General features: G+C 44.9%; 1 protein-coding gene and 1 non-coding gene across 12 annotated transcripts; one reads left to right on the plus strand and one right to left on the minus strand.

The window, feature by feature from the left end:
• Window positions 1-4036: 4036 nt before the first annotated feature.
• On the plus strand, window positions 4037-103938 carry BIN1 (bridging integrator 1). 11 transcript variants are annotated; one of them, XM_086615281.1, is made up of 20 exons: window positions 4037-4120; window positions 48044-48124; window positions 56286-56340; window positions 56786-56880; window positions 58778-58873; window positions 63072-63179; window positions 65866-65958; window positions 72149-72234; window positions 74100-74175; window positions 76258-76340; window positions 79093-79143; window positions 83972-84122; window positions 88169-88297; window positions 91156-91263; window positions 93095-93118; window positions 96639-96731; window positions 97528-97638; window positions 100269-100370; window positions 101582-101632; window positions 103831-103938. In XM_086615281.1, the coding sequence occupies exons 1-20, from the start codon at window positions 4037-4039 to the stop codon at window positions 103936-103938; spliced, it is 1785 nt and encodes a 594-aa protein (XP_086471407.1). The 11 variants fall into 11 exon arrangements, with proteins under 11 accessions (XP_086471407.1, XP_086471408.1, XP_086471409.1 ...); XM_086615282.1 differs by lacking the exon at window positions 101582-101632 and having other exon boundaries at window positions 79093-79137; XM_086615283.1 differs by lacking the exons at window positions 65866-65958; window positions 79093-79143; window positions 101582-101632.
• A 17477-nt stretch (window positions 103939-121415) lies between these two features.
• LOC147528377 (U2 spliceosomal RNA) lies at window positions 121416-121611 on the minus strand. Its single transcript, XR_015222319.1, has one exon. It is a non-coding gene; the product is annotated as a U2 spliceosomal RNA (small nuclear RNA).
• Window positions 121612-142759: the final 21148 nt, after the last annotated feature.

Consider the following 142759-nt stretch of genomic DNA (forward strand, 5'->3'; position numbering starts at 1 on the left):
CTCTTTAAAAATAAAATTTTATACTAATTTAAATCAGAAATCATGAAGAAAACATCCTGCTCCCAGATGGACAAACTTGGCAAAACACAAATAATAATTAAAAAAAAAGAGATGCAGTAACAATTTGTGCGATGAAGGGAATAAATTGTACCTAAACTACAAAATAATAGACTCCAACCCAGCAAGCACTTAAGCATATGCTTAATTGTAAACAGGTGAGCTGTTCATCTCTCTTTAATGAGACGACTGAGAAGCGAAATGCACTTTTGGGGCTGAGACCTAACATAGACATTATTGACTAGAGCATTAATCAATTAAGAAAGCAATAAAAAGCAATGGTAGGTATGTACATGTTGAATATTTGCGCTTGTGCTATCATGTGTGACAGATTTTCTTTTTCCCTGTGAACTGTGTAAATGAAGCATACTGTCACCAGAGAGATGGACTACAGGTGGGTTTCATAATGAAACCCATACAAAACCCACCTGGCTTTCTTAACTTTAGCTATCTAAGTTATTAATCTAATCTCCTTCTGTAGCTAAGGGGGAAGGGAGATATTTCTAGAAGCTGTTTTACCTTTTATCGTCCTTTGGAGGTACTGATTTCTCTCTTTTGTCTGTAAAAAAAGCCTAGGTGACTCAGCTTAAATTAAACTAGATATATTTAGCTGGTTACAGTTGGGTGAAATGAGGTGTCCTAGGGTTTAGTGTTAGAATAAATGAGACAGCTGTGCACGAACTGAACTTAACGAGTCTCGTTGCAGGAGATGGATATAAGCATCAAGCTCTACTTCTTTTAACTCCAGTTGTGCAGAATCTGTCACTAACAACTTCTAAAAGGTTCTGCCTCACGGTGATACAAGGCACAAGTTGCTAGCCTGTATGTCTGTTGCCATGTGCAGTTCTATTGACATATGAGAATATTTACATTTATAAGATTGTAAAGAACTATAAGCTTGAGATCAGAACAATGGTGGTTATATGTGAGACTGACACCTCTCCTGTCCACAAAGCAACAGCCTTCAGCATGTGTCACCTGGCTAAAATGGCTTATATGTTCAATCAAATGTGTAGCCACTCATAGCATGTGATGTTCACTGGGTCTTGCTAGGGGAATACCTTTTGTGACACACCTGGAGCCCCGCAAACCCTTTACAGCTTTGGTGCTGATCCAATCAAGCACAGAAATAACTGGGAAATGACTCATGCTGAAGGGTGGATGGTTGCTGTTAATCCTAGCTTTTAAAATGTACACAGTTTGTCATCATTTTTCATTGTGGTGAATGTGTGTGTCTGGCGACTTTTGTTTCACAATTATCTGATGCTTGCCATGGGCTCTCTTCTCAGCTTATGCGCTGCAGTCATTTGCTTTTCACTTGAAAGGATGTAATCAGACAAAAATCCCTTCAAAACCAATTTCACTAAAGAAAAGACCTAAGCAGGAGAAGCAAATATATGAGGTAGGATGGAGAGGAATGTGTTCTGACCCTGAAACATCTGCTCTTTTAAACGTGATGTTACAAATGTTTAACCACGTGCATCTTTCACTCCTAAAAGCTCAGCTAAGGAGGAGGAGCTGGGGAGTAAGAGACAAACAAAATGGGGTATTAATTATGTTTCCAGATGATACTGACCAGTGAGATACTGTAAAATTATAGGTGATACTGGACAAGAAAAGTAATATGAGAATACCTAGTAAGGCTGAAATTATGAGCAAAATGAAATGCATTTGGGACAAATACGCAGTTGTGTGTCTCCAGAAAAAACACACAGAAATGTGAATACTAAATGTTAAAACCAGAAAGGAATTGAATAAAATTGCAGTTTGCGATATAGTGTGGCAGCACAGGTATGAACACTCTTGAGTCTGAATGTCTTGTATCACTGCACTTTTCTCACATGCAACCAAAGCACATGCCTAAGTATTTTATTAAATAAGAATAGTATGTCTACTAACGTAATTGAAGTAGTGCATGGATTTAAACTGGTTTCTGAATGAGGGCTTTTGTCATTAAAAAAAAAAAAGAAGCCATTGTCATAACAGGCAAGAAATGCAGAGGCACTTCTCATGAAGCCTCACAAAGAGGTGTTGACAGGTTCTCTGCCCACAGTTTCTGCGGGCTCTGGCAAGACAATTGTTTTTATTCCAAGTTCTGAATGAGCAGAAATAGCACTGAAGCAGAAATGGGAAACAATAAATGAAATATAAGACGAAAAATCTGGCCTAGCTCTCTCAAGCAATCACCTTTAATGTTTTTCTGTTGCTTTTAGATTGCAATAGTGAGTGCTGCACTACTCCCTGTGTGTGTGAAACTCTGGAGATGACAGTCTTCATCTGGCAAAATAAAGACAATGTGGAATCATCTTGGTACACAGGTAGGTTTTGGTACCCAGGTAGGTTTTGGTACCATCTTTCAATTAAAACAGGTGTAAGAGACACAAGGCAAGTCTACATCTTATTCAAAGGCAAATGAAAGCTCCTTAAACATCTAAATTGTCTGCAGAGCATTGGTTTTGTGGATACTGTACCAGGTACTGTGTGTGCACAGACCAGAGGTAAGCTCCCACAAAGAAGTAGTAAGACAAGTGTGCAGAAGCAGGCTAGGAAGGAAGTTTCCTTACCACCTGCACGTGGAACTGACGGAAGCTTTGGGGCTGAGTATTAGGATATGATTAACAGCGCTGAGGTGGCTTTCTGTATTCCAGGAAGCAGAACTTTGTCCTGTCTTGTAAAGGAATAGAGTTTCACAAAAGTTATTTGCACAGTGGGTCTAGCAAAGCACTTCTGAAGCCCTCTTGGAATGAAAGTGGTGGCACAACTGCTGTCTACACGGTCAGAAAGTCCAGGCTCACTGAAGGGGCACAAGGGCAGGCAAGGGGCAGGGTGTGTGTTTGGGCCAGGAGCAATGACACTGAAAAGCAGTTTAGTCACAGCTGAACAATAATACCATACAGACTAAGGCAGCAGGAATTCAGGGGAAGTTAGGCATATAAACTGCTTTGTGAAGTCATGGTTTTCTTCTGGTAAGAAGTGCCCCGTCACTGCAATGTCTTCTGCAGTGGAGACACACAAAGAGCCTCACTCCGCTGTCACCTTTACTCCTTAACTGGAATAACCACCATTTGCAGCTATTCTGAATCCAAATCCTTGTGCAAATCTAAAAACATGTAAAAAGCTGCTACCACAGCACATTCAAAGTTCTGTGGAGTCATTAACTAATTAGCAATTTTAATGTTCCTAGGACACAAGCGGGTCAATTGATTATTCCAGTTTTCAAAGAGACAAGGCTGAAGTGAAGGTGTTTACCTGGGTCCCATAAAAGGATGAAACCTGAAAATTCAGCTCCCTTTTTAAAATCGGGGATTTTGATTCGCTTTACAGATACCTGCTTCCCAAGAATGTAAATTTCTCACTTTGTATTTGTAAACATCCAGGAATGACATGAAAAATACCTTTGTTGCATAAGAGCATGGACAACCAGGGACAGCAATTAGTAGTACAAACCCCTTAAAACTTAAGACTGCTGTTTCACTGCAGGATGAAAGACAACATCAAACTGGTACCATCGCCTACCTAAGATGAATCACTTGTTACCGTACAGCACTCTGTAATCGTGCCTACTAAAGAAGACTGATATAGCCATTAGCCAGCATCTTTATGTAATGTTCCTCATTTAGGTGTTTTTAAGTGTTAATGGCTCACTCCATCCTACCTTTTGATGCTTCCCAGCTTTTCCCACCCTGCCCGCCTCCTCTGGGCCAGGCTGCGGCGGGGGACCCGCCGCAGCCTGGCCCAGAGGAGGCGGGCAGGGTGTGTGTGTATAAATCTGGGAAACATCTGCCCCAGCTGTGCTGCTGCTGCCCCCTCCCGGGGCGACGCACGGCCCCTTTAAGACGGCGCGGAGCGCGCTGTCCCCTTAAAAGGCGGGCGGGAGGCGGTGGTGGCGGTCGGGACCATCTCCTGCCCGTCGGGTTTTTCCCCCCCCTTCCTGCCGGCCCGTCGTTCGCAGCCGCCCGGTTAAAAAGACGAGGCAAAGATGGCCGAGCTGGGTAGCAAGGGGGTCACCGCCGGCAAGATCGCAAGCAACGTCCAGAAGAAGCTGACCCGGGCGCAGGAGAAGGTAGAGGAGAAGATGGCGGGGGGTGCGCGGCAGCCGCTTCCCTGGGATGCCGGGGGGGTGATGCGGATACCGGGGATGACATCCCCGGCTAAAGCGGAGATGCGGGTGCAGCGGCGTCTCTGCCCCCGCTCCCCGGGGGGGTCGTCAGCTGCGGATTTAGGGCCCCTTTGCATCCCAAGAAGGCGAAATTTCGCCGATGTGAGCTGTTGTAGCATCCGCCTGCACGCTCAGGATGAGCAGAAACATGGCATCGCGTTCAGCTGGGAGAGGGCAGGGAGGACAGAGCGCCGCACGTTTGTTTTAAATAATGGAGATGCTTCTTGTTTCAGCAGGAGACCTTCTTTCTGTGGTGTTTAGGTTGTGCTTGCTGCGGCAATTTCAGGAGCGATACTGTGTTTTGTGATAGCGCTCAATGCGTAAGCTCAAAAGACGGTGAGGAAAAGGAGGTGGGCACTCGTCTCCTTATCTTCTAACAGCGTAGCCTGATATTTGCGACTTGCTTTACTGACCTTGAGCTCCAGGCTTTGGAATGGTGGCAAAGCAAAAAACCACACTGTCTCTGAAGATTGTGCCGATGTCGGGTGAGGGAGGCTCCCGGGAGGGAGCCCTTTCGCTGCTCTCCACCCACCCCTGGGCCAGCAAAAGGTGCCAGGAATATGCAATGGATACTTGTCATGTTCATCTCTCTGGCATGCTGCATCTGATGCCAGATGCCCGCTCTGCGTAGGGATTATCGGACGTTTTACGCAGGGACATTGATCAGCTGGTTTTATCTCAGGCATGCTCATCTTGGTTTTCAGCGATTTGCTGGGAGATGACATTGACTGAATAAGGACTGGTGCGTCTTCGAGGGAGGGAGGGTGAACAGATCTGCCCACTGCTGCTCTTGTTCCCTGGGAGTTATCTTTAGCAGTGAGATTTAATCTGGGAGGTTTGGGATTGGATGCAGTGCTGGCCTGAGCCTCGTACCAATCGCTGACACTATTACAAAATGCTGCAGGGTTAGAATGGCAACCCAAGCCTGTTGGGCCTAATTTTGCAGATACTGCTTCCACTGGTCTTAAACCATGAGCTTAACTCATTTACTGAGACTAGGAGCATGCTTTGAACTTGCCTGACTGCTTCGGAAAAAACCCGAGTGAACAGTATGGAACTGGCTGCAGCAACAAGGTCCTGGCTTCGCTCCATACATGGGAGTGAGCGTGGCCACATCTGTGGTTTTTCCTCTTACTGCCATTCCAGGAGGGGACAGGACAGGGAATCTGTCTCCTGATATCTCGTCTACCCTGAACTCCTTCTAGATGCTAAATTCATTCCGTGTTAGCCACCAGATGGCAACCATATTTTTAGTTAATATTCAGGTAGGTGGTAAGGGCTGAGCTGCTGGCCTGATGATGGAAGTTATTGTATTTATTGGTGCAGCTGGGAGCCAAGTGTGGCTTGCTAGGCCCTTCCCTGGCTTCTTATCTGAATACACAGAGGTTCTGTTCCTAGGAGAGAGTTTTCCACAAATTCCTCTCAACTGGAGATCCAGTTCACTTCCTTGCTTACTCCCTGGAGGTGACTGGGGATGTGGGAACGAAAACAATAATAACTGAGAGTTTAGCTGCGTATTGCAGGTAACTTGCACAATCTGAAATCAGTTGTTAGTCTCTTTACACAGGAAAAAGCATAGCTCCTTCTCCCTCTAAGGAGAAAAGGAAAACAAAACCTAAAGCATTTGCTTAATAAGTTAACACAAATTCTAGGCCCTTTGGCTGCTGTTATCCAATGCAAACAAAACAACTTTGCTCTCTGGGCTCTCAAAAAAAGAAAAAGATAACATGGCTTACTTCGTCTGACTGGCCTCTTCGTACTGCTACAGCTTCATTTCGAACAGTTCCTCTTTCCTGGAGGGTTAGGTGTTTTACCCAGGTCTCTAAGGGACAGACTTTCACTGAAGCAAGTGTGTGCGTGTGAACTTTCAGCCTGCGAGGAAAGACACAGCTGAATGTGAAGTGATGATGAAGGCACCAGTGGTTATGGCACTATACTGGTGTTAGCCTTGTGGTATTTTGTTTTAGACTCTGATATGTGATACTACGTTTAGCAGGAAGGGTAAACCACACGTCTGGAGATACAGATTAGCTGTTTAAAAAATAATAAAAAAAGGTAAGCGGAAGCGTGCAGAGGTAGATCTGGGTACGCAACAGATCAAGCACTTAAAAATGTGTTAGATTTTGGTGAAGGGATGCTGAGTGGGATTGAACTTTCCTTTTTTAAGGCAAGTATAATTTGAGGCTTAAACAAGCTGACAGTGTTCCTTTTACGTATCCTCTTTTGATGTGAATCTAGGATAAAAATTCTTCCCTTCCGAGTGGTATCTCCCTCCCAATTTGAGCCCTGAGGCTTTGACTTCAGCAATTTCCTTCATGGTGAATTTAAGCCTTGTGTTAAGCAAAGAATGATGTCTTTTTGTTCAATGCAGAATTCACACTGAAACCCTGTACACATCCTTTTTTTCCCTTCTGAGATGGCTATTATGTAAAGTATGTAAGATATTCCTTCAGAAGTACTGTTTGCTTTCAGCCTTTCAGCAAAACTATTGCCTATTTTTGGAAGACGAATTCTCAGTTCCACAGGAAATATGGAGCAGAATAGTTGACTATGCTGTTTGCAAATGGGCTGTGCACCCTTTTAACCTCTGTCTCTGTTCAAAGGTAAGGCTCAAGTAAAATACTTCGCAATAACTTGCCCGTTGTCCAGTGAAATGTATCAAATACGTTGATGCCTCTGTCCAGAGGAGCCCACCTAGCAGAAAGGACCCGTGCAACTGTTGCTAAAACATGTATCATCCTTTGCAACTAACAATTAGGAGATTTAGGCTGGAAGTTGCGCTTTCTTCATCCTGCGGTTGTTAACTGAAGGGTTTTCAGATTGAGACATTGAGCTCTGAAGCTTTCATAGGTTCTAAACTTCTTAAAATGGAGTAAAATTGTAATGCCTCTGATGTCACAGTGTCTTGGAGAGAGACTAGTGTTTGCAAGCTCTTTTAAACTTTACCAATAAGGATTTGAAGTTTTTTTTTCTTGATATCTATAATCCATCGTCTCAGTTAAAATTTATGCTTCTGCTGTGTAATCAATTTTTATCTTACACCTTCTAAATTTTCAAAAATCTCCTGTTTCTGTAGTCCTCGTTTTGTTTGAGGAGCGTCCTGTTTCTGGATGTGTCAGTCTGCACATGCAGAAACGTTTCTGCTTTGAACAGATGAAAACAGCATCTTGGTGACTTGATGCGATCCTGCTGCGAGGGTAGCTCCTCTACGAGGTTCCAGGAGGGGGCTGAGTTTGAGAAAGAAATAGTTTGGGGTTTTGTTGCTCGGTGGGCAGTGAGGGTCCTTGTTGCAGGTTCAAGCTCTCTGCTTTCCTCCAGCAGGTTAAGCAGAGATTCAGAGTGGAAAGAGGGTATTGGCAGTGCAGGCGCTGACTGGGGATTTAAATTGCATCCAGATTAATAGGCATGTCTGAGGAGATAAATTGTGAAGTTGACATTGGAAAGAGAGGTTTTTCCTCGGGACCTTTTTTGTGTGTAGAGCAGTAGAAAGGAATGAACTTATTTTCTCCTTCCAGACTTAGACTGAGTGTGGGAAGTTCTTACCCTGTTAGAGTGGTGGTCTCTTGTTCTCTTTTTGTTACAAAGCTGGGCAAAATGAGGAGTCTGTGTTCTATGACATGAATAGGCTGTCATATTTTTCATGTTTTTCCTCTGATGTATCAACAAACCAAGGCATCCCCTTTTCTCCCTCTCTGTCCCTAACCAAAGGGGAAGGCTTTGTTCCAGCACCTGGCAAAGTTTAGTTCGGAGATGCAAACTGTCTTGCATTAGGGGGAATCATTTAGGTCATAGACTGCTACTGACTTGCCATGTTGCCATGAGATTTCACTTCTGTTTTCTGTTCTTGGCTTGCTTTGTTTATCCCACCAGTGTTTGCCCTCATCTATGTTTGCAAAGTTTCCCTGACTAAACCTTCTGTCAGGGCAAAGTTCTGCTCTCCTCTGGCTACACAGTCCAAGGAAGCTGGAGTGTATTCCTGGTCTCACAGAGCTGGTATGACCATAGCTGTTAGCAGCCAGACTTGCCAATGCTTATTCCTTGCCTGCTACAGTGCTATATGCCAGTAAACTAGAGTCTTCGCTGAAGAATTTCCAGCCTAGCAAGGAGGAATAGCCAAGGACACTGGCCCTGAAAAGGAAGGCGAGGGTCTGCTTGTGGCAGGCCACTGTGGCCTGATGTCCCAGTGCTTTCTCTCACGTAAAAATTGTAGTAATGCAGGTTGTGTTCAGAAAGGATCTTTTTCTTTCCCAGAACCTTAGGCTCTTTTTCTTTTCTCTGTAATCCCTTGCTGGACATAAAGAGGTTGTGATTTGGGTGGAACAGGGTTTGCAGAAGGCATGGCTTGCATTTTGAGTTGGTCCCGATAAGACTTTTCTTTCCCTTGATAAGACATGCTCCGTAGGTGCAGGTGAGAACACCTGCAATGAAATCTCAGCCCCATTGAAATAGGTGGGAGTCTCTACCAATGAGCAGCACCCAAGAACCTTAGACTAAATTTATATAGAGCTGTCTTCAGGATTCAGCTGTCAGAGTCTGCCTTGATCTGTAGGACCTCTGCAGATGGAGAGGGAGGTTTTGTGTAAAAAATGATAGATGCAGAAAGCTCTCTTATTAAGAAGTAAGTATCATGTCTACCTACTTGGGAAGAAGGAAGTTCCTTATTGGTTTTCCTTTGGGATCATTCTGTCTCTTCAAGACTTCTATGATTTTTGCTTGGCTTTGTGGCAATCTGCCTTGCTATGCCAGTGAAGAACAGAAAGCCTGAAGAGCTACAAGAGCTGTTCTCTTGCTGATCTGGCAGGAAACATTTTTTTTCCTTTTTCCCCTGGAAAACTCCCCAGAAGACAAAGAAAGGGCTTCTTCCTTTGCTAGCTTGCTTTCTCAAGAATGCAGGGCTTAGGTGACAGTAGAGTCTTATAAGTATTTTGTGCGTGAAGGTTGCTGGAAAACAGGCACTAGAGGAGGAAGATCTGAATTAATGTCCCTAATGTACAGATGATTCCACTATGAGCTCAGACAGTATTACTGGATCAGATAATCTGCACAGGGCAGAGAGGAGGTGAAATAGGAAACCAGGCTCCACATGTTTCCTTGCCCATGGAATGGTTTGGTTGGCAGAGTGCTTACAGTGCCCTGCTGAAGGTGCCTCTCTGTCTGGGTGTTGGCAGCAGTGTTTTTTTTTTTTTTTTAAGAAGTGGAATCTCATGGATGGATGCATTTTCTGATTGGAAAAGGCCCACACCTGTTTCTGGGCACTTTTATCTTCCCTGTAAGTTCTAGTCTTAGAGCTCTTCAGTGTAGTTCTTGTGACATCAGGTTCATAAAGTAGGATCTGGAAGATCTCTTTTCAATGAGGGCTTTTGGTGAGGTTCTAGGCAGGATAGAGTTAGTGTTACAGAACTCATCTGTCAGAGGAGGTGCTGTCAAACTTATCTGTCTTTTCCCTCCATTGTGCGTACTGATAAGCAAGGTTTTGTGCTTCCAGGCACAAATGTTTTTTTGCAACATCACAAATGCTCTTGGCACATGACTAGAAGATGACATGGCTAGCCAAGCCATTCAGGAAGGCTGTGTGCTGGCTGAGGTGTTCAACATCCAGCCAGACTGGGGTCTTCAGGAATAATGCAAGTTTTCCTTTGTTCCTGGCTCTTTGGACAGAGACACAAGACCCTGTTGCTTGAGACCAAATGTGTCATAAAGCTCTGATTTTAGAAATTTTGGAGTGACAAGAGGGTAGCTTAGGTTGACAGGTATTACAGTGTCTATTTTTTCCTGCTGTTGTGATGGTGACTGGACACCTGAGCTGCCCGCTGTGTGAGTTCTGCAGCTTTGCAAGGATCGTCTTACAGTCCTGATGTCTACCTGTACATACAGGGGTCAGACTTTCTTCCCAGAAGTGCTGTAACGGCAACTTGGCATTATCATGAGGATAGACTTGATTTGCCCAAGCAGAACAGACTCGTAGCCCTGTCTTCTTCACCTGGCACAGCTCAGCTCAGCTCCCTCAGTGAGCCAGGGTGTGCAGACCAGCTGCTTCTGCTATGGGATAAGACTGTATTAATGTTGGCCAGGAGACTGTGTGTTCTCCATCCCAAAGCACTGAGATGGGAACAAATATTAAAACATGAATAAAGCTTCCTCTAAGAGCCCCTGGCAGGTGGAATAGAGCATCGAGGTCCATTTTGATGTCAGCCTCTGTTTTAGCCTTCTCTTGAGGGACTGCATGTTTGTGTTTCTCCAACACCCGCAATGATGAATGTGTGAGCACCAGAAAACATGTACCATTCTGGCATTCATAGTGCTGAGCTAAAAGGGGACATCTCCATCCCTGGAGACGTTCAAGGCCAGGTTGGACAAGGCCCTGAGCAACCTGATCTAGTTGGAGATATCCCTGTTCCTTGCAGGGGGGTTGGACTAGATGACCTTTGAAGGTCCCTTCCAGCCCTAACCATTCTATGATTCTATGATTCTATGATCTCTCACAGGAAGGTGTTGGAAGAGAGGAGAAAGTAATTTACATTGTCTTGCTAGTTAAAATCAATTTTAAATATGATATTAGTTGCCTATTTAATACTGTCAGAACAGGTGTGAGGAACCTCCACAGAATTGCTTGAACTGTTGGCAGCAGCGCAAGGGAGGAATAAATCTTGGCAGGTGTTTTTTTAGCAGGTGCATGCAAGTGACTGATGGATCTCGGACAGTTCAGGTTTCCCTTGGAACATCTCCTGGCTCTGTTAGCATCTGAAGCTGCTCGACTTCACAAAACCAGCATAATTTTTTTTTTCATTTTAGGTTACATTTTTATTAGGCCAACTCGCTTGCATAGTTTTGTTTCTTAGCTGCTTTAGCTGCTACTCAGAAAGGACCTCTCTTCAGACTTAGAGTTGTGTAGTTTGAAGGAACAGTCCTGGTGAATATGACTAGAAACCTATTCCAAATCTAATCTAATCCAAACCTGTTCAGGTTGGACAGCTGTTTAATTAGTTTTTCCCCTTCTGCTCCCCCTGCACCTCCCACTTTTTTTTTTTTTTTTCCTAAGTTTCTCCTTGATTATGTTGGGAGCTTGCGTTCAGGAAGGGTTTGAAGGATAGTTGTATTTTGAGGAAGACTTGGAAGCCAGAGCTTGGGGCATTGCACAGACCTAGACAGAGGTCACTCAGAATCACTGTGAAGAGCTTTGTGAAATGAGGAATAGGTACTCTGTTTGCTCAGACCTCTGCATGTATGCATGTATAACATAGATTTTTCTACTATTTAGTAAACTTTGTTCAGAACTGTGGCTGACAGGTTAAAGTTTTTGAAAGTCAGCATTTCCAGGGGAGTGCAGTTAGGAGAGTCATAAAAGCCAGACAGTGTTGCCTTTCTTTTTGTCTCCTTCTTTAGAAGAAAAGAGAAGTCTGGGTGGCGGTATGAGCCTAATACAGGCTGCCAGGCAGGATGGAGCAATAAGGAGGACAGAAGTACTTAACAACAACTAATCCCTCTGTGAAAACCACAGGCTGCATTTAATTTCTTGATAATACACAGATATCAAAGTCTGAAGTACTGGCCTCTCTGCAAGGATTTGACATGCAGATTTAGAAAGCTGGTAACCTTTCTGAAATGATTGATTTTTTGGCAGTTCTTTACTGATTATGTTTGGTTTGTGTATTTTTGTTAAATTTGCTTTAAGAGCCATGCTAGTTTCTCAGTTCTTTTCAAAGTTACCTTTTCAGGAGGGAGATTAGAGGTTGATAGAGCTGAAGTACAAACATTTTTCACTGGGCAATAGCTAACGCTCTGATTTGAAACTGTGTTAAACAGAACTACAATGTTTATTTGTCAGCAGGGACAGACAGGGACCTTCAATCACACAGCAACTAGAGTGTTTGAAAACAAAACTAAAAGTGTTTATGGTGTGGTTTGGGTTGGTTTTTTTTGGTTGTGTGTTTTGTTGTTTTTTTTTTTTTTTTTTTTTTTTTTACTTCATGCTACTTGGCTTGATTGCACGTTTTATCAGGCCAGAAACAATAATGTATGACTTACCTTCGAACTCAGCTCTGGGTTGGTTATTTGCAGAGTGAGTAAGCAAACATTTCAAATATCTCCCATTGGATTTCTTTTTGAATAGTGCCAGTGACAGACATGAATGTCTACGTATAAGGTATAACAACTGACATCTGAAGAAAATGCAGATCTCCACATCTTTTTCCTGGATCTCTCTAGTACCGTTGTAGGTAATGTTACTCATTGCTTGAAGTTATAGTAAGTCTTTTGATCCTAACAGCCCTGGGATTCTGCGTGTAGAAGGGAAACAAGGTTGATCATTCCTACTTCTTCAGTCATTGTTGGGGAAAAATTAGTATATTTAAAAAATGCGAGGAATTCCTTTCCTGGAGTTTAAATGTTTGGCTTGTTAATTTTGATTTTTCAGGCAGTCAAGCAGTGTCTTGAGGAGATACTTTCTTCCCCCCTCTGTCCATGGGTGGAACATGACCCCTCCAGTCCAAATGTTGATTCTGACAGAAGAGACCGAAAAGAGGATTGAGTTATTGTGGCAAGGGACAGCTTATTTCAAAGATTGTTTTGAAAGTATATTTTGAAAAAATTCTGGAGAGAGGGATGGCAGGTTCTGTGAGAGAAACAGTGCTCAGAAACAGTTTAAGTTAATTCAGATGGAGAAATATACTTGGATTCTGCATTGAAACACTAAGTTCCTCAATGGAGGAGTGAAATGACGATTCCGTGTACTGAACCAACTTCCACAGGAGGAGAATGCTGGAGATTTTTCTCTTTTCTGTCTGTTTAGTCTGAACAGCCATTGCAAAAGGCCAAGGCTAGCTGTGTGTTAATAAACTTGAGCCATTGAAAGAATGTGCCCACTCTGATAATGTTTCCCTCGTCATGCATACAGGCAGTATGATTATTTTTTAGTATCTGCAGTGTGGTTGTGTTATATGTTATGAAAAAAGGCCATTCCTTATCGTGAAACCATTCCAATGTAAATATTGGACAGTCTCAGATAATTAAGATACTTCTGGTTGGTTTCAGTAAAATTCCGTATTCCAAAAGACTTAAAAGGATTTTCAGATATTTTTGCAGAGGTTTGGTAGGGATGGTTTTGTAGACAAGGGTGCAAGGCTATTTTTGAACAGAAAATTTTTTATGAAAATATGTAAGCTGAAGAAATGGAAAAAGAGATTGGCTTTCTTTGGAGAGGAAGAGCAGCTGTATGTGTAGGGCTGGGAGGGGGACGGTTTGGAGATTGACTGTGGTGTGGTGGTGGAGGGTCAGAGGGGTGATGTGATTAGTCAATTGTAGAGCCCTGTAGTGGTATGCTACATCCAGTTGCTTGTGGTCTGGGACTTGTCTGAATAGGTATCAGAGTTGGTTGCTAGACTAGAACTTTTTGCCAAGCTGGAGGCTTTTGCTTTCCTTATTCCCTAACCTTGGTGAACATAAATAATTCAGGGAGGAAGTGTGTGTTATCAGGGCTGGATGCCCTTACGATGAGGCTGTGGGTATAGTGGGTGTTGCTGGGCTGAGTGAAGGTGATCAGCTTAGAGCTGGGGTGGTTTTAACTGGAATGTCTACTAAGCTGTCAGTACCAAGTCTCCAGCTGAGGTCTTAATTTTTGAGGAGCACATTGTGGTGCTCTTCCTCTCCAAAGGCAGAGTGGCTCAGATTCTCTGCAAGTACTCTGGCAAGGAAGCCACTGGGCTTACACCCATTCACAGCAGGAGAACTTGGCCTATCAAGCCCAGTTCTCAAATTTGCCATTACTCATCCTTCAGCTTTTCGGAAGTAGAGGCAGTTCTCTCGGGTAGAAAGGAGGAAGAGCTGTTCAAAAGCTGCTTGAGAAGAACCAACAAGAGCTGATGATCTGTGTTTGCTCCATATGTTCCCACTTTGATGGCACAAGCCACACTCTGCAATCCAACCTGGCTGTGGAGGGCACCGTTCCTAAATCTTTCCCTCATGTCTGATCCTTTGCAGCTATCACCCTCTAGCTCAGGGAGTTCCAACAGCTGATCCAAATGTCCATGTCTTTTCCTGTCACCCCATCATGCACGTTACGTGTTCTAGATCTGTCTTGCCTTTGAGAAACTCCCATCCTTGTTCAGCGAGGTGGTTGTGAAATCCATACAGGAGCTTTCCTAGCCTCTTAAGGGCTCAGCATCCAGCCTGTCCCTTCTGGAGTCCCTCTCTCACATTGTTCTGCTTTGTAAGAGCTCCTCTGCCCCTCTCCCTCATAGCGCACACCTGCTCCTTTATATCTTTCTCCAGCTCAGGCATGGCTGCAAATGCCTCTTACGTTTTGTCCCAATTTGGCTGCTTCATTTTACATTAGGGCCTGCATAAAAATAAAAACACTTCTTGCAAATGTATCAGCATTTAAAAGGAGCGTTGCAGAAGAGGAGGCGGAGGACTTGAGAAGGGGGATTTGTGCAAACAGCACTATCTATGCTATCTATTCCTCTTACTGGTGTTACTGTTGGCTATAGATAGGGTTTAATTAAGCTGTGTCAGATGCCTACCCAAGTAATAGACATTGATGTCACTGAAGTCTTGTTGCTTGGAATGTCACGTTGATGCCAGCTGAATTAAGTGATGCCATTTGGCTTTATTAACTACAGAGCTACGATGTAGCTACTACGCTGCTTCACAGTTGTGCCCAATTTTTTTTTGTTTCTGATTTGATACCCACTTAAGGCTGGGGCAGACAGAAGGTAGGGTGGAAATTTACCTGCTTTCTTGGAGACTGCTTGATATCTCCTGCTTCTTTATTTTCAGGGTGTTGATAGATACATATCCTCCCCAGTCTCTGGTTTGCTGAAAAGCAGCAACTATGGGGAACTCAGTGGTTTTTACCTGCCTACTTTGAATAAGAGCAAACCAAGCGGGGGAAAAAAAAATGCCCAGGAAGTTATGAATTGGGCGTATGACCACATGTGGCCAGGATGGCATGGTTGCACAAGAACACCTGACAGCTGTGTGTTCAGTGGTCTCTCTCTCATGTAACAGCTGCTGCCCTGTTACTGTCCCTCTGGTTGTGCTGCTTTACCTGTTTTTCTTTCAAGCCTCTCCTCACAAATAGGTGCATTTGACAGTAAGTTCTGGATGGAGGATTAGAGGGGCAGCCACAAGCACGGGGAGAAGAGAAAGACTAGCAGTCCAGGGTGCTCAAGAGAGGATCTGCCCCAGGCAAGGGTAAAGTGGAAGTAAGCCCAGGTTTGACCTGAGCAAGTATTGCTGAATCAGCAGGACCACGGGGCAGTAGGGTGATGCCTGAGCTGGGGCATTGGTCTCTTTTGCAGCTCAGCTGGACTAGACCTACACCTAGCACCTGACTTCTGAATTTTACTTTCTCTTTCCTTTATATCCTGACACTCTGAAACCCCTGACTGAAGGGTATAAAATAAATGAGACAGAAGTTGAAAGTGAAGTCTAACTGACGTTTGCCAGGGTTTGTTTTTATTCTCAGAAGCTTGGGTGGTGAAAAAGCAGAACATTTCCATGTTCTTAAAGATAAACAGGGAGCTAAAGAGTAAAGGGTAGGAGAGGGAGATATCTATTCTTTCTTTTTAACTGCTAAAATCTGTCAAGCAAAGGAAAAGATAAATAAGTAAAACCCCAATATGTCTTCCTAATAAACTTTCATAAAGCAAGGCAAGCTCGTGCATTTATAGAAGGGGAAAAAAAGTCCACTTAATAACACAGTGAGTTAGATCTGGAGGGAAGATGATGTATTGGTTGACTGTTTGAGGGTGGGAAAATAGATATATCTAAGAAAAAAAGCAAGAAATAATTCTTGTTTCAGTTTCTTGTGTTCTGTTGGTTATTTCTGAGAACCAGCTCTTGAATTTGTGCGTGGCTACAAGATTAGTGCATGGGTTGTACCTGTTGTACAGGACAGGTGTAATGCAAAATTATTTAAAGAAATGAGAGATAGGAGTAACACAACAAGAGTAAATCAGCTAATGTGGCAGGAGCCTTTGAAAGGAACCTGGTTTTGAAGGTGCTTGGATGGCCTGGGGGTAGGCAGACACTGGACACTGACCTGCATGCAAGTGTGTGAGCATAGCACAATGTGACTGCAGAGACTAAGCTATGATGTCATGTCAGTGAGAAGAGAAATTGCTTTTCTGTACTGTCTGTCACAGCACCACTCCTGCTGTATTGTGACTTAATTCTGTCTTGAATGATGCTAGAAGCTAAGTTGCAAAAACCGTGGGTGAAGGGAGAGGGAGAAGCAACCTAAAATGTTGAAAACAGTCAAGGGGCTAAAATCTTCATGTAAAAAAATCCTGGAATGTCAGGATTTGGGTCAGTGCTACATGCACACTGGAGGCCCTAGCCAGTTCATCAGCTCAAGACTTATGCCACTTCCAAGTGCCCTCTGTGGGAGAGGAGATGGTTGGTTTGAGCCTGTGGTTACGTACTTAACCTTTCTGCTTAACTGATTTGCCATGTGCAAAGGTGGTGAGAGACAACAATTGCAAAACATCCGCAGAACTGAGAATTTGTTTGTGTGTTTTCATAAACATGCTGTAGAATTGCCTTGAGGAAAATAGCTCTTGCATCCTGGAGATGTACTGTGTGTTTTCCTAAACCACCAGTATGACTGTTTTCTTGTGGAAAGCAGTGCTTCTAAAGACTGATATTAGAAATATAGAAGGTACATTAATTTTCTCTTGCAACAACAAACATTTTTTTTTAGCTAGATCTTCCCTTGTACTCAGATTTCAGTTTAGATCAAACAACTAATATCCACGTATTTCCACGACCAGCTTTTTGCTTATGTGGTGTTGGGCCAGTCTCCCACTTGTACCGGTCTTTTTGTTCTTACGAGAGCAGTTTCAAAGAGGTTCATGCTGCATCTTACTCATTTCTGAAAGTCACTCGAGGGATTTTTATTTGTATTTAAGTAACAATATCCTTAATGTTAGTGCCCTGTCTTAACAGGTAAGGCTCTCCCATCACTCCCGTTTAGTTTTGTTTTTAACATAAGTAGCAGGAAAAATCAGTTGTTACTGACAAATGAAAAACTGTTTTTAGTCTTGATTGCCAGACTCTTGGCTGAATTCACGGTAAATCTCAGAGCTTGGGCTGGCAGGCATGGGTGAAAAATCTTCCCCCTTCCCAGCCTGTTCAGGCACATGGTAAGCTGACTGTGACATACTATATGTAAAGGGGAATGAGAAGTGAGGCAACGACTGCACAGATGAATGAAATCTAACTGATTCTGTGACAAAAGAGAAAGCAAAATGATGTTGTAGTTCCTTGTCACCTTAATTTAATTTAATTTCATGGTATTTGATGGGTGCCAACAGCATCTTTCCTTTTCTGCTGGTTCATGTTGCACCAGTGTGGTTCCTCCTGCAATGGGTGGCAAAGCTTCTTTTTCAGTTCCTGCTCAACGGTGAGTGCTACCAGTGAATGGTTAATGTTCAGAAAAGCTGTCTGTTGTGATGGTAAAGAGTCTGAGTGGCTTCTCCTTCAGTGTCCCAATCTAAACTTTGACAACTGCAATACAGTATGGATGCCAATGACCTGACAATTTACCAGGGAAGGAGGGGAAAATGATGCTGCTAGCACTTCTCAAGATTATTTTCTTCCACGTAGGGATAAATGGTTCATCCGGATAAATGGTTCATCCGAAGTCACTCTTGAATGGGTGACAGGATGCCTAGGGTGGTTGAAGGAGGGGAGGGAACACTTGGATCCAGGACTGCAGTAAGTTGCTATCCAGCCAGGTAACCCTGAGTATACCGGGAAACTCTTTCAGCAGAAGTGCCCTTTCAGCAGTGCTCATGTCCTGTTTTGGGGAGCTGACTCCTTAAATGGACTATTTGGAGGCTCTGGAGTATAATATTCCCCAATTACATGACTTGCAGGGTCACTGTGCCCTCTAATGCAGCTTGCAGCCAGAGAGTCACTTTGCCCTGTCATAGTTATATGCTTAAAGAGCATTACTCTGGTTATCCAGGAGGGCGGATTAATGGGAGTTGATGGATAATTGGAGGAAGGGAGAGGTGCTCGGGAGGTGAATTTGAGTTGGCAGACTTGTTATGCAGAACAGTGCCGTCTGCTTGTGAAAAAGTAAACCAAAGAAACAGGTCTGGGGGAACTTTACTGCCTTGAAGAACTTGAGCAGGCAAATAGCAAGGTGCTTGCATGGGAAGTTGGATCATTAAAATTGTCACTAGTGAGTTGTGGTGGTGTTTGAAGTACTTGGTAAAGTCTTTTTGAATACCATGTGGAAAAAATAGAAAATTCTTCTGTCCTTCCAGATCTTGGCAGCTAAATTGGAATTTCTCAAACCTCTGTGTATTCTAGCTCCGTTCCTCTCCCATGGTGTAAGAGGAGTAGAGTCCTACTTGGTGGGACACTGGGGTCACAAATGAGAGGCAGCTAGATGTTGCACAGCAGCCCAATCTCTGTGCCAGTGATGACTGGGCAGGGTTGGTGAGGAGTTGCCCATCTCTGTGGTGGACAGAGGAGGATGTGTGGCAGAAGGGAATGAAGGAATGACTTGGCCATCAGACACGTTTTGATGTCCAGTGGCTGAGATGAGCCCCGTGTTGGGATTTTGCATGCTGTTTGATGAGGAAGTAAATGGAAATGTTCTCCTGGTCACAGGAGAAGATCTGATCATGTAGAAAGAACAAATGTGTTTTAGGGAGCTGAACAGGAAGAGGATCCAACTACACTAAAGGTAATGAAGAACGAGAGAGAGAGGGCTGAAGTAGGGCTTCCAGAGGAGGAAATGAGACTTTCTGCAGGGGAAGTGATGCTGGTGCCAGTTCTTAACTTAAAAAAAGTGCTACTTTAGAAGAACAGGAAAGAAAAGGATTGCCAATTAAATCCTGAGAGAGAGACGGTCTGCTTTGTCTTTCTGGAGCATGTGTTTGTAGGAACGAGTTCTGCTCTTGAACAGGCTTTTAACACTACTGCTGACCTTGGCAGGGGCTGCGTGTGCAATGCTAACTCTGTCTGTCCTCCAAGCCGCCAAGACAGATAGGTGTGCGCCCTGGTGGAGCAAAGTTACAGTAACACAAGTTGGTTTCCTGGGTAGAGTTAAAGTTTCATCATCATGAATGGGGCTGTGAATGAAAACCAGAATGGGACAGTGGAGTGGCAGGCCTTGGAAATAAAGTCCTTCTTGGGAGTCCGCAGTACCTGCCTGCCAACCTCCGATGATGGGCAGCAGGAGGCAAAGAGACAGCTGATGGCTCTGCTGGGGGAGGCACCTTGCAGCACATTCTTCAAGCCTGGGGATGGCATGGGTCCGAAGCCAGTCATGCTGTAGATGTGGAAGGGTATCAAAAGCATTAATGGATATTTTTAGCCAGAATGAGCAGGGGTAAGGGTTGAAGGGGTCAGAAAAAAATTAGCTCTTCTTGTGTTCTTAGTCTCCTGATGCTGAAGAACCAGGTGTCCTCTTTACCCCTCTTCCCCTAGTCAAGGGGTGACTAATTCCTTGTTTCATGGAGTGGAGAACAGAAAGCAAAGCAATTTTTCCCCTCCCCCCCCCCCCATCAGATGAAACAAGTACTTGTTTTCGGAGGTGAATTTGTCAAGCTCCGAATCTGCTGCTTTCAGGGCTTCCTTCTCTGTTCCCCTTGAGCTGTTAGAGGATATGTGGCATTAAGACATGTCCCTTTAATGTAAACCTCAGCTCCCTTGCACATTGTAAAATCAGATTTGACTAATGTCCCTTTCTCTTTAAAAAAAAAAAAAAAAAAGTTGAAGTGAGGGCAACCCTGTTCAGGCAGCTTATTGTTCAGTTGCTCTGTTTGTTATTGTAGGGTTGCTTATCAGAGCTGGGCTGTGAGTATTTATCTAAACCCTTCCTGTTCTCTCCCTGCTCCCTCTGCTGCACACCCCCCCACCCCCCAGGTCTTTTCTGTGGAGAAGCAGCTGAGGAAGATATGGGAAAAGGAAGCATGGGATATGAAAGATGGGTAGACTCTTGTGCCATGTTTAAGTGCTCACCTACAAAGAGTCTCTGGATGATGAAGACTGAAAAATGGAAAAGGGTGTGTGTGGTGAGAGAACAAATTCTTCTGTCATCCTGCTGCTGCCATTTTCCTTAATTTTCTGACTGTAGTAACCCTCTGACACTATTTTTAATCATAGAATATTGTCCTCAGTGGTAATGGTGTATATACCAACTAGGATAGATTTTTAGTGTGGTATCCTGAAGCTGTAGTCAGGATAAGCAGGGATGTTAAAGAAGTGGCTGGAAACTTGAGGAAGATATATGAAAACAGAATCTGTTTTCATGGTGACAGGCTGAGAGATGAAAACTCATGTACAATGCTTTCTGCTGCCTTTGCTGTCTGGCTCTACTCCTTTCTTCCTAAAATCTCTTGATCTGCTTTCTGTTTGTTGCTGTCATTCTTTCTAATGTTTCTTCTAGCTGTCAGTCAGGGATGGCTTGGATTGATTTTGCCATTTGTGTAAAGAAAAAAAGGTGCAAGTCGGGATATCCTCCGCTGAAGTCAGCTGAGGCCGCTCTGGGAGAGTCCTGCGGAAGGGAGAAGAGGAGATAATGTGAGATCAGTCAGTTCCTCTGTCCTTGTGCTTTGTCCAGGAGGCATGCTGGAGCAATGCAACTCATTTCTTTGGGCTTCAGAACTAGTTCTAGCATGTAACACACAGATGGAAAAAAGAATTAGAGGCTTGGAGAAACAGTTGGGTATACACCTGTGTGAGTATAACTTGGAACTAGAATCTATGCATCCTGGATGCTTCAATCCTGTTTCTCTCAAGCAGTAAATCTCACTTTGTTTGAGAATTCCCATGTGGGAATGTTCTTTTGAACCCTTTAGACTCACTTTCACTGCACGGTTGGTGTCCTTGCTTTTCAGAAGGAAAAAACTCTGTGTGGCCAAGATTCTTCAGCCTATGCAAAGCTGCCTCAAGGTTGCAAAAGTAAACTGTTTTTTTTGTCCATCGCTAGTTCTTGAAACCTGGAAGGCTGAAAGAGAGCCAGGAACACAATCAACATCTTTGTCTCCTCCAGCAATATCTGGGCTTGCCTATATGTCAGAAATCTTATCTTGCAAGTGTGTACTGATAACACAATGATCTCAGCAATAGTAAGGAACAATGTTCAGGGGTTGTGAAATCATGCACTTGAGGAGTTTTATCGTACTCCCTCAGGGGCTATGTGAGAATACTCGCCCCACTAGGATAGAAAGGAAAGGTAGTGATATGGAAAGGCATCATGATTTGTACAAAACCAAACAGAGCATCTGTGGCAAAGGCAATTTACCAGTACAGCTCTTCCTGGTTTTGAAGGGAACTGTGACCAGTCTCTCCCTTCTGTAATAAAGGTTAATGTTTATATTGACCTACATGTAGTTTAGGGTTGCTTCATACCACTATTGCAGACTCCTTGTATAGCCATGGGTGAGTTACTTGTTCTCTGGAGGTTTCATTCTGACATCTGCAAATGATAGAGGAGGTGATTCTGTGTTAAGGTGAAAAAAATATTTGAATACACGCATACGTGCAACAAGCCATCACACATAGCCTGCTCTTCTCCTGACAATGCTGTTACAATGCGGAGAAGACTGCCCTGCTTTCTGTAGCAGAAATTCTAGGCTTGTGTTGTCTGTAATGGGGAAGATTGGCAGAGGCAGACTGCCTGCTTTCAGCAACTATCTTTGGCTTATTTATGTCCCTGCTCTGGAGTCTGAGATGAGAAAGTGTTTTGTTTTGTGCCTGCAGTGCACTGGGGCAATGTTAGTGCTTTTGTGTGATGCATTTGTTTCTTTTGATACAGAAGAAGGTTCTGTGTTTCTTTCAGAGTAAGATGTCTTAGCATTTCCTGCACACCAGCAGATGCATGTGGAAAAATAACTGCAGCTGGATATTGTGCTTCACAAGATATTGGTGATCAGCTCTGATTCTGCATGTTTCATTTCTTCTGCTTAGCAAAGCACCTAACTTCTTGACAGCATCAGCTGCACATCATTAAGTTTCCTCCTTTCAGTCACATCTTCCTTGAATCCCATACAGCAATCTTCACTGTACTTGGCAGGAAGCCAGGTACTTAACAGCTGGGATGCCCTCGTCAGACAGCTACCGGGAAGAAAGGCTTTCCCCAGTGAGATCCAGGGGAAGCTCTAGGAGCCTGGTCATGTCACTATGTTCCCAGCTTCTTGTTGATGTAAGGAAAATGTGCCCCTGCTTTGACTGTTTTCTTGCTCTTGGAAAAACTTAAGCTGTCACATCAAACAGCTCACTCTTTGGATTTCCTGTCCTCTAATTCTAGACTAGCCAAAACACAGGCAATCCTTCCTCTTCCAAGCTAAGACTTCTTTTTCAGGATCCATATTGTTCCACAGTAACATGTATTTAGTTGTTGTTCTAGATCCTTCTTGCTGTAATTTTTCTTCCCCTTCGTATCATCTTGCACAGCTGCCACAGGCAAAGGTTAAATCAGACCAGAATCCAAATGAAGCTGCCTCTTTGATCCTAGCCTGCATTTAATAATAGGGCTGTGGTTGTTACTGAGGAAATAACATCAAGGTGTATTGGCTCTTCTCTCATCCAAAGGTTTAATTAGCGATTTGGGCAATATGCAATAGTCTCTGTGCTCTGGAGTGGTGATACAGAATTAGGGACCCTGGATACCTGTTATTCTTGATACTTACTATACCTAAATGAAAGGCATGTGGTAGATATGACACGATACCTGTGAGGCCTCTGGATTCTGAGTTTTGCCTTCCTGTAAGTTTGCATGTTTTCCTGGGAGCATTCGATGCATTCTGATACACAATCCAACCAGTTTCGGCTGCCCTAGAGCTTGATATTGTTTCTGTGGAGCGGCTAGATGGAAGCTGGGCACACAGAAGTCCTTTTGAGTTTTGCCATTACAGATTTATCTCCGTAATTTTGGGTCATACTATACATGGCTTAGAACAGGAGATTCCCACTTCAAAAAAACAAAACGAAAATGAACAAACAAAAATAAAACAAAAATGCCCTATTAAAAAACCAAACAAACCACAAAAAACCCACTAAACGAAAAAAAAAACCACCAACCAGCCAAAAAAAAAACCCTCAAACAAACCCACTTGAATCTCAGCAAAACATTGAAGCATTATAGAAAGTATGCAAAACTTGAGGTTTGGAAAGGACTCTTAGTGAGGGAAGCCAAAGTTTTCTATAGATAAACTAGTTTCTCAAACACTTTGAATTTGAATGAGTTTGTCTGAAAATGTGGCTGACTTATCTGTATCTCTTGGCATTTCAAATTTTGTTTTAAACTCTTAATTATACAAGACCAGAATTCACCAGCTTATCTTGAAACAGAAAAAGGCTTGTGATTCTCCCTCTTTAGAAACGAGAGTGAATTTTTAGTTCTTTTGAAATACAAGTTTGGCAAGTCTAAACCTTGATGTTTTTCAGGGACTGCGTGGATAGAAATGGGACATGTTCTGTTGAAATTGCCCAACCACAGAAGCTAGTCCTTTAGCCAAAGATCCACCCTCACAGTCCGTGTGACTTAGTGAAAACAATGGCCCAACACTTCGTACGCGTGCATTAGTAGGCACCGCTGCTGAGGAAATCGGTTCCACCCGTTGTGAGCCAGGCTGGGACATCAGAAACCGTTGCTTACTTTTAACCTGATCTATATTGCTATTTTCAATCGAGGTTCCTTTCTCGATCCTGTTCAGCATATGGCCACTCAAATTCTTGGATTAGCACAAGGGGAGACAGTGATGTAGAGGCAGGAAAGAGAGTGGGAAATGAGGCTTTTCCAGTGACCTTGTTGGGAAAGCTGTAAGTCTTCATGAAACTGTGGCCTCTTCAAAGATGACTCTGTGCTTTAGGGAATTCTCCAGTCCAAGGCAAATTTTATTTTCATTGCCTAAGCAGGATCATTTCATTCTGCAAATGAGGGAGGAGGAAATACTCTGTCCATCTGTGCTGGAGAATGCACTTTGAAGGAGGGTCTGATTGTTTCTTTCAAGAGATGAATTAGAGCAGCGCTTTCACCCTGGAAACTGTGGCCATCAGATCTCTTACCTGGAAGAGATTAGGTGACAGTAGTTTTGAATGCTTTGTATATATATAAGCAGTCTACAGAAGATGGCTTCCACATCTCCTAGCCAGTGCCTGAAGGTTTTTAGGATGGTGCCCTTCTGAAGAGCCCAAGTCCCTTTGACATGCAGCCCCCCTCAGTGCAAATCAGATGTGCACAGAAGGCAGGAGCAGCCCAGCCTATTCTTTCCTGCTCCATCCTGTTTCCTAGCACTGCTGGAATCAATCCCTGTTGATTCTGGCACAGCTGTGCTGAAAGCCACCAGGGGACAAAGGCCCCTTTTGTTGGGAGCTGCAGCCAGGCCATGGACGTGCTTCTCAGCACTTGCCTCTTCCTGAGTATCGCACAGTGATTTTGCTGCTTCCTGGGATGTGCATCCCTCAGCTTGGTGTTGCTGTGCTGGCCAGGGAGTGTTTCCCATTGCCATGCTCTGGGAGAGGGAGCAGAGAAAAGGTGTGAGTAAAGTGGTGGTTGAAGTTTGCACAAGAGGAACCTAAATATTGAGTGAACATGACACTTTGTAGCCAGGTGTGGATAACAAACAGTGAATCAATAAGGAAATAGACTTCATTCCCTGTTCTCATCTATCTTTGCTCTTAAAAGATATTTTATGCAGCTGAACCACAGTTGTGTGATGGTTTGTTTATTTTTTTTTTTCCCCTCTAAAATCTGTCATTGTTCAGGCAGTGCTAAAGTTTAATGCTTTCAAAGCTCTGCAGGCTGCACATCACTAGTACTAAAGTGCATTTGTTGCTGGGGAGAGGAGTTGGACGAGTGGGTTGGGACAGGAGGCATGAACTGTGGAATGTCCTCCTGATGCAAGTAGTCCTCCCTGCCTTCTCAGGTTTCTGTTCCCCTCGGTGGGAGCCCTCCAGTTTCTGTCCTTGCTTGGCTAAGGTCGTGGAAGGGAATGGTCACAGAGGTCTGTTTAAGGAAGGGGAAGCGAAACAATGTGGCAGGGTAGGATCCAGCAAGGAGTTTTATTCTGTGTCCATGGCTGGTGGGGAAGGGAGGCAGCAGAGCACATCTTTTGCCAATGAGATCTCAAAAGCTCACATTTAATCTTCAAAACAGTCTCCCATGCCCAGCAGGTATCTGCAGCATCATCCATCATGGAGGGGAATTGGGCAGCTGCTGCAGCAACTGTTGGTGGCCGCCTCAATGCCTACACCTCTTTCTCGCAGGTGATAGTAGAAGTATTTAGGTGATGGCACTTCCTCATGAGAACGAAGGCACAGAGTGGTGTGCCCATGCCATGTTCATCTTCCTGAGCTATTAGTGTGGGTAGCAGCAGCCATGGAACACTTGCTGGTTGCTGTCATGATTAATTTTTATTAAAATCATGCCAAGCCAAAATTAGTAAGTAGGAGCTGCCCAGGAGGCTGATGTGACTGTACTGGGAAGACATCTGTGTGGGTTAGGACGTGTCATGCGGATGCCCTCCATATCGAGAAGGGAGGTATGTCCTAGCCTGCTCGCAGCAGTTCGCTGCAGTCACAGTGTGTGTTGCTGGAGGTTAGTGACTGGGTTAGGAGCCTCACTGGATGTGTGACACGAGATGTGCCATGTTTGGACAGCTGTACGGGCAGACCTGGCATGGCTCTGTGTTTGGGGATCAAAAAAAGGGATGTTACTCGATTCCATCGACTTCTGCCTGGGAATTATAGAAAACACAGAAACCTTTACACAGTTTTTGGAAAGAAAAATCCTCGTCAATATGGTTCTTTTGGTTTTTTACCACACTCACTCCAGGTTTAAGTCTTTATTCATAATTGGAGTAAATTGTCTTGTGTTAGTCTGAAGAGGTGCTTGTTCTTTTGTCAGATACACCAGGTACTGGCTGCTGTTGGAGGAGTTAGACCTGACAGACTGAGCTGTGTCTAAAGTGAAAGGGTTGGTTTTTTTCATGCCCTTAACTGGGTGGTCTGTGAATGTGTCAGTGGGATTGAAGGGGACTCCCTTAAAACCATGATGAGGAGTATACCTCATGAAAAAAGTCTCGTTCATGCTCTAGAGGAACTAGAACAGGGCTTCAAACATTTTCTTGAATCATGGGGTCTTAGTTTTCTTTTCCAGGGGTTTTGCCTTCTCTGTAAATGCCAAATATACAGCTTGCTTTCCATGGTTCTTTTCCATGGGCCCTGAAGTCTGCAGACCACATGCTGAAAATCACGTGTTGTTCTCTTGTGTTTATTACCAGGTCTGTAATTTCAACCCAGTATCTTCTGGGCTTGCTGTGTGTTCAGCTCCCTGTGCTGTTTACACTTTGAAATCTTAAGCAAATAGTAATGTGTAGGCAGGGAGCTATAGTGCTTCCACATGTGCTCGAGTTGTTCTCAGCCTGCTTCTCTGAGCAAAGAGTTTTCAACTTCCCTCTTTTGAAAGGGAATTTAATTTAAAAGACAAAGTCTGTGCGTATGACGCTGATCCTGTGCGTCTCCACTTGAGTTCTCTTCCCCGGCTACTCCGAGCCTGGATCTTGAGGTCAGCTCTCAGTGCACAAAACTGTTCTTTGAATTCATGCAGGTTGGCTGGTAGATAAGAGCTTTTTCTTCCCTTCACCCTGCTCCTTTCCCGTCTCCTTTTGTTCCAAGTGGCCTGTCACTTTGTGATTAGGACTTAGTGGAAGCAGTAGCTTACCTCCCTTTTGGTTAATGTTACAGGTGATTCTTCAAACGTTATAGTGCTGGGAGCAGCAGCACTTGGTGGCTTCTGTAGCACATACCGTATCTGGGAGCACATATGGATCTCAAGGAGAGGCAGCCTTTCTTTCCACTTCTGCTTCTACTGCCAATTTTTTTTTTTCCTCAAGGTATTTCCTCCTTCCTTTCCCCTAAATTTTTCCCTCCTGAATCAGCTAAAAAGGAAGGAGAGAACAATGGAAGTGTCCCCTTTGCTGTCCTCTTGTTGGCAGGAGGTCTTGGGATATAGAGCTGGGGACGGCTTGAACTCTGGACAGCAATGGCTTTGCAGAACAGCCTGATCCTTGGACAAAGGTGCCTCAGAGGTGCTATCCTGATCAAGCCGTGGTGCTGAGCCAGCCAGGGATCAGGGTGGAGGCAGTCACAGAGCAGGACACAGAGCAGCATGTGTCAGCCCAAAGGATGATGCATGGGGGAACAGCTCTGTTCATGGCCTCCTTCTCAAACTCTGCCATTTGATACGGCCTCCTTGGTCCAGGCATAAAGCCCATGATCTGTGTGTAACTCAAGTGAACTGGCTTTTCTTTGCTTGACAAATTTCCATGTACAGGAAAATTCTGGAGGGTCTGTACCCTCATTGGAAAATGTTTTTAGGGATTTGCAAACTGAAAAAGGTTGAACTACCATCCCAAAACCTAGCATGACTGTTGCAGAGTGAGCTTGAACCTTCATTTGATTCCTGACATGGTCTCCTGTATCTGGAATCTGCTTGGCCCAGTCCTGCAGTGATCAGCAATTGATGTAGCAGATTTGTTTGTGGCAATGGTCTGAAACCTCAGCGGGGTTTTCTCTCCACTCTGAAGATGTTAGATGAATGCTGACAGTGTACCTTTCATGTGTCCTTTGTATTCTTGGAGGTACTTGCTTCGTTGAAACCTGGTGACCCCCATCCAGGACATGTTGAACCTGTAGAAGCACAGTATGTTGGTGTCACTGTGCCCATTGAAACATGAGTGAAGCTAAATTGCCTGCTCAGATCTGACTGCCAGAGTGGTGAGACAGCTTTCCACTGAATACCCCCCTCATTGATCCTCTTGTCTCTGCCGAGAAGGATGCTTTTTGGCAATGCATTGTGGAGGTTGCTTGGCTGATGTCTATGTCTTCCTGGCTGTCTTGGTTCATCTCACCTTCTGAGTGATAAATACTTTGAGAGGCAATCAAGACAAGCAGTTACTAACTTCTACAGCAACTCCCATGTGGCAACTGTGGCAACTTTCTGATGCTTCCTACAGTGCCAGATCATCTGGTGCTGTTTCTGCCTTATTTCTTGTGTTTAACCACTGCCCTCCCTGTGCCCCTCGAGCATAGATCTGGACTCCGCTCTGCAGGTTTCATTCTCTGGGAATTTAGTCTTCTGAGTAGGTGAACAAAACCTTAAATCACTCTAGTCATTGAAATCTTAGTTCTCTTCTTTTGATGGTTCTGCCTCTTCCCTGACTTCAGCAGCAGCAAGAACAGAGAATGGGGAACCATCAGGATAAGGGAAACGGTTTCAAAACAAAAGTCAATCTCAGGTTAACAATGGAGCAAATCCATGCAAGGAACTGGGCAAGTGGGGAAGGTCCCTGCTGTATTTCATGTGTGGGACAAGGGAGGACAAACTGACTTGCACATACTATTCTAGGATAATAAATGCTTAAAATCTTGACTTTGTAGTAAAGATTCAAACATGGTACTCCCTGTTCCAGAGGCAGAAGCTTTTCAAAAAGCTGTTTTGAAGACTGGTTATTACCCAAAGTTGTACATGACTGTCTGGAGACAGTTAATGTTTAAATGAAGCAGGTTTTAAAATAGATAAGGTGCTGTGTTAGTTGTGACAAAGTATTTGGATGCATCCCGAACAGCACAAAAACTTGTCCGTTCCCTTCTTGCTCTTTGGATTTCACGCTAAACTTTGTGACAATGATTGTGCAGCACAGCGAGTCGAATGGAGTGCTGGCATTTTAAGCACTCTGCTGGTGAATCTTCCTCAAGGTCACAGCTTGGTGCTCTTCTCGCTGTGGTGGTGAGCTGGCTTTTCTTTTGCAGTACTGAAGATGAACTGGCTTTAGGACACAGCCTGGCTGGTTAGTAGATATGACTGTAACATATTAAATACAAGATAAAAAATATACTACATCAAGTTTGCTCTTGTTCCCATGTGCACAGTCAGATCCCTGTGTTTTCCTTACAGCACCATCATGTCTTGCAGCAGCACTGAACAGAAAAGGAGTCTGGCCACCTTCTTAGGGCTAACTATCTGCAAGGCTCTGTGGGTGGCTGGGACATGAGTGTCCATATTGCTGTAAAGTGAGTCTGAGACTAGAGATGTATTAGCAGGTTCCTTGGTCTGACTTAAGTAGAATGTGTGCTTGAATCCTTCTTGGTCATCCAGTGTAGTGCAAGGTGTCTATTACATGTCAGTTTTACTGTGTTGCGTATGAAATGAAATATAAGAGGCTGTGAATGCCCTTAGATACAGAAGGGCTTCTCTGGTTCAAGCATTGTTTCTGTGCTTGAGAGTTTTGGGTGATGTTTTATGGCTGGCAGCTCATGCAGTCTGTGTCCTAGGCAGGAAGCACGCTCGTACACCAGCTCTCAGGTAGTCCTGTTGGACTTGTTGGTTGGTTTGTCTGCAGTGAGACAGGTTTGTAGCAGCCAGTGGGCTGGATGATGTACAGTGATCTGATTGGCGTGGTAAATCATGAAGGTCTGTAGTAATGAAAGCATCCTTTTCTCCCGTAATGCAGAGCAAAGACGGTTTACAGCCTATATAACCTCAGATAGTTGGATAGAAGCACTCGGATCCGCCTTGGATCTCTTAATTTGTCCTAGTATACACATGCCAAATTAAAATCTATATGACTTAAGCCATGTAAAGGGAATTTCAAGGCACTGACTCTTGGTATTGCAAAGGCAATCTAGAAAAAGTTTGTAAATTCCTGAAATCTTAGTATCAAAGACAGATTTAGTCACTGGAGATAAAGAAACCCTTCTGGTGGTGCTCTGACAGCCCATGTTGAGTCATAGAGGGGACTTCACACAGTGGTGCAGATGGTGGTGATACAGCCAAGGGTGGGCAACAGTGAATGGGCATGACATCTACTAAAAAGCAGTCATGTAGTTAGTCTTGCTGTGATCCAGAGCTTGAGTTTTACCTGGGCTTGCTCTCAGCTGCCTCCTGGTAACCATTTGCAAACCAGCTCTTGGGCAAGAGGAGATAAAGGCAACTAGATGCAGTTCTGGCCTTCCTCTTCCCATGAGTGCTGCCAGCTATAGAAACAAGTGTGTTAACCAGAGAAGGTCAGCAAGGCCTTCAGGCTCCGGACAGACATCTGATTTTATTGTAAGCCTGTATGACAAGATTAGCACCAAATGACTCACAGAACAAGTCAGGTGGTCTTTAATCTTCTGTAACTGGGTTGATATGAAGGAGTTTTCATTATCATGACAGAATGTGGCCAAAAACTTTGACAAAATCAGATTTTCAGTGACAGGTGTTTTCTGCAGGAACTCTTAACTTCAATCAAAACTAGTCATTTAAGGGGTGGGTTTGGTTTTTTTTTTTAGAGGGGGGAGAGGCAATTCAAACAAAAAGCTGAAAACTCCTACAGAGAATACATGAAAAATTTTTTTTTTTTTTTTTTTTTTTTTTTTTTGGTTCAACATTGAAGCTTTTGGTGGGAGAGAAAATGATGCTTTCTCCCTAGCTCTATGGTAAACCCAAGGATGGCCCTATGGCCTGAGCTCCTAGATTGAGGGGACAATGGACATCACAGCTGAAACTACAAGTTATACCAGATTTTCTTCTAGAAGGCAGGCTCCTTTTTAACTCTCCTGAGCTGCTTTCGCTCGTGTACTTGTTGGTTGTAAGCTGTTTGCAATTGCTTCAGCATGAGGACTTAATGTTCATAGTATTACTGAGTAGGTGAATCTCCACAATAAGTGAAATCTGTGCTAAATAGTGTGTGTGTTACAACACAGATATTCCCCTTTCTCTTAAATGCCCCTGTGATCGTGGCTGGCCTTTATGCCACAAGTACAGAGAGCACAGCAGAGACTGTTCCTGTTGTAGGAACAGGCTAGGATTCAGACTAGAATACCTTTTATTTTGTCTCCATTTTAAGCTTCCTGTAAATAACACAACTGGCACCATCAAAGGAAAAAATCAGAGACACACTGCAAATACCAGTTTATATGTAATTTTGAAAATGCTCTGGAGTTTTCCCTATGTTGAAGTGAAGCTAATCCCATTTGTTTTTTTTAATGAGAAACATTAACCTATGTAAATACCACATGGCTTTAGCTTATCAGGTAGTGTGGTGGGATGGGAAAGGGAGTTATTATTTTAAAAGTGGAGATCCTGGCTTGTTAATGAAAATGTGACTGGAGTTAATAATTTCTGGCAAGGTAACTTATCCTCCTTGTAACTTTACATTTCTCCTCTCGTTTATTATCTGGCTGTGATAAGTTTATAGTTCTGCTTCATAACAGCTCAAGAGGTTTAAAAAGGACTTTGATTTGCACAACTACTGTAGGAGGGAACAGAAAAGCCCAGACTCTGTACTCTGAATTTCCAAGGGGCCCCTTGAACTGCTTCTGAAAATGTGCTAAGGGTGAAGTCAGCTAGACAGGAAGGGTGAGAACTGCGTGCTTAATTCTTCTTTTTGCAGGAGCTGGAACCACTTATAAGTGTGGCACTCCTGCGCACCAGATGTATAATAAAAGTGTGTGAGAATGGTGAGCAGAAGATCATGGAGCCAAAGGGAGGCCAGGAGAGAGTAGCTGGGTGGCATCACTTGAGCACGTGGGTGTCTTAACAACCTTTATGATTCTGGCTGATATTTGTATCAGTCTTACATGATGACAGAGCAGGATTGAAGGAATGGCTGTGCTGTCTGTAGACAGCAGGTGCTTTTTAGTGGATGACCTTCAAATCTTGGGTAAACTGAAAGATGATTGTTAATGGGGTGGGCAAGGAGTGCTCAGGCAGTGGCAGCCGTAATTTCAGTGATACACATGCTTAGAGAACAGGATGTGGGATATACTCCTCTCCTTCAGCTACTGCCCAACTTTGCTCCATGCAGAAAGCCAAAATCGTGCCTGCTTTTGTTATATTTTAGGAAATGTTTCTGCTTTGCTTTAAAAGGTATTTTGAAAAATTTAAACTCTGTAGTGTATAACAAAACCTCCCCTTCTCTACATCCTTTCGCATCTAAGATGCAAAGAAAGGCGAGTGGACTGGGTTTTGCCTGCAAGCACTGTCACAAACCTGGAATCATTCAGCCAAAAGCAATGGGCACTGAGGCTCCATTTCGCAAAGAATCTTTTATTCTCTGAGAGCTCTTTTGAGAGATGAAAGACTGCAGGTGCGAGACAGCCTCCCTCCCACTCTGCAATAGGTTGTGAGGATGGGATGGTGAAAAGCAAGTGTTGGTTCTTTGTGGCACACACCTGAGTGGTGATGCAGGTGAGCTGAGTGTGAGCTCAGCTCGGTCCGCTCGTGTGTGCACCTCTATTCATATGTAAGACGTTTTCATTTTCTATCAGTGATGCAGGTCTGCTTACAATTTCAAGCTTTCTTGAGTGAGGCTGTAACATCAAGTGGTGGCGTGTGGAGCAGGGCCTTGGGAGAGCTGCAGGTTGATGACAGTTCCCTTGGTTATTAATGGCCACAGCAAGGGCTCACAGGTTCTGAGAATAGCCTCTGCATTTGCTTTAGAGGAGACAGCTGACAATGGTGATTGATACAGCAATATGCCTCTGCCTGGCTTTTGATTGACAGTGACACAAACTTGCCCTCCTCCCAACCATGGCCTAAACCTGGTGACATTTACAGCAGAGCTAACTTCTCCACTCTAAGTTTAGATGGTGATTTTCTGTGTTTATCTGTGTGAGTGTACTTAACAAGATAAAGCAGGGGAGGGCTTCCGCAATTAAAAATGAAACAGGAATTTGAAACCGTGCTGAACGTGAAAGAGGGAGGCCTTCAGCTGCATGGATTTTCATGGTCTAGATGCTGTGGATCCTTGTTCAAGATATCTGAGTGTTGGAGGATTGTTACCTGCTTTGGCACTTTCGGTTTGCTCTCATGAAATGTGTGGTAAATATTCGTAACTATAGGGTTGTCTGTTTGACGGGATTTTTTTCTGGGCAATTTGCACTTGGAATTGGCTTTTAGCCTTAGCCCCACCTGTGCACGGCTAATGACATGTATTGTGGGTGTATGTCCATAAGCCATCTGGAAATAGCATGTGACCTTAGCTGACTGTTGAGGCTTCATTTCTTGCCATGCATCCGTGTTACTCTTACAAAAGCTTCTCCTGTTAATGAACTGCTTCGCAAGAGGCGACATACAACCATCCTCGCTCCCACAGCAGGCAAGCCCAGGAGAACAGAGCTGGCAACATGCTCTGCCTTAAAGGATGAGCAGTGTTGGGGAAGCCTGCTGCTGTCGTGCTCAATTCTCAAGCAAGTAAAGCTGAAGCACAGTGTGAGTGAGAGAGCAGATCTTTGTCCAGTGATGGCTGAGCAAGAGGTGTCCTGAGCCTATGTATAACTTTATGCTGTTAAATGATGGTTGAGTGGGAGCAGCTTTTGGTCACTATCACTTAGAAGCCTATTTCAGATGAATGACCTCAAGGGGAATGGTTTTGCCTCCCATTATGGACTCTTGGTAAGCCTTCATTCTTTCAGGAATATCACTTTCTTCTGGTACTGGCTTCTTCAAGGCATGGTCTGCCAGCAGGTCATATAATCCAAACAGAAATAACTGCCTTTTAGACTTGGCCTGAGGGCTAGATGCTGTGTATCCTCAGCTAGATGCATGAAGGATTTGCATCTATGTTCCCCTGACACTGTGATGAAAAATGAACTATGAATGCTGGTGGAACTCAACCCTTCATGAACATCATGAACAACTTGTTGGCCACATGTTTCTGTAGAGTTCACCTGTGACTTCAGACGGTGCTAACAGTTACTTGGACAGAGAGGTCCAATGGCAAGTAGTGTCCAGAGAGGCAGTCTGCATAAACCAGGTGAACCCATTTCGGAACATCACTAGCATTCAGAAAAGTGGTTTCAGCCATCCGTTATAGGGAACAAAAGTTTCTGGTTTTGGCTCCCTTTTCATCTAAAATAAAAGCAGAAATGTGCAATCAGGGCAGCAGTCCACATGTCTTTGCATCTATCTTACCTTGTTTCTGAGTTTCTTGTCAGGAACAATTGCCTACCTGTGATGAGTGGTAAAAGATTTACTAGAAGGGATTTTCTTTTACAACTCCTTTTCTTCTCTCTTTCCACTTCCCTCACTCCCTGCTCTTAAAGTTTGCAAAACTACACTTACATAAGCAGTGCTAGCAGTGTTTCACACTGTCACTTGATATTTATAGAGTGAGCTGCATCTTTTGTCTGCAGGAGACTTGGGGATTTTCAGTTCCACGTGCATTGCAACCATTCTGCCCTTTGCTGAGCCAGACACATGATCCAGATTCATTCTTGTTAGTGTGATAATGCATTAGTACTGCAGCAGTTCTGGAGGGTAAATCCCCAGGGTCGGGATCCCACAACTGTGGAACAAGAGAGGCCTCTTGCCTTGAGGTTGCATACAATGAGCGATGATGCAAAACAGACCAAAACTTCAGCTGCACTGGTGCTGTAATCAGGAATCCTGGCTGCTTGCTTTTGGGATTTTCTGAGGCATGATGTACAGGTGCAGGTGAGAGGGAGGAGTTGGCCCATCAGCACTCCTGTGAATGAAAGGTGCAGAGCTCTAGTGATCTGATGAATCTTATTATTTCAGTAGCTAATTATGAGATAGTACCAAAATCTCTTGGTATTCTATGTGATATCTGCAGGGATATGAGTGGTAGATTCGTACTGCCTTTCTTGGAGGAAGATGGAATGCGAAACTTTTTTCTTTCTATGCTCCATCAGACTAAAGAGATTTTTTCTTTTTTTTGGACTGTTTCGTGGTAGCCATGTACCTCCTTAATGCTCTCCTTGAGATCTCTTGAAGCAGTTTTGAACAATCACCCTTGTATTGTTTCACGGCCCTGTTTTTAATGTTGATGAATGTATGGTCCATAGCAGGAATAAAAGGAGTCTGAAGGTCTTTTAACAGACCCCCCACCAACTGATTTACAGTGACAGAGTTTCCTCTGTGTGCCTTTTCTTTTTCCTTTAGGAGTGACAGCTCATGTACACTTGTTTGTAATATATTCAGCATCTGTCGACACCCTTCCAGCCTGGAGCTGAGCAGAGAGCCTTCTTGTCCAAGGCTGATAACTGAGCTCTGAGATTGCCATCAAAAATAAAAGCTGCTGAGCTCAAATCAGATCTGGTTATCTGAGAACTGGAAACTGCATGAAGGACAGAAGCGACTCAGTTGATAATTAGGAGCACTTAATGTTTTGCCTTGGCTGGGCTGCCTTGATGTGAAGGTTTGGGAAAGGATAAGCATGAAAAACTACTTTCCTGGAATTGCTATGTCCTGTACACAGTTTAAAGATTTAGCAAATTTAGTGCTGCTGTTCTAGCACATGAAGGAGCCTTCTCTCTTCTGCTCACACTGGCTTTAAAAAAAAAAAAAAAAAAAAAAAAAGAAAAAAAAGAAAAGCACCCTGTGGTGCCTCTCCCACTCTCTGGGTTCATATGCCAAACTCACAGGTACAGGTGCTCAGCAGTCCCTGTTGTCTGGTGCCAGTGACAGAGCTTCAGCACGGCACCCTTTCTGCCCTGCGGTACTGTCAGCTGAGCCGGGCTCTCCGGGCTGCCCTTTACATCTTCTGCCACATAATAAAAAGACACTTGAGAAGTATGTGCAGATGTGTAGAGGACACAGTCATGATCAGCTGGGAGGAGGGGGCAGCTGAACTCCTCATGTTATTGCCTGCTGTGGGATCACGTACGTGACTGGTAACACGGGGATAGCATCTCCTTTCACGCTGCCAGTAAATCCCTGCCTGATGTAGGCAGGACAGTGAAGTGCGAAAGGGCCCCGTTCTCTGCAAATGGCAATATTGAGCAATGGGTCCTTCGTAGTGTACCTGATATGGGTATGTCAGCTGTCCTTGTGCCTTCATCTTTGATTTGTGTTTCTGGGAGAAGAGGGTGAAGAGTTCTGGATCTGACCTTTGGAGTGATGGAAGCATTTGCTGCCAGGCCAGCCAGGTGGTCCTGGCTTCGTCTTTCCATGGCACCTTCACTCTAAAGATCTTCAAGTTCAGTGTTCATCTTGCTGGTAGCTGATAGAGCAAACTTGCCTGATGTGGATGTGATCACAGCGGTTGTTGGAAGGAGAGGGCTTGTGTTTGGTGATGTGTTCTTAAGCTCTGAAGAAAATCTGGGGACTGGTTGTATGACTTAAAAAAACCTGCTGACTTGTTCAGAAATGTCTTTTCACTGTTGGCCACTGAGAGGGTGTTACTGTGGTGTTTCTCTTAGAAGAAGGCTTCCACATTGCCAGTTTTAACAGTCCTTGCAAGCACATTTTGGACTTTTCCTAGGACAGCTAATAAAAAATACTGGATGTACTACTGTTAGGGGAGCAATTCTATTTGTGACTTTTCTTTTTTCTAAGAAAATTACTTTATGTAACATTTTAGGTGGAACATTGTGCTTGTGTTGTAGCTTTTAAATATATCCCAGGGACATGGGGAAGATCTGAGGTTAGGGGTTTGGTTTTGTATTGGTTTTTTTCTTGTTTGATTTTATTTCTTTTTGGGTTTTTTTTTTTTTCCTTCTCTCTTTTTAAAACTCAGCTGGATTCATTCAAAAGCACTATGAACAAGTGTTGTTTTTTCACTTAAAGTGCGTTCTGGAGTAAGAACAAGGGAGTGCATATAAAGCTTGCCTGTTTCTTCAAAGATCTTGTTATTTATAAGCTTTTTGCCACAAAAAATTGACTGAGCCCCTGGGCTTTGTGTACGCTTGAATGTCATCTTTATCTCTTTCCTTAATGAGTCTGTATGAGGCTGGAATTAGCACAGATTAGCTGCATGGTACTTCCTGTGCCTTTTTGTTTCAGAACTCAAATTTGCAGAACAAGTCCCACTGCTGTTTTGTGGAAAGCCAAGAATAAACCCATCAAACTTATTGAGATTTAGATATTGTAGCCCAGTTGCCTGGGAAGTAGCAGTGAGCCTTTGGAACAAGGTAAAGGACTATGAATGTGTGGGTTTTTTTAAAGCATCTCTTTACTGGCTGGGAATCTGTATTGCACTCATCATCTGGATGCCAGCATGCTGTGAATTCTATAAGAGGTATAGAGTAAACCGTCTGTTAGTTCAGGTTCCTGATGATATCCTGGGAACTTGGAGAAAGTACTGAAAAGAGGAGGACTAGATCAGTAAATGACCTTTCTGCATCAAAGCAAAAAAATACTCCCAAAATACCAAACACTATGCTGCTCCTTTAACCTTTGTTTTTTGGAATAAAGGCAAATTTCAGAAGTCTCTGTGCGTTATGTGGGTTTTCACAGATGAGATGCTTCTAATGTATAATGCAAAGCTGTTCATAAAGTAGCAGCAGGAAGCTGCAAGGGTGTTGCAGGGAGTAGGTGGCCACTGGAGGCAGAGAAGGGGTAGGTGATAGGTTTAACCTGGAGTTTCCTGCCTACTTGTGTCACGTTGCCAAATAGCATCGCGTATGAGGTACTTATATGGTCAAAGATGGGAGGATAAAAAGGACTGTCGTGTAGTAGCCTGAGACATACTTCTGCTGTAAGCATGAAGTTTTCAGAGGAAGGCAAGATAGAAGCTGTTGGCTTGTTACTCTGAGTGTTCCTGGCAGTGTGATAGATTAAAGAAGCAAACGTGTACTCAAGCCTACATCTAGGAGCAAGGAGCATCATGGAAACGATCTGCAGTCAGCAGACAGCTATTTCAGAATCATTCTAATTCCTGACAAAAATCCATTTCTCTAGTGGGTACTAGCTAAAATGTGAGTTGCAACTGTGCCTTGGTTTTAATTTTTAAGTGAACAAACCATGGACAGTTGATTCCCAGTGCTCAGACCTCTAGGCAAGTGGGTTCCCAGGCTTCCCATAAGTAGTCCAGAGTTATGTGCAAAGAGAGGAAAAAAAAATTATGACACATGAAGACTGGAGACTTCAGGATTCTCAGTGAGCTTTTAATTTACTGTTTTCAATATATGACTGCTTATTCCTAGGTCATGAGGACTCACCTGGTTCTGCCTTCTTTTGGAATATTTTTTTTTTCTGAAACCTGTAGACTACATGGATAAAATAAATAAATAGAAACACTTTGAATGTTGTCAGAATTGTTCTGTGTAGCATGCTGGGATATTATCGCTTTGCCTTCCATAACAGTTTGCATAACCTTCCATGGATTCATAAATGTTAACAAATGCTGACAAGCCTTCAGTGCAGCTGGTGTAGTCTGTGGACACACTAAATTCATATGATAGTAACTCACTCTCACACATACTACAGGTCTCTGGACTGTCTCTTCTCCAGTGTTTTCTTTTAGCAGCCTCTTACAGTGGTTCGGATTGGTTAGAGTCTTAAACTTGGTGAGTTGTATAGAAATATACATGTGTGAATACGTGCCTGTTTAGAAAACTTAAGCAACGTGGGCACTGGTGCAGTGGCAGCTCTTGTAACATAAAGGATTTTGCCTTAAGTAAGGGGAGGAGATTGCCTACATACAGAACCTCAGCTCCTATCTTTGATGTTTGGAGCAGTGACACTTTACTGTCTAAACAAAGTGACTTGAGCTTCCAAAAAATGCTGTCTCTCATGTACGCAATATGTGGAAAGGCTACATAGGCAGAATGTCATAAATTTTGATAGTGAAGGAGAAACCTCCAACCTGGGTAAGTATCCAAGAACAGGATTTCTGGAATTACTCTCCAGGCTTGAAGGAGCAGGAAGCAGAACGAGGCTGGCAAAATTATTCTCTCCCATCCTCTGAAGTCATCATACTTGACTTCCCTGGATAAGGAAATATCAACTTTTGGAGGAAATGCTCTGCTCGGGAGCTTGTAGTCCTCAACAGACACTGGCCTCTAAGAGGGAGGGATTTTGCAAATAAGTTCATGCTTTTACCCTGTCCCATTGTGCTGCTCCTTCTATTTCCTTCCTTTCTTCCTTTAGTTTACGTGTTGACAATATACTATAGTTAGAGACAGTGTTAGCAGATTCTGGTAATGAAGGCTTCCCAGAGTGAGTGGCATTAAGGCAGGGAAATGTCAAAGCCCAATTTAGAAAAGCTATTTGATCGTAGGGTGGAAATTGAAAGCACAGTGCTTAGTACATCCCTCAGAAAGAACTGAGTACTGTCAGTAGAGTAGGAATGGGCCAGAGGGGAACCTGCTGCAGGTTCTATTCCAGAAACAAAGCAGCTCTTTATGCTGATCCTCAGAGATGTTGGTCTTGCTGAGACAGGGAGTGCGATCAGCAGATGTTGTTGCAGATGCTGAGAGCAGTAGAAGGCAGAGGAAGAGGTAACCAGGGTAATGAAAATTATCCTGGCCTTTTTCCTAGTGCAGAAGATTAACTGGGGTTCTGGCCCCATGTCCAGGAGGGCTTTGTCTTGGGCACAGGCCTCTACCCAATGTTGACTGGCAAAGCAAGACAGCAATTCCCCTAGCATGGCACAGGAGCTGGTTTCTTGAGCTCCAGGTGCAGGAATAGCCTGAGATCTGCTAGACTCATAGAGGTAGTATGGGAGGAATGTGAGTCTCTGGACCTTGGCTACACCTTGTGATTTTCCTACTCCTGTATTGTGCCACTGCACTATTCCTTATCTTTAGGCTGTAGGGTGGATATGGGAGACTGGTCGTGTGCAGAGCTGAAGTACCCAGAGCCTTCTCCCTCTCCTTGCTGGCTGCCCTGGTCTCAACAAGTCTGAGGGTTCTTCTCATTGTGTTTGCCTACACTCTTAGGACACTCAATAATGATGTACTATATATAATGATGTACTGTTTGGTAACTGGTACTTAGACTGATGTGAATCCTTGTTTGATAGCCTATAACTTGAGAAAAGTGTCTCCAAAGGGAGCCAATCCCAGGAGGACGCATCTTAAACACGAAAGATTTCATAGGCTTGCTCCAATTAGTCTTCATAATGAATATCGTGAAATAGTCTAAGTACCTTTACAGAACAAAGAATGCAAATACGAAAGTGATATCCTGCTTGTAGCAGTATTGCTTAACATGTTTCGACATGTTTTTGGTTTCGAGTTGTTTCAGTGCAGCAGCTAGCTGAGTCTTTGCATCCGTTTATGGTGGGTACTAGCTGCCTCACCCTGTGGAGACAAACTGGACCACAGTAACTTTGACTTCCTTGAGGTCTTGGGTGAAGCACATGGTGCAGTTATGAAGAGCTTGTCCCCATAGGGCCATTGCTAGAGGCTTGCACCCTGCAGTTGCTTCAAGGAAGGCCTCCAAGTTTGGATTGTGGCTGGTAACTGCTGTAGAAGAATCTGCTGCAGCTTCATCGAAAAGGGGGAGTTCTCAGCAGTGTATTCAAAGAAAAATGCTGAAATAAAGCACGCGTTGGTAACTGAGCAAGTGCGACAGGTGCTTTGGATACCCCGTTCTTGGGGATATTGCTACTTATGACCCAGCCTTAAAGTTAAGCTGACCATTGCTCCAAGCCACCAGACTTGAAAAAAGTCCTGCACCTGCTGTGCTTATTTCTACATCTTGTCTTACACCTGGTGTGATCAGAAACAGAGGTGTATTCTTAAGATGCTAATTCCAGCCTGGTGAAACTTGTTGTCGATATCTCCCTCTGAGCCCATTACAGGGAAGCAGGTTTCTCCAGAAAATAATTCAGAATGAGAAAGTGGAGCTCCTTTTTTTTCCATATTGACTGCAGCAGGAGGAAGAAGGATGAACCTTGTAAAGCCACCCAGTGTGACCACGCTGAGTCACATTAAACTCGAGAGGTGTGTCCTGAAGGTGCAGGTCACAGTGAGACTGCTCTTTAGTGGCTGTCAGAGGCAGATATTTGAGTTGAGACTTCAAGGCAGTACAGCGTGACTCTTGCTCTTGCAGAGATGTTGCAATATAGTGCCTTTTAGGGAAGGTGGCAGTGACATGGGTTTCTTTGATGATGGGCTATACATGCCATTATCTAGTTACACTTGGATGTATGTTACACTTCTGTCTATGATATGGAGGAAGGAGTTGAGGTCTTTTTGGGGAGGATATTTGTTCTGAGACAAAGTGATTAACCTTCTGTTGCTGTCATCTTCAGGATTTGGGAAGACTAGCTTTGGGAGGGCCTTACAAGGTCCATCCCCTATGTGGAGTGGGATCAGTCCAGCTTAAATCACAACTGAGATGCTTATCTAACTTTTTGAAAAGTCTTTCATTAGCAAAGGATCTCCATGCAATCTATTCTAATGATTTAAATTCTTCACTGTTAGTGTATTTTTGAGGGATGTTCTGAGACTTCAGCACTGCAATGTGACCAGAAAATTATATTTTCAGCTGTATGGGTTTTTTTTTTCTCATCAGATTGGGGTTTAGAATATAGCTAAGCATACAAACTCTCATGTACTTTAATTAGAGGGACACCTGTGAAAATCAAACTCAATGTGTCTTGAGCTGAGTACTCAACTGGTCAACTCGTCTCTCTGTACCTCTCTTTCCCATTTGCCAGCTGGGGATGCCAGGGATGAATTTGGTGACTCTGTGACACGCTGAACAAACACACTCCTCTTTACAGCTGGATGGATGTGACATCGGACATGGGTTTTCCAGGTCATTCAGGAAGTTTCTAACAAAATGCGGTATTGAACCCTGATTTCCCAATTCTTAGCTCAGAGATTAGCCCTGTCTTTGCAGGATCTGTTGAACCTTGTCAGCAAGTAAGAAGCAAACAAGAGCTGCTCTGTCTGTGCCATGTGCAACATTGCCCTTTCTCATCTTCCAGTGATCTGAGAGTCTTGCTGATTGCTCAGCCACGGGAATAATTTTCTCAATTTAAAATGAAGCATTAATATACTTGGAGTTGCTTCCTTTCCACCCCTATCCTCCTTTGTTCAATTGTTTCAAAGAAAGACTTAATTGTGCCAGGCTTGCATGAGGAAAGCCAGGCTGTCCCCAAAACCAGCCTAGAGGCAGGCGTGGAGGGCAGGAGGATGTGCTTTGCTCCCAGAGGAAGTCGGAGGGGCAGCAGGGCTCCCACTGCCGCTCTTGCTTTTCTCTCTGAGTCTGAGTGCAAAAACCATATTATTCCAGGAGCACAAGTCTACTTCACTGAGCAAGTCACATTTCATTTGGGCAGAGAAGAAACCAGGCTTAAAAAAACCTTATAAAACTGCCTTTGCTTTTACCGTATTAAGTCACATGGCTTTGTGATTTCCGTCTGACTTGGAGACTATTTTCTTCTCCTCCCTCTTCCAAGTATAATGTATTCCATGGAAGAATAGGCAGTGGAGTGAGATCAAAGATTTATTTGTTCTGTTGCTAGTTGACCCATTGGCACATGCCAATTTGTTACAATTCAAAATTAGTCACAATATTTACTGGCTCTGTGCCCAGCTGGTAGTGTTGGAGATAATGCTCTGGAGATCTCACAGATATGGTGAAAGTCAGAGGCATCATTTACGAGGGGTGGAGAGGTCAGGATATGGAGTGATTTAGGAGCATTGGGCCCATATCAGTAGGATGTAACTGCAGCCCCTTCTCTGATACAGTGGGGAGTAAGATGTGGACCTGCAGGGCTTAGGTTGTCTGCTCCAGCTGTGGCCTTAATGACTCTCCCTTCGTCAGAGCTGACCACTCTAAATTCAGATGTTTCAGATGCAGATTTAGCTCTGCATCTTTAGTTTGGGATCCAGAATCTGCATTTATTTTTTTCCTCCCTACTGATGACCTGCATTCTCTAAACTAGTCTTTGACCTGAATGACCCATACGCTATGAATAGTAGGGTTTTATTGGGTTATTTATTAATTTCACATACTGGGTCTACATGGTGTTTGCTGAGAATATTTGTGTTTTCAGAGCTTTTGTTGTGTCATTGATATTTCAGAAGAGAGTGAAGGAAGGTGCTGAGTGAGAACTGAGGATGCATTAAGCAGCTGGCATATATTTGTCTATTAGAAAGCATAAACCTGAATCTATTACAGGTGCTTTTTAGAGCAAAGCAGTACTGCATTTCAGTTGGTCTGATACTCCTTCTCGATGCTAACTGCTGCTGCACTGCGGGCAAGTGTTCTTAATTATTGTTCCACATCAGAATTTAGTGGTCACAGGGCTGATCTCTGGATCTCTTATTTCCTTCATGCCCAGTGCTCAAAGCAGAGCAGGGGTTTGCCCTTTGGGAGTGCTTCCTTCCCTATATCTGGAAAAAAGAGAGTCAACTGCAGCCATATTAGATGCTTAGTTTTGAATCCTACAAAACTGTGGTGTTCAGGTAATGCTCAGTCATCCTGTGAGTCTCAGTCTTGCTTTCGAGGAAAAACCCGCACCTTGGATTTCCCTAAGCAAGCTTTCCATTTTGCTGGGAACAGTTGCTGTTTTTAAAGGCTATTTCACGCCTTTACTTCTCTGACCATTGCTAGCAGAATGCCCAATCTCTGATACAGAGGACTTCCAGATTTCTCTGTTACTTCTGTGTTATCTCACTTCTCAAAATATGTTAGTTCAAAGCTTCCTGCAAATAGTTTTGCATGCAACAGCAGATTACAAATTCATCCATGATATGAGAGGAATGTGATCGTTTACTTATTTGTTAATAGCATCTTGCCTCCTAGGATCTTAAAGTGCTTTTAAAACTGCAGTCAAACTCTGAATCTCCTTGCTGCTTTTATTCAAACGCAGGGAAAACTGAGGCTCCATGAGTGGAATTTGAATCTATCTGCAGATGTTGCAGTAGTTGGTCAGGTGCCTGTAGTCGTAGTTTGAGCAATGCAGAGCACCTGCAGATCTAGCTAATTACTGGAGGAGACCTGGTTTCTGAGCAGCACTGGAAAATGGTGTTTAAGCATCCAAATATGTCTGGTGCCTGAGGCCAAAAATGTTGGCTGGGATGACATTCCCATCCTGTCATAGTGAATCCGTAGTGAGTCAAGACTGGAACCCAGAGCAACCCTGGAGTCTTTTCTGAAATCAATCCCACAAGGTATTTTGTGGCATTCACACAAAGTATTCCCTCCTTCATCCTAGCTAGCACTGTCTTGAAATGGTCCCTATCCTTATGCAGGGCCAGGACTTCTCAGGTCAAGGGCAGACCAAGGAGCCTAGCCATGGTTGCTTCTTAATCTTTTAAATGCCAGATCCATGCCTGCTGGCTGGTGTGGTTTGCCTCCAGACAGCAGCTGACAGATCACACTGTCTCTGATCTGCTCTGAGATTTGGGAGCCGCAGTGGAGTCCTGACTCTTACCCTGGTAAATCTGCTCCATTAATAGCCATCAGAGCCTGAAGTTTCCATCCAAACTTTATCTGGCTTTGCAGCAAGCTGGAGGATTAAAGACTGTCGCAGGGGAAGGGAGGGAGCAGCCGTGGCTCACCCGGAATAGCCTGACCTATGACGGCACGTACCAGCCTGGGGAGGGGAGCTGTCCTGTGACCTCACGGGTTATTAGCAGTGAGTACAGACATGTCAGCAGCACACCCAGGGCCATCTGCTCCTTCTCAGGCTGGTTTTAGGGGGTCCAGAGGGATTTGTTAGTACAGCTTGCCTGTAGGACTCTCTGGGAGAGCTGGGAGCAGGCTTGAGGGCCAGCCAGGCTTGTGGAGCCATCGTTTTATGCTGCTCAAATGACACTAGGGTTTGACCTCTGGGCTGTTTGTATGGGGCAGGTCTGTTTTTTTCATAGAGAATAGTATGAGAAGATAACCCCTGCCCTGCTGCATCCCTGGGCTGTTGTCTCTCTGCTGTGTTACAGCAAGTTATAAAGGGATCAGAGTAGGCTGCATGGCTGGGACTTGCCTACAGGGGCAGCAGGTGTGGGGCACAAGCTTTCATCTACCAGATGGGGAAAGAATGTAGGAAGCAAGGGCATTTTTTTTTTGGTGTAACTAGGGATTCACTTCTCATAGCCTCTCTCTTCTGTGTTTTTTTTTCTTGCCTTGCTCCTCTGCTGGTGTCCCCAAGTCCTCTGTTTCACCCACCTCATGTCACCACTGTGGAAAAATGCAAGGTTTCTTATTACTTCCTCCCCCCCCATTCAGAGCTGCTCCTTAGCTGAGCATTGCTGTTGCAGTAGGAGTTTCTTCCTTAGAGATAGGCTGTGAGTTAGAGCCTTTTCTGGTGCCTAGTGTTTTGCAGGAATTGTGCAGAGCACCTCAGTATAGGGGAGCAAGACCTTCCCAGCTAGCTGGATGACCTCAGACTCAGTGTGCTTGTCCCTGGAAGAGCAGTGGAGTTGCAGATTAACTTACTGACTGTGTGGAAGCAGGCGTGTGGCCACTACAATGAATAGTCTGTGGGTGCTGCTCGGTGTTTTACACCAGGAAGCACTGAGACTGCTGTAAACCTTTGACCCCAGTGACATACTCCAGATTCTTCCCAGTTAAACTGTCTCCTTCCCTCCCCTCCAGGCCTGAAAGCATTTTGTCTTCTGACTAGCCAGACAGATGCATTGCCCCATAAAAAGCTCCTTTGTATCCCCAGCAGTTCTATTGATCTGCACATTGGGAACATCATTCTGCTTTGGAATTCGCAGCTTGCACATTTTATCGTTATCAGTGATACATACTGCTGGCGTTGTGGCTCTTTGGACATCTGGTAAGTCACCCAGCAGGTGGGAAATCCATACTCCATAGATCTGGTAGCCTATGAGAGTATAGCTGAACACAGGACTTTTGAGCAGCATCCTCTCTGGAAGAGGTTCACCGTACCACCTGATGAGAAAGATGAGGCCGTACTGAATCCTTCTGTCCTGCTGGCATGACAGAGAAATGTGCAGCCTCAGCAGCAGCGTTGCTGTGGCAGGTACTCCCCTGCAGTGGAGCGAAGGAGGCACCAGTGGCTGGTGTACAGGACTCTGCCTGTCCAACCAATGCTGCTTCTTCTGCTCTCCAACAAGCTCTCTCGTGCCGAAGGTTTGAGAGGAAGAAGGGAATATTCATGTTCTCTACATCCTGCTGCGTAGACAGATTTACTAAGCACATTAGGCACTGGTAGCAGTGTTTGCTGCTGTCTCTTGAGCTGTGGACAGTTATACTTCTAACTCTGGAGGTTTTCAGTTCAGCTCTTGTTCACAAAGAAGGCAGTCTTCATCTGTATGTGTCCTTTCCCTCCCTTTTGCTGACACTCGAATACCTCAGCAATTCCTGGAGGTGAAAAGAGGCTGTTGAACAGAGGGAGAATGAGAAACAGTGATTCCCTCCTGGACATTCAATCCCAGCCTAAATAAGGGGATTTATGAGCTGGGTGCTGAATGACCGCGCGGATTTATCGTGTCTAGCACTACAGTCAGTTATTTTTGCGGTCAGGGGTGAGCTGCGAATGAGTGCTTATAGGGGCGAAAGGGGAACCGAGATTAGCCAAATAGGCATAACACAAATGTCCTCTACTTTGGCTGTGTAAAAAGATGCGAGTGGGCCAGTAGGAGCATTGACAGTTGGACTAGATGATCGTTGTAGGTCCCTTCCAACTGAAAACATTCCGTTCTATTCCATATCCTGTTGCGTGGACCTTCTGTCTCAATGCCATTTTGGGGACCAAACATGAATCTCTGATCTCTGCCCTGCAGGGGAAAAATCCTCTTTGCATTCTCTGAGATCTGTGAGTAGCAAAGGGGGCTGGAGGAAACTGGTTTGAGTGGCTCTGATGGCTACCTGGCAGTCCCTCAGAACAGCTGGTCTGGAGACTCTTACTAGTGGCCTTCCTGTAGACCTGATAGCAGTAACATGCACCTGCTTTTCCATCTTGACCCTCTGCTCTCCAAGAAGGGCTGAACATGATGGCTGAGGCCTGTGGCTAAAGGACTGCTGTGTTCAGCAGAACAAGAGAGACCTCAGCTTTCCAGTGCTTTCTGTCTTTTGAGCAGTCATACTCTTACTAGCCAAGGGCTCCCTTGCTTTTTGAGGTGTTCCCTCAGCACCCTTTCTAGCTCACCTCTGGCTGCCCAGAACCTCCTGTAACTGAGGTCTGGGTGGGCTTTTTTTTTTTTACTGGCTCTGTGAGACAAGGTGGGTTTTTTTTTATTGGGCATGGTCAGGTTTTATTTTCTATTAACAAAGATGTTGTAATCAAGCTTAACCAGCTTTAGTTTCCATCCTTGTCTCCCTGCTCCTGGAGTTGCTTGGGACGTGACAAATAACTGCTGCCCTCCTCCACAGCTGCGGTTTGTCCAGCCCTCTTGTGATGGAGCTACCTTCCTGCCCAGCAAATGAAGTGCTTTGTTCAAAGCCTGAGAGCATCCACTTAGCTGATGGAGATATCACTAAGAGAGAAGTGTGATAAGGGAAGTAGTCTGATAAGGATTTTTTTTTTTTACAGGCTGCTGGGAGCTGTGCTGTGCAGGGAGGCAGTGAGAGGAACAGGGCTGGCTGCTGACGCTCTCGGATGTGGCAGACTGAGTGTCATGTAGATTCATGGTGTAAGGTCCCCAGTTACTCTCAACAGCCAGCTCCTGCCAAGCACGTGCATAGTGAGAAGAGGTGGAAAGAAGGTGGGACTTTCACTGCTCCAGCCACCATCTCTCTCTAAGGAGGTCTCTGCATGGCTTTCTGTATTTGAGGACAGTCTAGCTGTTCTGGGAGCAAAAGAACCTCACCCTGTCTGGACCAGAGTCTAGTGTCACTTACTCTGATTTAACCACACAACAAAAGGCATATTAGGGATGTGGTTTGTTTCTTGCTGGTCTAGGAGATGAACAACTGGGTTGCTATTGCCTTGTCTGCAAAAACCATCAGACCAGTGAAGGACAAACCTCAGTCATGCTTTTTGTTACAGCAAAGTATAAGAGATCTGAGTTCATCCGGATTTGTCTGTAAATCCTTTTTCAAACTGTGATTACGTGGAGAAATATTCCAGAAATTTTAAGTGCAAGAATAAGGGATATTTTTTAACTTTCCTTCTTTCAGCCTCCTGAGCAAAAACTTGCAACTCTTTGTCTCTGCTTTGCTATACCTGTGTTTGAAGTCTCCATCTTTCTCCTCTCTTTCTATAGGTCCTTCAGAAGCTTGGGAAAGCAGATGAAACAAAAGATGAGCAGTTTGAACAGTGCGTGCAGAACTTCAACAAACAGCTGGTAAGATAATTGGCGATATGTAATTACACCCAGGGTTTCAGTATTAGCTTCCAGTCATCTGCTGCAATGTGCAATTAAAGCTCATTAAATTAAACGATGCCATAGGCCTAGTGAAGTTACCCATATATCGTAGTTGTTCACATATGAGAAATAACACTTTGTCTTCCAGTGTCCCCATCATGGAGTCAGTGAGAGTGTGTGCTGAAAAATAATACTTGTTCTAGACCCAAGTTTAGGAAAAGAAGTAGCTCAACCAGAACACTTCCTTCAGTTAGCAGCTGGTTTGTAATGTAATTTTTCCTGCTGGGCTGGATTCAGAGACGTAAGAGCACTGTGTCTCTAAAAGATGAAGAAGAAGGGGAAGCAGATTAGAAATCAAAAATAAAATGCAACAAGGCAGATTCAGTTTCCTAAGCGCAGCGGAGAGCAAGAGACAAAGAAAAGGGAACATCTCTCTATGGCTAAGATCTAAATCTGGCTTCTTCCCCCATCCTTGCACAATCACTGTGTCAGGCCTGAGTCATTATTCTTTTGCGTGTCTGCTTCATCCGTATGTTTTAGGACACAGAAATATTTTAACAGTGTAGCAGTCTCCCCCTCACCCACTTACTTAAAAAGAACCCAAAACCAAAAAACAACACACCCAGTTCAAGATATAAACTGCTGTTTGTCTGGAGCTTTCAGCCAACCTGAGGAGGGGAAAACATCAGTTATCCCAGGGAATTTGCACTGTAGTGGCTGGTGTTAAGGAAGGTGGTGTGGCTGTTTCACAGCATGAAGCATGCATAATGCATGCATAATGCATGCCACACCAAAGCTCAGGTGGTGCCAAAGAAATCTTTCAGTCCCTTTGTGCCTTGACTTTATTTAGGACCTTTTTCTGGAGCTGTTAGCGGCAGCTGCATCGTGTCTGTTAACTCAGCAGATGTGGTTGTGTTGCAAAACCAGCTGAGAAGGGATTTGCCACAGCTGAGTATAATGAAAATCTTTCAGCCTGACTTTGACTTATGTCTAACTGGAGCTGACTGCAGATTCCTGGAGACTAGTGCTCATTCTCTTGGCAGCAATAGTAGCTGTTGCTCCAGAAGTCCACGCAACATCTTTATAGCACGTCTACCAATGATATTCTCTTGTATACAGAGGAATACAGTTTGGCTTCTTTCAGACAACATGACATTACTAGGCGTGACCTTTTCTGTCTCATTTTTAAGTATTGGCAATTGGGAAATAGCCTTTTTAAAGGAGAAATACTGGAAATCTAAAATCCAAACTTTTTGATCTGGATGTCTGCGGTGGCTTTTCAGTTTCCAAAGTCACAAGTTCCAGTAGTGCACCGAGAAGCCTGTTAAAGAAGCACTGCCTCTGAACCTGTTACAGCTGAATATTTTTTCCTGTCTTGCAGGGGCAGGCCATGAACTAAATTCTCCAAATAATTGATCAAAGGAACTGGAAGCTGCCCTGCATTTGCTGCTTGGGGTCTGTTGGTTTTGCTTTGGCCCTCAGTTTCCTTATTACTAAAATAAATGCAAACAATGTCTGTTTTACAGGACGAACCATAAACATGAGCTACCTGGGTTGTTAGGCTATCCAGGGCACAGGAGTTATTATGATACCGAGCAGACTGGGGAAGAAACTTCAACTATATGTGCATATATAAATTCTTTTTTTAATTTTTACATGTATGAAATGCATGCATAGTATAGCTATGTGTGAGATTTCTGTGGCCTTTCCTTACAAAATCTGCTCCAGTCTGGAGGAGAGCTGATCTTTTGCTGCAGAAGCACAGCTCTCCTGTGGAACTGGCTGGAGTGTGACCAGGCAGTGGCTTTGTTTGCTGCTTGATGAGAGGCTCCTCTGACTCTAATGACTGTGTTGGGCCGCTCTGACACATGTTCCCATGCATGGTTTGTCGATGAATGGAGAGCGGGTCTAAAAATCACTTATTTTCAACAAAGGCATCTTTTGGTTCCCTCAAATGGTGATTGAGTGGACATAAGGGAAAGCACTGCACTTCCCAGATCTCTGTCCATTCAGGTTCATATAAGAGACCACTCTGAGGTCTCTGAATGGTAGGAGCTTTTTAGCTCAGATGAATGGATTTGCTGCGTGACCAATGAGCTGGACATAACCGTGCTTCTGCAGGGCTACAGGGCTCGCCTGTGTCTCTTGAAGGCTTGACAAAGCAGCACAACTGGCCCCTGTATTACTCCCTCATGAAAGATTTTTTGGCAATTAACCTCCCCAAAAGTTCATTCAAAGCCTGTCCTCTCCTTCCCTTTCCTAGTGTCACTTGAGTTCAGGTACCGGCACAAGGGTCTGTCCTGGAAATCGTCCTCACAGGCCTTGGAGCAAGAGACCTGCTGCTAAGGTGCAACACAGCCCTTGCTTGAGGTGTGCCAGGCTTTGCTTTCTATTCCCTTGTGTTTGTAATACTTGCTGGAGAGACAGAGAGTGGCAGACTGGTGGCAGCCCTTGCACCTGGCACCACGCTGTGTTTCTACCTGACAAAGCAGCTGGGTTTTGATACCCTTCCACTTGTGTGGAAGTTCTTCTGGGTTGGTTTATAGAGCTTCACACCAAACGCATGAGAGACAAGCTGTGGCTGGCACGGGCTGCATCCATCTCTGCCCGTACCCCATGGTGTTTGGCACAGCCTCAGCCTGCAGAGCAAGCAGTGTGGACTTAATCTTTGCTTTTGCAGCGTGGATTTGGCTGTGGACCATTACAGCCAGTAGCTCAGAGAGAGACTTTCTGTCCAGGCAAGAATCCTTAATGCCCAACAGTTTCCATTTCAGCCCTATGTAGCAAAACAAGTTTAACAGGTTGCCTGGTACCCTGGATGGGAACTTCTCATCAGTTGTTCATGCTTTGTGTCTTATCAGCTCTGAAGTTTTACTGAGTGGGGGCTTATCTGGAGCTGTTGTTTCAATGCTTCCCCTACCCTTTATAATTCCACAGTCTGCTCTTCCAGCTCTATATTAACCTAATCTGGAACAGGACATTACCTGTCCCTCTCAAGCGTAGAACATCTCTGCTGATAATAAAAATCCTTTCCACCAGAACTGCAAAACTGGGGAGGTTACGTAAAGAAGAGGTCATGGTCTACTGTTAGGATGAAAGAATTTCTTTTGAAGATTGGAGATGTGGTTTAACCTGGCAGGCAGCTAAACACCACACAGCTGTTCGATCACTCTCCATGCCCTGGGGGGAGAATTGGGGAAAAAAGGTAAACTTATGGGTTGAGATAAAGGCAGTTGTAATAGTACAGGAAAAGAATGGAAAATAATAATGATAAAAGAATATACAGAACAAGTGATGCCCAGCCAGTCCCCGAGCAGCGGCCATTGCCCCCTGGCCAACTCCCCTGCCATGTTTAATATTCAGCATGATGCCGTATACCATGGAATATTCCTTTGGCCAGTTCGGGTCAGCTGTCCTGGCTGTAAGTCCCTTCTCAGCTTCTTGTGCACCCCCAGCCTCCTCACTGGCAGAGCGTTGTGAGAAGCTGAAAAGTCCTTGACTTTGTATAAGAACTGCTCAGCAACAACTAAAACATCAATGTGTTATCAACATCATTCTCTTTCTAGATCCAAAACACAGCACTATACCAGCTACTAGGAAGAAAATTAACTCTATCCCAGCTGAAATCAGGACAGGGGGTAAAAAGGGGTTTTAGGAAACCTGTCTACTACCAAGAAACAGCTCTACAGAAAAATACACACTTAACTAGTGCTCAGTGAAAGATATGGTAAATAACCCCTCAGTGAAACAAAAAAACACAACAAGAAACCAAACCACTCATGTTTTTCTTTCACAGAGCTATAAGTAATAGGTGGTTCATTAGGTTGTTGGAGAGAGAGCTCTTCCAGCTTCCCAAGCATAACACTTCTATTTTTAAATATGCATCTTCCTGTACATGCTATCCTTCATATTATACTTGGTTGTGTTATAGGTTCACAGGGTTGAATTACTCTGTGATTGCAAGTATGGCGAAATCTGCTCAAACAAGATGACACTTGTGCGTTTGAGTGGAACAACTTATTGTGGTCACTTCTACATCAAGACACAGTGTCATTGACTCTATGTGAAGGTTTTATGTCAATGTGTTAGTGCAGGGATGAGAAATGAATATGGAGTTCAGGATCAGCACTGATCTTCAGTCTTTGTCCTAGTTTTACTTTCCTTTTGTGGAGTTTTGTTATGCTGAGATTATGTGTGTGTGTATATACATACACACATATACATGTATGCACACACAATTTTTTTTACATTCTTGCAATTTAAAAATTACTGTGCTGTTAGATTGTTGAACATCTTTAGATTCAGCCAAACCTCTAAAATTTCCTTAAAGGTGCACACCCTTAAACCTACTGGTCTTCGATAACTGGAAAGTGGATTGATTTTCCAGATACCAGTTTAACTGTCTTCCCTACTCTTTTTTTTTGCCTCTGAGTTTAGGAAGCGTCTTTTAAACGTACACTCAAGGGTATTGAAAGCTCCTCTTCTATTCAGTATTTGATAGTGCCTGACTGTGTTTCGAGAGATGTTTATGCAGAATCATGGCTGTACTTGACAGCTTGCTGTAGCCTGCTTGAAGAAAGCAGTGGGCAAGAAATAAAGCAATGGAAATCCTAAAGAGAGACTTGGATGGGAACTCCAGGTGCTCAGGGGAGCTCGGGGAATGGGTTCATGACAAAACTCTGAACATCGGTCTCTTTCTGAAAATCTTTGTACTTGCAGATCTTACAGGCTGTAAAGTTTATCTACTCTCCCTGGCAGGCTTGTTACTTTTAAGAGGCTTAGGTAACCCCACAGTCATGGAAATCAGCTGTAACTCTGGCTTTAAACATCAGCAAGGAGTGACTAAGAAAGGCCACGCCAGTTGCAGGATGCAGCACTGCATGTTGGCTGACTGCACATTGCAGCAAGACAAGCGGTGTTGAGGATGCCTGGAGAACACAGAAGACTAGTTGTGCATTGCTGCAATTGCACACTCCAGTATTTGGGCCCCGACTTGCAGGCTTTTCAGGTGATCTGTATAAAAAAATCTTGATGTTTAATTGTGATACTGGTGTACCTTTTGTCCTCATGACTTTGGGACTGAGTATTGAGACTTGAAGAGTTCATGAGTCTAGGTTCTGTCGTGCTGCTTTGGCAGGACTCAGGCAAGTATGGGCACAATTTTAGAGGTGGTTTCTGATTTTAGATGCTATAATTTTGAGAGTTATGGTTCTAGACATTGTAGTGCCTAAGTGTATGGTGGGCAAGCTCTGCAGAGGACCTTCCCTTCCAATTAGTTTCTGATAACCTCAAAGTTTTGTGTTCAAATTTAGTAATTTAAAAAAATGATACAGCTTCAGGATGATAATGTATCCATCTGAGGGATTTTGCATGATAATTTCTCCTGTGCCATTTCCTCTTGTCTTCCTCTTTCTGACATCTGATCTTGCCAGTTCCAGTCTGTGTTTTCTAGTATGGACTAATTCTAGGCAGACAGAGCTGCTTTCCTCTCAGCCTTTCTTGCTTCCTGCATCAGACTCAAGCAAACACATATTACAGCTTGATGGAACTGCTGCTTGTCAGCTCAGCCTTCCTGATGGTGCCCTGTGTGTGTGCTCTTTAATTACTCTAGCACCTCTTCCCTGGTGGCTAGGAAGGTCTCATCTGCTCAGGTTTTCACATTCACCTTAAGCCAGCAAAAATCTCTACATTTGTTTGCTGGTTTAAGAACTTCTAGGACTTTTGCAGCAGATGTGGTCATTATTCCTTTTCTCTTGTACTCTCTTTGGGTCAGTTCCCAATACTTCTCTAGGCTAGGAGTCTGACTTTCTTTTATAAAAATGGCCAGCTCTTTCCCATCCCTCGTTTCCTTTGTTGATGGCAGTAGTAAAAGAACAAATGTGAACTCATCCAGAACTTTCGAGGCAAGGAAAACAAATTGGTCTGTAGTGTTGGAAGCAGATGGGTTTCTCCACAAAGCTATGCTGGCACTGCCACTTCAACAGCTGGGCAGATTTAGCCTCTGCTTAGAGAGCACAGCTGCACTGAGAGCACAAGGGATTACAGAATGGGCTCAGTTGAGGCAAGAGATGTCTGAGTGGTGGGGAGGGCTGATGGGAAACATCTGTTTTTGAAGCTAGTAGCTCTGAGGCAGCTGTCAGAGATGTCCTGTGAGCTCCCTATCTCTGGAGTTGTCTTCAGCTGTCAAAATGCATTATGCTGGGGGCCTCCCCGATGGAACACAAACTGGGAAAGAGGAGGAGGAATAGTAGCAGGCTGTGAGGAAGGTGTGAGGTGTAGTTGTTGCTTTCCTGCATTCTTATTTTTACAGCTACTTTGGGGGATAGTGAGAATCCAGTGAGATCCCACAGGTTAAGGGAAACCCTTTTATAACAGAAATCGTTGCCTCTCAAACTTTTTCTGTACTTCTTGTGCATATTCCAGAGGTTGTCTGCTGTCGTGGTTTAACCTGACTGGCAACTAAATGCCATTCTCCCCCACCCCTGGAGAATGGGGAACTCAAAGGGGAAAAGGGAAGGAGACTCATGAGTTGAGAGAAGAACAATTTATTAACAGTAATATAAAATTAAAAATAATAATGTTAAAATAATAATATATGAATATATATAATGAAAATAATATATGCAAACAAGTGATGCACAGTGTAATTGCACACCGCCCAGTGACCAACACGTGTCCTGTCCCCGCAAGCCATCCCAAAACAGGTTAAGTCCCAACACCATAATCCCCGAGAAGTGAGCGGCCTGGAAAGAGAGTGAGAGAAAGAGAGAAATGTGAGACTGAGAAAGTCCCACAGAAGAGAATGTTTCCAACTTCCTGGTCAACTCTCATTTATGTACTGGGCATGACCTTGCATAATATGGAATATTTCATTGGCCAATTTGGCTCTCAATCCTAAATCTAAGTCCAAACTACAAGAGAAGTTGTGGGCCCTTTGTCCTGGCCATGCTTCCCCTGAGCCTGTTGTGCTCCTGCACACTGGCAAAAACATGGGAAGCTGAAAGGTCCTTGCTGTTTCAGCACCAACTATAAACATCAGTGTGCTATCAACGTTCTTCTCATAACAAATCCCATACTAAATCTAAAACATAGAGCTCTTCTAGCTACTAAAAAGAAAAACTAACTTTGTCCCAGACAAAACCAGGACATCTGCACAGGTATCCTCGATGTTTACTTCTTCCCTTGCTCTGACATGCTCTGTGGTGGTGTGGGTCAACTTCTCAAGCCTTGCTCTTCCTTTTGTTTCTGTTTGTATAATGTCACTGTCTGGATTTGGGAGTATTTCCCTGTCTGCTTTGCATTACTGTCAATGATACATGGCAGGGTAGAGGGGAGGTGGGCCTGCATATGCTTATCCTAGTGCAGGAGAGCAGTTGTACGGGGAGTGCGTGTACGTGTGCATGTCTGAACCACCTTTGCTCTAAAAAGTCTCCACGACCCTTTTGAATCTGTGTTCTTGTACTGCACTCAGCTGTGGCATCTGAAGGTTCAAACTGGCAAAATTCAGCCCAGCTTCTGGTTCTAATCCTTTGTTTCCTGGTGAGATCTGCTGCTGGCAGGCCACCTCCACAGCGAAGCTAAAGAAAAAGAGGATTAACTCTGCATTTGCAAGGCCTGCTGCCCAGGACAATTTAGACAAGATGTTTGGGTTGGTCAGAAGTCCTTTGCACTGGGGTTTGGGTTTGCAGTGTGGCAGGAAAAAGTGGTGACCTCAACTGCTCCCAAATCAGTACAAAATAAATCAGTTGCATCTGTCTTCTATATCCTATAGACTCCCTTCAGTTACATTTGTTGCATAGACCCACTAGCCCTTGGCTTATAAACTAATTATTGCCTTTAGGACCCTCTCTAGTTGCTTGCACTAAAGCTGGCTCTTCTGAGAAGAGCAAATCACAGCTTTACCCACATCAAGATACTCAGTACCTTTGTGGTATTGTTGGCCAAACATGTCTGCAGGCTGTGGGCTTACTGAGTCAGAAGGCTCTGTGGTCTCCTTGTTAACATTTGTTTCATGTGGTCAGAGGGCTGGTGTGTAGCCCACTGCAAGACCGTTTTTCTTTATTTAGAGATGTTTGACTCTTCCTTCTTACAGTCCCTTTGTATGACAGAATGACTGATGGTCTTCTCCTTACGTTCACAGTCCGAAGGCACAAGGCTGCAGAAGGACCTCCGAACTTACCTGGCTTCCGTAAAAGGTAAGGTCTGCATAAGCAGAGGATTATTTCCCCTCTACCTACGCAGTGAGGTTTCTGCAGCCATCCCCTTCCTGGTGTTTCCATAGACATTAGTTGTAGGAAAGGTCAGCCTTGTCTGGGTGGTGGATCTTTCAGAATCCTTCAGGGCCAGTGTGAATGGAATGGGGTTGTGCTTTGATGCCAAACAGGTGGTGCTATCTTAGCAGATAGACTCTCATATCTTCTGCTAGGGGAGAATGAACATGAAGGGTTTGGTGTAACTGCATCCTCGATTCCTTTCTCCCTCTGGTTACCTTCCATCTCTGTGTTATCAAGGGTCAGGCGTTCTGTAAGGAAGAGCATAGCATTTGTTATAACCCTCCTGTGTCCCCATTCCTCAGATGAGGGTTAAACTGAGGAACAAACTATTTCCTTCTTTCCGAAGCAGTTCTCTCTTCTTTCCTAGCCATGCACGAGGCCTCCAAGAAGCTGACAGAGTGTTTGCAGGAAGTTTATGAGCCGGATTGGCCTGGGAGAGATGACACAAATAAAATAGCGGAGGTAAGACTCTGTCCAGGATCTAAGGTCACCAGGCTTGCTCTGTCAGTGGAGATGAGCTTTGAAAGCTGTGTCTGTACACTAAATTTCTGCGAAGTCATACGCCTGAAGAAGAATTGGAGAGGCAAACTCAGCATTGGGAAGAAGGGAAAGCTGAAGGGATGTGGCCTGTGTTTTTGTCTGTAGGATGCTGTCACCAGATACTTGAATGCTACCCGGGGCCATATGCTTATACCCACAAGCAATGTGTTCCCCCAACAGTGGCTAAACAGGGACAAAGGGTGCCTAAAGAGAGTCAGTAGGATGAACTGGATGTGTTGCTTATGCTCTCTACAAGAGAAGGGGAGGCTAAATCTATGGCCAGAGCATAGTCAGAACAACCATTGTGTAGCTGCAACAACCTCCCACTCACAGCAGTACCACCAGCTGCCATACTTTGGCTAAGCCATATGTCACCCCAGCCTGCTGTTCTTCTCATCCTTTGGTGAGGTGATGCCTATCCAACTTGCCCAGGTGTTTTCTGTGGAGCTTAGGGCACAGCCTGTCACTTGACAGCTTGGATCCCTTTCGGCATCTGTGTATGGTGGATCTAGCTGGAGGCAGGTGTCCTCTACTCTCTTGCTCAGCTGTTCTGCTGAGCAGCAGCTGTGACAATTAAGTCCAGTCCTCCAGCACCATGGCAGATGAATCCACAGAGCTTATCTGCAGCTGTCTATGGAATTGGAGCAGTGGGGAAGGAATAGAGAGGAGAGCAGGAGAGGGATTTTTCCCTTCTGCTTTCTCCTGCAGAAAATCTCACCTGAAATAACATCTGCATCTTGCCCAGGAAGTACTGACTTCAAAGCAGATAAGTCAAACAAAAACTGAACATTTCCAGGTCAATTCTTGCATTAACATGGAAACTTTCCATTAGGAAGTGCTGTTGCAGTAAATAATGGAGGTGTTATTCAACTGGTTTGGCTTCATGTTCTCTGATGGCCTTTTTTCTTCCTGAGCCACTGCAGTGCCTCCTGGAAGACTGTCCTTTCAGAGAGAGAATTTGATCCAGAGAGGTCAAAGGGAGCATGAGTCCTGAAAACTAACTGTAGCTACTCCGAGGGTCTGCAGGAATATTTCCAGCCTTGCACCTCCCCCTTTAATGCCATTGTTTGTATTTCTCTTTTTCAGGAAAAAACAGGCAGGAGAAAAGTGCTATTCACGCAAAAAAAAAAAAAAAAAAAAAAATTCCCACATAAAGTGGGCATTTTTCCTGAATATTTTAGCCAAACCCCTTTGTTCGAGTGGAAAAACAGGAGAGGGGGGCAATTTCCACACAATCCAAAGTGTTGATGGGAAGTTTCTGTGCCTGAGATAAGATCAAGGATAAAACATGCACAGGTTAGGCTGCAAGCCTTGGATGTGACCTCCATTGGGTTGTGGAGGCAGGCAGTGTGAGGACTGAAGACTGCTAGAATAGCCTCTGTTATTGTTCATTATCCTCCAGAAAGCTGCATTGTAAAGAAAAGCAGAAAATGGTGCCTAGTGGTGTCAGGTGTCTCATTTTTGTGGCTGCTGGGAGAAAGAGGTAAAGCCAGCCTGACCTTCATCTTCTTGTCCATTGTATGGACTTGGGCTAGCACTGCAGGGGAGAAGACAGGCCCTCAAAGGAAGGTTCATGAAGGGCGCTGTGTCCTTGGAGAGGTCACCTGAATTAGCAGCATCAGCCTTTCTTCTCTGTTTCTACATTTCTGGCATGACCTTTGTTTTCAACTACTTTCTCTGCTCCTTAGTTTTTCCAAAGAAATTACTATTTTTTAAGAGCTCTGAGGGACTGAAATTGTTGATTGTGGCACTCGTGGAGAAAACTTAAAATGTGGAGCTCTATGTTCTTAGTAGTTAACTCATTACTTTTGTTTTTCAGAACAATGATCTCCTCTGGACAGATTTCCATCAGAAGCTGGTGGATCAGGCACTTCTGACCATGGATACGTACCTTGGCCAATTTCCAGATATTAAAGTAAGATTCTCTTTAAACCTTTTGATCTAGAGAGTCACAGCAGATTAAACCTCATGAGAATCAATTTCTTGCATCCCCATCTTCCTCAGGAGGATGTGTGTGCTGAGCTGCTGCAAGTTCTCCTTTTAGAACAGTCAAGATCTTTGCAGTGACGGGTCATGTGAAATGGTTATGTTCTCCTTTCGGGCTTGAAATGAGAGTGAAGAATCCAGGGGAAAGACACTGAAGAGAAAACATAAGTGTGAAACGGGAGGATCCATAAAATTTCCTATTGTATTACATTGCAGGAGGACAGTGTCAGCAATAACTCACAAGTTCTTAGTCTCTCTTCTCAGTCCTTTGTTTTTTTAACTTGTAAATGCAAAGCATTGAGGAAGTAGTGAGTGGCAAATGTGCTTTACAGGTAGAGGCTGGCATGGAAGGCAGATTTCTGTGTGTTCCCTGAAGTCCTACTGTGCATACAACCAGCTTTTTACAGAGAAGGGAGAATGCTGGATAGGCATCCTTTTGGGGGAGATCATATCCAAGGACCTGGGTTTGAATTATGTCCTCCCCTTCCCCCCTCAGTTATCTTCTCTCTGTTCGTTTTGAGAAGGTTATGCAGGAAATGTCTTCACCATATGGAAGCACTAGTAATGATATCACCATATGGGAAGTATCAGCTTGGCTTCTTTCCAGTGAAAACAACCCTTTCCCCACCACATGTCTCTTAAAACATTTGACAATATTTGTTGCTTCAGGAGGACAGTGCTGTATCAAAGGAGAGCAGGTCACAGGCATGTAGAATGAGGCCTGAATAGCAATGTCCTTGCCTCCTGGGGTTCCTTGGTTTTGCCTCTTCTGTCCCTGAAAGTCTGAAGTGGGGAAGGGTGAAGTGGCTCATTCCTGCTTTCCACCCGCTGGAGGCTGTAGAGCTGATCGCTCTCCGTAGTGTGATGCCACGTGCCTCAGCAGTGCAGAGGCCTGTGTGCTGCTTCCTAAGCAAAAGGTTTTATTTCAGGCTCACTGTAGACTCAGACTTCTGCACTGCTTCAGTCCAAATCATGTATTACCAACCTTGTCGACTGGGCACTGGGTCACCCCAGAGTATCACATTTCTTCCATGCTCAGTATCTTTGGGGTGTCTTAATTCTGCTGGGGTCCCGCTGAGGTTTTACAGTGGGACTTTAAAAGGAGCGCAAGATTGAGACCAACCAATTCCACCAGAACTCAAGATGTTAGGCACAGAGCTCCCATGGATCCTTTCTGTCTTCCAAAAGGGCCGCTAATGTGTTTATTACTAATGTCCCTTCTCAGTCTGGTTTCTGGTTTCAAATCAAGTCTGGTTTCTTTGACTGGCAGAAACTCGTGTATGTACTGTTGAAGGTTCCTACAGTTCTACAAAAGTGTCGTTTGGCTTCATGTAAGGAATTGGAGTTTTTGAGGTCAGCAGGCAAAAAATCCTCAGTCTTACATAATTTACAGAATATTTCAGTTGGTTTTGGTGGTTGTGATAATCTTCTGTTTTGTGTTTTCCACAAAAGCAAATTTTCTGCTTTTCCTGGAATTCTGGCATTACTGTGATAATGAAATACGATTTATGGAGAGAAGATGATTTTAATTTAGTTATGTGAAGGTCTGTTTTTTGTTAATTCAAATTTTTTGTAATTCAAATGTGTGATCGGTTAGATCATGCATTATTTTTTGTTAAATTCTAATGTATTCTGAAGTCTCTTTCACTCGAGGGACTGGAAAAATTCCCTTGAATTTTTTTGGACTTCCAATGCGATCCACAGCAGGAATGTGAAAACATAGCATTCCTAAAGGAATGTATTGGAATTTAGTAAGGAATTTTTCTAAATTTAATGGAATAATTTTTAGATGTTGGGTGGGGACGGGTGAACAAAGCCTCTCAGTCTTCTCTAACTTGAAAAATGGGAGTGCAAAAAGTACTTTGTCCTTTCTTTGCAGGTCAGTATCTTTAGATTCTTGGAGTAGGACTCTTGCATGCTCTATAATATATCTGAGTGAATTTTTGGTTGAGATTGCGGAGTATGCAATAAGAGTACAGGTAGCTGCAGTGAGCCTGGAGAAGATAAACCATAACCCAAGTTCTGAAGAGCTGTGGAATTGATGATTTTTTGTCTTGCACTGAAACTGGTGCCCTGTTTCTACTAGGTTTAAAACCGAATACCAGTAAAGATGGGGATGGGGGAAAGTGTTTTGTCGTGGTTCGTTTTTGTTGATTTTTTTTTTTTTGGTATTGTGGTTATGTGTGGTGGTGTGTTTTTTTTTTTTCTTTTGAAGGAGGCTTAAATTAAGATGAATTTATTGCAAAGCAGTAAACTTTGTTGGAGCTCAACTTTTATTCTGAAATAGTGTTGGGTAGCTGCAGCTATCCTAGAGTCATATAAGGAAGCTTCCCTGCAGCCTTTCTGTTCTGGGCTAAGTCCCATTGATGCCACCACAGGTGACTGTGTGATCAGTGGTTACTCCAGAAGGACTCACAGTGTGCCCTGCACCATTTCCATGTACTCTAGTAGAATTGTGAGGGTGCAGGTTAGGAGATTGGGGGCTTAAAAAAAAGGCAGGAGTGACCTTGTTGAGAGATGGATAGCATTGAATCAAACTCCCTGGTGGGGCGGCAGGGAAACCTAGAAGTGTCTGTTTGCCATGTCAGAGGTGGGCAAAACTCCAGCTCTCTCTACCAGTCTGACCTGTGGGAAAAATCTTCTCCTAAAATACAGGGCCAGATTATGGATTTATCTGATTTGTGTGGAAGATGCTTTAACTAACATTAACTCGACTGCAAGGTTGCTCAGCTTCTTCATGATTCCTCTCCTGGAGTGAGCTGAGCACTTTGAAATTGTTTTGGATGTGCGTGTGGCTGAGATCCTGCAGATCCATCGTGACTCACACAGAGCTGCACCAGTGTGTGCTGAAAGTGCAGAGGACCATGTGTAGGAGACGTACAAACTGGTCCCGGCTGGTTGGGCGGAAAGATCAGTCCTGACGGTGGTTTTGCAGCTTCTCTGCAGGAGCCTAGGGAGAGGAGACTGCATCTCCCTGCCAAGTGCAGTGGAGGAGGAGATTTTGCTTTAGCAAGTAAATCCCAATGCTGATTCTTTGTCTTGCACTTTCAATTTCCCTGGGTGCTGTGGTTAATGAGAAGGCCTCCTGGCTCCTTGCCATGCCTGTTCACTCCAGCTCTACAGCCTGTCTCTGGACTGCTGCTTATTGACACTGGACTGGGCTCTCCAAGCTGGGTGGTGCTAGGGTCGGGCTGGAGAGACTTGTGCTCCAATCTGGGTAGTCCAGGGTGTTGTAGAGAGCATGGGGCTGAGAGTCCAAGAGGGATGGATGGTCCTTAATCCAGTGGGCCTAAGCCTTGCCAAGGTGAATTCTGCTGGGGGTGAGAGCCTGAGGCACCTCAGATTAAGAGGGGCAATGGAGGATCAGGCCACAGGCTTGACTTGTCTGTTCTGGATTCTCACCCACGTACCTGTCAGGACTCAATTCCAGAACACAAGTCTGGTACGAAGTTGGCTCCCTCCTCGCATGTGTTGTAGCTTCAGCATGTCTTGCCTATTAGTGACACAGTGCACAGTGTTTCCTCCTGCTCCTCTTGCTCTGTAGCTGGTTACAACGGACCGCTGCCTGTGGCTGCAGGCACTTCTGTCTGGACCTCCGCTTGCAGGGTCCAAAATGCTGTCTTAGGCACATACGGAGCATGTAGATGAGTGCTTTTGCTGTGCTGGCTACAGAAATGCTTTCTTTTGTTGAACTTAATCTTTTGAGCTTCCACCTGAACTAGAGCTGCTTAGAATCTGGCTGCAGCCCTCAGGAGCCCCTGACAATGATGAAGCAGGTGCCTGTAGGATGCAGGCACATGGGAAGGCTTAGGAAGCACTGGAGCTGCGGTTCTTGAAAATATTAATGTCACCCAGAGGTGGGGCCTGCTGTTGGTTAGATCCCTTTGCTTTCCCTGTCTGGGTCTGCACTCTTTCTGAGGAGCTCCTTCTAGGATGGTGGTTGTCACAGGCTGCATCAAGGGCCACCTCTCTGGGCAGCCTGTGTGGAGTATCCAGTGAGTGTCCTTCTGTGGGCAGAGCATGGGTTGCTCTGGAAGCTGGGTGAAGAGGAGGGACTTGTCCTTGAGAGGCTTTGGGGTTTTGCTGCTGGGGAAGATTGTCACAACTCTTTTCTCCATCTTTCTTAGTCTCGTATAGCAAAGAGAGGAAGGAAACTTGTGGATTACGACAGTGCCAGACACCATTTTGAAGCCCTGCAGACCGCAAAGAAGAAGGACGAAACCAAAATCGCAAAGGTAAAGCAAGCAGAAGGATGTGCAGCTGTCCTTTCATTTCATGAGGTCTACATTTGCCTACTGAGCAGTTTTTAAGTGCTCCTCTACCTCTTCACTGGGTGTTTCTTGTTCAGAGAGATGTCGTGAACTGGTGAGGTTTGGCTACTAGGTATTTCCTTCTCATTTCTGTAGTTCTAGAAAGCAGGATGGTCTCTGGTTATGTTGGTTCAGACTCACCATCATCAGTGAGCATCTCTTGGCAGCCAAGGCCTGGCTGTGCATTTCCTCAGATGCTGCAGGACCAGTAACGTCTGTTAGGAAAGCCTGTGTGCACCTGGGGCAAGCAAAGCCTTGTAGTGCCCCAGCAAAATTTGTCGATGTGTCTGCTTCTTGAGGCTCTGTCTCCCCACCTTATAGCAGTGGCGAGAGTGTTTGTTGCTTGAGGTGGGCTGTGGTTGTGAAGTCCTCTGATATTCTAAGACAAAGACACTTAGGAGTGTGAATTACGTTGTTTGCACAGTTCATTGGTGGCGATGCACCCTATGTACACTTGATGTTCTTGTGTTCTGTTGTGTATTGATCAGAATTGCTAGACAATAAATATGGCTGAAAGCAGGGAAAGAAGAGTTTTGTCTTGTCAGAGTGTGGTTTCTTTCATTCCTGTAAACAGCTTGATCTAGGGTGAACCCCAGAGTGTGCCCAACATTCAAGTGCAGGTGTTTGTTTTGTTTTTTTTTTTAATTAATGTCATTAAAAGAAAATCTAATTTTTTTTTTAAATGTAGCTGAAGGTAATAGTGCTAACCTTGTTCTAGAGGAGGCGCACGGTTCGAACACCTGCTCAGAAAATAAGCTGTGGATTACTCCTGTACCCTGAGTGGATTTGAACCCAGGTGTTCTACTCCACAGGACAGGTCTTTACACAACAGAATAGTCCAGGGCTGGGGAGAAATCTTTAATTCTCTTGAATGTGGACCATGGCATGTTAGGACTCTTCAGGCTAGAAGCAGTGCGGGAAAGGAGCCTAGATCTGTATCTTTTTACTAGACTGAGAAGAGATATCATCCTTTGCTTAGAGTTACTTCTGGCAGGGGGAAACATGGGCTATGTAAGAGATGTTAGTGTTTCTCCTGCATGGAAGAAATAAAGATGCATCTCTTCCCCCGTGTGAAAGATCTGCATTTAATGGCCGACTGACAGTACTTTTTTTTTTAAGCTGCAAGTCAGCAGTCATCTGCCCACCCAGTGCACGCACTGTGGTTAACCTTGTCAGGCAAAAGGGAGAGAGATTGATGGTTCAGGTGTCATTGCATCATTTGTGTGGCAAAGCAAGTCTTGGTTCTGTATGCAAGGCATGAGGCCCAGCGGGTTGTGCCTGCTGTTCAAAGCAGTACTTCACTGTGTTTGGGGGTAAGAGCAGAATTTCCCTGAGGCGTGGTAGCATTATTGGTGTGTGCCTGTGGGATCTTTGCTGCAGTGGAAGTGGCTTTTGTAGGAATTTATCTACTCAGGTTGGTACCTGGTGATCTGCACCAAAGAGGCTGGCCACCTTTGTCATTGCTGCGCTCGCTCGTTTTGCCCCAAATGATTGTGTAAGACATTGTTAACAAGGGATTGTTTATTGCTCTTTTGTTAAAGTATGAGGAACAGTGCAGTTTGAAGAGCGAAATGTTGAGATTTAGGAGTTGATGCTCTGTTCCTGATTCAGCCTGTGCAGGAGTCTCTTAGTACTTGATCGGACTCTTTTTGTTAGCCAAACGTGCGCTGGATTGGATCTTTCCACCATCTGTGCTTTAGGCCATAAGCTCATGCACAGGATAATGTGTGAAACTAAAGATGGGAGCAGTGAGTCCCCGAAAGTTGTGTACGTATGCTCTTCCCGAACGGGCAGGTCTCACAGCCCAGCCTGTGATCCCACACTTTCGGTCGCGCAGCTCTGCAGGGCGGTGGGCGGCAGCCAGGGCTCCGCGTGCCCCAGGCTCGTGTAGGAAGTTCACCTCTCCGTTCTTGTGACTGCGATTTTGGTCGTGTGACCTTTGAAGCAGGGCTGCGCCGATGTAACGTACTTTGGAATATGATGACAGGCCCCTAGGAAAGAGAAATCTTGTTCTGTGACGCAGCATACGAGTGGGAACTGACTTGATTCATGTTTCATGGTATAGTAACACAATCAGCAGTGCGAGTCCTTTTTGGAGCTATATTGTCTCTATTTTTCTTCTCTAATATATGGATGTTCTTTTCCCACTCAGGACTCCTGCCGCTTATTGCAAAATTCACAACCCACCATTAAAATAAAACAGCGTGGACTTTCAGCTGTTGCATGCAAATAATTACGATGGTTAATTAATCCTGACCTCTCTTTAAGGAGCTCTCACTTCACAGCCATGACTTGGAGTAGGTTTGTCTATGTGCTAGGTCACTAACAACTGTATCTGTTGCTCTTTGCAGCTGCCTGGCTGTGTCCCAGCCCACACTGGAGCATTAATTACTGCTAAACTTGGCATGCTTCAAAGGATTTATAACTGATCGGTCCCAGGATGTTTGTTTTTTCTCTCGCCTTGGTGATACTGGTTTGGCCCAGCCTCTAAATACACTCTCTGTTGAGATTTTAATTTTTTTATTCTAAAAGATATATGTTTGTATCTCTCTTGTTCTGTTTGTTGTTTTTTTTCTCCTCTCTTTTCACTCAAACATGCTCCCTCCCCCAGCCTGTTTCGCTGCTTGAGAAAGCTGCGCCTCAGTGGTGTCAAGGGAAGCTACAAGCTCACCTCGTTGCGCAAACTAATCTGCTCCGAAATCAGGTGACTGCTGATCTACCTGGCTCTAACCCTGCATGCGCTATTTCGGGCTCTAGATTGTGCCATGCAACTAATCTCTCGGCAACGTTCACTCTAGTCCCCTCTGTTAAGGGTGTCCTTCATGTTCCTGAGCCACAGTGGACACAAAGTTACTGACTGATGAATGAATCTGTGCCTGTCCTATTGATTTCTAATCAGGTGTGTTAATACTGGACTATTGTTTTCTCCCTCTAACGTGAAACGAGGATGAAGAAAGGCTGTGGAATAATCCGAGGTAGGGGGTGATGTAGTGTAGTTCCTCCAGTTACTCCTTTCTTCTCCAATTTCTCTGTTCTTAGAAAAGAGAAGCAGTCAATTTTTATTGTTGCTGTTTCAAAAAAGTAAAAAAAAGAAAAAAAAAAAAAGAGGAAAGCATTGGAAAAATTGGCTTCTGCATTTCTGCTGTTGAGTAAAGCCAGAAAAAAACACATTGCTTCAAAAGCAATTTCTATGACCACTGAGTTAAGTTGCAACATTCTCCCGTGGTAAAATCTAAATTTCCAAAATGGGCACTGTGCTGGCTCTTGTGACCTAAATGAGCTGTTTCCAGGTGTACAGAGGTTCAGTCTGCAGAGGAGAAGAGGTGGACCCAGACCAGGGAATTTGCACCCTGTAGTATATTTTTTTAACAGCTCCAGGTTGAGGTCATGGTTGCATCATATGGCAGAACTTGTCCGAATGTTTAAGTTATCTCATGAGGGACATGAGAGCACCTCAGAGAAACTGTAGGGACTAAGAATTCCAGTCCTACTTGCATAGGAGAAGCGTGGCTTGCCGATGAAATCTCCTTTGGTATTTACCTTGGAGCTGCTTAAGGGATAAGAGGGAGCTGACAGAAAACAGTCAGGGAGAAGAAAATGATTTCAATGGGCAAGGGATAGTAAATCATTACCCAGACAGGGAGAGCAGCCAGTTACCTGCTCACCAGTTCCTGGTGAACTCATCTGTTCTCATTCAAATGCTCCTATGTTTTCACATTCCTTGTCAGTGAATGAATTGCAGTTTGAAAACACTGAATCGCTCTCAACTTTTAAAGCACCTGGGTTTTTTTACTGTCAGTTTATGACTGTGGATGAAGGAAAAGACTAGATTACCACGTCAATAAAGCCTGGAGAAAGAACAGCTGTTAGCAGTCCTGCTTAAGATGCATAGCAAGGGGAGGAAATATGTCTTCATTCTTGATTGAAGGGAGAAGGATGATTGGCAGGCTTCCAGGGGCTTTTCCTGTGCCTCCACTGTGCTGGGAACGATTTGTGTGGTTGTGGTACTTGTCTGGTCTGTTTGGCTGCTGGTATTTTTGGAGGACTAGAAAGTAGGTACGGGAAGTTTCTTAAACCACAAATAAATCAGCTGTTGGGCATTTTTCCTCTTCTTGGTTGAGCTGGGGTGACTGGGAACAATACCAGTGCCCACAGATTGCCTGGAGAAACAGTGCCTACAAGTGTTCCCTCATCCGTTGCACTCTGATCTTAGGCTACCGAGAATCGTTTAATAATTTCACTGCACTGGGTGACTCTGCCCTAAAGCAGGTGACACGGGCTTTCTAATCTTCCCGGCTGTGTTGCAGGGGTGTTAACGTCCTGCTAAACGACATTAGTATTTTCAGTCACCCCAGATATTTTCAAACCAAATTAAGTCCTCCTTTAAGTTTTTCTTCTTTTATTCTTGAACTGAATAATACTACTGCCAACCTTAATTTTTCATTTCTACTTGTGTGAGTGGGTTTTTTTTCATTTAAAATTTTTATTTTGATTGGGGATTAACAAAAAACCCACACCCCTCAATAAAGAAGATTAGTTTGTTTTCTGAACCTGTAGATTTTCCAGCTTTTCTTCACAAACAAGAACAGACAGGAGAAAAAAAAAAAGGCTTCAGTTTCTATATTTGCATGACTTCAGGACTGAAGGTGTTACTGACAATTCTAAATCTCATTAAGCTCTTGATAAAAGTGGGAAGGCTGATGACACTGCATTTATTGAAGAGCTTCAGACGTTAAGCCTGAAAAGAAAAAGAAATCCTTCCCCTTACCAGCAGCTGTGTTGTTGTCTCTTGCCTGATAATTTTACAACTGCCAAGCAAAATTAGAGTCAGCAAGACCTATTATTTCTAGTGTAAAACCAAGTCCCTCCCTGCGGTGTGCAAACTGCTGGCTTTTTAGGCCTTTAGCAGGTACTAACAAAAACAATACAGTGGGATTTTTCTGTCAAGTCTCCCTGGGGGTGTTTGCTATTGTGTGCTCTCAGTTACAAATTTTGGTGACTGTGCTTTTTGAAACAAAAGGGAAAATGGCTTAGAACAGCAAATTCCTGCCTTTTGCCAAGCTGCCCTGAAATGCTGAATACAGACTAAAAAGCAACATCCTTGGTGTTGCAGTGATAACAGAATGGTATGTCTGTCTCTGGAGAAAGCCAGCAAGTTGAGTCTTGGGCTGTGCTGCCCTTCTGAGGCAGGTCTGGCTGGGACTGGTGGGGGCTTGGGCCTGGGATGGGGCGCTCAGCTCTCCTCCTTACCCCTGCCTCATGTATTTAATGAGCAGTGCGTAATTACCACAGTTAACAGCATAATGCTTGAAGAGAAATGGTCACTGGGTTGCCTGAAAACGCCAGGCTGGATGTTGCCAGACACTCATGAGTGCTGGGATGTATGATGGTAGGAAACATAATGTGGAATAACCACCCCTCCGTTATAACTGAACTAGTTGTGCTTGGCACTCTGAGCCTTGGCTAGGGCTAAGGTCAGGAAAGCATTTTTGTCCAGCTCCTGCTCAAACCTTCCCCCTTTCAGGCAGAGAGAGGACAGGAAGAATTTTCTGAGATCATATTTCATGGACCTGGGCATTGCATCCTGCTGCCTCAGTTCTCCATCACGTTGGCAAGGATGACAGCTGAAATAGAAAGTGCACAGATACAGTGGCAGTGGGCTCTGCCCCTGAAACCTACCTTTCCGCCTTTCCTCTCTGTACTGCCTGAGCTGCCTTCTCTTCTAGCAGGGCTCATGACCAAGTTGATGTCTGCCTTCAGCTCTGGCTGGAAGCAGTCAGGGATATCCAGTGACAGGACCCTTGCTTACGAGCAAAATAAATCCTACTGGTGAGAAGATCCTTGGGCTGACAACGGAGTGAAGAATTGATTCTAATGCTCTACCTGGGACTGAGAGCATTAGCTGAGCCACGAGCACTAGGTGGATCCTCGATTCCTACACTACTCTAGAGTGAACGTTGCCTGTTGCTGATTTTACCTTTGCTTTGGGATGTCACAATATTCACATGTTGCTTTCTAGGTTCTTTGACCTTCTAAACAGGTAAACAAGAGTGGGAAAGACTGTTATTAATACTCATCATATCTGAAAAACTAACAGCAGTCAATGGTGCCTCATCTCCCAGCTATGTCATCTCCTGGGTTGATTCTGGTTCCAATTTAATTTGGAAATTAGAATGGATAAAGCCCAAGGACAGAATAGGATTTTTTTTTCTCCCTTTAAAATGGTTACATTAGAAACATTCATTCATAGAGGGATTTTGAAGGCAGAATGACTCTTTGTGATCATCGTCTCTGATCCAGCATAAACTGTGTCTCTGTTTAAATGAGCTTTTTGTTTGTTTTGTCCAAACTCTCTTGATGTTGAGTTTTTCAGTGATTGTATCACTGAAATACAGGGGTTTCTGAGTGGAAGCATTATGGCCCCTTCTCTGCCTGCCTAATCCTCACAAGGTCTGTTTAACTTTTGAATACCTTCTGGTTGTGTCTTTTTCTGGGGGAAACTTTCTCTTCTGATCTTGTGTACAAAGTTGTAGCCTTGCCTTTGGCAGCAATGAGTGACCCTCTGAAAGGTGGAGCTAGCTGGAAAGTAAGAGCTTCTGTGGCTTGCTGGTGAGTCAGGAGAGAAATGGAGAGTGTAAGGATCCTACACAACACTGAGGAACAGGACTCTGAACTGCAAAATATTTTTAAGTCCTTTCTCCCATAAATCCTACCATTGTATATACCTGTCACTAAGGAGCAGTGAGCTGGATTTCTTTAATTAAGCTGGCACAAAGAAGATAAAACATTTTGTTGAAGGGGTAGGAATCTGACTGCAGGCTTGTAGAGAGATCGGGTTTCCCAGTGGCTTGTGGGCTCTTCAGAGAGCGGTGTGGCGTTGTGACATTCCTGCTGTTGTCACGCATATAAGTAGGCACTTGTGCTGACCTTCCTGTTAAGATGTGTCATCAAGTTGCTTGTGCAGGGATTTGCCATCCTGCATCCCACTGCACAGAGTTATGGGAGAATGCTGTGCTCTTGCAGATTACAGAATAGAAACGTTTTAATGAGCAAGCTTTGAGTTTTAAGTGGGCACTGAAAAGAGGAAGAGGTCACAAATATGGAAAGGGGAATGTGCTGCTGCTGGTGTCTGCTGTCAGCAGCAGAAACCAGGATCATCCTTTTTGTCACTGAAACCCAGCAGAATTCATGCATTGGGGTGTGTCAGTGTATAGGTTAGATGAACAGATCAAATTTAAACTCTCAACTGGAAGAAAGAGGTCCTGTGTAAAGCATATTTCCTTTAGTGTTGGTGGCCAGCAGCCAGCCAGGGATTGCTCTTGCGTTAAATCCTCACCGATGAGAGTATGTGAGACTGCTGAAACCAAGACCTGCTGCTCAAGCATTCCAGCCTGGCCTCCTGCTAGCACAACTCATGCTTTGCATACCCTTCCTTGCTTCTCCAGTCAGCTTTGTGAGAGAGCTGTATCAGCCAAGGATGCACACCTCCTCCCTTCCTCAGAAGAGATGGGTCTTTGACATGACCTTCCTGAGCGGGCAGTCCCCACGAAAGAGGACTCTTCTTTGATGCCATTTGGGATGGACTTCAACTCTTTCAAAGACCTGGCAAGGGGCAGGGGCCACTATTATCTTCATCTGTATATTAGCTGCAGGCTGAACTGCCTGACCAGCTCCATTCAGGTTTTGAAGCCAGAGAAACACAAATAACTTAAAACACATTAGTGAGTGTCCAAACAGGGAAGTCCTTTGAGAGAAAACCTGAGAGTAACACATGCAAGCTGAAGGGGCATCAGGTCACTTGTGATGCAGCCCTGGTTCCTGGCAAACTCAGTAGGGATGGGGATTACCCCATTCCAGAATTTTGCCTAGTATAGAATCATAGAATGGTTAGGGCTGGAAGGGACCTTCAAAGGTCATCTAGTCCAACCCCCCTGCAAGGAACAGGGATATCTCCTACTAGATCAGGTTGCTCAGGGCCTTGTCCAACCTGGCCTTGAACGTCTCCAGGGATGGAGCATCCACCACCTCTCTGGGCAACCTGTTCCAGTGTTCTACCACTCTCATAGTAAAAAATTTTTTCCTAATATCCAACCTGAACCTACCTCCCTCTATTTTAAAACCATTACCCCTTGTCCTATCATAACTGGCCCTCCTGAACAGCCTCTCCCCATCTTTCCTGTAGGCCCCCTTGAGGTACTGGAAGACCGCTATAAGGTCACCCCGGAGCCTCCTCTTCTCCAGGCTGAACAGCCCCAACTCTTTCAGCCTGTCCTCATAGGAAAGGTGCTCCAGCCCTCTTATCATCTTCGTGGCCCTCCTCTGGACCCTCTCCAACTGGTCCATGTCCTTCTTATGTTGGGGACTCCAGAACTGGACGCAGTACTCCAAGTGAGGTCTCACGAGGGCAGAGTAGAGGGGGAGAATCACCTCCCTTGACCTGCTGGCCACGCTCCTCTTGATGCAGCCCAGGACGCGGTTGGCCTTCTGGGCCGCAAGAGCACATTGCCGGCTCATATTGAGCTTCTCGTCCACCAGTACTCCCAAGTCCTTCTCCTCAGGGCTGCTCTCGATCCAATCACCACCCAGTCTGTATTTATGCCTGGGATTGCCACGACCCAGATGTAGGACCTTGCATTTGGCCTGGTTAAACTTCATGAGGTTGGTACGGGCCCACCTCTCCAGCCTGTCAAGGTCCCTCTGGATGGCATCCCTCCCTTCCAGCGTGTCGACGGCACCACACAGCTTGGTGTCATCGGCGAACTTGCTGAGGGTGCACTCCATGCCACTGTCCAAGGGAAGTGTATCCCAGGGAAGTCAAAAGAGTCACAGTTGTCCCAGCCCTGCAGGGTACTTGTCTGTGCTGGAGCTGACAATCTCCCTTCTCTGTTATTAAGGCTGAGGAAGAGTTAGTAAAGGCTCAAAAGGTGTTTGAAGAGATGAACGTTGATCTGCAGGAGGAGCTACCTTCACTATGGAATAGGTGAGTGCTGGAAGTTTTCCCAAGGGCTGATGAGAAGGAAGTGAGGACCCAAGCTCTTGTATCACTGTTCTCCTTAGCTTGGGCTTGGTGTCTGCTCTTGTCTTCCGGATCATCTCAGAGTCTGTCCTAGGATTCCCCTGAGCCAGGTTCACCCTGGGCTTTTTATGCTTTGCTTCGTGATCCTCGTGAAAAACTCAATTTTACTAGAAAGAGAAACTGTGTTTCTGTGCTTTGTCTGATTAATCCCTTTGCCCCCCTCAACTCTGCCCAATTTTCCTGGACAATGGCCCAGCTTTTGCTGTGGACAGCAGACAGAGCAGGCTGGGTCACTAAGATTTTGGGTGTGGAGCTGGCTGGCTGGAAGGAACATCTGCAGCTGAGTGAGTATGTCAGCTGATTGATTAAGGGAAGATGAGATGTCAGAGGGATTTATACAATCACCAGGATTAGAGAGCCAAGAAATGATGCCTTGATTGCTGTGTCTCACCATGCAAGCTTATGAGCACCCGGTGAAGCAGCAGGTTTAGCACAGGAGGGAGGATGAGAAGACAGGTTGCTCTGCTTTGGATGCCACCTTCAGGTTTGGGCAGTTGGGTGAACAAAAATGAGGGAAGGATCCTGGTGTGTCTGCCTTCAGTTACCCCTAAATGTGCTCCTGGCTATGTGACACAGAACCCAGTGAGGTACTAGTGGTTACAACTGTCCTGTTGCGCTCTGTTTAACAAAGCGTAGCCTGGGCAGAGGAAGATGGGCTGAGAGAATAGGAAGACTTGAGAGAACATTGATTTACCATGCCGGTGATTACAATGATGAAAAGGGAGAAGGAAACATATTACAATGATGAAAAGGGAGATGGAAACATTTAGCTTGGAGGATGAACTGGAGCACAGCAGGGGCTGGTGTATGGGGAGGAAACAGTGGAAAGCAGGCAAACTCTTCTTAGGAGTGTTCCAGCTTATTTTTAAATGCTCTGATCACATCTGGGTTGACAATTCTGGTCTGGGGGGGATGGAGAGAGTGGGTGGCAGCAAGGGCAGGAAAGCAAAGTGCTGAGTCTGCTGTCACCCACCCTGGGTCAGGACTCTGTGCTCAAAGCAGCACGTGGAGGAAGGAGCTGGGAGGGATACAGGCATCTGGGTGCTTCCATGTGCAGAATGGTGATGCCGCTGGCCTTAGAGCATCTCTCTCCTGCTGTTGCTCCTCTAGTTGGGTGCTGGTGCAGCACTCTGTTGGCAGCTGGCAGGCTGGCTAGAGGAAGGAGGGCAGCAGGCAGCTGCTGAGGTTTTAAGGTGCCACAGGTTGTTCGCATGCTCCTGCTATCCAGCTGATTCTTCTGCTTTCCTGTTACTCTCTGTGCCTATCCTGTGCTTTCTTACTCTCTGCCCCTGAAGTAAACGGTTCATGCTTTTTTGCTTCCCCTGGTGCTGAGGGACTTCAGAGTGAATTAATATCTGTCTTCTTGCCAATTCCCCCAGCTCTCCTCACACTCCATTTGTGTCACAGCCTCTATCCTTTTCCTTTCCATCACCTTACCACTGGCGCTCTTTTTTCCTTCTTTCCATTTTTTTCCCCCCCTTTCTTCCCCTTCCGCCCTACGCCACCTTCTCCCTTTAGCCAGCACAAATTCAGATTCTATCCCACCTGGCCTCCTCCTCACCTTGGACATGTTTGCCCCATACTCGGCCTTTGCTCCATCACGCCTGTCATGCTTCTCTGCTGCTCTTCTCTTCCGAAATGTACCAGACCTGACAGAGTTGAGTTTGAATGGGAATGGTGGGTGGGAGGTAGCAGAAGGGGCAGAATTGAAAGTTTTTGGGTAAGCATTGTGTCCATTAAGTTCTTCTGTCTCATTTTTCATTTGGCAGTCGTGTTGGTTTCTATGTCAACACATTCCAGAGTATAGCAGGCCTAGAAGAGAACTTCCATAAAGAAATGAGCAAGGTAAGGCTTATCCTACTAATCCACCCTTTCCTCACTGTTGTTTGAACAAAACAAAACAAAAGTAACAAAAAAACCTCCAAACACCAAACCAAAAAAAACCCCCTGAAAAACTCCAAACCAGAAAAAAAAAAAAGCAACTGGAGAAAACAGAGCATTTGCCCTATGTCAGGTGAAAATATTAAACCTTAGTTTTTTTTTCTGAGCCACTTGGAAGAAAGGCTGTCCGAGATAGTAATGTAAAGGGATGGAGCACAGGGAAGAGACCACAGGGCCATGCAGCAATGGGGAGTTTGTGTCACTTGGCAGGGCTCGTTTGCAGATCCATAGAGGGAAGGGAAGCCACTTTCAGGCCTCTGGCTTTTTCAGTTCATCTACATGATGGATCTGTAGCCTATAACCTGGGCACTCAGCATGGTATCTGCTTGCCCCCTCTGCTGCCTGGCAGCAAGTTGCTATGAGCCCTCATTTTTCTAGCTGTGGGGATGAAAACAGCAGGGAATCTACCAATCTACAAGTTGGCTGAAGACTGAGACCCATGTCGAGACCCATGTCAAAACCCACGTCACTCCGGTCCCTCAAGAAGGCACTTCCCAGCAGTACCTCTCGGCTTTGGCTTCTTTACTGCTGTGTGACCCAAAAGAAGGCATCTGAGTGCTTAGCATGGCCCTTGTGCGGGCTACCACTTAGCCACGAGTTAGGAATCACAACAGTAAGCAGCGTTGTGACCTGGTGGTGGCAGGCTGGATCCTGGTGCTGTGTGCCAGCACCCATCAGAGGCCTCGGGAGCAGTCTGTGGGGAAGCCCCCCATTGCCACTTTCATTTACAGATATGTTCTTGTTCTTTCACTTAAAGCTAGAGAAGCCTTGAATTCCTTAGGTCTGTATGCTGCTCATAAGAGTTGCACGCCCTCTGTAAATGTTGCACTAATCCTGATGAGCAACTGAGAGCCCAGCTGGAAAACTCTTATATTCCCTCCCCTCCCCTCCCCACTGTCATCCTGACAACAAGACAGCCGCTAAGCAACAAGCAACATTATAGTCCTTCAATTCCCAGCAGTCAGGGGCCCTCTATCTTGGTGTAATGCATCAATTTTGAGCCCTGCTGACATTTCATGGGGACTTTTCCAATTAATAGCCTGCTTTTCTCCACTGAGGGATGAACTGATTGTTAAGAATAGGGAGGATTATTAAAATTATCCGTTTGTTGCTGTTAACTTACATTCAGTAAAACACGGGAAAGATGCTTGTTAGACAGGAATTCTTTTCTTGTATCATGTCTGGAATTTTTCTTTCCTGAGGAGTTTTGCACGAGAGCAGGGCTTTTGCTTTGTTCCGTAAGAATCATCTGTTTCTTATTACTGCTATAGCATTCAATTAACTTCTGGTGTTGCCTGCACGATGCCTCCAACATTGATTGCATTGGACTCCTCCTCCTACCAATGATAAATCTGGCATCTCATCTTGTTTATGAGCTGGCTGTTTCAGAATAGGAGTGTCTGGAGTGAATATTGCAGCCTTCGGTTCCAGGGAGAGTTTAACCCTTAATATGGCATTTCTGCAAAGATACTCAAGTTCTGCCCAATCCTAGATGGCCCAAGCAGCTTGTGAAGTCAAGGCTGCTTGTTGACTCGAAGTCCAGCTGCCTGTGGCTCCACAGTTGAAATGGCCATATCCCAAGCTTTATAAGCAAGTCTGAGGAATAGCTTTGGCTACAGATCCAGAGTGAAGCTTCAGTTCTAGCACATAGACCCTTAGGTAAACACTCTGCCCACTTCTGCAGTGGTACCTGGTAGCACACTGATGGGGTCAGGTGGTAGGGAAGCAAAGAGGATGATGTGTAAGGGAGTCAGATCATTCCCACCAGGCGCCAGCAGCTCTTCAACAGTCTGAGTGCTCTTGCATTTCGTACCCCGCTGAGGAGTGGAAACAGATGTAGGGCTGTCCTCTCTTGGGATAGCTGAGTATGTGCACATGTCCGGGCACAAGCCTGTGTTGGGTCAGCCTGTGTAGGCCAGCCCAGACTCTTCTGGCATTTGGACTCTTTTCTCATTCTTTTCTTTGTTTTGTTTTTGTATTTTACAGTTGAACCAAAACCTCCATGATGTCCTGCTGGGTCTAGACAAGCAGTACTCAGGCAATGCCTTCCCCATTAAAGCACAGCCCAGGTCAGTAACTGTGGGAGTAGTGTGTTTCCCTCGCAGCGGAGCAGGGACAAGGATGTCTCTACTGGGGTTATTGAAACCTCCCTGTTGGCAGTTGGAGAGTGATATGGCATATAGCCAGCCAGTGCCCTCCTGAGACACCCTAGAGCATGTCCAAGATTGCACTCGGGGCTGGGTGACACAACGCAATGCCTCTTACCTTTCTAGAATAGCATCTGGAGGCTTAAACTTTTACTACGTGCTGATATTTAGGGAACTGACTCTCAGCTCTGCTTTTTTAAAGATGAATTCCATGCACCGACATATATGTAATACTGAGCTTCCTTTTCTTCTGGGTCCAGTTGCCCAGCGCCTGTCCTGTTCTTTCCCTCAAAAGCTTCTACCATGTACATGCAGCTTGTAAGCCTGAGCACCAAGAGCCCATTTGTTTCCCCAGCCTCCTCTTTGGCCCTCCAAACTTGGAACCATCTGTTTGCCAAAGCCTTATGCCCTCTCCTGTGTACCCAGCTCAGGTGTGTTTCCTCTGTGTGTGTTGTGGAGGTAGTTGCAGCCTCACTACTATGAGGCCTCCTGATCTTAAAGTGCTTCCAGTCTGCACATGTGCACGGAGTGAGCATCCTCCAGGCCTTTAGTTTTCTTTCCTCCGCTGGGTCCAGTCCTGTGTGGTTAAGTGCAAGTCTGCACATTCTCTAGCACTGAGAGGGGAGAGAGAGGTCAGGCTCTGGATCAGGCTGTCTGGCTCCCATCCAAATGCGTGAGTGATGAAACAGTGTTGGGCTCTGGCTTCCAGCTGCTGCTAATCCCACGTGCTGGGTGAGCAGGAGCACAGCCCAAGACCTCAATTGGTGTATTGATGGAGGAAGGAGGTGAAGTCAGCATGAAGTAAGGGAAAGCTGCTATTGTCTGAGTGCATTGATTTGGAAGGGCCAGATCAGCTGTTGAGACCTCTGTGCTCTCTTGTCTCTCCTCCTAGTTTAACCTCCTATTGCAGTCGTGCATAGATGATTTGTGTGTCTTGTTCCAGAAATGTGTGTGGTGTTTGCCAGCTCTAAAGAAAGAGGATGTTTGAGTTGAATTTGTCTCCTGAACCTTGGATTGCTAACACCAAATTTCCAAGATGCTAGTAGGAACGCTTCTTGTGAAAATAGTGTCTTCCTGAGTTAGCGTGTGGTGTCTGTTGATCATCACAGCCCAACAAGACTAAAGCCTTGTGAGAAGGCTGTGGTGCCTGTCCTCTTGCTCCCATGTGCTGTGTTGTTTCCAGTAGCAGCATCCTCAAGGGTCCTTGGAAGAGAATGAGGTAGCAGGACAGTTGAAGGCTGTAGCTATTGCTTTGTCCAGCTCCTTCCTCCTCCTTTCTTTTTCTTCAAGGAATTGATTGCAGGCTGCAGTGACAGCTTGGCCCAGACATGTTTGTGGTGTTGTGGCATGAAGTTTCTGGCCTGAAAGAGCTTCCAATGAGTAAATTACCTGTCCTCACGATTCCTGCCCCTACAAACTGCTAGCTTTGTCTGGGGCTGTAATGAGTGCCTCGGCTGCAGTTCTGTGCTCTTTGGCTGACTACGAGACCACATGGCCTTAAAAACTGAAAACGTGTGCACACACAGAAGTCCCTGTGTGGCAGCAATCTGAGTGCTGCTGCTTCATCACTTACTCCCTGCCACTCAGCTGAGATGCCAGACCTGCCCCAGAGCGACCTTCTTCCTCCTGAGCACAGTGGAGCAGGGTGTTGTAGGACATAACAAAGGTTTGCCAGGGTAGTAAATGTGTTTTGCAGTGACCAGGAAATGCTGTGAAGCACTTCTCTGTCCTGCACATCTGGCCTCTCGTTGTGGTGCAGGGCTGGAGCGAGATCGTGCAGGAGGAAATAGCCCTCACTGATCTGATTGCTTATTGTGGTCTGCAGTATGAGCAGATGCTTCCCTAACCCTCCTCTACTGGGAAGGGGACTGGAGATGAATACAATAGCAGGAAATGAATGAGGAGGTGTGAGAAGAGAGGCAATTGATCTGTGCATATCATTATGGCATTCATGTGAGGCCCTACAGAAATATTACTGTGGCTGATGAATTTCATGCAGGCTGTGTAGCACAGTAGCACAGAGCAGCTGATGTATTTCTGGGAACGTCAGACGTATGTCGGGGATTTGTTTCTGAAAGAGATTGAACGTTCAGGGCTCAAATACCTAGAAGAGCTAGGAGATCCGTAGTGTTATCCTAGCATGATTGGACAAACTGGAAAAAGACGTAGTAGGAAGGCTGCTGATTAGGTTCCACGTATAAGACTGCAGTCAGATTGCATAGGTAAAAGAGAATGGGGAGCTTGTTTCTTGCGTACTAATATTTACAGGGGAGAGTGAGGAGCTGTGATTACCTGTGAAAAATGACATTTACAGTTCACTTCTGGTCTATACAGTTTCTCCTTTTTCTTCTCCATGTGCACCCTGACCCCATATTTCAAAGAGCAGGGAAAACACTAGTTTGCTCACAGGTATGTAGATCTTTGACAGGCACAAAAAATCCTCACCTACCCTCTCCAAACCAGGTCATAGCTTTCTAGGAACCAAGGGAAGTGTGTACATGTTTCTCTGTGTGTGTGTCTCTGTGTGTGTGAGAGAGAGAGAGGAGGTCTTGTCATCTTGATTACAGTGAGTTTTGTGGCACTAAGCGAATGGGTGCTCAGAAGCTTAACTTTTCCTCCCTGGTTTGACTGTGCCATCCTGTAACGGAAATGATTTACGTGCCATCCTCAACAGAAAGAAAACTAAACTGTTCGCCAGGCTGAGGAAAAAGATGAGCAGGTACCGGTACGGAGAGCAGCATTTCGATATGTGTTTGATTTAAAACTGGAGAGGCTGTTGCTGGACTCTAACAGCCTGGCACGTGTTAACCCTGTGATGGGAGAGGGGTCCTTTGCATGATACGATGTGTTCATGGCCTGCTGGGTCCTGCTGAGATCTCTCTGTGTCTGGATAATCCCATTAACTGCTTGTGTGCCTGGTTTGAATCCTTGCTTCTTTTCCTATCTAAGAAGGCAGCGTGAAAGCTCAGGCATTGTCTGTTGAGTTGTTTTTGTGTGACTAAAAGTGTGGTGCTGGGTTTTCCATGGGAAATAAGAGCAATATTGGTGATTAACAACTTCCTAGTTTTACCTAGTGGGGCTTGTCATTTTGAATAGGTCTGAAATACTGCATTTTCATTCCCTGCCTGACCAGGGAGGACCATGATGCAGGTCTTTCACACTTAGAAGTCCTGTCCTATCTCCTGTTGCAATTGGGAGAATGATGAGGTGGGAGAAGGACACTTCCAGCTTTGCTCCTTACATGCTCTGTTCTTGAAGATCCTCACTATCTTGCTCCATCCATTTAAAATTTTGTGCAAGGGTGAAGGAAAAGGAAGCCTGTTGTCTTGTGTAAAGACTAATGTCAGCATCTTGCATTTCGAGGCAGTGATGACATTCAATAACTGGGTTACTACAATGCCTAGAGTTACCATAGCCAAGGTCAAGGACTCTGACAAGAACATGCTCTGGAGCAAAGTGGGAATTGCTGCATAATGACAGAGAAACTTCTAATTTTTCTGTTTCTTAGTCTTTGTGTTGGTACTCCCTCCATGGGATCCTTATAGGAAGAAAAAAAATATTACAATATAATTCTCAAGATGATGTCCTGCCAGCCATAAAAGCAAGTGCTGGTGGATTGGAATCCTTGCTTTTCTGATCCTGGCTTCCCACTGACTAGAGCAAGTCATATGATCCTTCTCTTTGTCTCTGCTATGTATCCATTTTAAAGTGGGAGGTTAGAGATTGGAGAATGGTAATTTCACAGGGAAGCTGATGGGCAAATCTTGATTTTTATTATTATTTTTTTTAATATTCTAAAATGAAAAGTAGTGAAGGAATGTCTTGTGTTGTTACTATTCTGAGGTTTTCTACCATAGGAAAAGAGGATTCACAGAAGTACTTCTCTGGGTGTCTGTCTTTGGTCCTTGGTTGGACCAGTGTTGTACCTGCACCAGGCAGGAGGTCTAGTATTTCCAGTCACTGAGAGAAGATGGATGCTACAGCAGAGGGAAAGCTAGTAAATGTCATCTTGATGAGATCTAGCCACAATGTCCTCGTGCCCTGCCCTGATAAATTCCAACTGACCCAGGAGTTCAGGTGCCTGACCTGGGCTGTGCTGGAGGTTTCTGCTTTTGGAGCACAGAGGAATGTGCAACCTCTAGTGCAGGGAAGGAGAGTCTGGGACTTGGTCACTCTTTGATCTGTAGCAAGAATGTACATTTGTGCCACTGTATGTTTAGGTACATAGGTGCCTTTTCTTCTTTTCTCCTGCACTTTTTTTTTTTAAGTTAAATAATTCTCCAGCCTGCTTTGGTGCTAAAAAATAAATCACTTTTGGCTAAAAGGCCCTGTCTGAGCCTTAGCTGAGCTGCCAACCTTTTTTACTTTTTAACTTGAAAACTTGGCAGGAGGTGACTGGTCTGTTTTTACTGTTTTTACCATATTGGAAAGTAGGTTTCATCCTCTAACGTAGGATTGTTACAAGCACATGGGAGCCTCATCTGCAGATGTTACTCTGCTCTTCCAGAACAGATGAGGCAGCCCCATGAGGGGTCTGGGAGCTTGGCAGCACTAGAAGAGGCCAGGGGATTTTGGCTTTCCCTTCAGCTGCAGTAACTGCATTAGACCCTGTTCCCAGCTCTCTATTTACAGAAGAAAGTTGACACCCCTTCCCTTCCCTGCCTGATATTCCTGGATTTGGCATCGCTTCCCAGTTGCTCATGGGAAGGAAAAGAAGAGAGCAATGACCTTGTTGCTTTGACTTGTTTTTACGGTGGTACTCACGTTTGACCGGTGGGGACAGTCCCCACACTCTTGCTTTTCCTTGTGTTTCCTGGAGCAAGCAGTCAGTTTGGAGACAGGACTGTGCTCTCGTGTGGGCAGTGTGTGCTCCCTGGGGACCCGTGAAGGACAGAGGACCCTGGTGACAAACTTGCTTGACGCTGGTTGCACTGGCTAAATGCGTGCAAAGCAACAAGTGCAGGAATGAAGGTGCCACTCGGGGGGCTGGAAGAGGCTCAGCCAAAATTAGCGCTGGCATTTTCCAGGGGGGATCAGCCAACACATCAAACAAGCTGTAAATAGTAGTGACTTAATAAAGGCTTTACTGTGGGGCCCTCTCAGCCCTTGTAGGATGAGGGGAAGAAGCTGGGCTGCCTCTCGTGTGGGAGCCTTTTACCAATATATCTCCAAATTAAGTTACTGCCAGGCACCAGAAATAAGGCATTAAAAAGCTGTTTCATGGCCCTTAGAAAATAAGCCTGAGCTCCCTTCTCACTAGGAGAAATGGCCTCTTCAGTTCCCCAGAAGGAAAAGCCTAACCTTGTGTTGATAGGCCAGCTGATAGCCAGTAGTCCCAATATTCCCAGTCTAGTCTGGGCATTTGAAGAGTCCTGTCAGTCTTAGCTGTAGATCACTGTGTCCCCCATCTTCTCCAAAGTGCTTTCACCTCTCAGGAAGGTAGCATTGCTGGGTATGTTTCTTGTTATGTATTTTCTTTCCCCAGCTCTAGCTTCAGAGGACATTTTCTGTCATTTCCTGCTGTTCCCTGGTGACTCCCATTTAGAGCAGGAGTTCCTTACCTTTACCCTGCAACTGTTACTTTTATCTGTAGCACAACCTTGTCAATTTTGCAGAATCCTTCACACCACCCACTGTTTTGAAATTATTTCTGAGGATCTCTGAGGAAGGACACTGTAGGCATATCCAGTCAAAAGGAAGAGCTGCAGTGGTTGGCATACATGTTCTTTAGTCCCTCTTCTTACCTTTTTCCTCTTCCTTTCCCTCTTTTTCCCTTGGTGTGTGTGCCCCTGGTTGAGAGCTGCTGGCAGAGAACGTCATTGGGTTTGTTGCATCATGTTGGTGTGCTGCTGGCATCAGTGTCATCAGAAACATCTGACCTGCATGTGGACCTGAGAGCAAGTGCTTTGGGGGGAAATGTGCGTGTGGGGTGTAGATATGGGGAGAAAGTGGGGGAATGGGTGAGGGTGAAGTGAATGAAGAGGAAATGGGATGGGGAGCTTGAAAGCTGGAATGCTGAGCAGGGGGAGATGCTTGCTTGGAAGGGGAGATTTGTTGTTGAAATGCCTTGCTGTCCCTTCCTCCTCTTGCTGTCCAACTACTCGTAAGATTTTAGGAATAAGGCCATCATGCATGTTAGCCAATGACCACTGCACCTCAGGCATCCGAGTGTGAGTGGATGTACATGTCTGGAGCTCTGGTCTCTTTTGGGACTGAGCAAAGAAATAATTAACTTGATGTCTCTGTAGAATCAGGTCTGCATTGCTCTAGTCCTGGCTTCATACCCGGATTTATTGTCTCAAGTTGTAGGAAAGGATATGTTCCTTTCGGCTTTCTCCCAAGGCCTTTAACTTCACATGACTGCAACTTCATAAGTGTAGATGAGGTTGCAAGCCCTTTTGCAATATTCTGTAATATTCTGGTTTTGGCTGTGTATAGTTTTGCCAAACTGTAACCACTTTTACTAAAATATCCCATGCCAGTGTCTGTGCTTCTGCATGACTTGAGGTAAACTGATTAGCTGCTTTTTGGGGAGATGAATTTCAGCCAAGACGGTTCAGCTGTTCCTGACAATTAGACTGGGAAAATGGTTTTACCTTTATCCCTGTTGAAATTCTCTGGTAACCAACTTTTTACTAATCTCTCATGATTCTGTACTTTGAAGCACAGACTTGTCTGTTGACCAGGTCATGCCCTGTGTCTCTTGCCATTCCTCTGAAAAATCTGTCCAAATCTGTCCAAGTTATAAATCAAAAAATGCCATTGGCATATGCTCTTTGCATCTTAATTCCCTGAAGAATCCCTCTTGCCTGTGTGTCAGAAACAGTTTTGGAGTAAGGACCAATTGGAAAGGCAAGGGCAGAAGGAGTTCGTCATTGAAAACAAGGCTGGGGATACTTTCCATAATAGAGAAATCTTTATTAATAGCCAGAATATCACTGTTCTTTGCCTTCTGGAATGATCTATGAAACCTCTAGCTACTTTGCCCCTCTTCCAGCTTAGCCAGTTTGTACCACATACAGGAATATGATACTCTATGATGACAGCCTTAGTGCAGGTGTTGCAAATCTATTAGTCATAACCCATGCAGATGTCAGCATACCACCACACAGAAAAATTCTCATCTGTAGAATTTAAAACTAAATGAGCTGCACAGAACTCCTTTCCTCATCTGCTTCCCCAGTATTAAAAGACTACTGCTTAATGTCAGGCACTTACGTTAGAATCTAGCAGAATTAAGGATGCCTGGTTGGTTTTTTTGTTTTTCTATGTCTGAGGCAAAGTATATCCATGCAGTAGGAATTTGGTGAGTAGCCTGCTGCACAGTAATGCTGCTGCAGTGTGTTGAACTGCAAGTGACTCAGCAAAGATGCTTCTTAGAAGCTTGTGGAGACTTCTGATGTCTTCATCACGTGTCTGGGCAGCAAAGCAAAGAGATAATGGAGGCCACTGATCTGTGCTGGTTAGCACAACTCCTCCTAGGCCTGGCTCAGACTTCTCTTCTCTCTCTTTCTCTTCCCCTCTTTCTCCCTTTCTCTCCCCAATTCCTTCAGTGACAGCACCCCAGCGAAAGCAAATAAAAGCCCCTCACCTCCACCAGATGGATCTCCCATCACCAGCCCTGAGACCAAGACTGTCAACCATGAGCTGGAACCGTCCACTTTGGAAGCGCCTGGGGCAAGCATCCCAAAGTCACCATCTCAGGTAGTGTCCCCATGACATTGACCATGTCTCTGCAGCATGACCACTGATGACACAAACTCTGTGAGTCAAAGACATCCATCAGTTGCTTTTTTGGACCTCTTCCTGCTACTGAGCACAGAGAATATGACATGATGGTTGTTCTCCTTCACTGAGTCCTGAGAGGTTCCTGAGAATGAAAACTACTCATTGGTCATCTCTGTATCATATAGGGAAGAACTAAGCCGCCTCTGAATGCCTCTACAGGGGGAAGACCAGTAATACATTTTACTGTCCAATAGGATGGCCAAGAAGATCCAGGGAGGGTGGAGTTGTAGCTAGGCAAGAAAGTTCGTTCTTTACCTTTGAATTAACCTGTGGAATTCAGTAGTCCAGTTTCTTCTCAAGAACTTCCTGTAGCTAAGAAAGGTTCAAAGAAAAATGTTTAATATTGATAATAAGGAGAATATCTGTACTTTGCATGATGTTTTATTTTAATCCCAAGATAAAATATTATGCTAAAAATAAAGGCATTATATTCTTATTCTATGAAGAAATTAGGTGGGTACCAGAAGGAAGGCTATCCATTATATGGAGTCTGATACCTTCTATGTGACCTTTGTTAGTCCTTTCCTTACACAGGAGATACTCAGCGGCATGTTTAAAATAGCAGATGGAGCTCCTGCTACTCGGCATGTCATAGGATATGTTTTACTTTGGGATTTAAGGAAAAGAAAACATTTGCTTCCTCTTCCCATCTCTCAGTTGCTGAGTGGGAGAAAAGCGTAGCAGGGAAAAGCAGTAACTAGGCCAAATTTATGTCTGGTGCCAATCCTTGCATTTCAGTAAGTGGGACACCAGGGAGGAGCCCAGGAAGAATTAAAGCTGAGAGTGTTTCTGGCCAAACTGGTAAGAGAAAACCTTTTGCTTCTGAAAAGAGATGGGTGCAACCCAGAGCTTCCTTGCTGTTGCCATATATAGTGCGATCCCAAATCCAGGCCTGAGGTAGAGGCTGACTCCTGTTTCTGGATAGCTTCTCACAATATTTTTCCCTCCACTGCATTTTTAATGTTCAGGATTATCTAGGGACAAAAGGGGATGTTTGTACATTGACAAAAGAGTCTTTTCCAGCCCTGTGAGATGTGTGGATGCCTGGCAGTGTCTTTTCAGGACTTCTCCAGAGTCTCTCTGCTGCTCAGCACTGCACAGCCTAGAGCAGCTTTGCCACCACCCTGTGCTAGGACCTTGGAGTAGGGTATGTGTATGGGAGAGAGAGGGTAGTGCATCCAGAACTGCCTTCCTGTTTTTTCATATTGCCATAACTTGATTGAAATTTGGAACAAGAAATTATGCAGATTTATCGTGCTGTTCGCTGCAGACTTCACTCACCCTGCCTGTGGACTCGTCTTGCTGAGTTTGGCTTCTTCCCTTTCCTTTAAATAGCACACACAAGGCTTGTTTTTGCCAGCCTGCGAGTGCTTTCTCATTCACTTGCTGCCTTCCTGCCCACAGGAACGGGGCTGGAGGCAGCCCTTGTCCAGCAAGCAGAATATTCCAGTGCAGCCCCGGCTGGAAGCTCAGATGGGCCACAGGCAAGACTGAAGTGACATTTGCAGCTGATGCTGCCACCGCCTGGCAGCTCTCTCCCAATCCATATTTAATTCCTTCTCTTGGGGCTCACTACAGCGAAGAGCAAGAGCTCCGCTCTGTATTCGTACTAGGTGCTAAGAGATGGAGCTGGCTCCGGAGGGAGGGGAGACAAGGAGAGGGATTTCATAGCTAGAGCCAAGCCTGGTGTCTGCATGGATAAAGTCTAGAAACTAAATGTGCGTCAGCTTGCCAGCCAGCTGGGAGACACCAGTGTTTGCTCTCTCAACGGTGCTCTCAGCTTTGATACTGAAATCTTCACATTACTTTTGGCCTATGGGTAAGTGATTTGCTCCAGGGTCCTCCTAGGGAGGCCGGGGGCCTCCTGCTCTGGGGGAGAATGGAGCAAAAAACAACAAGCAAGTGCAATTCTCTGGCCTCTTCCTGTCTGAAGTACTAATGCAAGCCGTAAGCAAAGGCTGAGAGAAAGACAGCAAAACTGGAGAAACCAAATAAATGCTAACTAAGTTTTGAACTGTTTCCTGTGCCAAAAAAATAGCTCTTTTACTGTTCTTTAATTCTTGAAAACAGCTTATTTCTGTCTTTTGGAAGAAGCGGCTGCTATCAGCACTCCCCACTGAGTAATTTGATGATGACACAGGACTTCAGAGGTCTGTGAAATTTCAAAGGTCAGACTTTTGCTCTCAGTTACACCACTGAAACACTGTAATGACGCTTTTGAAACCAGTGCAACTGTGTTGAATTTAGACAGGTGAAATGCTGTGGGATCCAAGTCAGCAGAAAAATTTTAGAGGATTTGTTTTATTCTAGGCAGCAAAGTTGTTCATGCTTGGTGAATTTCCAGGTATAACCCAACATCAGCATGCAATCCTGTTATCTTTGAAATGTGGTTTTAGACTGCTGTTGGAGGTAATGCTGGACACTGTGCAAGTGGTGGTCTCCAAGACACTAATGCATTGGAAGAAAGGAGACTGACTATTTTAAAGAAATAAATAGCAGAAGAGTCGGAATCTTTTCAGCTTTAGAATTTGTAATTGGAGCCTGCTGTTTCTGCGGATGTGGTGGCTCTGTTCTGAGAATAGCTTTTCCCTGAAATTTCTGGTCCCTTCTTGCAACTGGCAAACAGGGGATTTTCAGGAGGGGATTTTCTGCAGGGAATACAGACACACCGCCTTCTGCAAACAGTGAAAAGTTGAAAGTGAACACACTACTTTCCCCTAGCTAGCTACTCAGTGGAAAATGTGTGTTTGCATACTCACTTATACTCTCTAAAGTAGACCAACCCAGTAGAAAACTGGGCATAGATGTAGCAATCTGAATAAATGCCCTGTAGAGCTCAGTTATACGCTGGAGAAGTGGAACACAGGACTAGGAGTCGAGGATTGCTATGTTTCAGATCTGGGGCTGACGCTGATATACTGGGTGCCCTTTTGTCAGGTCTTTGAATCTTGCTGCCTTGGGATCCTAGGTACAACGAGAAGATCAAGTAACTGTAAGACATCACTGTAATTGGAAAGCATTGTCATTGCTGAGCATTACTGTGGTGCTGGGAGCTTGTATGGCTGCTTTGCTCCAACGCAGCAGCAGCTCCTCAAAGTTTGATTTGATCTAGAAATGATCATTGAGCCTTGGGCACAGAAAAACGTGAAAAGCATGTGGATGGATTGATCTAGGGAGGGTCTACCACAGCTTCTCACGGGGTTGTGGATGCAGTGTCAGGCTGAGTCTTTTAGTATGATGGGTTAGAGTTACAGGGATCTCCATTTGGGAAACATGACTTCGTTAGTGTCATTGCTCATTGGTGAAATTGAGAGCAGAGTTGGACTCACAGCAGTTATGGCTTCTCAGGAGTTTGAATTGTTCTTGCCTAAAACTGAGAAGCAGTAAGACACCATCAAGAGCTCCTTCAGAGCTTTGTTACGGTACACTGATAACCAGTGCACCCGGGAACCAGTTCTGGGCAGATCAGAGTCTGTCCTCGTGGTCAGCTACCTGTAATAGGACAAACTGAGTCAGATCTCCCATTCCCTTAGTTACGGTAAGTACGGCGAAGGGAGGCAGTGCTGGCCTGGTCTATTGAATTGTGTTCTCAAAAATTGATCTGCTCCCTTCCCAGTGGTTCTTTTGAAGGTTGCACATGCTTTAATTATGTATGCATGTCCTGTCAATGCATATTAATTGTGTTACGCTTCTCCTCTGCAGAGGGAAACTTGCCCACGGCTGAAGTGTAACTAATGATGCCAAACCTTCTCTGGAGGCGTGTGATTGTTTTTTTTTGTCTTGTTTCAATTCAGCCTTTCACCTTCCCTCCCTCTCTCTTCAGATGGAGTTGATTGGACCCTGCTCTATGCCTGTGGTTGTGATTTCCCTCACCTTCAGTTTTTGTGGCTAACCTGGTTCCTGTCTCTGTTTTTTTTGGGTGTCGCCGTCTGTGCTGTGGCCGTGTGCTCACTTGCATGCAGTTGAGGAAAGGGCCTCCGGTGCCTCCGCCTCCAAAAGTCACCCCCTCCAAGGAGATCAAGCAGGAGAACATCATCAGTCTGTTTGATGACAATTTTGTCCCTGAGATAAGTGTGACAACCCCTTCGCAGGTTAGCTGCTATGCCATGCCTTATATTTTTCTGCCTCTGAACTTTTCCTTTTGACCTTTCTTCTCTTTGGAGGTGTCAAGCCATGAAACCTGGTCAGGTGAAGGAGGAAGGCAAGCTCAGCATTAGACCTCAGAAGGCAAAGGATTAGATAGGAGACTAACTTAGAGGGGAGAGTGTCTGGAAGGCAGCTTTGACTAATACGTTGCCCTTTTGAGAGCTTTCCTTCATAGAAGAAACGGAGAAATGCAACTGGTGAAGATGTCAGAAAGTAATTGCTGCATTTGTTCAGCAGCAATGCACGTGGGTTATGGCTCCCCTCATATCCCGTGATATGCTTTCTCCGAACCCACTGATCCTGGCTGTGGATGAAGCATGTGTTTTCTGCTCTTGTGCATCCCCAAGTGCTGACCCTGGCATCTGTGCCAGTTCTGGGAGAAGGCAGTTTTGCGATCTCAGTGCCTTCACACATGGTCTTAAAGCCCACACCTGCACAGGAAAGGCCAACAGGAGTTGCATAAAGTTCTCTTTGCAGAGAATAAGTGACCCTGGCTTAGATGGGCAGGATTGTACCTGCTGCGAATTCAGGAATACTGACACGATCTATCACTCTTCACCTGCCAGCGGTTCCCATCAGAATATTTCGTTCTTGTCATGTGGCACCTTTTGAAGCCCTGAAAAAGGAAAAATATTTTCAAATTACATGTTTTCCTCTTTATTTCCTTTTGATTTACATCACTGCAAGAGAGGATGCCCGGGTGGGGAATTCTGTGTTGGATCTAGGATAATGACAGTCCTTATGTATATAGGAGCCTGACCAGATTTCTGGCTGTATCATGAAATACCTGCATCTACTTTTTTAAAATATATATACGTATATATATATTATTTTTTTTCAAAATGCTTGTTAAAGCACAAGTAATATCTCTATCAGTGCTCTTCTGTGACTCATTCCTAACTTTTCCTTGCATCATGCTGCTCCATTGCCTCTGGTTTGCCACCTTCCACCCAGCTGCTGAGGAACAGAAGTGGAGAGGGGGGAAAGGAAGTCCATGTCAGATTTTGGATTGCAATAGATAAAGCTTGCAGAGCAGAGAGATGATTTGATAGCAATGTTGGAAGGCAGAGACCTCAGGCAGCTGGGCAACTTTATAATTTTCTGTGCTTCCCTCTTCTGTATCATAATGGACAGCTCTGTCTGCCCCATGGTTTGTATTGTGTAATTCCATGTGAACACCAGCCCTTAGTCAGACGGGCTGTTCTGTACCTGATCAGTGCTGTGAACCAGGATGGGATCTCCTGTGATTTTTCAATCAGATGGGAGTTCTGAGGGAGAACTCTAGTTGCCAGAACAATCTTCACTGAAGCACCCAACAGCCGCGAGCGTTCAGTGTGTTGCCCAGGGCCATTCAGATATCTTAGCTCCACTGAGCTCTCTTGTGGGAGATCTGGGTAAAGGCAAGGAGTACTAGCCCTTGAATGTTAAGTCTTGAATGGCAGGTAAGATTATTCCATGACTGGAACCTTTGATGTCTCACTACGAAACGTAATTAAAGATTAGGGTTTGAGTCTCTCTGGTGGTTGGCCTGGATGTGCTGGAGCAGCGTACTAGAATGCTCGTTGGTTTTTGCATACTGGTCAGGATTTGTTATTGTGAGGTTCCTTGTCCTCATCCCTGTGGATCTCAAAAAGAGATGTTCATAAGGAAGAGAAAAATCTGTAAGAGAATCGGGAGTAAGAGGAAACTAGAGGAGGTGAAAAGAATGGTGGTGTGGGTCATATTCAGAGGACTTTCTCTTAAATAGTGTCTCTTGCTGCTTTCCAGGAGTTTTTCCATCGTGGGGCTATGATATAACTATGGAGACCAACCTGCCACACTTTGTGTGTTGCTGGAGATGTAGTTGAAGCAGTAGGGCCAGTGAGCTGAGAGGTCAGTGAAAACAGGGGCAAATCTTCTTGGACTTCCTGGAGAGAGCAGCTTCCTCTGAAGCTGAGTAGAAAGGAGTGTCTTGTAGTGGTTAGGTTAAATCTGAAAACCAAAAGTGACAGTTCGATTTTGAACACTAATGACTGGTGTCCTTTGTAGTGACTGTGTTATTAATGGTAATCAGCGAATGTGCCATCATTGTCTTTAGCTAGAGCGTTAGTGAGTCGAAGGAAGTTATTCTGCAGACTTTGAAGAGAGTAGCAAAGCCTCTCAAATTTATGCTTTGTTAGAAGACTCGTGTGTGTGTATGTTTCTGGGATGTTCAGAAATGGAAACCATTGAAAACAGTATTTTTGGATTGGGGAGTGATTCAAATAGCTTAGCTTGGGTGAGCTGCCATATTGTGTGTTTCTGTCTCAGAAGGCAGGAGGGAATTAAGAGCTTTGGGAGTTAGCTCTGAGGGCTCTCAGACTTGCCTTCCAGCAGTTTGAGTGGTCTTCTGCCTGGATCCGTGTGTCTTGAGATAAGTCGTGGGTGGCAGCTCTTCTGTATGTGGCTGAGGGAGTCTGTTCTGGGCCTTCAGTACAAAGGCAGCTGGACGAGCTATGGAAGAGAAGCCCTTCTGAGTCACCAGTGGCAGTGGTCCTTTTGACCACAGCAACTCAGCTGCTTACACCATGTCAGCGCATTTGGCCAGGTGGGAAGATGAATGATCCCTGCGGAAGAGGCTCAGGTTTGGTTTGCAGTGGCACCCATGTGAACTGCCTGTGACGATAGGCACCAAGCAGTCAGGAGTCACATCAGGTGTTTGCATTGCCATCATGTCTTCTGCGCTGGCAGCCTGATCTCCTGGATATCACATACCCTCCCTCTACTGTGCGCGCACATGTGTGTCTAATGCTCGTACTGCTTTTTCTTCCTCACTGCTACCAAGTTTGATGCCCCTGGGCCCTTCCAGGAGGGAGCCAGCCTGTTGGATCTGGATTTTGATCCCATTAAACCAGATGCCACTGTGGGGAAGACCCCCACACCTGCCTCCCAGGTTGGTTCATATCACCATTCCTTCTCCCTTCATAACTGACTTGTTGACGAGCGTGGCGTGACCTGCACCCACATGAATGATAACGTGAGTGAGCTGTGGGTGGCTGGGCTGGGTGCCCAGCCCTGTGCCTTGCAGATGGGCACCTTGGTCTTCTCTGCTGGATGTGTAAGTCCAGGGAGAATCGGGTGGCTATTAGCTTGGCCACCGTTTGGCACGAGGCATTTGTGGGATACTTGCACATTGCTCTGATCTACTGATTGACAACTTCTTCAGCTTAATGTACGTCCCTCCCTAGATTAGCATCCTCTGTATGCTATATGGATTTAAACTGTTGCTCTGTTGATGGGAATTCAGCCTCAGTTCTGTGCTCCTGCTATAAATTGCTCTCAAAAGGATTTTTAATAAACAGACATTCTGATAATCTGCAGTTACTTAAGGTGAATAAAGCTGTAGACGGATATTCAGGTGATGTGAAGCCCTTCTTTTTCGGGGTGTAACGTGGCCTCTGTTCATAGTTAAGAAGTAGCTGCCTCCCTGAGCATAGTGCTGTGCAGTGCAGCATCAAAAAGTAAGATGCCTAAATCTGGTCTGGCCTGTACTTGCTCCTGCCCACTGTCAGAGGCAGGTGCACTGCGCTCCATTTTATGTCTAAATGGCTGGAGGCTTTGAAGTGCATCCTAAATTTGGCTGTTGTCCTCACCAAGACTTTCCATTTTATATGTATGAAATGTTATTTTTTGCCTGTGGTTGCCGTTAACATTTGTAATAAACATAATTGGGATGCCTACAGTATTTCTCCAGTATCATTATGTCAAGTAGGCTTGTATGACACAGATATTTTTTTTGTAGCAATAAGACCTCTTTTATTAGAGACATCAAACATCAGACATTTGATTTTTCTAAATTAAAATACTATATATGCAAAATACTAGTTATTATCATAGTTTGATACACACCAATATGGCAAGCTACTACTTTCTGGAACTTTAAGTGGGCAGACTGGCATTTCATGCCTGCTTCCCTGACAGAACAAGCTGCATGCCAGGATAAGCTTTTTTTAAAATAATTTATTTACTGAGATTTTTTTTCTTCTGAATCACGAGTTATAACTTGGATAATTTGATATACTTACATAAGATTACGAGTATAAATTTGACTTAAAATGGAACTTTTTGTTATCCTTCCAGCAAGCAACAAATATTGCACTGATTGGGTTTTTCAAAACTGCTCAGAAATAGCATATTTGGTGTTCTGATGTATTTATTATTAGCTGCAGAAGCCAATAAAAGGAAGAGTGTGAAATCAGTACTTACTAATGGTAACCACGGTACAAAACCTAGTGAAAACCACTTAGTTTTCAAAGCAGTCAAATTTGTTTCCTAAAGGGTGGGCATTATGGCAAAGAGCTTAAGATATTTCACTACTGATCCAAAGACACCAGCTGAAGTTTTGTTCTGAAATTATGCAAACTCTATTGGGTGCAGATATATGGAAGCATGTTTAACCCTGATAGACCACAAACTGATGAGTGTTTTTTTTTTTTTTCTGGCTATGTGGTCTTCCACTGATAACTGAATATGGCTTGGCTATCTCCCTTCATACCAGAGATAGAAAAAACCCTTACTCAAATGCCTTGGTACTTAAATTTAAACATGCAGTGGGGAGGGGTGTATAAATTCAGGTACTAAAAAAATATTTTTAAAACATGCAGAGATAAGTGCTGTTGAATGTGTATGTCTGCTTCAGTCTGATCAGCTTCTGTAATGTTTGTGCTCACTGAAATAATCATGTATAAACATGTTTTATTTTTGTTGCTCTTTGACATGCTTAGTCTTTACCTTGGGATTTATGGGAGGTAAGAACTTCACATGGCTTTCATCTCTCATCATGTACTGTGCATGTGGCAGTGCCATCTCTGTGCGCATACCTGTCTCCTTTCCCTCGCTGCTTTTCCTTTCTGCACACCCCAAATCAAAGATGCTCCATGTGCTGCTGAACTCACTTTTGCACCTTCTTGAAGCCACGGGGGCAGCCACATGTTTGCAGGTCTGGCACTCCGAAACTTATGTCTCCACTAGTGAACAACCCTATTGCCTTTCCCTGCTAACTCACTCATCTTTCCTTTGGCATGATGCTGTGATGTTCTCCTCAAACTTAATCCCACTGTGGCATCATTCTCACCCTCCACTCCCCAGCATTCCCTAAACTCTTTACATCCTGTTTGTCTTGTGTGCGATGCATAAATGTCTCAGCTGCCCCTTGTCCTTACTGCCTGTACCATTGGGTATACACATATGTTTAGAATTATCTGTGGTGTTTTCTGTTCATTGATCATCATTGCCAGAAAGGCTGACTTACCTGGCATCTGCCTCAACGTCAGCTTTGGAGCTTGCTGACACGGGAGACCCTACACGCTGCATCTGAACCAAAGCCAGACCCTCGTTTATGCCCTCTAGATATATCAGGCCTGCAGATTAGCCTATTTGGAGATATTTCAAGCACAACTGGTTTTGAGCCCCTCTGAACAAACAGCCAGCAGTGTGGACAGAAAACTCTTGGTCTGAGTACTCAAGCCTGCTACTCGAGCTGGTTATATCCCATGGTGTAGATGTAAGCATGTGTCCTTGGCTGATGCTGGGGAATTGAGTTCTGCCAACCTTTCCATTCTCAAGAGCCAGATCACCACCCAGAGGCAGTACTTGGAAGGACATGACTTAACCCTTGCTGAGAGCCTGGCCCAAGGACTCAGCTGTGGCCAATTCTCTCCTTCACATGAGCTTGGGTCATGTCGAAAAAGATGTTTCCCTTGTGTGTTTTATCCGCCATCAGTGTTTGACATCTGTCATTCCCCTGTATGTGCCTTGTCAGTCTGTCTTGGTAAGAAAGAAAAGACATCTGCGTTCTTGCAAGGAAATATCTCGTGCCCTTCAAGTGGATGGGAATGGTGAGGTAGGACTGTGAGCTGTGCTTACAGTCTGGGGTGTAAAAAGTGTTTTGGGCTATTTCTTCCATCCTGGAAACTGATCTCACCCAAAGGACAATTTCATCAACCGGGGAATGCTACTAGACAAGATGTTCTCACCGTGCCAATTCTCACCTTGGCATACCAGACATGGTTAAAGAGCAGAGCTCCCTGTAGCTGGGGAGTCGTCCTCTTGCTCTTCAAGTCTTCTGCAGTGCTTTTGCTCTAATGTTGTTCTTTGCTGTTATGAGAGAAGACTTGTTGCATGGTCACATAGTCTCATGTGTCATGAGGTTAGCAACTGCATGGAAACTTGGCTGCTGGAGAACTTGCTTAGTTCTGCAGACTAGGAAACTTGCATTTGATGTCTATGATGCTGCTATTGGAATAAGCAAAGCTTTCAAACCGGGCAACAGCAGTGAGCAATTCTCCCTCTTCTCCCAATAGTATCTTTCCATGACTATAAATGCTTTTATAGGCCTTGAGATGCCCACAGGTACATAAAATATAAAAATAAGTAGCTGACATGAAAATGCCCTTTGTTGAAATCCAGGGGACTAATTTAGATTCAATTTCTCTGGTTATTAAATACTGTTTTTGCAAATTAGCTGCTTTTAAAAAAGGAGCTCACGTTGAGCTCCTTTTCACTTGTCCGTATAAAAACCATGCTTGGCCAGATAGAGTTGGGCTGGCATCTGTCCCAGTTCCAGTTTCGTTGAATCCAAATAAAAAGCAATCTGGGAGTGAATCTAATTAAACAGGAGAAGTCTTTGTAGCATTTCATATGCATACATTTACCTTAGCACTACCAAAGCTGCTGTGGGAATCCTCTGCAGGATGGGAACAGCTCTGCTGTTTATAATATCCTCTGGCAATGCAGGCCTGTGCTCATGGTGATGGGGAGTCATGAGGAAGGATTCGATAGGAGAGGAAAGCATGTGTTAAATGGCATCATTGGAGCAGCTGAAGGTAAAGTAATGGCTTTTTGTTAAATCAAGGATTTATTTCTTCATTATTGCTGCTGTTATTGGAGCGTTGTGCCAGTGCGTAGTAGTAGCCAGATGGGTGTAGTGTTAAGGGCTACCATGGTCGTTGCTTTACGCTGAGCTTTTGTAGGGCTGGGACTGTGATAATTGCAACATTAAGAAATCTGGACAATGCATTGCCTTAAACATGGTTGTATTCAAGGATGTGTTTACCAAATGTATGATGCATTTAGGCATGCTAAAGCTGGTTTATTCACATGTATTAAAAATGTGAAATATCTGTATTGTGCAAGCATAAAGCGAGTATCTGCTTAGATTCTGCAAAGAGGCGTGTATGCTATCTGGTATAGGGAACAAATGGATATAGACTGGCCATGAAGACGCTCAGGCTGCAAATTAAATTCCTGAGATTCTTGTCAGGAGTCTTCCCAGGTGCTGCCTGGCAAGTAGCCCAAGGGGCTGATCTGCAGCATTGATGCTACCAGATCCAACTTCCTGCATTGCTGCAGGATTCTGGGAGGGGCAAACAAATACCTTTAATTTTGTGTTAAAACAGAGTTAGCCTGACTTCGGGCAAGGGAGAATAAAAACTCGAACTGCTGGAAGTGTATCAGAGCTGTTTGGTTGGTCTTTTGTTGTGCCCAGAAACCCCTGTCCCCAGGCTTCCTAGAACAGTCTCTGCCAAGCAGTGATTTGTTGGTAATGCTGAATATTTCTCCCCAGTGGTGGCAGCTTTTGAGCATTAGAAACTCCTCTCTCCACCTACACAAATATGTGCATGCACCATGCAGAATATTCATAGCAAATTCTTACTAATAGAAGCCAAATTTGTGACTCTTTAGGCCTATCCGAAATCAGATCGGGTGAAAGCAGAGTTTTCAGTTTGGTTTGATTCGGTGCTAATGTCATGTAGATGCTGCGTCTAGACTGAGTTTTGTATCTAGACATGTTATTACCATGCTCTTCTGTTTCTGGGAGTATGCAAAGGCTTAAATGTTCCTTGATTATTGAACCTTGGAAGTAGCCTACCGAGAGATCCTCGTCCCTTGGCATGCAAGCAGGCTCGTATTCACATACAAGTGAACAATCTATGTGTGGTAATATAGACCATGTGTGTAAAGTAGGTCTGTGATTTAGATCATGAAAAGAAAGAGGGGCTCAGGATTTTTGGCGTTTCATTGATTTCCTCTGGAGCGTTGCCTACTGCGTGGCTGGAGCGAGGGAATGCAGGCTTTGCTGTGATTTCACTGGGTTGAAGAGAAAGGGAAACAGAAACCCAGCAAGACCCTGAGGTTTCTGACCGGTTTGTCAGCAGATGGCAGCAGTCAACAGCATAGAACACTTGGACAGGCTGAGCTTCGCTTTTCTGCGCACACGCGTATCTGTGATGAGTGTAACTCTCCACCTGGATGACTTTTGTATTGCAGCCTGCAGAAGCTGCCCATGCAGGAGCTGAAGCAGCTGGATCAGAAGCAGCAGCTGGAGCCGAAGCATCTAAAACTGAAGCTGATTCAGGATCGGTAAGCACCTCGTGAGACAGCATTCCCTTTTCTCCATCACGTGCCTTTGTCATGCAGCAGATGTGGGAAGCTGGGCTGGGGAAGAGAGACGTGTGGCTTCTTGGAAAAACACATCCCTGCCACCCCAGCAGTTACAGTGCTCTTATTCAGAGACCAGACTTAGACATTGCATTTTATCTGTGTAATGCTTAGGGAGAAGCTCTGCTGGAAGACCCACAAAAAGAACTGTCCCTTCACGCACATTGTGAAGCCAGCCCACAGCCCATGCCACGCTAATTTTGCATTGTTTGCTGTATTCTTCCTTGTTCACCATTTACTTTACCTGCCCTGTCCTCTAGGCTCTGCCTGTGTTGCCTGAATATCCAGGGTTCCTCTTTTTTTTTCCTGACAATGTCACCTTTTTAGGGGACTGGAGTAGATCCCATCTCATGGCCACTTGGTTCCTGTAGGCTGTCACATACAAGTTGTCTGTTCCATGAGGGCTAGACAACAACTGCGTTGTGACCGCAGTGAATGGGAAATGCTGGCATTATGGTCTCAGAAAAACTATAAATCCTCAAGACCCTTCTGCAGCCTTAAACAAGAGACGATAGCGGTCACCTCTTCTGCCTTCTCACTGCTGCCTCTGCTGTCCTTTGGGGTGTTTTTGTCACTGACTGGGGTGCTGGGAAAACCTACTGAAGCTATGGGTAGAGTTGAGATGTTGATCCTCCACGGCGAACTTGGAACTGCAATTTTGGATTCTCTTTTCTCAATGGCTTCTTTTTGTCCTTCCCTGGCTGCTGTGGCCAACCAGAGCTCTCTGCCTGCTGTCGTTGTGGAAACTTTCCCTGCTACCGTCAATGGCACTGTGGAAGGAGGAGCTTCGTCTGAAAGAGCTGATATGCCCCCAGGATTTCTGTTCAAGGTGAGTGTATGGTGGTGGCATGCTGAGTTCCTGGTGACTTTTTTTTTTTTTTCCCCCTGTAGTGAATAACTGCTTTCACTCAGCATGGCCATGGGCTATGCTGCATTGAAAACGAGAAAGGAAGTTGAAGGAGAGAGACACCTATCTCTCCAGCAGCCCAGCTTCATGCAGTTCCAGATGCTTCAAAGAACTGAATAAGAGTGTTGGTGTCTAAATGTCTGGCTGCGCTGTATAGCAAACCCCCTCCTTCTCTCTGCTGCAGTTATTTCTGTCTCTGGTGGTGTGGTAGTGTCAGTCACATAGTAGTCTAGATAGTAGATAAGCAGTCTAGATCACAGTCTAGAGAGTAGATAAGCAGTGTGCTCCAAACTGGAAGGGTCAAACTTTGATGCAAATGGCAAATGAAGAAGAGTTGGAAACACCAGTGAGGACAGAGGACTTTGTGTCTGGGGAAATTAGAAAGCCAGGATGAACAGGGGAAAAAATGTAGGATTAAACAGGCAAGCCTGGGTATTCTGAGTATGCCAAAGATCACTCGCAGCTTGTTTCAAAGGTGTGGAGAAAGGAGTGATTCTGGGTGAGGATAGTCCACAAATTTAATGTGCATAATGAAATATGGTAGCAAGACAGCACAGATGCATCATGCCTTGAAAGTGAGAAATGACAGTCGTGCTGTAGGAATGCTTTTCTCACTTTTATTTTTTTTTTTCTGGGAGTTCTACCAAAAGCAGAAGAATGTCAAAACCCTGAAGAATAATGGGAGGCTCTTCACATTTAGACTGGTTACAGGCATCATTCTAGACTGTAGTGCTCAAAGTGGAAAGCTGTAGTTTGAAGTAGAAAAGCTTTAATGCAGATGTTGGTAGGAATTAGGCCGAATACCAAAGAGAAAACATGGCAGAATACAATCACTCAAAGATCCAAACTGGTACTCTTCCCTACATTTCCTCTCCCAGCTTGTTGTTGCAGAGGTGGGAGGCTATAATCTCTAATACTCTTGCAGTCCAGCTGCAAAAGGAATACAGGGCACCATTTGAGTAAATACAGGCTTTCTACCCTGTGAGGTTTTTAGGTCCATTCCATGGGAATTTAACCCTCCTAAGGAAGGATGGGGAGGTGCTGATGCATGACAAGTTAAATGCCACTCACCAGGGTGCCCCTGTGGCAAAGGCGAGCTGTGTGCCAGGCTGTATGAACAAGCATGTAGCCATTAGATTAAGGGAAACGGTTATTCCTGTAGATGTGGCATTTGTGATCCAAGCTTGCCCTGCCTTCATCACCAGGTTGGATAAGATGGTCTCCAAAGGTGCCTTCTAACCTGAATCACTCAGTGAATTGAGGAAGTGGAAAGCCTTGTGTCATGGTTTGATGTGGAGGGGGGGGTGGTTCTGGTGGCAGGAGAGGGGTTTTTGGTCCCTGTGACCTCCCCGGTTTTGGAACCGGGTTAGGCTTAGTTCTGGCCACCAGATCAGACTGCCATCCCCCTCGGGGTTGAGCCAATAGGGCGCCTCTGCGAATTGCCCTATTTAAGTCAGGACAAAGGGACCGGAAAAGGTGCTTCGCCCAGGACCGAGCAGAGAAGGGAGGAGGCCACTGCCCCAGCTCCCTGGCTCCCGGCCAGGCGGCTGCCTGCGTCGGGCCGGCGCCGCCCACGGAGAATGGCGGCGGCAGAGCCAGCTGGGGAACTCGGGGGCACCCCACTCCCGGGGTGCCCACTGGGCTGAGTTCACCTGGAGAGGACTGAGATCTGAGAGAAACAGCTGCATTGACAGCAGGTCAGTGAGGATGGAGCGGGAGGAGGTGTGCTGGAGCCGAGTTTCCCCTGCGGCTGATGGTGAGATAGCAGGCGGCCCCCCTGCAACCAGGACGGCCTCGGTGGAGCAGAGACCCACTCGCAGCCCGTGGGGAGAAGATGCCTGAGCCTGAAGATGGTCGTGTTGGGGTGCACGACACGGCAGAGAGGCATCTGGAGTCTGCATGACGACCCACGCCGGAGCGAGTGGCTACAGCTCCCTAAGTACCCGAGACTGTGGTAAAGCCCACACCAGAGCAATCTGTGGGGAAGGATTGTTTCCAGTGGGCTGGACTCACGTTGGAGAAGTTTGTGGATTTTTCCTCGTGGGTAGGGGATCCATTGGAGCAGGGGAAAAGGGTGTAAGGACTCCTTCTCCTTTAAGAAAGAAGCAGCAGTAACAGCACGGAATGAACTGACCTGCACTCCCCCAGTCCCTGCCCCTGTGCTGCTGGGGGGAGGAGGTAGAGCCGGGAGTAAAAGGAAGGGCGGGGGGAAGGTGTCGGTTTTAAGATCTGGTTTTGTTTCTTTCTGTCCTCTCAAGTAATCGGTTTTTGTTTCCCTTTGTCCTTCTAAGTAATCATTAATAAACTGTTTTGCTTTGAGAAAAGCTCTGCCTGTTTTGCCCAGGACCATGGTTGGTGGGTGCTCCCTCTGTTCTTGTCTCAACCCTCAGTCCCTTTGTTTTTTTTCTCTCCTCTCTACTTTACTGGAGAGGGAGAGACTGTGTGAGTTTTAGTTGCTGGATCAGCCTAAAACCACGACACCTTGTCACCCATTGCAGAGATGGGTGAGAGATGGCTGGCCTCACCCGAGCTCTCCTCTGCTCTCCCTGTAGGTCCAGGCCATGCATGACTACACGGCCACTGACAGTGATGAGCTGCAGCTGAAGGCTGGGGACGTGGTGCTTGTGATTCCATTTGAGAACCCTGAGGAGCAGGTGAGTGGGGAAGACAGGGTGTACACTTGGGCCAGGAGGAGCCAAGGGGATTTCCAGAGCTGCTTCTTCCTCCACTAACAGTTGGCTGGCTGGATGCAGAGCCATCCATTTCTGGCTGGGAGCTGGCGGGAGAGCTGGATGTCCTTGAGCTTGAGATTGACTTCTTGCAACAGAAGGGAGGGCTCTGCTTGTGATTGGAAAGTGGATTCATTATCCTGCATAAAGCATGTGAAATAGTCGTGGCTTCTTGTCCTTATCAGGGCCTTTGAGCCAGTACAATGGCTTCCTTGATCTGGGAGTCAAACAGAGCCCATACTTTGCCTTCTCACTGCTCCTAAACTTGATTAACATTCCCTGTGACCAATGCAGTACAGACTGTGGCACTGGCAGGAGTGACCCACAGCCTACGATGATGTTTTCTTCCCTTTTGAGAAATGCTGGAGCTCTGAGAAAGCAGCCTGCTGTGGATGATGTCTTGCACTTCAGCATAGCAATGGCTATTTCCAAAAGACAAGGTTTGGTCAGGAGGTGGCAGCAGAACCAAAGGCTGGAGCAGGTTGCTCAGCCTCGGAGAACAGTCTCTTACTGTCCATCTCCAACTTGAATTTAATTTTTCTTTAATCTGAGCTGTTTCTAGAAGCCTTAAGTAAATCCTCCTCATTTGCTGTGTTTGAGGGCTTCCAACCGATAAAGTCTGCAGCAGTTTTACTACTTTGGCTGAGGGAGGTGGTGATTTTATAAAGTTCATGCTCACATCTCCAAGTTGTTTTTTTTTTTAAAAGGAAGGGAATTCTCCAAATTGATTCAGTAGTTTGACCAAGCCTAGACAAGATCTGAATTCCACAAGGAATAAAGGGAAGGTGATGTAGTTCACTGACTGCAGAAGATGTGGATCCTCTTTGTGCCTCAGCTGTTGGCTTTGTGAATTATGGAGGCAGATCTCGCTGCTGCTTGTGAAATGGGAGCTGTAATGAGCTGGTAGTTCTGACAGAGCTAGGTGCTCTGGGGGCAAGGGTTATATGGGGAAAAGGCAGTGATTCCTCTGGAGGCAAGACTCTTCACTGAGTGGGACTGCTCTGCACAAGCATGTGTGAGCATTTCTTTCAGAGAGCTTTCTGAATGGGAAATGAGTGGCAGCTCCCCTAGGTTTCTGTGATAGGAGATGGCATTTGTGGAGCAGAGTTTTTCAATGCCCTGTGTTTGCACTCTAGCTGGATGTGGGTGCAACAGCCATGAACTTGAGACTCTCCAAGCTGCAGAGGGTGAGCTCTGAGTGTTGCTAACATGATGCTGTAGCTGCACCGAAGCCCTCTAACCCTCCTACAGTGTATCCTGTGCTACAGCTCATTTCCCTAACCTTGACCATACCCAGCCATATGTTGTTGGCTGTTAATATGTGCATGAACTGTGCACGTGAGTGGAGGGAGCTTAGGATAATAGGCTGTGATCCATGTCCCCATCTTGCAGCTTAGGTGTCAGTTTGTGGGTACATCAGCCAGGCCTAGATTCATCTCTCTTGACAGAAGAAAGGGTTGACGACAGCTGGCACTTTGAGTGACGTGGTTCAAAATTGTCAAGGGTCAGTTTGGGTCCTTGTGTCTAATCCCTACAGCTGAGGAGACCCTTCATAGCAGGGTGCCGTGGGAGTGATGCATGCGGTATGGCACACATGCTATGTGCAAATGGATGAGCTTTCGCGCTTGCCGTGCGTTGAGCTGGAAGCTGCCTTCCAGACACTTGGGCTCAGCGTCTCCCGCCTAGTTGTTTGTCTTCCTGATTTATGGCATGTCAGTCCTTCTGCAGCCCCTGCAGCTGGCTGCTGCAGATGGGCTCCTGTCTCATGCCATTCCCATGACATCCCCTGAATGCTCAAATCTAAGGCAGCAGCAAGGGCTAACTGAGCCTGCAGGCACCCAGCACAGCCTGCAAGGAGCCAGGAACTCAGATACAGTGGCTGGTCTGAGCTGCTGCCACGTGAAATGTGCAGAAAACAGGAGAAGAGGGCAAAAGCTGCAAAATGGCAGCGGAAAACAATACATGCCCCATGGATCACCACTGGTAAGAGCCGCATGACTCCTGCGCTGCGCAGGTATGTTTTTAAAGAACATGTTTTGAGAGAGGCATTGCTTGGCCTTGGGTAAATACCCAGGTAACTCCTGCCAGTTCTAGGAAAGCAGAAGTGTCAGAACAACCATGTGAACCACACGCACGCTCGCCACATTTCTCCACAGCTTAGAGCATCTGGTTGCCTGAGCACTTCTGCCCTGGCATGTTATGTAATTGAATGTGATAACATATCTCTAACCGAGCCTGATACATGCTTTGCCCCGAGGAGTGGATGCAGAGCAGGCTGTTGAGTTTGGAGATAGCATTCACCCATGCAGCTCCGTTGCCTCATGCTGCTACCTTAACCCATAGGCTGCTCCACTTCAAATGGCTCACATGAGAGGGTGTATTTGCATGCTGAAGGAGTGCTTCTATGGTGAGCAGCTCCAAGGCATGCAGAGAATAGGGTGGTTGCACACCTGAGCTGGAAGCAGTGCAGCCTTCCCACCTTTAATATTTTGTCTTCTTCATGTGCTTTGGATGGAGCAGAAATCTTGATGTTAGACACTCTGCAGGCAGAGAGTGAGAAATCTGGTTCTCCTCCTGAGCAGGTTCTACCAGGCAGGACTTCATTTGCCTCAGTGAAATTTATCCCTGTTTATAGATGTATGGGTTTGGTGGCCAGGCAGAACCTTTATGAGAGATCTTGAGTCTTATGTCATGTGTAGCACAAGTTTGGGTGTTTTGCCAACCTCGCCTTGCATCAAGCCCAACAGACTGCTGGGTTTTGAGAAGGTGGGTTGAGCTCCAATTTTTATAGATCAGAATTTCAGTATATCGAACAAGACTCATTTTGCCTGTATTGCCTCTCTAAAACACTAATCATCCAGGTGCCCTGACTGGAGCAGGAGACGAGCACCTCCAGGGAATGATTCATCCTTTCCAAAGACCTGTGCCCAAGATGAATGGGATGAATCGAACTGTGGAGGTGCCTGTCTCTTTTATGACTATGGAAAATGCTGGACCCCTCATGTTTAGGTTGTCAAAGGTGAGATAGGTGATTCCTGTCCTGTAGATCTAGAGACTTTCTTTGGCAGAATTTCTCCTGCTTCAGTGGGAGTAAATTATGACATGTTTCTATTACACTTGGTAATTCTTTACAGTTTCACTGTTTCTGGACACTCTGGATCAGATAAGCGTTTTGGTGCCAACTCTGATGTGATGTAGCCTTCTCCCTGTTTAAAAGGGAACAACAGCGTGTTTTCCTTCTCCATCCTCCTCTTCCTAGATTGTTTCCAAGCCAAATATGAGCATGGCTTTGATAATGCCTTGACACTTCCTTGGCCTGCACTCTGTAAGAAAAATCCCTGCTCACTTCTGTCCCTCAGCACCTGATCTCTGTCTTCTTCTCTAGGACGAAGGATGGCTGATGGGCGTGAAGGAGTCTGACTGGATCCAGCATAAGGAACTTGACCAATGCCGAGGGGTTTTCCCAGAGAATTTCACAGAGCGAGTGCAGTGAAAGCCCAATCCACCAGCTGCATTTCTGCTGGAAGAAAGCGAGTTATCTGGTAGATAATTGAAAAAGAACAGCAAAATGAAAAGAAGAGAGAATTTTAAAGGAACAGAAGCCTGAAAAAAATGTCAACTTTAAAGGGTGTGTTCTTCTCAAAGGGCAAGGTTTCAGAAGTAGATTGAAATTCAAAGTGTTATCAAAATACATACATATTGTTAATAATAAGGCAAGTCAAATACCCTCTTCCCCTCTCGATTTTAACAGCATTTGGATTCAGAGGACTGATGCAGAAGCAACTCAGTGTGGTTCTCTAAATACTGCATTGACTGAATTGGCGAGATGTCAGTCTGACCCCCGGAAAGGCAGTATTTGTCTAATGGCTTGAGAGTAGAAGCTGCATTTGCTCCTGGGTGGGTTCATCTGTGTTGTCTTGAAGGTGGCTTGCATGGCAACCGTAAAAATTCAGCCTTCCCTACATGTTCAACCTACAGTAGGCCAAACTGTCTGTTATGCTGTTGAAAAAATATTTAGTGTGTAGTGTTCACCAATACAATGTGTGTGTGTGTGTGCGCGCGTGTGTATTTGATTTTTCTTCCTTTAAAACAATGTTACACAAATTGTGGTTTTGTACGCATAAAGATAGAAGAAACTACCTGGAAAAGGCATGGAGAAGATGAAATGTGTGAAACTGTGCTCAGTCCAAAGTTCTTTCAAATGCAGACACCTAAATTCTCACAGTATTATTGGCCTGCGAAATGCTAAGGGGAATGGAAAATTCAGGAGTAGAAGCAAGATAAAATAAGCGGATGCCATTTACATGTCTCTGAAATTTAGGAGACTGAATCCTCTGACCCCAAAACCCTGTAGGCAATTTCAGAAACGCTTATATTCATGTAGATGGAAGATAGTTCTAAAATCTGGCTGGTTAGAAAATTTGCTTTTTAAAGAAAGAGATAAGGGAAGTAAATTTTTTTCTGAAAGAATATCTAAGAAAAAACACTGAGGAAAAACCAATTTGCTTTCTGTGTTTTTAATTGGCATTGTTATTTGTGAAACTGTATTTCCTATTTTCCTTTGAAGAGTTCTGTAAGTGAAATATTATTAGATCAGCTTTCTCCAGTGCTGTGCTGGTGATCAAGTTAATCTCTATGAAAACTGGACTCTTGAAATACTTGTTTAAAATGGCTGCATGACTTCATGATATTTTAATGCATTAGAAAGGAAGGCAAGAATATCAAAGCGTCAGTGTCAAGAAGACACTCTGCAATCTGATACTGATGCTGAGACCTTTCTTATACCTTCCCTTTCCTCCTGTTTGTTTTTGAGTTTTGTTTTTTAGTTTAAATGAGCAGATGACAAGGCTGTTTCAAAGTGCATATTACACTTGTTAAAATAAGGTGGTCTGACCCTCCAAGACTCTAAAGTCCACAAGGTACTTTAAACTTACTTGAATACTGATGCAGCTGGCAAGCAGGTCAGGCTATTATCGTTTTTTATGTCTCCCCCCACCCCCCATGATCTTTTTGCCTTGAAGGGTTTTTTAGCAGAGAGGTTACCTCCTGCTGTAAAGGGACAGGATCACTCTCTGAAATAATCTTCCTAACTGTTAGGAGCTGGCTTTTGTCAAAGGTTCAAAGATGCATGGAATGCTGACATACACTACTGAAAATCTCACCTTTTCTATTTTGATTATATGTAGGACAACAGAAAAAGAATTGTAGGGCGAAAATGGATTATTATTTTTTTTATTATTATTTTTTTTAGTTCAGATGGACAGATCAGATTTTGGTTAGAAAATATATTCTTATAAATGCAAGAATTGCTGGAGTTCCTCCTGCTCTCAGCTTGGGAGATGGCCTGTGCTAGTTAAAACCCCAAAAAAACAAAACCAAAAAAAACCAACCCCACAAACAGAACAAATGATCAGGAATTTGTTTTACATCGCTGTTACAAAACCCAATATTATTTAGGAGTAACTGCTCACCGTACAGAAGGACCGGACTCCACAAGTTATAGTATGGTGAGCTATTGCTTTAGGATACTGCCCTGTTTGATTTTTTTTTTTCTTATTTTCACTGAGGTTGTCTTTATTATTACTCTTTTTTTCCAAAATATCTATTTTTATGCATTTGTGACTCCCATTACTCCTTTAAAAAGTATTCATAGAAAAAGATATACATTTAAATATACATAGAAATATATATTGAAAAGCAGGTTGATCCAATTAACATAATGCTCAGCTTAAAATGTTTATTTTTATGCAAAGCCTGTGGATTATTATTTTTGGTTTGTTTTTTTTTTTAAAGACAAGATTCTAAGTACCAGAGCTGTGATTTTTTTTTTTTTTTTTTTTTTTTTGTCTTGCAAGTAATTGTTCTAGAGCATTTAGAAAGCTGTGCTGATACCTAATTTATTGTGGGTTTTTTTTGCTGTTGTTGTTGTCTTCTGCTGTGTTTGAACCAGATGACTGTCCCAACAACAAACCCTTGTAAGGCCTTTTCATTTTATTGAGCTTGCAAAGCATCTATCCAGTACTGTATTGTCCCTGCAGAAGTGGTAACACTCTGCAAAAAAGGGATGTTGTTTTCAGGTCACGTGAGTGATGCTCAAATATTGCTAATGGGGAGGATGTTGCATCTGTCTCCGTTTGCTTCCCCCTCAACCCAAAAATCCCAACCCCCAAAAGCCCTTGCTAGAGCAGGTAGAGTGGGTTACCTGGATCTTGCATTGCTTGCACATCTCAGTCAGGTTCTGAAAATGCAAGATCAGACCCACAGTTTATAAATTGCCTTATATAGGAGTAGGATCACATAGCAGGAAGCTTGTAGATGGCAATGCTTTTTGGAGCCAGGAGATTTCTTATCTCCTGGGTCATGTTCAACCCAGTATAAAGAGCCACAACTCCTCTCATTTTCAGTATTTTTACATCTGCTAAATACCTTGATTCTTGTTGGTATTACCTGGTGAAATGAACTTCCCATTTTCTTTGGCTTAGGACTGATTTGAATAGGAGGAGGGACAGTGAACTCCCAAGTAGGCTGTGCCCGCGGTGGTTTTTCAGTTTGCAGGCTGAACTGAAAAAACTGGGGGGAAAAAAGTTGTAAGGGTGACCTGAGACAAATCTTTTTTTTTTTCTTTTTCGTTTTCTCAGTGGAATGAAAAAGGGAAAAATTGAAACATTAAAAAAAAAAAAAAATCCTTTCAAACCAAACTGAAGCATTTATTTGTAGTGTTGCTTTTTCACTTTTTAAAAAACATTATGACTTGGGCTATAACAAGTTGCTTTGAAGCAAAAATGTGAAACCTTCTGTTTTGAAAATGCTCAAAGAAAGTGTTTTAATGTTAATAGTCTCTTTGCCTTTGCCTTTTTTTCTTAATCTGATGACTGGTTTCAGTTAACCTTAATCTGCATTTTTTGGTGACTACATTATCCACTGAAGAGAATCTGAAGAAGCCTATTGCCTAGTTCTGCTCCACTGACAGGTACACTGGACGCATTTCAGGGATTACCTGGTATCTGGCCCAGCAAAGCTGCTGTTTCCCCATCTAATAATCTTCCGCTTGATTGTTTTACTGGTTGAACAATAAAAGCATCTCTCATCCCGTGCCATTGACTGGTTTTGTAGCCTGGCTTAGAAAGACATTCTTGCTCCATTCGTCTCAGGTCACAGATTTATGACTATAGATTTATGATGACACTCCAATTTGAGCCTAATCCCACTGTGCAGTTGGAATTGTCAGTTGCCCAACTGGTAAGAAAGAAATAAGGCGTTGCTTTTTCTTCCTTTTTCTGTCTTAGTGATGTCAGTAATATATCCTTATTAGATAGAATTAGGGAAAGGTCCCAGGGTAAAGATGAAGGTGATGTTCCAGACAAGACTCCTGCGTACTCTATGCTACTTTCCCTGGGAATTCCTCAATGTCTGCTTTTACCATCTTTGTGTTTCTTGGCTGTGAAGGTGGTGCAGTAAAAGGGATTGTGCAGGCTTCGTTCCAGCTGTTCAGAGCTAGTTCTGCTTTGTGATCTGTTTGCTGCAGTCCTTGAAGCTTTGTTCGCAGATGCAGAACCCTTTCCTGTCCCACTATCCAGAGACTGTCGCCAAGACAAACACTCCCAAAACAAAGAGGTCTCTCTTTTATGACCTGGAGCAGGTGTGAGGGCTCCATACTCTTGTCTGGAACTGAGATGTCAACTCAGTTAAGTTTTGCAACAGCCTCTTGGAGGGGAAAGGCCCAAGGATAAGGAGATACTGGGGGATGGTGGTGGGATGTATGTTGTCCTTTTCATTTTGGTTTGATGCACTGACTGCCTCACCTCTTGGCTACGGGCAGGTCCAGAACCTCTTTATTTAGGACTGAGAACAAAATGTGAGTGGTCAAGATGTGCGTGGTCAATACGATAGCAGGTATCTCTCTCCTGCAAAGGACACTGAGTTCAGATTTTCCTCTTTCCTGTTCTGTGCTAGACAGATTGAATGGTCTCTGCCGCTGTTGTAGATGTTTTGGATGCTGTGTAGTTCATATCCCAAAACGGTGAATGTCCTTTGCTTGGAGGATGCAGAGATGTCTGTCTCAGCCCTTTCTAGGAAGAGCTACCAATCTTCCGCAGACGAGGCCTGTATGTTTCTAACACAGTAGCCTCTATGTCTTTCAGCATCTGGCCCTGCTCACCAGCTCTTCCTGCTTCCCAGCCTCTCCTGTGCTCTTTGAGGATGACAGTAGCATAGGACACTTCCCACCAGACTAAGGTGCAAAGCTAGAAGATGCACATATGTGTCCATCAGCAAACCCTACGCAGTGCAGCTTGATAATTCTCATATCAGGAAGTCAAGCAACAGCTTTTCTTCTCTGGGCTGCCAAAGGGGAGCTATTCCTTGGCACACAAGTACTATCACACCTGGTGCTGGTACAGACACCTCTCTGCTTGCGTGCTCTGGTTTAGACATTTCTGAGTAGCAAACTCCTGATGGAAAAAGGGGTCCTGTGTGATGCCCAGAGCTGGATTGTGCCACCAGCCATTGTGAAGCTTGGAGTCTGTCACTGGTGTATGGGGGCTGAGAATTAGAAGGCCATTTCAGAAATTTTGTTTATGAAATGAAATGGAGAAGCTACAGCTGTGAAGACTGGTCTGTATGAGCTTGTACTTCGTGTCTTATGGCTATAATTCCTTCACCTGTTTTTACAGTGTATTCTGCTAATCCTGTCCCCAGCCTGCATTTCATGTAGATGGCTCCTACTTGAAACTTGCCGGATGCAGTCCTGGGTTCATTGCTTTGACTGAATCAAATTGCAACGACTTTGGCAATGTATTGGCAATCTCTTTTCCTTCTGTTAATTCAGTCTCTGAGTTTAACCACAATGACCTGAGAAATGTTTGAGTTTTGAGTGTTTTTTTAATTATTTCAATTTTTGTTTTGTTTAAACAAAGCTTAACAATTCCCATTGTATTCAGAGCTGTGACACCCAGTTCCAGTGACAAGTACTAGATGGATTTGTGCCATTTTGTTTCTTGGCGATGTTCAGAAATATAATTTGTGTCATCCTAAGTCCTGTGTCAGTCCCTCTCTCTCTCCCCTTCTCTCTCTCTCTGTCTCGTTTTTTCCTGCCTTTATGTTAAGAAGATGAAACAATTCAAGACTTCTTTCTTCTCAAAGGGGTGAGTAGGTTCAAAGAGGCTTGATTTGTCCAGGCACCATTAACACTGGAAGTTTTTAGAAACACATGAGATGGAGAGGGCAATGCTGGTCCTTCCCTGAGTGAGTATGATGGCAAAATCAACTCTTGTAGCAACAACCATCTTTGTTCTGTTCTATTGTGAGGACCTGACACCAAACAAACGCAATGTACGGAAAGATTTGAGACCTTTGCTTTTTAATAGCTGCTAACTGCAAGGTGATGTGATCTTCATCCTCTAGGGCAAGTTTGAGTATGATGCCGCATGGGCACCCTTCCCTGTCTGGCCAAACATCTGCCAGCTCCCTTTGCGCTGTTGGCACACCTGGCTGAGCTCTTAGTTTCCAGGCTGGCTTTGGGGTCTGCTCTTTAATGGGGCATTTCCTTCACCTATAGAAAGAGGATGTTTCTGCCCTTCAACCAGAGTGATTTGGGACCTGTGAAGGACAGGATTAAAGGAATTCCCAGTTCATAGCTGGCTGTTTTGGGGCTGCTCCCCTAGATGCCTCGTTCCAGACAGGCTCAGTGCAGCTGCACGTGAGACATGGTGTGTGAATAGCATGTGCTGGCCAAAGATTGGAGTATGATCTGGTGCAAACCAGTGACAATTAGCACTTTGATGAGCGGGTTGCCAGAGTGCTCCGCTATAACATGTGGATGTGCAAGCCTCACAGCCCGTGCAGGGAGCTGGCCAGACTGTTTGCATGGTTCCTTTGTCCCCAGGCAGCCTGGAGAGTTTAGTGCCTTTTAGCCTCTCACCTCAGTGGCACTCGGATGGACCTGAATCAAATCCTGCACTGCAGGGAGAGGAAGAGGAAGACTGTGCCCCTGAAAGTGTCGCTGCAGTTGGTGACTTGGGCTTGGCTCAGTGACATGTCTCCCGCCAGGCTGAGCCGGGGCAGCTGTGCTGGGGCTGTAAGCGTGGTTTGCAGGGCAGGAGTGGGACCCTGAGGTGTGAGGGCTCTGCATGCCTTGTGTGTGCCCGCCATTTGTGGTTTCATCCCCGTCACCCAGAAATACAAAGAAAAGAGGGGAGGGGGGATGGCTGCCGAGGGGGAGCGGTGTGTGTAATTCATTGTCAGCCGCCTCTGCTCAGCTGCGTAATTCATTCCAGGAAAAAACGTAGTCTTCCTGCAGACAAGCGGAGCTTGGGCTCGTTGGCCAGGTGTGGGCTGTGGCTCCGTGAGCCCTGGAGTGTGTCTGGAGCAGGAATGGGCTCGTGGGTCCCTGGATCTGGCCCTGAGAGCCCTCACCATGCTGTGGGGAGAGGTGGGCTTCGCTCTGGCAATGTGGCAGGAGAAGGAAGCCTCTACAGATGGAGGAGGCACACGAGGTGCCAGGTGAGACTGGGGTGTTATGTGCTGCAGGGGACTGGAACTGGCTGGTGCCAGTCGCTCCATGGCATCCCCATTTGAAAGGAGAAGCTGGTACCTGGGCTGTCCATCAGCAGCAGCCCAGGCTGCCCGGGAAGACCTTGTGGCAGGAGTTTGAGCCTCGGAGCAGGGCTGTGAGCCACTCTGTGACCCGAATGGGGGAGAAGATGGGAGCTTGAGGCAGCAATTCCTCCCATTTGCTGGCTGGGTGAGGCTGGTGCCCTCTGCAGAGCAGGACTGCTGCAGGTGGAGGAGCCTCTGCTGCACCGCCCCATCCACAGAGCCATTAATAACAGTGCGGGAGGAGGAACTCGCAAGTGCCTATGATTAATTAACTTATCACGGCAGTTAATGGCCAGCCTACTCTCCTCTGCCCCGTGGTGCAGGAGATGGAGTTGGCATCACTTCTCACCAGGAAAGGTGCAGCCCTCCGCCAGGAGCGATGGGCAGAATTTGGAAGCTGTTTTCATGCACTGCTTATGGGTGTTTGGTGGGTTCGCTTTGTCAGATGCTGAGGGGATGGGTCTGTAAGGGGACTTGCTGCTTATCAGAGCCAGGTGTCCAGCTGTCTGGCAGGGGCCCAGTGAATATCAGCTTATCTTTTACTAGCAGTGGTGTTATCCCATGTCTTGCCCGCGTTGGGGAACACTCGCTCTTACTGAGGCTGAGTGACTTCTTCAACATGTACTCTGCTTGTCTCAGCACTCTCTCATAAATTAATATATAGAAATCCAGGTACCACCTATCTCGCATCAAGCACGGGGCAGGTGGCAGAGCAGTGCAGTAACGAGGACATGCAAAGCAAGGTTGGTTTTTGAAATCTAAGTGGAATGAAATGATCTGCTACACAGGTGACCCTGCCCAGGCAGGGGGATGAGCTCTACCGGGTGCAGGTCGTCGCTTCCATCCCAGGTGCTTTGCAATAAGGTAGGAGAAAGAAGAGCTCTAGCAGGAGTGCAAGGTATTAAAATTAAACTGCACACATTCATGTAGTTTGGTCAGCATGACACAACCCAAGGTGTGAAATGAATGCGATGAGACTGGGGCTGCTGCTGTGCCAGTAAGAGGAGCAGTGCAAGCCTGTTGTCCTGTATCCTAAAGGGGATCATGTTCCCCTTCAGGCACCTTCAGTGTCTGCAACAATGTTGGCTATTACAGCAGAAGTCAAGCATGTTGGGAACCTCTGTGCTACAGACTGTAATTTCCACTATCTCCAATTCAGAGACCTGTGAGAGCCTCCTGGAGTGACTTCCCCTCTCTAATGTCCAGAGTTGCCAGTGTACATCTCTATTAGAGGCTGCTAGCAGAGACCTGGCTATTGATCTAGCAAAATGTGCTGTATTTGCTGTTGAAGGCAGTGCCGTGGTTAGATGTGCAGTGATCCAGGTGCACAGAGGAGGCACTCGTGAGATCTGCGAGTGCCTTACCTCAGTAAAAAACATCCCAGTGTCTGATGAACACTTCCCATGTGCAAGACTTCTGGCCTTTCTAAGGAAATCTCATGCTGAGAGCATCTGTGCTGGGAGCAGGCAGGGTGTTTTAGCTGCCAGGCCATGGCTTTGCTCTCGCTGCTTACAGGAAGGATTACATTAACCAAAATGCTTTCAGTCCTCTAAGAGCTTTCCCCTGTGCTGGCTTTGCTCCTCTGTGACAAGCAGCCACCTTCCTAAATCCTCAGCAAGTTGCTCCTGGAGCCGTCTTGTGAACTCTTGTGTTCATCTTCTGCCTCCCAATCCCTCTTATCCATGAGCAGGCACATCAGGGAAGCTCGTATGTCCTGCCCCACAATGGTAGTGATGCGCCAGATCAGGAGGGCAGGTATTTTATTTTGCTTTTCCCTCTCCTATCTGGCAGCCCCCAGCATTGGTCACGGTGTCTCGGGCTTTCTGCTGTGTCTGTGAAGCATTGTTTCTCTTTCCCATATGATACAGATGTTTTTGCAGGAGCGTAAATTACTCCCATCCAGTAACTCTTTTATGAAACACAGTGAAGAAAAATGCAAGTGAAGTTGGTAATTAAGTGTTTACTGTTAAGTACTTTATATATTATATACTATAGATCATTCCATCCATTAAACAAACCATTTAACTCCTGTTAACAGCATTATTGTCTATTATTAGGTTAATCAGCATTCACATCCTGTAACTCTGCATTTCTGTCTAATTAGCCTTTCTTTCTTACTTCATATTTCTATTTAATTAAGCTCAGCATCAGAGCTGAATTCTCTGTACTCAGCACTAGGAAAGGACTTTATCCTTTCAATGCCCAGGGGGGCCAAGGGGCCCAGGTTTTAAGCAGTCTCCTTGGATATCTGCTAAGGTTTTCTTCCCTGAGTCAGTCCCTGCTTAACTCTGGAGAAATTTGTGTCCGTGTAAGGAGCTGTAGGTTTGACACCTTCCTGATTATCTCAGATTATCAAAGAGCTCCCGCTACGTGTGGTGGCTGTAGCTGGTGTAAGGGTGCTGCAACGATTGCATGGAGCATCCAGCCACTGCTCCAGCAAGAGGATATAATGAGTTTGCTGCTCTTGCAGGTCACTGGCAAATATAGTGTCGTACATATGAGACTGTGTGTGACATTCCTGGGTCAAGGTACTGAGAGTTTGCAGTGCTGGGGGTCTGACAGGTGCCTGTTGAAAGCTTTCCTGTCCTGCCACTGAACCAATCTAACCTGCTGTTAATGTACCATCTTAACCACATAAGATTAACTTATTAACAAGTTAACTGTTTCTTACTATCCACACTGGCATTCGAGTGAAATCTTTGCAATCCATGGCGGTGCTGGTGATTGACCTGATGTCCCCTCAGAAGAAGACATCACCCTGAACCAGCTCATGCTGTTGCTTAGAGTACCAATGTGGCAGAGGGTTTTGGAACTTTTTTCCCCCCAGTGAAGACAAGTTTGTTCACCAGAAAAGAAGAAATACTGAAAACAAGTCAAAACAAGGTTCACAGATTTTTAAATCTGGATCACGTCATCTCACTGGGAGTTGTATGTATGTGTTGAGTATGTGTTGAGTAAGGAGTTTATTTTCTTCGTGGCTAGAAAGGCAGGGAGTTTGTGTTGTGAGTGGCTCATGCTTCCCTCTGGATATGAGGATAAGGATCAGCAGCTGGGAATAGCTCATATTTTACCTGACCGAGGCAAAAAAAATAAAAAGCATGGTGGTGCTTTTCCACTTGTTCCCAGGCTCTGGCTGTGGGTGAGAGCTGGGGCTGGTGGGACAGGGCATAATACCTGCCTGTGCATGGGGTTTTGCTGATGAGCAACAGTTTTATATATAACTCTATGGGCCCCGTTTGACAAACCGTTGCAGGGTTGCTCAGGCTTTGATCTCCGGAGGGATGTGTGTTTAACTGGTGTGCTAGTTAGCTAGTGGCACTGACCCATGAAGAGGGTGGGTATGAGGAGGCCATGGTACTATGCACCAAGCTGTGTGAGGCCAGGCTGGGGTTTTGAGCTCTGTAGTGACATTCTAGCTCATATCATGGCAGTGTTCTTTTGGCATAAACGTGCGCTCTGTTCTCTCAATCCCCAAGCCCTGGGGTCTGCTATGGGAGGCTGTCAATTGTAATCTCTCCCCCTCAGATGTTTAAGGAGATACCCAAGGCACCTAATGTGACAGCATCGCTGGAAAGCAGATTAAATAGCAGGCAGGGAACACCTTGCTTGTCACCACTTAGCATCCAAGATGCAATGGCTTTGAGGAATTGTCTGTGCCCCTCCAGAGTCCCTGAGCAGCTCTTTTTGCTAGTACTAGTCCAGAACAATCAGCAAATTGAGTTCTTTTTATTAACTTTAAAAGAAGACATTAGCCTCAGCCTGGAGAATAAAACCAATTTATGAGGCAATTAGCTCTGCAAAAACATTTCAGTCTCCCCAGAGCAGCCATCTGAGGAGCATCTTATTCCAGCTGCACAGCTTCTTCCGGCCTTGGGTTTACAGCACACTCCATTTATCATAAATAATAATAATTATAAACAAATGGTTTCCTCATACGTGTGCGAGACAGCCAGGAAGGTCTTGTCTGCCTGAAACTAGACCATGTTGTTGGCTTCCTCCCTTCAGGTGATATTCCTGTGGCCTTTTACTTGATCATGATTCATTTTGATGCGCAAGCTCTTTGTAATCAGTGCTCTCTTACATGGGCTTTTCACAGAATCTTCAACAGGGTTAGCTGCAATACAAAGAACTTGAACTACAAGAAGAGGCCATAGCAGCAGACTCGGAGAGCTCTGTGTCTTTTCCAAGTCCCTTTGTGGGAATTGCAGCTTTCTCAATGCACAGGAATTGCTTGTTAATGCTGGAAGTTTGGGCAGAGGCCAAAAATGAGGTCTTCCTCTACTGTCATTGTCCTGAACAAGTAAATTCTGGATGGTGAAGGTAGTGCAGGGACAAATGTGGATTGGAGTTGACAAAAAAGTTTGATTTGCTACTTGTGGGCTAGCCTGAGACTTCCAAATTTGCCTTAAAAGTAAATTGAGATGAAAAGTTAAAATTCAATTTCAATGAGTTGATGCAAAATATTATTCTGCCAAACACAGAATTCCTATTTTCTGTGTTTTCCTGTTTCAACTTTTCCATTTTATTATAGACATCTGTTTCCTGATTTTAGTTACACGATGCTATTGTGGAAGCGAAAACCATACTCTCAAAGCCAAAACACTAGGCCATAACATTTTTACTACAAACATTCTCAGCAAAGTTAGTGAAGTTCTACAAAACTGTATGATTCTGTCAAATCAACATTTTTTTGACATAAGGTGATGCAGCTGGAGGAGTGCTGACCAGCTTTGTTTGGCTTAAAAAGGGAGAATTCCTCAGGAGAAGAGCCCCGGGCTTGCACTGTTTTCACCTCCATCAGCAGGAGGGGATCCTGTAGGGCTTCGTGTGCGTTAACAAACCCAAGGGGAAAGAAAGTGCAATTGTCTGCTCGATTATATGTGATCACATTAAAATAGCCAGAAAGAAAAAGGGCTAAACCCCAAGCTTTTCAATATGAATCAGGATGCCCAAAAGACATGGAGATTCCCATGGAGATTCTTCAGGTGTTAAAATTGGGTCTGTCTACCTCTGTTTCTCTCTGAGCCCTGTTTCTGAATCTCAAGAAGGAGGTACCCAGCCCTGAAATGCAGGGCTTATATTTATTATGTAGTCCTTATATTTATTAGGCTAAAGAGCATGAAAGGGCAGGAGGAATTTGATGAAAGCCAATGTTCAGAGTTACACCCAGCACCAGTCCTGTTGGTCACTGTGACTCCTGGATACAGCCGTGGATCCAGCATAGGACACACGCATCCCAGGCAGACCTTCCCAGGCTTGAATGTTCACTGCTGCCTTTGGTCGTTGGATTAAAGACCTCACAGGACTGTCACGTCAGGCGTGGTGGCTGCAAGCCCTTGGGAGGTGAGCTGCTTGGAAGGGGAACGTGTGAGTGACCCAGCACGCTCAAGCCTTTCGCAGCAACTTCCCGTACAATTTCCAGTTGTGCATCTTCCTTATGCTCTGCACCGCAGATTAAGCACGGGATTTACAGCCACTCAGAAATACTGCTATCAGTAGCTTGACCAGCCCGAGCCTATCAGTGGCTTTGAAGTGATTTTTTTTTTCTTCTTTATTTTTTAAAATCCTCTCCTGCCCCACTTCTTTCTCCATCATTGAGTTAAAGGTCTGGTTAACATCTCCTTTGGAATAATTCTGCCTTTAAATTTTGATGACTCAGTGAGTCCAGCTAAGGCTTTTTAAAAGCTTTTAAATCTAAGCTTTGGGGGTTTTACACAGCTGGTTAAATCTGTAATGACTTTTCTTCATTCCCACTTGAACTTTCTACTCTTCTGGTGCTCTTTAACTCCTGCAAGGCCTCATTTAGGTTCCATCAAAGCACTTGCACAGTGAGAGGAATAGTTCTTCCATCATCCCCTTTTTATTAATGCGTGGGTGTATAAATGATGCTGCCTCTGAAGGGATTGAGCACAGCCTGAAGAAGACAATCTCTGAAACTATTAGCTATCATGGCTGCATCATTCTGTATGGAATCTGTAGCAACTGGAATGCTTCCTCTGTGTGTGTGTGTAACACATCATGCATTTACAGGGCTAAAGTCACTCCTGCCTCTGCCCTCCCTAGGTCTGTCCATAGTACTGTTTAGTTTAGGTCCAAGCAGTTCTCACATCTTAGTCTGCATGACCAGGGACATGAATGCTTCAACAAGCTGTTGCTGGCCTTAGAGGAAGGACTGGACTTAGCCTGGTTTTTAAAACTGAGGGGTTGGTTTTATGGTCAGGGCTGGTGTCAACTGTCCCACTTGCTGAGCAGAAAGAGCTGCAGAAAACAAAATTGCATTCTTCATGGCTAAAGGTGAAGGGACACATCAGCACAGTAGTAGCAGAGGGAGCAATTTTTCGGCAGCCCTTCTTTGCAGGACAGGTAGCCAGGGCGCACCTTTGCAACACACTGCTGCTGCTGACAGCCATGGGGTGTCTCACAGCAATGGCAGTCCTAAAGCACCTCTCCATTGCCTGCCTTCAGGTGTGAGATAGTCACTAGGCAGCTGCTTGAGTGGAAAAAAGAAAAAAACAATAGCAAAGAAAACAGGGAGAAAAAAAGGGTGAATGAATACATCGTGTTGTACTTAGAAACCATCTTCTGTTATCGGTGGTGTTACGTGCATCAGCCTTGTTAGGTTGCTTAGTCGTCTTCTGGCCAAATATTCCTGTGCTGATGTACAAAAGCTGTCCCACTTTGATACTCACTCATACAAATGTTAGCACTGCTGTAGTGGAAGCAGCTGTCAGCTGGATAATTACACAGAGGCTGCTGGGTTTTCGTGCCGATTATAAAACGATTCAGACATCCTAGTGGGAGGCTGCAGCGCGATGTTTGGGCTGGATTTTCAAAGGTGTTTAGGTGCTGTAGCACTCAGATGAGTGCCTGTGGGGACTGACAAAGCCCGAGAAGCCTCTGTGCCTAAATCATACTGAAATCATGGGCGTTTTGGTGTTGGAGCTGCTAGGATGCTTCTGGAAAGTCCTATTTTTAAGAAGAAATGTTGGTAACACACCTTATGTCATGGATAGCTGGCAGCTACAAAAATACCCAATGCCAGGCTAGAGTAAACAAGATGAATGTATAATTTGATGTTCTTGCTGTTGAAAAGGGATTTGGATCAGATGCCTTTGAAATACTAGACATGATCTCTAAGGAAGGGTAGATGTGTCAGGAAAGAGAGTTCATCTGCAACAGCTTCAGGAGAGCTGGCTTCAGTCTTTGCCCTGCCCCAGACTTGCCGCACGATTGCAGGAGGTTGTGGAGGCCCAGGCTTTTGAGTACATAGCAGTTGAGTCTAGTTTGGAGGTCTCTCACCCCAAGTCCTATTTAGTCCCTCAACAGATTTTGATGGCCACTGTATCCAGTTTCTATCAAGAGTTACTAACACATTGGTCTCCTTTAGATGTTTGGATGAACTATGATTTTCTGTTACAGAAGATTTTACACCTGCCCTGTTCCCCTGGTCTGCAGGGGAAAGCCCAGCCCGATGCCTGGCCTCAGCCCAGCTGGGCAGGCAGCAGCTGGAGCAGCTAATTTGTATGTGCAAAATCCGCCCTCAAAGGCAACGTACCTGCACAACAGCCTTGGGTAGGAACTGGCCACATCTGGCATCTCTCACCCGTGCATTCGGGTGTTTTGCATCAAAGTGCACGTGGTGTTCCCTGTGCTGGCACCTTCTGCTGTGGGTGCCTGTTGTGTTCAGAGGGTGATGGTTATTCTCTCTCTGCTGGCTGGTGTTGGGCAGTAGCCAGGGGCTTCCTGTGGGATGTGGTGGGCTGCTTCTCATCTCTAGAAGTAATATTGTTTGTGTTTTCTCAGCAGGAAACCTGTCACAAAAAGCCTGGTATGATTCTAGGCTGATGTGTGTCTCCTAGGGGTTCATCTTCCTTTTGGGACAGGCTGGAAGAAACATGTCTGTCTTGTAAATGTCATTGCAGAAGGAATAAAATGGTTTTCAGCGTTACCAGAGACAGCACTGTATGACTTTGCTTCTTCCAATATGAGGTTACAGGGCAGCAGGCCATCTTCAGCTGTCAGACACGGAGAGCAAGCGGCGCCTTCCTCTTCTGGCTTTTCAGACTTAATTCTTCCTTATGACATTCAGATCTTGCTCTCCTCTTGCTACAACCAGGGTTGCAGCTGGCTCAGGAGCTGGGCTTTGACAGGGGTGAGCCCTTGCTTGCAAACAGTTCTTTTACAGCTCTTGTAGGACTTGCCACTACAGCATTTGGGGCTTTTGCAATGATCCTGCTGCTGCCACCATGTTGCGGTTGTTGCCTTCATTCAGCAGAAACATCTCACGCAGATCCCAGCTCTGCAGTGTCTCAATCCGGCTCTGCGTTTGGGGGGAAGAAATTGAAGCAGGAGGGAGGCTGTAGAGCCCCAGCAAGAGGTACACTCCCCACATCCAGCCTCATGCTGTGGCTGGAAATTGTCTTGCAGGTGTCGCTGGTCCATAGGATGGGATGGAGGAGAGCTAACAGGCCTTATCTCAGCTGGGGAAAAGAGCTCTGTAATTAGGATAAAGCCCTACAGCTGCCAGCTTTGTAATTCCTTTTCTGCTTTCGTACTATGTGGAAGCGAGTTGTGTTGCCCGCTCCTCAGCGGATGGAAGTTTTGTTGTCTGAGGCTGGATCACGCCCAGGACTGTGGTCCAGACGTCGGATGGAGAAGGGTAGACAATAATGACAGCTTGGGCAGGTTTTTCACAAAAAAAATAGAAGATGAGGCCACCTTTTCCAATGAAAAGGAGAGATATGAGGAGCTGGGGAGTGTGTGTTACGGTCATTAGCATGGAGTTTAAAAGAACTGACAGTGCTCTGTTTTAAAGTCCAGTCGGTAGCACTTAATAGCCCTGGCTTCCCACAGAAGTCCCTCAGCCTGTTTGCAGTCGCTCCTGGCAGTGAGACTGGCAGATTTATATGATTTTACAGGGATACAAAAGAGTTACTTTGCAGCATGGCACCGTTTCCCCTTAATGGACTCTGGGACGAAACAAATTTTGGTGGTGTAAAAGCGCCTGCGCTGTTGGACCAAAGTAGTCCATTTGCAACACCCTGCAGTGAACAAAAGCCACAGGACTGGTTATGGCCACACTGAAAGGTAGCAAAAGAGATCATCACACCAGGCACTTATAAAAGGACAGATTTATGGCAGTGACCTGCGTATTATAAAAAATATAATTCTTTTTGCTCCTGAATTCAGCCTATTGTTAAAGAGCCAGTGTGCTGAGTGTTGCACAGGACGTTGCAGACAGGATATCTCCATGAACCACCTTCAGGAAACCTGTGTGTATTAGTGACATGCTTGTGCAAGGGCATATTTCTTTCTTTGAAATGGCTCAGCCCCTGTGAGGAAGCATGTAAAATAGTCCCTAGGTGGTGGCCACGTTCCCTGGGAGCAGCTTGGCCGCTCAGCCGTGGGGAAGCTGCAGGAGGCAGATTGTGAGCAAGGAAGGATGCATGAAGGGTGGCCCTGGAAGAAGAGGAATAGCTTACTGGGGAGAGGGAAAAAAGGTCTTACGGTCAAGGCTGAGACACAGCCACAGCTTGTAGATAAGCATGCAGGTATGGGTTAGGACCTTTATGTCATGATGTCGAGCAAAGTCTCTTTCCCTTAAATGCTCATGTTGCGTCTTTTTGGAAACTGCAGAATTTCTCCCCTTGAGGAAGTCCGGGAGGTTCAGCAATAGCTCTGTCAAGTTTCCTCTTCACTTTCTATGCAGAACAACCAGGGAATCTGAATTGATGGACTGATGTTACAGTTGACACCTGACAGGCTTTTATCTAGACAGCACAGACAGGGGTGCAATGTCTGATTGACATATCACTTGGACTTTAGGAATGAGATATATCTATTCCACTTTGGTAACTTATTATGGAAGATGTCTACAGCTAGGCTAGCAGTCCGGTGCCCAGGAAGGGAGAGGAAAAACAACCAATAGGTTACAATACACTTTATCTGGTGGTAGATGCCTAACGTAGACCAAAGTACAACCACCCTATTGACCGAAGAGGAATTGGGCCAGCTAGCTCAGATACAGATAGCACCAGCAAAGTGGGCTGGGTTAAGTGTGAGGAGCTGACTTGCATCACACGTGAACAGAAATGGTTTGAGTTTTCCCATGAGCCTAAAGGAGGATTGAAGTTTCCCACATCCACACTCATCTTAGGTACACGCACTCACACAGAGCAGAAGAGCAGTCATACTACCTTTGGGGATACATGACTAATGCAGAAGTTAAGCATGTCAGGTCTATCCAGATCTAAAGCAATTTAGACCTGTTCTCCCTTCAGCCCTGTGGGTATCATTGGAGAAAGATGACTTCTAACACTCCAGTTTACGCTCCGGTTCATCCAGCTGATATAAGACCAGTGCTTAGAATCGTAGAATGGTTAGGGTTGGAAGGGACCTCAAAGATCATCTAGTTCCAACCCCCTGCCATGGGCAGGGAAATCCTCCACTACACCAGGTTGCCCAAAGCCTCATCCAACCTGGCCTTGAAAAAAATGTTGGGATGTATCAGATATTAAACTGATAAGAACAGATACTGCACTTGATCTTAGCCAAAAGGCCGAGAAGCTTGTTGATTTTGAGCTGAAATTCCATATATGTAAAGGGGCGTGATCCCTGCTCAGGCTCCAAAACAACCCAGTCTGCAGACGTACATGTCTGGGAGTCTGCAATCTGCGAGTAGCCAGGCTGGGAGCATTGAGTACACCCACACTGCCGCAACTGCATAGGGACTGGGGTGTCGTTCTCAGGGTCCCACACTACTGTGGCTTCTGTGGTGTAACCCAAAGGCAATGGAGAGAAGAAAGGAGCTTGCTGAAGCCAGAAAAAGTTTGAGAGCTTTCTTCGTGACTATGGGAGCTACTGCCTAAACCAGGCAATGCAAAGATCCTGTTGCCTTAAGCAGCTAAACTTCTTGCTCTGCCTTGCTGGTCTGCATATCTGCAGGAACAGCTCAGGGTGGCAGTGCTGCCTTGTGGTTTGAGCCATTCCCTGGATTGATTTCTTTTTCTTGCTGACACGCAGGGAGTTGTATCCCCAGAGTGAGTATCAGGGGTTTCATATGAAAAAAACACAGATGCAAACTGCAGAAATCTGCGTCCCGCCATGCTGGGTTTAATTAAGAGCATGCTGAAAAAATCCCTGTTTGGTAACACCTCTCTGCAGTCACGCTGTGTTGGAATTCTGGTGACTTTATGGCAAGGCTGAGTTCGGGCTCGCATCTGGCAATATTAAATCACTGCCCCGTAGGAAGAGAAGGTTATTTCTATTTTCTGCGTTTCCAGTGACTACATGTGCCAAACCCACATTTCTACTACAACTGGTAGAAAGAAAAATGCGTAACCTGTGCAGGAAGCATTGGGAAAGAGCAGTGTAAAATGCCACGCCACTGATTGTTAGCTCTACCTGGTCCCAGAGGAAAGTGTAGCCTTTGAAGGACAGTATTTCATCTCGACGTCGTCTGGCTGGGAGGTAGCAGTGGCACACGTATCTGGTACGGACAGAGGCTTCTGCTGCGCTGGTTGCTATTCCGCTTGTGCTCTCGGCGCTGGCCTCTCTCCTGGGGACGATTGACAGTGTTTCATGTGTTTGAGAAACTTCAACAAGCTGATATACGGATGCAAAATCTGCCTACTAAATAAGTTTCACTTGTTTTCCTGTGCAATTTATTATCTATGAAATGTATTTATCTTGTATAATCTTCTTATCTGCCTAATTAGGTACAGTTGTATAAATAGAGATGAAGGCAATGGGACATCACATTTTTTCCTGGTCATGTCTGCTTTATTCACCCAAAAATCATTGTCCAGCTTGATTTTAAGAATTTCCCTTATTTTTCCTGGATTTCCAGTGTAGTCTAACTTAAGGTACGTATACTGTACAGTTACCCTTCCCCTGAACAGCAGATTTGCTGTGTGGATGCTCTGTGTTTTTTATGTGGCACCTGTGGCCCATGTGCTTAAAAGCACGTATATTTGTCCAGGGACTCTCAGATGGAAATAAGGCAGCCGTCAGGATGTATAAAGGGATATAGAAATACATTTCTATGTCTAGATATGAATCATAAATCTCAAACCACCACCATTTACGGTGACTGTCAATTTTGTGGTGGGGAATTTCAGGAGCCCGGGTAGGAAGATGTCCTGTTGCAGGCGTCCTGCTGCGTGGCACAGTGTCTAAGTGAGTACGTTCATACAACAGTGTGCTTCCTCTCTGTAATGTACCGCTCAGGATTATTCTAGCCTCAGAGGTAACATCCCATCCTGGTGCAGTGGCAGATGTAAGGCCTGAAATATCCTTGAATATTCCTTGATTTGGGGAAAAAAGTGTCTCTACTTGTTCTAGACAGCATTGAGGCTTCCCCTGAGCTTTGGCAATGCTCAGGGTAGTTGGCTTTTGAATCACGTCTGCTCCTTGTCCAGCCGGACCCTTCCCTCGCCAGTTCCTTTCCCCTTGCTGTGCTTTGGATCTGCTCTTGTGCAGTGAAGTAATAACCCTGAGCCGTAAGGGGATTAATCGTTGTACTTATAAAGCAGAGCGTCAGCAGTGCTGAGGCAGGGCTGGTCATGGTGGTGGATGACCACCTCCACTTGTTTCCAGATCTGTTTTCTACAATGCTATGACTATGCATAGTCAAACTTGGTGTTGCCCAAGGGAACATCAGAGAGAAGATTTGTTTTCTGTTCCTGTGCTCGCTTCCCCTAAGCATAAAACAGCAGGGGATGTTTTGCCAAGGCTTGGAAACTCTGGCTTGCAGTAAAAAAAGGCAAAGCACAAAGAATAAGGAGAAGTAGCAATGTGTGAAATGGAGCCAAACACAGTTTTCTAGGATTTGCAAACCCCACAAAATCCAGGCTGGGCATTTTATCCTTCAGAGCAGGGACAGCATTTGCTTTTTTGGAGAATGAGAGGTTCTGTTGACTGTCTGCAGCACGAGTCTCTGCTGCTGCACTGTTCCTGCTGCTGCTAGGAAGGGAGCACAAAGATTCCTGTTCAGTAGACATGGCCAAGAATTTATCCGAAGCATCAGGTGTCAAATCAACATTTTCAATCTCTTCTCTCTGCCTGAGTTGCTTTTCCTTCACGTTTTTTTCACTGCTTTTTTCTTTCTAAATCCTCCCCCTCCTTCTCCCGATCAAACCCATTCTCTCATGGCAAACATCATTACTCCAGCAGGCAAGATGAAATACGCCTCAGTCTACCTCAATCCCAGTGCAGACAGAAACCCAAGAGACAAGGGCAAAGAACAGCAAATAAGGAGGTTTGCAGAATGCCAACACAGCAATGGCAGTGAGAAATACAAGACAGAGCTGTTAACCACACAAGGAAATAAATGCTCCTGTGGGAAAAATCATACACTAATGCCTATTAGCTTAATAGCCCTGTGGTTTAGGCAGAGGGCTGAGAGACAGGGGGTCTGGGCTCTGCACGTTGCTGTGCCGCAGCCCGGCTGTCGCTTGGGAGGCTGGATGCTCGCTCTGCCCTTGGTTGTCTTTGCTTTCAGCTTTGCAGTGTAAAACAGGAACTGGTTTCTTCTGGGGTTGTCAGACACAGGCAGAGGCCAGCAGCACCAGGAGGAGCCCACGCTGTTGTTGGATGCCAGAGTTCACCATGTGTGTCTACTCACTTGTGCAAGGGTCAGATCTCCCGCTGTGTGTGGCTGCTCCTCTCCCATCTCCCTCTCTGTCTGGAGGCTGAAGCTGAGTGCTCCAGCACTTCTCTTCAGAAAGAGATGGTACACAGTGTGCCCACTCCAAAACCAAAGTGCTCTCTCTGCATGTATGTTGTTGGGAGTTTGGGGACTGAACCTCAGAGCAAAAAGGCCATGGCAAAAAAAAGAATTAAATAAGTAAATGGCAAAGCCAGTCCAACGGAGAGCTGGAGATAATCAACGGTACCAGTTTACCAGAAAGGTTTATGAGGGAAGGAGAGTGAAGCTTCCCTTGGAGAAAAGATAAAGAGGCAGATTATGAAATACTTCATAGTGCTTCCTGAAAAAGAGCCGAGGGCATTGTTTTCTGCTTTAATATTTTGTGTTAAACATTAAAGGGATGAAGGCAAGGAGCTTGAGTAGCTGTGAGTTAAGCCAAAAAGCAGAGATTTTTAGGCTGGGGAGTAGATGGGCTTTATGAGTTGTTATTATTAGACTTTTTGGCTCACAATGGATAAGTCAATATTTTTTTCTTTTGACTGCTGCTGTTTCCTCCTTCGATTGTTAAATTCCCTTTCTGCCTAGAAATGCCCTACTCTGAACTGTCTGCTTGTAGCTAACAAATGGCCTAAGGACGCTGAGCATTGAGTCAACGAGGCAGCAGCAGGTAACTCACTCGGCGTGAGCGCTGCAGAGGCTAAGTTTGGGAAGGTATGGGATTAGTAAGAGAGAAACACCCTGCTCTAGCTGTTAACATCAGGACTGGGGGCAAGAATGTATCACCTCCCAGCATGCTTTTGCAGTGAGAAGGACGAGACCTTAGGGAGGAGAAATAACGGGATGAAATTCTGTGTTACAGGTTATGAATGTTCTGGGTAAGAAATTTTAAAGAAGAGCCATTGAATGGAGGTCCTACTAGAACACAAGGTACGAGACCTTTCTCACTTTAGATTTAGCCTTTTAAGGCTGCCAGGAGTTGACACAACAGTAACTGTCAGGCAGTGGGTAGATGGTGACGTGATGAACAGGCTTAGGCACCCTAGGGGAAAGAGGGGTCTCTAATGATGACAGTGTTGCCAAACACTGCAAAAAGCTTTATCAAGCCAAATATTACAATTCAGAGTTGTTTGCTACTGCTCCTTACATTGCCTGAAAAGGAAGGCCAAGGTTCCCTACACCTGGAAACTTCTGCAAGCATGGGGGTGAATTCTGAGTAGACATTAAAAAAAAAAAAAAGGTGAAATTTAATATTTTTTCTCTTATGACCATGTCACGTCAGATTTACTGCCTTGCAGTGGCTGGCAAGAAACTTATTAGGAAATAATACTGCTACCTTAGAGCAGGGGTATTAATTTTTAATTGATTACTTCTTTGTGACGATGATGGAAGTGGAATGTCAAAGATGGGCGAATAGTGTAGCGCATGCCCCTGCTGTTCTGGAAGCACACACTGAACCCCAAGCTGCTCTCAAGGCTTGTCTTTCCCAGCTGGCTGAAATAAGCCTGTGCCAGCCTTCTCCTGAATCCTGCTAGTGTGTGAACATCCCCCAGTCTCTAATGCATTCGTTTTCACTGTGCCACCCCAGGGTGAGGGATAAGGAAGTGAAGACAGGAGGGAGGCTTAAACCCTTTGGTTCCAGTGGGAATGAATCACTGAAAGATGGTTTATGGAGTTGACGAAAAAGAGTAGAAATCCCCTGGCAGAGGAAGGGAGCTGAATCTGCATCACTGCATGACCTGAAAGGGACAATCAAAGCATGGCACAGGACACCCCGGGTATCTAGGGATGTGTCGGGAAAGGACCGCGGTGTGCAACTACTACCAGAGTGGCATGAGCACACATCCCTGGCTTCTGCAAATGTCTTGCCACGACTTCTTTGCTGACAGTCCAACACCATTCACTCGTGTATATCACCAAGATCCAACTCTGTCATTTGAGTCTCTCCAGATTTTTCTAAGGTACCCAAGGCTCCAGCCTGCCCCAAACACTCCCTGATGGCTCTGGTTGGAAAAGGAGCTGCTCTTTCCCTCAGGCTGCCCTCTCTACCTGCCAAGCATGTTCTTTGCTGCAAAGTGAAGCATTTGTTGCCTACACACGGTAAGACTGAAAAGCCAGTGTCTTGAGGATAAAATACGAAGGGGAAAAAAACATTGCTTCAGTGGCAGCTGTCGGCGGGGTGCAGCGTGTAATCAGGGTGGCTGAGAGCCCGTCAGAGGAATACCAGCCCTCAGGCCCTCGCTAGTTAATGTCCCTGGCAAACCATGTTTGCCACAAATGGTCAAATATCTTGCTTTTTAACATCCCACCCGAGGAAATGACCCCTTCATTCCTGCATCCCCTCAAGCTGAAACAACTTAGCCACTAATGTGAATCATGAATGCCATTTTCCTGCATGAGCTGTGTTTCTGCTTAGAAACTTCCCTTGCGGTCGTGAAGGAACAAACTTTGGTTTTCAAAGAGTAGATACCATCAGAGCTTCTGGTGGTGGGAGGATATTCACGTGCATACATATACGCACAGATGTTACTTACAAACAAATTAGGGTTTGTTTTCCAAAAGGACTCAATGCCTCACACGTAACAGATCTTTCTAATGTAACAAATTCATAAAAAAAGTTTCAATCCCCCTTAGTTTGAATCTGTTATTTCAGCTACATGGCTGTTTACTTCAGTGTGGGCTGAGGAACATGGTCTTCAGTCTCCTCCAAAAAAACGCAGGAGGAAAGAGCCCGCTGCAGGTGGCTGATAGAACGCATTGATACTTTGTGAGTGTGCGTCTGCCTGTGCGCTTCGTCCTTAGAGAACGCAGATCTGCAGCCTACTTGGTGAAAGAACTTTGAAGCTCAAATAGCAAAGCAAGCAAGCAACAACGTGAAGTGTAAAACAATTTTTTTCCCTTTTCTCTTTTGGCCTTTCTGATTCATAATGAAATTCTCCAGTCAATCGTAGTGCATTTGTAGAAGCTTAGCTGGCAAGAAAAGTATGAGTAAAAGCAATGCAGTGAGTTGCTGTCTGAAGCTTATCTCATTCATAATGGTTATTTGCAATATACTGGATTGTACGAATACAGTGTTTCACACATTGCAGTCTTTCTCTGTCGAAGGCAAATCTTGGAGTTCAAAGAAATCACAAAGCCAACTTTGCTCCCTTCTCTCAGATGTGCTTTTAGGAGTCACAGGTGGAGGGGAAAGTTAGAGGTAAGTGTGCTTTCAGTCTCTCCTTCTGCAGGGCTCGTAGCGAGCACTAACCAAGGTTGTGGCTCCTTGCCTGTTATGCAAAGCAAATACTTGTGCATCTTAAAGCAAATGATATGCAGTCACACACTTCAGCTTTAAAAAGTTCTTAGTAGAGCTTGTGACTTAGCACAGGCAAAAGGCCAGAGCTAGGGAATGCACGGGGACAGTCCTCCAGGAAGCAGCTGCCAGATTTGGTTCTGCCTGAAAAGGGGCTCTTGGAGAAGAGGAGGAAGCTTGTGGCTTTCTGTTTTCAAGAAAGAGGCATGGAAAAGCCTTCCCAGTTCTCACCAGTCTTACCTCCTTGCCTGACTGCTTAGTGCTCATTGAGGGACTGAAACCAGCGTGTGAAGCACCTGACCCCAGCAGGAGCTAGATTTATCTGTTCTGATTTACTCGAGTTAGAATTTCTCTCCTAGAAATTGTCTGAGAGTATCATCCATCACTATCACATTTGGGTTTGGGTGGGTGAACGTCATCTCTGGCCACAGGGACAATGCTGTCACTGGCCAGTCCGGCCTGGAAGAGAAGGAAAAAGTCTTCTGTGATTTGAGAGAAAGAAATGTCTACTGGCTGGACACTAAGTGTGCTAGGCTCTTCAAAAAGTAGCCTCTTTTTACCAATTCTTCCTTTTGTGAAGGACCAAAAGCAATTCAAGAACACAGAAGAGAGGGAAAATAGAACTGGAACTTAAAAGCAAAAAGGCTCTATTGCGTATCAGCTCTGAACCCATCCCCTGGTTTACATTTCACCACTCATCTTGGGAGAAAATTCAGTTCTGAGGTTTGCCTTCTTGAACACAGCAATTATGTTTATCCTATTCAGATTCCAGACTCTATTTTTCTTCCTTTTTCTAAGATCTGTGCTGTTATTTTCCATCCATCTGCTCTTACAGCTAGAAAACGTACATTTGAGAGGCTGACTTGATTTGCTCTTTCCCCTGGGCAATAATAGATGTCATGGTGTTTAGAAAAATGAAAAGGAAAAAAAAAAAGGCTTTCCATACACCAAAGGTTGTGGGGAGAAAACCATATAAAAAAATCCACATTCTAAATATTGTAATCTACAGCTGACAAAGAGGGTCACAGACTTATTTTCTTCTTCTGGCTCAACCTTCCTTTAGCCAATACAAAAATTTCTTGTAACTCCTGTCTCTCCAGGAAGTTTGTCCAGCATTATCTCAAGCTGTGTGATTTCCCCGCTATTAATATGTACCATTTGTAGAAGTTTTGACTTTTCTTTTAATATTCTAACAAAAAAGATTTTCCAAACAATCACAACTTTTTTGTCTATTTCAGTCCTGTCTGATACCTCACTGGAAGTGTCTGTGAATGGCAAATAGATGTCTCTGGAATCTAAAGAGAAACTCTGGCAATTTTACACAGCTCTTTCCCCCACCCTGCCACTGCCTGCCTCCGTAATCTGACAATAAAATTGGATTTTTGGTATCTCTTTAACACTCCAGAAAGTAAACCCCTTTCATAACATGTATCATTTTCCAAGGTAATTTGAAGAGAATACCTTTCACTTTCAAATTGCCCTTTGGCAGATTTGAAACCGCTGTTGTTTTTCAAAAGCTCTTGGCATTTAAAACTGCTTTGTAAGAAGGAGGAGGAATAAAAAAAAAAAAAAAAAGTAAAGCTCCCAACCCTGGCTACTTCACGTTCCTTCTGATCTGTCCAGAGCTTTTCAAGTGAGTGGGAACACGCCGACAAATGCATTCTGAAGAAAATCTCATTTCAACCCTAAATAGTGCTTCACAATTTCCAATTCACGCTGTTGCCATTTTTACAGGAATTGATGGCTGCCATTGTTATCAAAGCTGACAGGCCTCTGGTAGGTTGCACAATCAGCGCAACCTGCTCTAGCCTTTCATTATTCCCAAGTGGCAGATTCTCATGATATCTCTCTTTTATAGGCATTGCTCATTTTTATTTCACATTTGACATGGCTCCTCCACTCGCTCGCTGCTGGGGTGTGGAGATAAAAGGGCTCCTCTAAAGTTAAAGGAACAACAGCTCCGACGCGCCAAAAGTGGCTGACGGCTTCTGTCCTTCCAGTGCGTTTCAGATCAGGCGCTGCGCTGTTTATTGAAATTAGGAATTGGGTAATTGCCCAGCTGATTCATTCTCATCCCTGGCATTCAAACAGTGTTTTGCAGACATGCAAATGTCCTCTGAAAGCAAATCCAAATCAAAGGTTTTGGGGGATTTTGTGCTTGAAAAAATGAAGAGGGTAGTGTTTCTGTTAAGCTTTTTTTTTTCCTAAAAGTCTTTCTCTCTTCTCAGCTGGAAGGACCTGGAAGGGTGCTGAAATTCCCCCAAATGACCAAACTGGTCATCAGGCTGAGAAGCACGACAAGTAGAGGAAGAGTTGCCAGCTCCTCAGGAACGTGAAGGAGCTGAATGGAAGATGAAACTCCTTGGTGCTGAGAGTTGTCTACGTGCACCGAGTACAATTGAGGCAACATAAAAGGATGATATCCTCCTCTCTCCCACATTTTGTTGTCGATAAGACTCCAGCCAGAGGCTCTGCTCAAGCCTGAATAGGGCCTAAGAATACCCCATGGGTTCCTTGTATGACACAGCACTAAGTGGTGAAAGAGAAGGAAGAGCTTTTTACTAAACCTTCATAAACCTTATTTTTCAGGATTTTACTGTATAAGATTTGCATAACGTCAAATGGAAGGTTCCTGCTGGATCTGGGAGGAGATCTACCAAATCCTCCAAAGTCATCCCAAAGGCCTTGTGTTTGCCTCCACCGGATTCCCATAGGATTCTCATCTTGCTTTTGCCTTCAATATCAGCTATGTTTTCAGCATGATTTTTCTATTATTTAGCCTGGAATTGTTTTGTAGTTGTTCTTTATGAAGATAACTTCTTATGAGGAGTCTGTTGTGGTTGCCAGCTATGTCTGTCCTGCTCGGAGGGTGATCTGCAGTGGGTTTCTCCCAGCCGCTGGACTTCTGAAAGTATTTAGACACCTAAAGGCATCAACTGGGACATGAGACCAGCTGTATAAACGTGTTTCTGAGGCCTCTACGTGCCTGTACTTACACATACAATTTAGAAGGAACGTGAGAGAGGAGGATTCTGTGCTTCTGAACCAAATCTGCCTTCCCTAGATTTAGTTCAAGTTTAACCAGCTTCTGCTAAGCATTGTAAACTGAAATCCTGAAGAAGTCAAATTTTCCTATAGGGGAGTGCCCAGTGAGAGACGTGGGTGAGCACAGCAGCCAGTGAACACCATAGGAACAGGGATGCAAGAGAAAGCAGGGCACAAAACCAGAAGAACTACTGTACTAGAACAGGCAAAAGAGGCATCACCCCCATCTTCTGGCCTTACATCATGAAGGCAGCCAAAATCAGAGGCTTTCATAGTTTGAGCCTTCTTCCCTGTTTCTGGTGCTTCAGATCATTGTCATAAGGGAAGATCTATTGCTTCATAGAAATAAAGAAGGGGGGAAAACCGGCTTTGCAGGTAAATGAAGCAAAATATTCTGAACAAATAAATTAGCGAGCAGATATTGACAAATAAGTAACTCTACAGCGCCTAGCAGCATTATGGCCATAAATACTCAAGATAAGATTGACAGACAGGGATAATATCTTTTATTATTAGATTAAGAACCGTAACTAGCAGAAAAAAAATAAAAAAAAATTGAAGGAACTTTTGGGCACAATACCCTTTCTATGTGTCTGAAACAGAAGCAGCAAGCTTCCAGGTAAATAAACATTAGGGACAATTGTCCTACTTTTGATTTAATTACATGAATCAGTTAAACAATTAGAGAGGAAAGGGTTGTTAAAATCTCAAAAGCAGGTGGGAACATTCAGGTTTGATTTCCCAAGACAAGCTGTCATGATACTGAGTCAGGTATTCAATCCCCTCCTTCCCCTTGCTGTTGTTCCGGGTCTTATCTTTGCTGCACAGCCAACCACTGCTTGTGCAAAGGTGCTGTGAACAGGGTCAGGGAACTGAGCGAATTCAAAAATAAGCCATGAAAAAAATTATCTTTTAAGCTTTTTTCTTTAGGTCACAGGACAACAGTAGGGGCAGGAGGAGAGGGCAGTCACTGCTAAAAGTTTCAACTCATGGCCTCAGTGCTTCTAGAACTAATGCTATGAATAGCTGATGTCCATTCTTGACCTGGCATTACTAGAAGTTAGCAGCAAGTGGGAAAGGGCTGGCTGGCCACTGTCATGCCACATAGGACAAACAGTGTTGTACCAAAGACTGTTTGTCATGTAAACTGGAGCCTAAGATGCGACATAAGAAGAGTCTGAGAACAAGCAGACTTTTCATGGTGGATGGTAGAGAAACAGATGCACTTGCTATCTATGGGCAGGGTTTAGGATAAACTCTTATAATTTGTTTTGTTAGACTGAGAGGTAGATTTGAAGAATAATGGCCATCTGTGTAATGGTGAGAGATTTGATTTCCAGGATGGCTTTGATATGATTGGAGGCCAGATGGGCTATGAGGATAACCTGTTCTTACCACCATGGTGCCTTGTTTGATAAGTCAGATCTTGCTCTCCTGATAAAACTCAGAAGAAAACACGTTCCTGACCAAGTAAGGCATTGAATATGTTTCCTTCTTAAGTGCAGGTGAAAGATGCGGCATGAGAGAGGAGGTCCATATTTTTTCTCACCTGACAGGAAGGCATGTAGGTACCAGCAACAAACGCAGACTAAGAGCCTACAAACAAACCAGGTGAGTAGGGAACCCTACACTTGTATTCCCTGTCTGTTTCTCATATATGGAGATTCTTTCTCGTAAATCTCCAAAGGACATGCTGAAGTCTCACAGCCTGGTGAGGATGCTGGTTTGCAGACTCCTTCTACCCAGAGCACTCTGCTCACATCCATGTTCCCTGCAGTTCCTGCTGCGAGGTATCACAAGAGATGAATTTCACACTGTTCACCGTCACAGAGCAAAGTGGCAGCTTCTTATTTGATGTATAAATTATCTTCTTTCATTATGTTGGATGCTTAAACACACTATCTGAAGACGCATTCTTCTCTGTAATAAGATGTAAGAGGTTTGACTATTTTTAATGTGACAGAGGCTCTTGTTTAGAGCATAAATCCCCAGCAGCGCACACTTGCCTGGAAACAAGGCAGAAAAGGTTTTTTTGTGTTTAGTTATCCAAAAGCAAGCCCCCAAAGGCTATGGACACATCCGACATGTGGTTCCAGTCCCTGCATTGTGAGCAAAACACAGTGGCCAGAAATCAGTTGCTTCCATGGACATCTCACAGCAGCTGCAGCAGCCACACGGCTGTTGTTTACTCCATGTGTTTTGGAGGAAGGACAACCTTTGTGCTTTATGTTTTTGTCTTGCCCCGAAGTAAACCTCTGAATCAAATTTTATCTTTAATCAGTTTTGCCACGCTGCTGAGGTGGAGGAAGGCTTCAACGTCAGGGCTTAGTTCTTCCAGTCTGAATGAATCCTCCTGCTTTTCAGGAAGCATTATTTAGATGAGTGACCAAAAGCTGATTCAATGGCAGGAGTTTATCAGCTGTTCAAGGTAAGGACTCAAACAAGCTGGTGCCATGTATTCCTCCTCCTGCACTGCTGTTCCTTGCCTTGTTCCTGGGGATTTTGCATCATTACTCCTTGTCTTTCTGCTTTATCTCTCACTGTTAATGTGAATGATGGGCCATATATGGAGCCTGTTATCTCTTCCTGGAGATCTGGTTGTTTAAGTAACATAGTGTCTAGGTTGAAATCACCATTAGGTGATTTTTTGAAGGAGCACAATTTATATTGGACTGGAGGCAGAGCATACTGTGCCCTGCTGTCTGCCCTCTTCCTGCTCGGTAGAACAGCTCCTGAACTAAAATGATTTGATTTACCTTCAGATACCAGAGTTTTAATGGCACCTGTTGAAAACGGTCTTTTTATGAATTGGAGATGAAGCAGCAGTGTTGCAGGGTAACATCATTCAGCCTTCCCAAAACATGTTGTCCCCGTGAGTCTGTTTTTTTTTCCAAACCAAATTGGAATATGTTTAGATAATTTCCAACATGATTCTGTGATGTCCCTTATAGCTGTCTGGGATTTTACCTTTGACATCTCCTAGTGCTGGAAGCTCCTACTGCTGATCGTAGCTACACAACAAATCCTGCCTGCCAAGTGCAGGTCCAGAAGTAGATCTCGCTGTCATGGTACCAAATGTCTGTGACATCTTGTCTTTAAAATTAGAAGGTACTGATGTTCTTCTACAGTGTTGCTATCATTAACAGTAAAAAAAGTAAGACAGTAAGTAAAACAGTAAGAGACATCTGTCCAGGCATCCATCCATCTACCCGTTACTGCAGCACTCTCTAACATCTCACTGATCCCTATCTAAAATAAACCTCCTTTAGTTTGGAGAAGGTACATTTAAGACGTTTTGGCCTTGAACACAGCCCTTAAAGCCATATCCCTTTGATCTTGCAGCCAGTCACTCTGACAAAGGGACTGTACTTGACTTTGTGTGAAATCCACAGTCTTAAACCATGTGAGTCTGTCCCACACCCTGCTTGATTCGTTGTTTTGGGGGAACATCTGAATGGAAAGTGGTTTTTAAGCTTCTTTCAGATACTTTTAGACAAACCTAGGAGATGTTTTTGGAAGATGCTAAATAACGTACTTTAACAGTACTACCATGTTGGCAGATTACAAATATTAGCCCTTTGTAGTTACTGCCTTCACAGTGACAATAAAAGAGCCAGACTGACGCATCTATAAGTCATTTGCATCTTGTGTTATTTTCGTACAATTATGTGTTTGAAGAGAGAATGCTTTTTTCTTCTTTTCTTTTTCCCCCACTTCCAAAGCTCCCTTAATTACTTTCAGTTCAGGTTGACTTACCATTTTCTTCTAGGTAATGAAAGTCAGATGGGAAATAGTGAAACTTAAAGTCAACCAGTCTGTTAAGTTGAATACAAAATGCACTTGTGGTTCATTCACTCTGGTAGGGAAACAGAGATGCAGATGATTCGCACTGAATACCAAGAGAAGAAATGAAAAAAGATCATTAAAGCAAATATCAACGCTGCAGATAGGAGGAGGAATGAACACAATGTGTGCTCTGTTTCTGAAGTGCTGCTGTGTTACAAAAGCACAGGAAATGGTTTGTGTGAATTTCAGAAGTTTTTATCTTTTCTTTTTTTCCTGCCTCCCTTTCCAAAAGCTCCATCAGTCCAGATTATGAGTGAGTGAGTGGCACAAAGCAATAGTACTTTTATTGCAGTTTGCATATTCATGTGGGTGAGACTAAAGTGATATCCCCATGAGTTAACATTTCCAGAGCTGGCTGGAGAGCCTCCTGGGAAGGGAAATGGTTGTGTGGAGGGTACTCAGCTCTGTCCCTTCTAATTCAGAGGCTGGTGCAGAGCTGGGAGAGGATGCTATATAGCAGGCTGTTGCAAATAACCTTGTACTCTCCTGCTTTCAGGCTCTCTTCCCTACCCAGAGGGGTGTAGTTGATCAATACAGGTCTTGAGCAGAGGTTGGCAGCTGCAGCTAGACCTCAGCAGCTTACTGGAATGTTCTCACCACCAGCATGTGCCAGGTTGCTTGGTTATTCCTGTCACTCAGCTCCCTGATGAAGCAACATGGACTAGTGGGAGTGCAGACTGTGTGCTTGTCCAACGCTGATCTGGTAAACAACTGCGTGTGTGCCCTTCCTCATGGTAGGACTCAGAAGAGACCAATTCTAGTGCCATTGTGCCTTTCCTTCTGTGCTTCACTTTTCCTGCCTGTAAGATGAGGGAAAAGTTTCCAAACTCCCCCAGGCAGGTTCTTCTGGACCGTCTCATGCAGTGTGCTACAGCGAAGTTAACTGAGCACTGACTCCTCTAATCTCCTTGACTTCTTAGCTGGAAAGATCTGTCTGAGCAGAGAAATTCTCATTTTCAGTTCAGATTCTGCACATTAAAGCTCCAGCAAAATTTCTAAGGTAGCGTGGAATATGTAAAGTATTGTATCTGCTGATTTCTCTCTGGCTTGCAGGTGTTGGGGGTTTGTTTTCAGCTCATTGCTGTTAATTGGAATGAATTTTAATGACTTCATGTGGCTTACATTGGAGGCAGTAATAATTAATTCCATGTGTACATGCTAGATATAGGTATATGAGAAATCTCTTGATCAATGAATTGTTTCCTTGCAGGAACAAAAGCTGATGGTGCCAGTAGCTACCCAGCACCAACCTGGACTATGTAGCCTGAACTACTCTGTGGCTGCAAAAATAGCTCCAGCTATTCCTAATCCCCGAGGCCACAGGCAAGGTCTTTCACCAGGATATGCCTTAGTTTCCCCTCTCTGCAAGGAGATTGGTGCTAGCAATCACCTTTCAAAAAGGTTTTTGAGATCACTTAGCAGCATGCAATGTGACCAAAACCAGCAACGTAGGCAAAGTAACTGGAAATCACTCCAGGAAAGGGATAGCAGCTTAGGTCTCCATTACTATCATTTAGTGACAGCTAAGAGCGACAGAGCATGGGGAAAAATGGCTCATCTCGACATCTCTCACAAAAGAGGGCCTTCCTTTACAGTCCTGGTCAGAGTATTCTTTCCTCATACGACAAGCAAGGGGTTGGAAGGTTGTCCTGTGATCATTTCTCAGACTGCTTCTGTCCTTTCATAGTGTTCGATTTTCCCTTTCAGATGCAGGTGCTAATGAAGATTAAAATGTCTGTCTGTCCTTCCTTGATGCAGGCACAGAACAAGTCAGTCAGTGTCCATATGTCTCTAGCTTTCCTCAGCCCCTTGCACTGGCAGCCCATGGTCTCATAGGAAAGAAGGTGGGTGGCTGGTGGAAATGACCCATTTGTCTCAGCAAGCAGAAGGTGTGTGAGAGGCTCCCGGATGGCTACGGTGCACATGGATTCTTCTTTTAGGAGCTCAGTTAAACGTCCTTTTTAATAAGGATGAGACACTTACATTTGCATAAGTGTCAGCCTTAATGGGACTTTAAAATGGATCAAACAGCATAGGGATCACTCCTGTACGATTGGAGAGGCTGGCAAGATGGCCCAAGAGGAGTGATGCGTGTCTTCCTGGTGTGGAGGGTAATGCCTGTGATCCTCCCCAGCACCTGCACAGGGTGCTGTCAGGAAGCTTAATAAACTGTGCTCCATGAGAGACCACAGAAGAGCCCTAAGCTACGCAGCCTAACATCAGAAACAGCCTCTGGCATGCATATTAAAAGAGATACTACGAAATATGGTGCTTAGACAATTTTCTGAATTAAGGCAGCTCAGCATGTTACTGGGAGCCACCTGAGCACTGGTGGTTGCCCCTCTTTTCACAGGTTTTTAGTCTGCAACGGGTGCAGCACGACGTAACTTTTTTTTTTTTTCCTGGGTATAAACCATGCTGTATTGTCTGGGATGTTACTGAGGGCTAAGGAGGAAGGTGTGGACAATTCCTGCAGCCCAGCTGCTGTGTAATAAGATACTCATCAGCAATCTGATGTTCTGCCCCAACCTGATTTGAAGCCTGAGCTTTGACTGTGGTTTGGTTTGAGTGTCCCTTGGGTGGGCTCACAGCTCATTGTATTTTAGTTAAGCCTGTGGAGGAGCTTCCATGAAGTATCTTTTTCTTTGCTGCCCAGACTCTGAGTTGTCCTTTTTCAGATTGGAGGATGTGAGAGCCTGCAGCAGGGCCAGGGTGACTTTGACATAATGAACCAAGACAGGTCTCTGCAGGAACACTGTAGCTGAACATGATGTTGGTCCTTTGGCAAACCAGTATAGGAGTTTCTCTGAGAAAATGAGAAAGTGAGTATCCACTGCTGGCCAAGAGGAAAGGATCTTAATTTGGCTACAAAACTCTTCTTGGTAACTATTTACATCCAATTGCAAGTGACAGTGTTCTTGGACAGGTGCTCGATCAGCATTAGAGTCATGACATCTTTACCTAGCTCATTTTAGGAAAAGGTTCCCACTGTGCCATAATGCCTCTAACCAGACACTGGTAGAAACCTGCCAATTTCTCCCCACAGCTGCTGCTGCCCTGACCTACTCCAACCCTTCATCGGACATCTCAGCAGGGCTTGGTAATTCTGGTGTACCACTGTTCTAAAGCAGAGATTCGGTTGCTAAAAGCCTCCAGTAAATGCCGAGGGTGACCAAACGGATTTGGATCCAGTGCAGCTGCCAGTGTAGACAGAGCAAATAATCTGTTGACCAAACTTATCTGTGTCCCCTTGCAGGGATCAGATCCTGGTTCCTGCTTCACAATAACTAAAGCTGCTCTGACAGGAGTGACTGATGTCTTTAGATCCTAGAGTCACAGTTCAGTTCACATGCATGACCCAGCCAGTGGACTGTGGCATGGTTTTTCTGAAAACTATTTATTTGCAGTCTAGATTTGGGTTTGGGCTCTTACATGGGAATGCTGGTGCCTCAGAAAGGTTATTTTGTAGTTGCCTTTCTATCTGTCAAAGCAGTTCTATTTTTTTTTTTTAATTGGAGCTACTTTGTAACAGTTACTATTATAAATCACTTTTGATATAACTTTCCAATGCCTTGAAATTCCACTCATTTGGCCCTTGGTTTAGAATGGGCTGATCCCACAACACATCTTGTGTCTTTTCTTGATGTCAGCCACAGCTGCGTTAGGACTGGGGTCTGAAGGGGTAATTGACAAACCATAATTACAGTTTCAGCTCCCTGGTGCAAGCTGGGGACATCCCATGCCAGTGGTGAGAAGTGAGTCCTCAAAAAAGAGAGCTGGATAGCAGCAAGACAGATTGCTCATCAGCCCTGTGTAAACTGATGGATTCCTGGTTGTGTGTATATACTTTTGGGTTCTGCAGCCTAATCAGTTGCCACAGTCAAATCCAGTTCTGCCCGAGATCCAGTGGCCTGCACGTGACTTGGTCTTGAAAATAACCTCATTGCTTCTTGGAGGCTGCTGGAGGTGGGGGAGATGCTGTCCTTCTGCCATGAACTTTTGGAAAGTGGAAATACATGTGGCTTTTTAAAGAAGAGTCTGTAGAGTGGAAAAAAAGGAATAGAAGGACTTGCTTTGTCTCTCTTTTTCCGCATACCCAGCCCCCCCCCCCCCCCCCCAAGGGAAAAACAGCTGTCCCAGCCCAGTGGGGTATGTTTGAAATGCTTTTGACAGGCACTGTGAAGAGCTGGATTGCTTCTCTTTGACTGTTTTCTGCAGCTAAATAAGAAAAAGGAACAGAAGCTGAAACAACAATGAGGAAGTCCAGAGGACTCTCACAAAGTTTGGTGCTAAAAGACGAGCTTTCCCTGTGACTTAGAGGATAGCTGCTGGCCAGGACAGCCTTTCAAGCATCCGAGCAGAGAGAGAGAGCATCTTAGACTGCTTTTTAGCTGTTTCCCTTTTTTACGCTCTTTTTTATACTTGCTCACTAACACATTTTTCATCTTTCCCCCAAATCAGAACCTGTGTGGCCAGGCCCTGTCTTTCTGCAGTCAGTCCACTCATAGCCAGAAGAAAAGAAATACAGGGCTTTGTGTGTGTGAAAGATTTTCTCTTTTCCCCGGATAACTGAAAATAAATGGTGAGTAGATTAAAACAAACAACCATGTGCTCCTACACCCCACTACTGAGACTGGACCTGAGAAATGAAAGAGATTACTGGCGTGGGGCTGTAGTAATCATAGCTTGGCGTGATGGAGCACTCTTCAGGCAGAGGAAATAGACTCTCAGCTTGCTTCGTGTTTTATTGGTCTGATCCTGTGGAGCTGTGTTGATTTACCGCAGCAGAAAAAAACGTGTTTGTAGAAGTGCGTTAGCGAAATCAATTCACCGGCTCCAGAGCGCAGGCTGGCGGAGGCTGAGCACAGCGGGGGCTCTGCGCCCGCGGCAGCAGGCGAGCGTGCGGGACTGCAAGCGAGGGATGGAGGAGGCAAAGGACATGCAGGTGGTGGGGCTCAGGGTGTAACCAGGCAAGTAGGAAACCTTTGCGGTGAATCACGATGATGGCCATTCCCCTGCCCTCGTACCCACCAGCTCCATGCAGGCACCATGGTGGGGCATTTCCAAACCAGCACGGCTGCCACGTTAAGCAGCCACCACTGGGGCTGGGGCGCGGTGGGACGTACGCGCACTAACGTCTGCTTTGTCCTGAGTACGAAAGACTCGCAAGGATTTATTTCCTCTGTGGTCTCATGTTGTGCTCTTTGGTTTCCAGGTGCCTCCTCCAGGCTGGGGCTCCGGTGTTGTCGGCTCCCTGCTGAAGGGGAGTTTGAAGCCTAGTGATTTTTCATGCCTGGTTTCTTTCAGGTAATGGGACAGTTTTGAAATGCTCTACTCCGCTCATCCAGCTGTGGCAGGAATCACAGCTCAAGGCCATGGCCATACCTTTTGTTCAACCTTTTCAGCTTGATAGGACTGGTGGCTCTTTGCCTTTGCTCACAATCCTCAGCCCCTAACAAAAATCTAGACTGCCTTTTACATGTCCATTTCTGTCTCCTCAACACAGCCTGCCAAGACAGACATCTTTTGAGCAGCACGTTATGATCTTGTGGACATGACCTTTAGAGCCTAATGTTGTAATGAGGGTTCCTCACTAATGAACGCATTCAGAGACATTAGATGTGAAGGGTCCCCAGCTCCTGTCTCACAAAGGAGTGGCAGGAAAGGCATCAGAAACCAAGGTGATGAGAGGAAGCTGAGAGTGAAAAATCTGAATAAATAAGCAATTCTGTGAGCAATGGAGTGACTTAAATGTTCTTGATCATCTCTTTCCCCTATTCTTGTAACATCTGCAGCCTGGGCAGACTTTCAAATATATCTTCCGCACAACAGTGCGATGGGGCAAGGAAAAATTCAGTGTATTACTAGAAGTATAAGCAAGCGCGGAGAGAAAGGTTTCCTGAGATGGGGCCGGAGGAGTTTGCAAGTTAGCTGAAAGCACAATGAAAATGCACCACTTGGTGAATGTATAAATAATTCCATATGTTATTCTATAGCACATCAAAACACAGAGCCAGCCTCACACGCTTCAGCAATTTTTGCTTCTGAGTGTTTTAAATGAGCTTGAAACCCTCTCAGACACTTTTCTTCATAGGTGAATGGCTATCCAATGTACCAAAAGCAAAAATGTAATTAAACTTTAAACTCTTAAAATGCCAAGTACCACTGGGATAACACACGGGTAAAACACAGTAATTGTTTGTATTTACTCTTTGTCTAGTTAGCATTTCTTTTCAGGTGTCTGCCAGAAATGCTAGCTTGAGAAAGAAAAAAACTGTAAGAATTAGTTTGTCTTTGTGATTTCAGAGATTCAAAGTCTTATTTGACTTTCAATGTGGTATGATCTCATTACCTGTATGCCAGCAGTAGTGCTTTACTGGATGCTGGTAATGCAGTGGGACTTCTCTCCTGTATATTTCAAAGCCTTCCCCACAAACAAGAAAGCCTTCATCTCAAGCATTACATCTCGTCTCAGAGGATCTGAGCACATTCTGTGCAAGATCTTGAGGCTGCACCTATAAAATGGAAAATGAGTTTCTGCTTTCTTTCCCCATCTTTCTGAGGCCATGGCCATTTCAGAGGTATTATAAACCTCCATGTCCTGGATGGACATCAGGCTAACATTTGTGTGTTGTGTTGTCTTCTTAGTAGGAAGTAAGGAATTAAGTCCTTGTAAGAATAAGGACAGAGGAAAAAGTGTCTAAATTGCCATATCAAGAAAGCTTTTTGCTGCCAGGCCGTATGGCAAATCATGTGAAACCTGTTATATTCAAGCGTGCATCCCTATGGCTCAAGTTTGCTGATACATAATGCACATGCAGCACCTACATACTCCTACTAGAAGTTAAGGGATTTATTGGATGTATAAGCAGATGTGGGCAATGTTCTCAAATCTCTGCTCTGGCTGAGAAGAAATGCTTGTTACATTTCCACGTCTTCCTGATTTTAATATGCTAACTGTAAAAAAGGTGTGGGAGAGAAAAGTAAATATGAACTAAAGCCCACCTTTCTTGAGCATTTCAGATGACTCGTAGGAGAAGGCATGAACTTGTTTTTTGGTCTTTGAAGGGGTTCCTGTGGGTGTAACTGGCAGGGGCTGTGCAGGGACTCTGAGGATAGCAAACACTGCAGGGAATTTTCCTTTTTAAAGTTCCTGCCTTTTGCAAAATGAACTTTCCACAAACATTTTCCACTACTGATAAACTGTAGTTTCCAAGAAGAGGTTTTATGCACAGAGTGCCTTTTTAACTTGGCCCCAGCTTGCTTTTGAGCAGATGTGTGTGAGTCCAATTTTCATACTAATGGGCGTGTTGAGCTTATAAAACATTCAAAAGAAAACTGTGATAAAACATCTTAGTAGCATTTGTGAATTTGTGTTTTGCCAGACTGCTCCAGTTTACTGATGGTTCAGGTGGTTCCACGAGTTCCCAAAAGTATTTGCATTTGCAGAGCAAGTTCTTCTGCTAATGCTCAGATATTTTGCATTAAGTGCATTGCAGAATGTTACAGGATTCTATCTCTGTTTTGGGGCACTGAAAAGGTTGTATACCAATCCACTCTAAAGATCAGACTTCCACTGTGTTGCTGTAAACAAGATCTCTGGAGTGATCAAAAAATTGGAAAAAGGGTTTGGAAAGTTTCTGAACTTCTGTGGAGGTTTGATTAATTCTCAAGGCAGAAGATTCCCTTCTGCATCTAGGCACTCCCTCCCCTTGACATTTGCGCTATTTCATCTTAAATAACGGATCACCTGGGTAAGGCAATTAAAGCAAAAATAATCCTTTTACTGCTGCTCCCTCTTTTGAAAATAGCTTGTGATAAAGCCTTGCAGTAAAGACCGGTGGAATCAGCACTGTAATGATCATGAGAGATTAGTCACAAAGTTTT

The sequence above is a fragment of the Tauraco erythrolophus genome, chromosome 8, assembly GCF_009769465.1.
Source record: "Tauraco erythrolophus isolate bTauEry1 chromosome 8, bTauEry1.pri, whole genome shotgun sequence".
Taxonomy (NCBI): domain Eukaryota; kingdom Metazoa; phylum Chordata; class Aves; order Musophagiformes; family Musophagidae; genus Tauraco; species Tauraco erythrolophus.

Bases quoted from the DNA above. Each gene is read 5' to 3' on its own strand.
- BIN1 (XM_086615281.1), top strand. From the start codon at position 4,037: ATGGCCGAGCTGGGTAGCAAGGGGGTCACCGCCGGCAAGATCGCAAGC. The intron at 58,874-63,071 runs GTAAGATTCTCT...CATCTTTCTTAG, and splicing joins GCCAATTTCCAGATATTAAA to TCTCGTATAGCAAAGAGAGG. The intron at 100,371-101,581 runs GTGAGTGGGGAA...TTTGCACTCTAG, and splicing joins TTGAGAACCCTGAGGAGCAG to CTGGATGTGGGTGCAACAGC.